Raw genomic sequence first — 144179 nt, 5'->3', positions numbered from 1 at the left:
ATTGAGACCTTGGAACTTATATCTCAAGGTGGGTAGATGTCTATGGGCTCCAGTAAACTTCCCATACCGCTGAGCTGGGTCTTCGGTTCTCTTCTCTCTCTCTCTCTAGTCAAACTTAATAATTTAAAACATTTAAGTTCATTTAGCATAATGATTTAATATGACTATAAAGTATTGTGTAAGACGAGTAGTAATAATGTGAGGCGACGATATACGCAGAACAGCGGGTGGCGAATGGAGATGAGATGAGAAGCCTATGTCCAACCCTGAACTATAATGGGCTGTAAATGATGATGATGATAAAAATACTATATTGAATTTTAAATTACAATTTATTACATTAAACTTATTTAATTTACGACATAAAGGTATCTAGAAAGTGTTCATTCATATTAGTTTTTACCACCGGCAGAATAATTGGATATACAAATATACTGAACAAATTGCTGAAAGAATACAGTAGTTCAAGATATTACTTAATTCTGGTGGTGGATGAAATGATCGTGGATAGAATTTGAGATAAAATGCAGAGAAAAGTGAATTCTCTTTGTGCACGTAAATAATTCAAACACAATAAAGACAATTTTGCGCAGCGAACAAGAAACTGAAAAATATCAGCCTCTAACTTATGCAATCAAATTGAACTTTACGATGAATACTCGTATGCACAGTTTGAACTATATTTTTTTTATTGCCCTTGTAGGCAGACGAGCATATGGCCCACCTGATGGTGAGTGGTTACCGTCGCCCATGGACTTCAGCAATGCCAGGGGCAGAGCCAAGCCGCTGCCTACCGCTTAATACTCTCCACAAGCCTCGTTTGAAGAAGGACATGTCATAGCGCTCGGGAAACACCATGGAGGGGAGCTCATTCCATAAATAACACTATATTTAAGCTTACAGTAGAAAATTTATTTAAAAAAAATCAATAAATAACTGCAATTGCACACTGTAAGGTCATAAAACAAAATCAGCTAAGCGATAAGGGCAGTTTCACACTGCGTCATATTTCACAAAGGGCTCCAAGTTTGGCAGTTAACTCGCACGGTTATGGCCCTGTTAACACGTGTTCGCGCCCTATATTGTTTGTTCTTCCAACTAAATCATCGGGGTAAAGTGGAAAAAATGTTTCATTGGAAAACTGAGACAGTTTTTGTGAACGCACCATTTCTGCGTTCTCTCGAGTTCTATACAAGAATCGATTATCCAATTTCGTCCCCAAAACATACTCCTTGTTCAGTATTCGCATTGTAATACTACGTTTGATGTAATCGTTCATAATTAAATGTAGATATTTGTATCAGTCCAAAAATGCAAGTCCAAAAAACAATCCGAAATGCAAGACTGCGGGCCAGAAATAGATAGGTATTTGTTCCAGATCTTCAATCCTTGGAGTTTGCTCTAGCACCGTTAAAACTAGCTAATTGAATATAATTTCATGTTTTTCGTTATTCAAAATACCTTTTCATGTTCTTTGAATTTTAATTTCAAAATTAAGAGTTTCTACATATCTAATTGCTCATATAAGCAAGCTCATGCGTTATAATTCCGCATTAATAAATTCTAAAACAATATGAAATCAAAATTATGAGTTGTGAATGTTGCTCATACAATGTATACCTACTGTTAGTTAAAATAAGATGTAATTTACTCAAATATAAATAAGATACAATATTACCTAACTCAAAGAGTAAGTAAGACGTTACGAAAATATTTTCACTAAATATTACTGAATATTGAAATTTTTAAATGACATTTAAATTAATGAACGTTAAGTGTGAGCTAAAATTCGCGACATCAAACTAAATTTTATGCCTCGCATGTCTGGTGTAACTTAATAAAGTGACGGCTTAAGGTAAACAAGGGTATGTTATGTTACGGACGTATGGAGTTCGGGTACAAAGTAGTGAAGTTCTCGTAGAAATTTTCATAAGAACGCCGGTAAAGCGTTGCCCGGGGCGACGGCGAGCCTTCACTTGAGATCACTTTGTAGCTTTAAATAGGCCTTTATCGAGACAAACTTTCTATTCGGTTACGGTTTAGGAATAAGAACATAGAAGGCCATTGGTTATTATTATTATTATTTTATTTTTATTATTATTTCATAGAGTGAGGATGATTGTACACAAAAACAGATACAGATTTACACTATCATTATATTTATTAATAATATAAATACGATTTTTTGTATATTTGTTACAATTTTACTGAAATTTCGCAGAAAAATATTTTAGTCACTGGACCTTATAGGATATTTTATAACATGGTAAATTACACGGGAAGCGCCGGTTTAATCTCATCGTCGGTAATTTTACTTACCAACGAATCTAAACATCGACTGATCATCGTTTATGGACTAGAAATTGACATAAGCAATTAGTTACCTACGGGAAAATCTAACTATTATGTACATTTTTTCTCAATTGTAAATTGAAGGTGAATAAAATCGCGAGGAGCATCTTTGTTTTAAATACATATTATGAACATACAATTGAGTATGTAGTAAAATTTGGAAGGTTGTCCCTATCTATGAGACTACCGAAACGAGGTGGAAGTAGTCAAAATCTTCGTCAAAAATTTGGCAATCGTGGTCTGTGTCTATTTGCTCTTATTTTTAACGTATATATTTCCCGCACCCGTGTAACACAGGAGAACATACAGGAGAACATTCTAGCTTGAGTATTGAACGTTATGCTGATTGTTTTGTTATTTCCATTGTTATAAAGTTATGACTTTATTCTTTTTTGTAAACACAACTATTTAAAAGTGACATAAATTATACTTAACAAAATAACACGTACAAAGGAGTGCAAAATATATAAAAATCACAATCATAATGTAATTTTTTTATTTTTTTTATTGCTTAGATGTGTGGACGAGCTCACAGCCCACCTGGTGTTAAGTGGTTACTGGAGCCCATAGACATCTACAACCTAAATGCGCCACACACCTTGAGATATAAGTTCTAAGGTCTCAGTATAGTTACAACGGCTGCCCCACCCTTCAAACCGAAACGCATTACTGCTTCACGGCAGAAATAGGCGGGGTGGTGGTACCTACCCGTGGGGACTCACAAGAGGTCCTACCACCAGTAATTACGCAAATTATAATTTTGCAGGTTTGATTTTTATTGCACGATGCTATTCCTTCACCGTGAAAGTCAATCGTGAACATTTGTTAAGTACGTATTTCATTAGAAAAGTTGGTAACCGCCTGCGGAATTCGAATACCAGTGCATCGCTCGATACGAATGCACCGGACATCTTATCCTTTAGGCCACGACGACATCAAAATTCTTCATTAATATTTATGATGTTTTATTACTACAATGAGCCTGCACATTTTCCTGTTCTTCAGTTTTTCTGAGAAATGCGAGACTTCGAAAATGAATAATAACGCATTCATAAGAATATGTTGTAACATTCATGCTCTCTGCGAACCAATGCTTTTGCTAGGGCCAGTGCTAGCAACACTTCCGGTTTGAGCCCCAAAAAGGCACCTACACGCTAGGGTGAAACTGAAATACCCTCTGAATGCTACCAGCATAGGTAGGGAAAAAAAACATGCTGTGATTTTTGTCCTCCGGAAACTGCTTAATCTTAGATGAGAGCTAATGAGCTTGTCTGTCTGACACATTATTCACTACAAGCAAGCAAAAGTTGTCGATGTATGTTTATATTAATTTTGGATTGCCGGGGATTATATAAACTTTAATTCCTGAAAACAGATTTAATTTAGCAATTCAGTGAGATATAAAAAAAACTAATTTACTTCTTTATACTATAACTATAGAAACAAATTCAAATAAAGAAAGAAAAATTCAACAGATTATTATTTCGAAACGCAGAAAGTTACGTTCTTGTTCTGTCAAGTATCTGTTAAGACGTCGCCATGAATAGATGTAGTGGAGCGTAAACGGGACTTGACAGTATCATATCTGTCCTGCTTCCTACCGAGTGGACGGCAAATGAAACTTTATTGGACACTTTTCATTTATTCCAACAAAAAAAAAACCTTTGTACCTATATACTTCAAAGAGACGTTCTTTGGATTTTTTGCTGTTATTGACTGGAACGTCTTTGTTTTGTAACAATATTCTATTAGCGTTAGTACATGAGCTCAATGCATATTTATATTACGGATTTATCGGATCTTCGTAAGCCTAACACTGTTAATACTATTAAAATTAATGTTATTTAATTTCTTCTACTGTTAATTAATATCTTCTCATTAATTTAAAATAATAGTTTATGTATTGCTGTAGATGAGCGCACGAGCTCAGGGGCCACTTTTAAGTGATCACCGGAGCCATTCGCAATAGTGCCACGATCGGCGACTGACTTATTAATGAGTTAGAATTATTGTAAGAACAGCTATCCCTTCCTTCATACCAGAATTGATGAGTGCTTCATGGCATGGAAATAGGCAGAATGTAAAAGCATACAATTATAGTCGTATATCAAAAGACCGAGCATTTGTACATCATAATACAATTACAAGGCCAGGATTTTGTTCTATTTCATGGGTGCCATTAACTCAGATACTTGACAAGAATAAGTGCATAGACCTGGGATAACTAAAGATACTGACGAGATATCAAACTCCTAGACTAACGAGACAATCAAAAATGTTTTTCTTCATTATAGAACTATATTCACATCACACACACAAATCTACCTAATTATTATTTTCAAATTAAGTTTTAACATTAAAACATAAACCATAATAGTAGATTTAAATAAACAGCACACTTTTATAAAATGAACTAGCTGACCCGGTAGACTTCGTAGTGCCTCAATCGATAAATAAAAGACCTAACTTTTGTCTATACTAATATTATAAAGAGGAAAGATTTGTTTGTTTGTTTGTTTCGAATAGGCTCCGAAACTACTGGACCGATTTGAAAAATTATTTTTCCATTAGAAGCCGACATTGTCCCTGATGAACATAGGCTACTTTTTTTAATACTTTTTTGTTTGTTTGTTTCATGTGTGTTTTAATGTTTCCGAAGCGAAGCGAGGGCGGGTCGCTAGTATAAAATAAACTTAAAACAAACAAAAGGAATCCATCCGACGCCGCGACGGTGGACACGTCAAAGGAAAAACAAAATTGTTATTTTTATTTAATTCCGAGCATTTTCATATTTATCTGCCTTTTAAACCCTTTCTGAGCTTCTACAAATAATTCAAGACCTAAATAAGTCAAATCGGTCCAGCCGTTCTCGAGTTTTAGCGAGACTAACGAACAGCAATTCATTTTTATATATATAGATAAAGCAAGCAAAGGATTGACATGCTAAACAGATCTTGATATTAAAACAAAATCGGCATTGTCTTTCAGTATAAATCTGAGAAAGGATTCACGTGAACGCTAAGCCTGAAGAAAATGTACGATTAAATTAAATAGCATAATAATAACAGTGGAAACGTTTTTCAGAGAGCATACAAACGATTCGCGAAATGTGTTTACAATGAGTCCCGCGCCGGACAAACGCGACATATTTCGTCATTGCACAGAAATTCCTTCGACAGGGGAAAAATGGGATGACGTAAAACGGTACAGGTGTAAACAAAACTGTATCATTAAGTTCGGGTATCGTGTTTTTCACTACATCGAATAAAATTGTAAAGCTATATTTTCAGGACAGTGTTCATCGTTCATTTTAAGGTGTTGTTGTATGAGTTATTGCTAATGTCTTTAAAGCTCTATTTTCAATAAGCTTTTCCTTTTGTATTATGGGTACTGCGAACATTTAAGACTACCACACCGAAACCTCTTTTATACCAAAAATATTTAAAAAAGACACTGAAACCAATAGAGATACAAAGTGAGCTAAGGTGGCTATTGAATGTATTACACAATAAAATACCATGATAGACAAAAAACTGTAAAAAATATAAAAAGTAAAAATTTATTTTTTCAAGCACTTTTGTGGACCATTATTTCTTTGCCGAGACCGAGTCCACCCTAGTTCCGGTCAGTATATAATAAAGTTATTCTCGTTCTTTCGATAAACTTGAGTTTGTCCTGCTATAAATTACCCGGTCACATTCGCGGAAGTTGTCCCGGTCTCGCTAAATATTGGCTTAACTTGAAGAATGGGACGAAATCTTGTTCCGGGATTTTGATACGGATAACAATGTAACTTCTGACAAACAAATAATGGTTGTTTTGATTTATGTATGTTACAAATAAATGTGTTTTTTTTTTCATTGCGTATGACAAACAAACTTAAAACGAAATCAAATTTGTACTAATGTAGCTTTTGTGGAAAGAGCTAAAATATTATTTTGAACAATTTTAGTTTACTTTAATTAATTATTAGGTGTACAAATAAGTTTCCGCCGTTTTGAGAAAATTGGCGTGGCACGAGGTTTACGTTCGAATTCACAGATGATAATCGGCTTGAAAAATTCAAATTACCGTTCTTTTATAATCAATATTATTTTTTCGACAAAAAACGGCGGAAACTTATTTGTACTCCTTTATAATAGTAATGTAATGTACTGTAATATAATTTATAATGTAACCGAGAAATTATTATTGCTAAATCATATTCCGATTAATTTTTGTTTAATAGTATTTGTTTTTGTTTTTCAGCAAAAGTGTTTTCATTATTCAGGCGTTCATTCATATATTCTATAAATAAATTTTGATGATCCCTATATGGCACATTTTTGGGTGTAACGAAAAAAAAACCGTTATATTTCCTCGATTATATGTATAAGTACGACTGTTTGTGTATAAAAAAGAGTTGAATATTTTAATCACCACTAAAAAGCAACAACTTCAAATTTCAGGGAACTTTTTTTCGTGTTTCAAATTGGTCCTAATGGAACTGGTCGCGGTGGGCGCGGATTCGTAGCTCGCTGCCGTAGCCCTACTACGCTCAATGTAGCATTGCGTAGACCTACAAACGCATAGATAATACACATTCCAGCTATGTAAGATGTCATGAAATGTTTTCAGAAGCAAATGTATTTTTGAAGAAAAATAGTGTTTTCATTAAATAATATTACCAATTAAAAAAAAAACCGGTATCAATTTTATAATAGTTATTTGCTGTTTATAATTAGCTTTCAATCGCTTTACAAAGTGCCTTTCAATGAGCAGCAATGATTGCTTACCATCAAGTGGATGGTATACTCATCTGCATACAGAGGATTTTTTTTTACTCAGCCTTTTATTTTATTTTCTTATAATATTACGATTTTTTTCAGTTAAAATTTCGGGTCTTATGTACAAATTTTAAATAAGCAACGGTACATATTTAAACAGCTACATTCTAAAATATCTTTTCATCATGGAATATTCTGGAATACACCGAATACACCGAGTACACTTCACAACAGTCAAAACATTTCAAGACAATGTATTTTCGAAACAATGTATTGACGTCTAAGTCCGTGTCTATGTATTCTATGGCGTATTGTTTGCGAGAGACACCCTGTATCTGATGGCGCGGCACTAATGCCGTATGAATGAAATTTACTGTCAATATCTGGGGCCCGCATGCGGCTTTGTCACGCAAACTGTCCTCTTTTATATCTCCTATTATTTCCTTTTATGTTTTTCCCTTTTACAGTTTTCATTGTTTTGATTTTTGGAATTTAATTCTCTAATTAAATTCAGTCACATTCTTGATGTTTTGAAACCACTGAGCAGGCTTACCACATTTTATGTAATTAAATATATTTTTTTCACTTTGGCCGTTTATTATTTTCACAGAACTTTTATTGATAATAATGGAGTTGCGTACTTACAGGCAGAAGTACTACCATCGTGCATACTTTCACCGTAAAGCAATCATGCATTCCGATTTGGAGGTTGGAGAGAAAATTCGACCTTATTTCTAAAAGTGGAAGGCAGTATTCATCAGCTATATTTATCTAGCTCTAGCTATCAGCTATGGGTTGTGAGCCTATTTGTCTGTGAAATCAAAAATACTTTGAGTTCATTTTTTTTCTTAATTTTTTTTTCGTCTAAATATAAGTAATTAAATCTTAATATTTAATTTCTATAACGAAAACACTCAGTACATTGAATTTACCTCAACTGTCTAATAATGATCCGCAAAACCTGAGCCAGTAATAAGCACCCCTATAATTTGTACGGGATTATCGCGAGACGGCGCGACTTGAATCCCGGCGATTAGTCACAAGGATCCCAGGATTTTGCGAAGGAGGCTTATCGGGACCCCGGGATACGAAGTGCCTCCACGGAATACTGATCGCATGGTGTCGCGATTAAGTATTCAGGTAAAGGTGTGGAGTTATCAAGATTGTATATTAATATCTTTGTTATGACCCAGTAAATTTATTCACAGTGCGCTGTATTGTTAATATTAATTATAGGTTTCTTTGTTTAATATGATTATAAATTTCTTGTAATGTGTTCTGATATTTTAATGTTCGATATGGTGTATTTAAGCAGGGTTTTTTTTATTGTAATGAAATTAAACTTTAGAAGTATTTGTTTAACGATTAGAATTACGCGTTATCGCAAAGTCGAAATAGAAACTAAAAAATAAGAAAGCTGAAAAAAGTTACTGAAATATTTTTGAAAAATTACCATTATGAGAAGATAACAATATTTTAAGAGTGTTATTTTTTTTATTGCTTAGATGGGTGAACAAGCTAACAGCCCACCTGGTGTTAAGTGATTACTGGAGCCCATAGACATATGTGGCGTAAATGCACCTACCTTGAAATATAAGTTCTAAGGTCTCAAGTATAGTTACAACGGCTGCCCACCCTTCAAACCGAAACGCATTACTGCTTCACGGCAAAAATAGGCAGGGTGGTGGTACCTACCCGCGCGGACTCACAAGTGGTCCCACCACCACTATAAAAATAACTGGAAATGCATCTTAAGCAACGACAAGACCACTTAAAGAATCTGAAAATTATACTAAGTTTTGGGTACCAAAAACGCACGCAAATTGGATTCGCTACGGATTGGATTGGAAACGCTAGTCTAACAGGCTACATAATTCCGGTCAATCAATGTTACTAAGATTCCGGGCATCGTGTCCGGGGCAGGTCACCGCAGCTTCGTGCGGCCAACTGCGACCATCTGCGGCTGTCTGCGGGCAACTGCGGACGACGCCGAGCAGGAATTAATTGCGGGCCTCGTCTGAGGTGCACCGTAATCACCTTCCCAGCGATTTAGGTATGTAACTAAAATAAATTCCGAAGGCGGGCAAAATCTCGGGGAACTTTTTTTTTCAGATTTTAGGAAATTGCTCAGTCATAATTAAAACTACTTTTACGGCTTAATCTCATACTTTTTATATTGTCGTTCCATTTCTTCTGACTTTTCGAATATTTTACAGTTTTAGTTGTCATGGACGAATATCTGTAAAATTAGCTTTAATTATGTACGTCTACGATTCTAGAAAAACGAAGAAAATATCCCGCTTTTTATATTGTAATCGCATTATTTCTGTCGTTTCGAATATTTTACAGTTTTCGTGGTCACAGACGAATAATCGTAAAATTACTTTTAATAATCTACGTCTTCGACTCTGGAAAACCCAAGTAATAGTTACTGCTTGATGTAAATTTATGTAAAATTCAGAATATATAACACGCTTTTCATCAAGACTTACAAATTTTACTAAATACCGTACAGCGTCTTCCGATATTAAAAAAACTCAACAAAGGAACTTTCTGACATAATATTTGGGTAGATTAAAAAAAAATTAGTTTTTTATTGCTTAGATAAGTGGGCGAGCTCACAGCCTACCTGGTGTTAAGTGGTTACTGAAGTCCATAGACATCTACAACGTAAATGCGCCACCCACCTTGAGATATAAGTTCTAAGTTCTCAGTATAGTTACAATGGCTGCCTCGCCCTTTAAGCCGAAACACATTACTGCTTCACGGCAGAAATAGCCAGGCTGGTGTTACCTACCCGCACGGACTCGCAAGAGGTCCTACGACCAGTAATTACTAATTACCAGTACTAATTGTTTTCGAAACAAAACTACACATGCGCCCGAAATATTAATTAACATCGTCCCTTGTTTTGGACAAAAGATACACACCGTCCCTAATGAATTCGTAATCTCAGTAATCTGTTCAATGAGATATGGCATTTTCCGGATAGCCGCTCGCGCCGGAAAACAAATTAAACCTTACCCAAAAATGAATTTATCACTTCGAACGGGACGGTCGCGTCGCCGGATTCCAACTAGCCATTCGCTTACACACTTCGGAACCAGGATCCTTTGTTATGGATGTTTAACTTGCAGCTTAGAATTGTTTATGCCTTTGAATTTTATGTAGAGGTTTTTCTAGGCACTTCGAGGAATATCTCTGGAATTCATCGTAAGCTTAAAATTTGGTTCGACCAGATCGTCTTCTCGCATTAAAACTGTACAATTTCAAAACTTACTAATTTTACAAGAGAGCGTTTTAAAGGTTTAACATGTGGTATTTTTAATATTAATCATCTTTGCAACATATTTTTTTTTATTTTTTACCAGTTACATTATCTGTCTTTTAAAGTAATATAAAATTATGTATTAATTTTGTTAATAGTCGTTAAAACATAGGTAAACTAAAAAAAAAAACTAACACTAAACTACGCTCTTTTGACAGTATTTATGAGAAAAATACTGCTGATACCAAATGATTCCGCATATTAATTCAATTGGTAATTGGTTAATACTCAATTCCGAATATTTTTGGAAATTGTGCACTTTTAATGCGAAAAGACGAGATATGGTCTGCCCTCAACATCTCAGTCCACGATGCCATTCACGTAGCCAAGAATAGACTGAGCTGACGCAAGATGGTCCTCGAAAAAGTCATTTATAAAAGCCACTACCTGCAGTATTAAGGATTATCGACTCAAGTAGGAGGTTGAAGGAATGCACGTACATATTATTATATCATTTTTTTAAACAGTAATTAATATCATAAATAAAGTTTATATTGATAAATAGTTTTATATTTGTAGGGATAAGAAAATAAAGTGAATAAATATGTATGTTCATATCAGTAGCTTGGGATGTCTGACTTCACATATCTGTAACGTATTCTGATCAATAGCCGAAAAAACTTATTTCCTTGTTACTTCTAACCTGGCTTTAACTATTTTCAAATCGTTACTTATGTACAATTAAAACAGAAAAGCTTTTTATGTCCTCCTTTTTTTAAATTATTAATCTATTTGCAATTAGCTTCTTTAACCTTGTTATTAGATGTTTTAATACAGTATAATCTTATCAAAATGAATGGAAATTTTAAGCGATAATTAGCACCAAATGTTACATATTTGTCGGTTGGACCCAAATATTTTAATTTAAAACGAAGTCCGGCAAGACCGCTCGTTCCTGGACGACAGATGGTGCCTTACTGTGATTAATATGCGGGCTGGACACTGTCCGAGTACCCACAGCCTCCATTTTCCTTTATTCTCAAATGTTTCGAATTTATCGACTTGAAGGAAAATTACAACCGCTACTATAGTGTTGTAAATATATAGACAATACAAGACAATATATTATTCACTCGGATCCATTACCCACAAACACAGCCCACTGAGTTTCTCGCCGGATCTTCTCAGTGGGTCGCGTTTCCGATCCGGTGGTAGATTCTGCGGAGCACTGCTCTTGCTAGGGCCAGTGCTAACAACACTTCGGTTTGAGCCCCATGAGCTCACCTACACGTTAGGGTGAAGCTGATATAGCCTCTCAAGGCTATCAGCATAGGTAAATAAAGGGATCCATCTAAAGAATATTGGAGCTACAATTATTTTGCTGTTCGAAACCACACTAAATAGTCTTCGACCAAATTTGAAACTCGCCAGCTTTCGTTTATCACAAAAGATCTGTCGAACTGAATATGTCATCCTTTGATTTCCAGTAAGTGGTGAAGAAATTTACGACAAATCCGGTATTAAGTGGTTACAGAAGACATCACGACATAAAGCCCCCTATATACCTTGAAACACAGTCGAAGTAATGTGTAACGGCTATTTTTACCCATCAAACTGGAACTTGATTGATTCGAAGCAGAAATAAGCTGGATGGTATGGGTTAGATTTTTGTTATATAGCCTAAACTAGCTTCATTATGGAAGTCATTTGTGAACACGCGTTAGGTAAATGTGAGCAGATCCTTATAAAAAAAATTACCTGTCTGCCTGCTTGAACACCGTCACGTTCTTCTGGACACCATGCGTTTTAGCTATTACATTATGACGAATTTCTTGACCAAACATTGTTAGCACAATAGTAGCTTAGAAATCTGATTACATCATTACAAATAATACTGTCGAAAACATGACTGAAAGCATTTTTCTTACTACTACGAAAGCGAAAATTAGCCAATTAGAATTAGAAAATTAGAAATTATTATTGGTGTGTCTTTTTTATTGAGTGTTGAACGAGCTCCCGGTCCAGTTCTTGTTAGGTGGAGTTCATAGACATCCACAACGCAAATGCAGCCATGAGATATTAGTTCACAGTCTTTATGGTATGTACAGCGGCTACCCTTCTAATTGAAATGTATTATTGCTCTGAGCTAGAAATAGGCAAGGATGAGGGTACCTACTCCTGGGGACTCACAATACCCCTGCCATTAGTAAAAAAAAAATTTTAAAATTATTATACTATTTGGTCTTTCAGTTTGTATTTGTTTTCAACTACCGTATTGCACAGTTAATTCACAATAAAAATTAGAATTAATTTCCTTCTAAGCAACAATCCCATGAAACTACGACAATCTCCAATTACTTTGGTGAAGTGAAAAGTGTTTTCATAGTATTTTCTTCGGCTTTCGCGAGTCGCAGACATATATAAAACTAGTTTTAAGATTTAGTCTCGTGTTTATTATTCTCATTATACATATAATTTCCGATAACATATCTAATTTCCGAATTTTTGGTGGTCACGGAAGTCAGTCTAATCAAATCTTAAAAGTCGTTTTAGTAATGAGTTTTATGTATTTTTTTCAAATTCTTTACTTCAAACATACATGTCTATATTTCGTTAATACTGTTCACTGCATGTAATAAATTATCATATAGTAGACGACCCGGCGAACTTTGTTTCGCCTTAGAGGCAATAGGTAAATGAGCAGACTTTAGATTTTATCAAGGTCTTTTTTTTCAGTTAACCACAGACTACATTACGTTTAGCTGTCAGTTGCGTTTTGTTATTCCATATCAGTTGCGTTTTGTTATACCACGTTTTATGTTGCGTCCCACGGGAACGTGATAAAAAGTATTCTATGTCCTTCTCCTGGTTCTGAGCTATCTCCTCACCAATTTTCAGCCAAATCAATTCAGCCGTTCTTGAGTTATAAATAGTGTAACTAACACGACTTTTTTTTATATATACAGATTTGTTTTTCATTGAGATATTAGATTCTGATCACTTCTTGCTTTTCCTGTAGTAAATGGCAGTAGCATAATCCAGAGTAATAACAATGAAAAAGCACAGTCTCGTTATCTGTTGACGCATTATAGAATAAAATATGAGTTAGACCTCAAGTTTGCACAATAAATAATTGTTTCCTCGAGACATAATTGCCGTAATTTCATGAATAATTACCGTCATAGAGCAATTAAATAAATTACAGAACGAATAATGGCCTCCTCGGGGCTTAGTTTAAAGTTAGGGCACCGGCTGCAACTCATCATGCCATTGCTCGCAATTTAAACGAGTATAATATAGCAATGTAATCGAAGTCTTAACATTAATAGTAACTCGACATGAGGTTATGTGTGTCTAATTGCAATGACTTAAGGACGAATTTAATATATTAAATTTCAAATAAATTAAGAGGCTTACGAACGACCTCAAAATACTTGAACGATTCAAGCACGTAGCCACAAATTGCAACGGAAAATGCGGTCGAGCTGAAAAAAATTACAAAAAGAGTACAGTCGTTGTCATACGCGCGATATGGCTCGCTTCCAACCGTCGGAGCGGGGAGGCGCGGGAGGCACTCGTCCCCACATGGCCAGTTAGTTACGCTGCGAATTATAGGGGCCATTACGATTCATTAAGGCCAGTTAGGCTTAAACCGGTGTTTACCCACGCACACTGACGGACCACGCACACGAGCTGAAATCTGCAACAGTTGGTATTGTTTCAAACGCGACAGAGAGGGACAGGCGCCCATGTAAGGGTTGCATTCGAAATTTTAAGCTACAGAATTGCGGGTGTAATTAGTGGCGGTCGTAACGAGCTTAGGGTCTTGGGTACTGAAGTGTGAATTTTTGATTTTGGTATGTTCCGGCTACGATGAACTTTCTTAAAAATTGTAAAACATTCAATTGAAGAAACTCTTCGAAGAAGATTGTCACTAACAGTTATTTGTCTGTACTTAATGAACTAAAATGTTGGAGGAGGCCTTTGCCGAGAGGCACACCGAGACGAGAGACATTTTGTAGTATAAGTGTAGATTTTACTTTTATATTTTGTTTTCATATATTATATTGTATTTTTTAAATTTTTAGTCTACTTGAAATTGTTAGCTTCAAATGAAATTTTTTCAGAAAATAAAGACAGTATTGTTTTTATTATTATTATGAACAAATATATGTTTACAAATTTGTAACATTAAAATAGAATAGAACAGACTGCGTTAAATATTTATGTGCAAATATAAATAATAGCTATATCGATGTTAGTTGGATGATCGCCAATATTGACACTATCGACTATCAGTGCTCTCTCGGGCCCATAGGCGCTTCGGTGCTTTAATATTTATGAGTACATAACTTTAAGCATAAGCATTCGTGTACTCTATCAAGTAAATATACGTTTGGACGTTCTGCTTAATATCACATGAACCTTTAACAGTATTAGTAGTCAAATGTAATTAAATTTGCAAAAGCACCTGAAATTGAAAATCTCCTCCACCATTTTATTTAAAATCCCTAAAAATCGGTTTTCTTCGGCGAGAGACCGCCATCTAGCTATGTCACTGGCATAGCATAAGCTCATTAATGACAGTGAAGACTTACCGTCAGACGGCATGTGATCTTTCAGCGTGGTGTATTAGAAAGACGAATGAGGATTATCTGCTCTAAGAAATAACATTAGAAAAACGTACAAAAAACTATAAGCCGAAGTGAAATTAAAATTAACGTTTATCGTAAATTTTCCCAGCCTATCTCAATTCAGGGTAAACTGAACTTTCTGCCACTGAATTTTGAGAACATACTAGTCTTTGTGATGCTTCAATAAAAATAGCATCTGGCAATTTGTAGCTGGCTATACGTCGTAAGTAAATAGCCGATGCAGATCGTTTGCCGATGCTTTTGACAGCCTATAGTTCTATGCAAATATATTCTACACTATTTTCAGAAGGATTTTTTATTCATTAATTTTAATTCATTTTATTATGAACTTCAAAACATTACTAAAGTATTGCGGTTGTTAATAATTTAGGCGGTAATAAGAAAATCATATTCGACGCTAATTGAATTGTCCAGGGTTCAATTAAACAGGTTTTGTGATTTGTGCTTCGAATTGGAAAAAAATATATTAGTATTCTTTTAATCCTAAAATAAGATAGTATTTTCTTCGGTTTGCTCTACTTGTACACATAATTAAAACTACTTTCACAGACGGCCGGGATCACAAAAAATGATAAGTTCGTATTTTCGGAAACCAATATTTTCAACCGCATTGAAAACTCTTTACTTCGACTTTTTCGTTTCGATTTTTTAACAAATTCACCTAACCAAAACAAACACCCTAATTTAAAAAAGACCGCTTGATTAACACAACCAAAAACACGAACTCATTTAAAATCGTCCCGAGCAATTTATTCACAAACCCAGACACATTAACAAAAACCTGGTCCGAAAGAAATCCGAAAAAACGTAATCCCGGTTTCAACTAAGCCCTGGGGCTATCTAATAACATTTATAACTCGCGGTCCCCGGTGTCCACTTCCTGTTCCTGATAAACTGACGCCATTTTTGCCGCCATATTTATTTATAGGTGTTTGGCGGTCGATTACACTGATGCGTATACAGTTCATTATATGAAAAAATGGTGGAACATACAGATTTTTTTATCCTTTTATTCATAAGTAAAAAGAGTCTAAAATTTCACGTTTTTTCTGTTAAATTAACGTAGTTTAGTTTTTGTTTCAACATCAAATTACATGATTAACGGGCTCTCGAAACCAGAACATATAAAAAAACATTTCGATCAATTACTAGAAGTTTTCGACTGACCCAAGCGCAATCTTAATTCACAACGTAAACATATTAATCACATATTAATCCAACATTAATCGGAGGACACTCGATAACTCAACTAAGTAGAAGGAACAATCCCGAGGCAGCTATAAATCATATCGATGTGAACAGCCGAGTGTTCGCGCGATTTCTGAGAGCCGTAGTTTTGTGCTACGCGTGCGGACTGTTGTAGCCTTAATGATTTGGATCACGGATATCTTTAGCCATTACTATATTTTTAGTTCTGTATATATAGTTCGTTACAAGAAAATATACAAATAAGACGCCTAACACTATTTTTATTTGTCAATGAAATCGGTAGCGTTTGCGTATATCTGTTCAAGCGTCTGTCGCCTAGTGAAAATTGAATAGTTAACTTTTTAATAAGTTAGTTAAGTTAACTTTTTAATTTCTTTTATTATAGTAATTTGGTAAATTATGTTTTGTTTCAACCAGGTGGATTGTTGAGAGAGCTATCTTGCATGGAATAACGAAATTATGTAAAACCCCCTCTGGTACTGAGTTACTGTCACCGTACACCGACTGGTACTCCTAACTAGTCTGGCCATAAATACTGTTACATAAAAACTTTTCTTTTTTTCAACTTTTTAATTATTTTCGAATTTGGAACACGTATATTATTTATAAAAAAAATGTTTCGATTTTGCGCTATTTCAACTATTATAAACTACAACATATACAACAACACTTCGTCTGTCCAAGACCAGAAAAGATCGGGGTGGCCGCGTGCTGTTAGACTGTTAATGCCGTTAAAGCCAGAATTCGTCGAAACCCCATTAGGAAACAAAAAATCTTATAGTGAAGATTCCCGCTAGGACTCTGTCGTGTAATATAAAACAAGGCCTGAAGTTCGGTTCTTATCGTCCATATACAGGGCATGCCCTAAATCAATCTTCACAATTAAAGAGAGTGAATCGATCAAAACGCCTTCTGTTGCGATACGCAGGTGAAAGGCATGGAAATATCCTCTTTACCGATGAAAATATTTTAACGATTAAAGAACGCTACAATAAGCAAAATGATAAAGTGTACGCTCACAGTTCTAAAGAAGCTGCTCAAGTGGTCGGAAAGGTACAACGTGGTTGTCATCCTGCGTCAGTGCTGGTTTCATCAAGGAGTCACAAAACTACATTTTTGTGAAAAAAGAGTGAAAACTTCAGCGAAAGTGTATCAAGATAGAGTCTTGGATCATGTTGTGAAACCTCTCAGCAATGCACTTTTTTAAAATATAGCGTGGACTTTCCAGCACAACTCTCTCTGCACCCGGTCACAAGGCACAAACTACCCATTTTTTTTTTACTGACACTTTAATAAAAACATATTATAAAAGAAAAAGTAATCCAATTTGAGACATAATATGTTTTTCAATATGTTACTTGTGAATTTCTCGATTACTCCTTCCATGATAATCTTCGGAGCAACGCTTCCACCAAAAGATCATTTCGCTTTGTTTAACTATGTTTGTTTGTAGTGGACAGCGAAATCCCGGGTATAAATCGCGTTGGGCGAATGGAACAGTAAAGCGCCCCCGGGGACTCGCCGCACACAAATCATGCTCTCCTTGAGACGAGATGTTACCGTAGAGAGGATAATCTGTAGACAGAATTGGAAGAGTACACTAAACGTAGAACTACGATCGTCGTGTCTGTTTACTTAGGATCGAAATAAGCAAAGTGATTATTGTAAACATTGTATTCTGTTATTCTAAATAACGATTACGATTATATTTACAGTGTATCAGCAGCTTTAAAAAAAAAAAAATCTTGATTTTTGATAAAATTTATTACTAATTACTGATTTTTTTGTCAGAATCAATGCAGTTCGCTTTGGCTCTGAACTTTTTATTTTACGTAAATTAAATTTTTAATTTTCACCGTCGTAAACTTTTTGGAAATAACTATAATTTTGAACACGTAATGAAAATCATTTCTGAAAACAAAAACGTGCTGTTAGAGAAACAAAATGAATCTCTAGTGGTGTACCCGGGATCCCTCACCGCGTATTACTGGACCTTTGTCTTCCCACTTTGATTTGTGCCCACCGAAAAAAGATCAATGGTCTGAAGCCAGTTGTAGCCGAACGTATTTTGGGTTTTCGTTTGTAATTTATTTACACAATATTTTTTTCATTGATTTAATCATGTCCAACACTCATGAACAGCTAATAAAATACTAGAATACTATAAACCATCAAATGAACTATGTATGGATTTATTTTTGTTATGAGAAAACGGAACCCCAAAAAAAGAGGTGATTGAAAGAAATCAGATATAGCTTTTCATCATCTATAGAATTATTAAGTCAAATGTAACATTTTAAGCAGCTATCTCACAGTTAAAATGATTATTAAGTGTAACGAGTATATTTTTTATGTCAAAAGAAAAAGGATTTCTATTAAATAATGTCAACATAATTTATTAAATCCTTTTTATTACTCTTCATAGCTTTTAGCGAATTCGGTGTAAGGCGAAGATACGCTCTACACAACTATCCCAATGAAAAAAGTTAGAGAATAAAAAAGGATTCAAAACAATGCTCGGAACTTGTTAACGACGACTAAAAGATTAAAAGGCATTTTATGAAAGCCGTGTCCAATGCCGCGTGACATCGGCTCCCGAGCCAAAACGGAAATACAACCTTTGAAAAAAGGAGTGCTCACAACCGGAAGCGACCGACAGGAAGACGCCGACGACAGCGCCGCGGTGGCGCTCGACCGAATTAAAAATTAAACGAGAATCCGTTTCCGGATATCGTGACGTTCTTTCTGACTTTTTTCAACCACAGGGTGAATTATTAATGTTGTTTTTTTCCTATTTAGTCGAAAAGTAAATTCATAAATTTAAATGAAACAAGCTTCTTTGTCACGCTGACACAAATATGCCGGATATCTATGGCAAACACATAATTGTAAAAAATCAGAAATTGAACTGAACAATAAATGAAAAATAAATAGTAATGTCATTTAATTAAACTACTTTTCCGGTTTTATCTAACGTTTACTATTTTCATAGTTTCATTTCATATTTCATTCCGGCGTTCTGAGTTTTGAATACTCTTCTACAGTTGTCGCGGCCTATAGAATGAGATGCCCGCTGCATTCATATTGAGTGATGCGAATGTATCAGTAGACCAGAATAGCAGGCGGGTACCAAATTTCTAACGAAAAACGTACTCAACATAATATGTTCTTAAATGATTACCGCGATGAAGAAAAATAATTTTGTAAAACCGAATAAAATATAATTTACGTAATTACTGGTGCATTCCGGTTTGAAGGGTAGAACAGCTGTTGTATCATAGAACTGTGCTTTAGAACTCATATATCAAGGTGGGTTGCAACATTTACGCTTTTGATGTCTATATGATCCGATATGTAATATGCTCTGCGTCAAGCCTCTCCCGCCGTCTCAATAGCCCCGACCGGGCTCCGGCCCGGTCCGGGGTAGGTCGCCGACTGTGAGCGGCAGGAGTGCTTAGTGATGTTCAACTCCCACATACCCGACCTGCCACGCGGGTGGGGATCCGGCGATTTTCACATGTGGAAAAAAAATTAACACCAGGTAGACCGTGAGCTCGTTTTCCCATCCAAGCATTGGAAAAATTCTGAAAATATTTTGAATTGTGTCCGCAGTTCGCAAAAGCCGAAAAAAATAAGCTTTTTCTATTTTTTAAACTCGATGACTGACTCCATCGTCGTGGGTCGTGGGTTAGATTCCCACATCGGGTGTAAATATTGTGTGATAAACAGGTATGTTAGCTCTTTCTCTGGGTGTTTGTTACCCATATATTTAAATGCATGTAAGTATGTTTGTCAGTCTCTGGTACCCATAACACAGGGAATCGTAAATTGGGACCGGATGACCATGTGTGAGTTGTTCTGTTCTAAATTATGAAATTATTATTATTATTATCATCATCTGAACCTGTTCGCCGCCCACTGCTGAACATAGACCTATTATTAATTATATTATTAAAACTATTAAACTGAACCGCATGACTGCTTGCACGAAACAGATAGGATACTGGTATTTAAAAGTGGGGACACAATTTTTTTTAATGTTATCTATTTAACTCATTGTGAAATCTGGAACATGTCGTGGTCGTTGGGAACACATGTAGGCTCTGCTTTCGTATCATGGTTCAATATGACCTCTCCAATAGATATAGAATTGGTAAGTAAAATGCGTTCAGACGATTCGGAATTGATTATTCTATTATAAAGTGTGAGGAGAGTCTTCAGTGGTAGCCTACCTAAAGGTGGGTGGCGCATTTACGTTGTAGATGTCTATGGGATCCTGTGACCACTTAACACCAGGTGGGCTGTGAGCTCGTCTAATCATCTAAGCAGTAAAAAAAAACACAACACAAGTACAAAAGTTAGTACAAAAGGGCAGCCCTGTAGTTCTAAGAATTTTTTTCAAAGAGAGTGTGAGAATAAAAATGAGATAATAATTATTTCTTCTTCCTCTTCTCAGTCGTGTCACTCTTGACAGAGTGGTCGTGATCGTCATGTAGTGTTGGAAGGGGCAGACTTGATGCGTCTCACGATGTCGCACCATCTCTCCCTGCTCGAGGCCATTCTACTGCACTCATTTAGGGGACCTCCCACTGCAGTTTTAATTTGGTCGGTCCACCGCATTGGTGGTGGTGGTATTTTATTACTATGAACTCAAAGCTATTTATTACAAACGATGACGGAATTGTTGCTCAGCCATGCTTGGCGCTGTCGTATTAATAAAAGTAGCATTTCTATGTATCTTTATCCTCTGTACGGTTATAAATCTTGGTACAGTTTCCGTTAGTATTTCAGAGAATAGGGACAAAGGGATAGAGGCTGCGCGTGAAGCTTAAAAAATTGGCTGACACATTTAACGATGATTTCAGCAGAGCGTGGCCGGATTTACTAGTCTAAAACAAAATCAAAAGCTTATTCTGGAATAAAATAGAAGTAAAGTAGTTCTCATTCGAACGAAAACTGATTTCGTTTAAAACAGGTTTCATTTAGAAGTAACACTCAACTCACAATACTAAAATTAGGCTTTTATATATACTTATTGAATATTGAATAGAGAATACATACTTATTGGGTAGTTGTGTGAGTTCAGTTTTAGAACCCACACACTTAAACTTTGTTTGTATTTGAGTTGTTATGTATTCTTGTTCACAGCTTCATTTCTATTATACCGTGACTGAAGAAGTATCTCACTCTGGTCCTTTCAGGAGAGGATTTTTGTGGGCGTGTCGAGAGGGGGGGCGGGGCTAAGAACGTACACTCCTAGAGCCGTATTTTTTACCTCACTGCGTATCTAGGTACACATCGTCCAGTTTACAAAGATCTTTCACACTCCGAGGTGACCTGAAGCGATCTTCTTCGGAAGCAGCTCACGTCAAAATGGCGACTTTTATGTAAGCGATGGAACAAAGCTCAGAACAACTTCGGTCGTTATCGCTTTTATAAAGTTCTCGAGACATTTCCATTTTATGGGGTGTTTTGCTTGAGATAAATTTTTATTTCTTTTGTCTTTATGATTTTTGTTTTGTCGTCGAGTTAAAGTCATTTTTACTGAAGAAAATAAGAGAGATCAAAAATTAAGGCAACGGCTGAATTTATTTGAGGTGTATTATTCCTCTAAGTGAATAAGAAATTGGCGTGTAGTATAAAGATAAAGGATCACTACAGAGCGTCTACAAGATTGATCGTGGCCCGTAGTGGTCCGTAACATATCTTAGTGGGATTTACTCAAGCCTTCGCATAGAGAGTCATAATGGTCGATCAATCAAACATTGAATGAGATTAGAAATATACTCATTATTGTAGTTGGCAGAACGTAATGGATTCAGAATTTGACAAGTCTGTACTTGTATGCGTTTGCAATAAATAAGTTCAACTTTTATGTATTATTATATGTATAATTATTATATGTATTAACTATTAGTAATATTTTGAAGCTGTTACAAAATATTTTATATTATTTAAACGTATTTGAATCCAAAGACTATCGATAAAAAAAAGAAAAATAAATAACTAAAAATAGTTTTACCCGAACCTAAATCAGCCTCACACTGAACTAACTATTATGGTATTTTATGATTTTCATTGATCTCTATATTTCTTTTTATTTTATTAAATAACAAATCAAATCAAATCAGAATCTGTTATTCCTTATCCATTATTTATTACTGGCATAAACTGAAAAATGACATTAAAGTAAGGACTTCAATCTCGTATCTTAACATCATGTTTAGTGCAGGCCCTTATTTTAATGGGCTTGGAGACAGACGTGTATACGGAACAACTGATGGTGAGTGATTAGCGTCGCTCATAGGCACCAGTGATGCTAAAGACATCCGTCGCTGCTTACTGCCGAGTACTCTCTATAAGCCTCGTTTGGAGAACGACGTGTCATAGCGCTCAGGAAATACCGTAGAAACATGAAATTTGCTCTAAGGCAAGATTTTTTATTTGTTTTTATTGCATAGATGGTTGGACGAGCTCACAGCCCACCTGGTGTTAAGTGGTTACCGGAGCTCATAGCCATCTACAACGTAAATGCTACCACCCACCTTGAGATATAAGTTCTAAGGTGCTCAGTATAGTTACAACGGCTGGCCACCCTTCAAACCGAAACGCATTACTGCTTCATGGCAGAAATAGTCAGAGTGGTGGTACCTACCCGTGCGGACTCACAAGAGGTCCTACTACCAGTAAATCTGCTTGCTCTGATGGTGATTGGTCTAATTTTAAAAACAAAATCAGGGGATCATCTCAGATTATTTCTCAAAGCACTGTGGAACATAACACACACACAGTATAATAATAAGATAAAGTTATCGAAAATATATTTTTTTGGTAATTTACTTAAGTGACACAGCTGAAATACAAAAGAGAATCAAAAAATTACATTACCTGTAAAAAAATCCTTCGAGCCGGATTTGAACCAGCGACCTATGGATATCCACACGTTTACAACTACAGTCCACCGCTCTACCAACTGAGCTATCGAAGGCGTGTTGTATAGCGTAAAAGATGTGCCTTAGATACGACTATACGACGCGTATTTAAGTGAAAGGCCGTAACAGATGTGTATAACAGCGAAGCAAATACTGTGTCACATTGAGTTGCCTAACAACGACATTCGCAATACACACTGTGCTATGAGAAGTAGCACACTACTCAGATTTTTATACAAAATAACTTTTACTGCGTCCCAGTGGTTAGGCGTTTTTTTTTTCTTTATAAATAAGTGGATGCTATCTGAGAGTTCTGAGACATCTCCTTTTGAGATGCCACTCATGGATTTCGGGCTAGAGTAATTCTCTTTAATTCACATGCCCTTCAAAATTTGATAAAACTGGTCCACTCCTTCTCTGCGTCATAAATGTAACTTCTGCGTCATCGTACCTTCGCCTATTGGATCCAACGACAGTTTAGCTATCTCTTCCGTCTATTTGAACATTAACAATAGTTTTTTTTGACGAAAATTATCTAGACTTACTGGTGGTAGGACCTCTAGTGAGTCCGCGCGAGTAGGTACCACCACCCTGCCTATTTCTGCCATGAATCAGTAATACGTTTCGGTTTGAAGGGTAGGGCAGCCGTTGTAACTATACTGAGATCTTAGAACTTATATCTCAAGGTGGGTGGTGCATTTACGTTGTAGATGTCCATGGACTCCAGGTGGGCTGTGAGCTCGTCCACCCACCTAAGCAATAAAAAAACACTTAATTATCTAGACTTTAACGCTAGATGCCATTTTTTTCTACTTAAAATAGATTCTTCCGATAGAATCTTCGAATATATCTAAAAAAATATTTATTATTATTATATTTATTAAATTTACTAGATCGCCATCGACACTTGATAACATGTCTAAGCTATGGAGTTAGTCGGACATCTTGAAATTCGTAAAAATTACATTTAATGACTCCACGGCATATATATGCCGTAGCTATGTAGATAAACATAACTACATAGTTGGAGCTAATAGAAGCACAAAAAATAAAAAATAGACAATATACATCTAAAAAACAAAATTTGTTAATTTATTATCAACGACGATAAAATTTCCAATCAATAATTCTAAACTAAAGATACCTCTATACGATACGAAGATACCCCTGTAACCCAGTGTATAAACGGGAAATTTTGCTTACAAATTCGAAGCTCGACAAAGTCTTTCTGGGTCACGTCACAAATCTTTAACCTCGTTCGAAACACATTCAATTTGGCACTTACACCCCGTAATAACAAATTATCAACGTCACATACATTATATGGTGTGAACTCAACTTTACACAGCCCAGTGAGAGGCTACACGTGTATGAGTGCATATGTGTGTGGGTGATTACACTAAATGTACGGGGTTGCATGTGTGCGTTATCTGAAAGATTCCGCTTCATTTCCCTCGACCCGCGCATAGCCACATTATGTGCTTCCCTTTATGTAGTCCATTTCACATGTCGTGTATTTGATAAAATGATACTTAAGTGAGATCTTCATATTTAACTAGCTCGTTATATGGAATGATAATATGTATTTTAATGGCGACTGGTGTATTTCTGTGATTTAAGATTAATACATAATTATGAACCAAAGCTAGGATAAGCAGATCGTTCAGCGTTGATCGTGCAGTAAATACAGTGACTGTTATCATATTCTACCTGAAATTACCTTACATTAAGCTGCTTTCAGACTACGCTATACTATAGTGCCGTATAGTATAGCAGCATATGCTAAGCCAATAATATATATTAACGGCCGTCTGGTGTAGTGGTTCGAATCCCGCCAAGGGGAGATATTTGTATGATAAATATAAATGTCTTTTCCAGGGTTATGGATGTATATTAAATATATGTATGTGTATAATAAAAATCTTACATTTATTTCCGTTATCTGGTACCTGTAACACAAGTTCTTTACGAACTTATCACGGGACCAGTTAACGTGGCGTGATTGTTAGTAAAAATTTATTTATTTATTATTTATATAGTGCAGTACAGTGTGAACGTATCCATAACAATGTATGGTGCACGATATTGTTGTGCTGTGAGCTATATACTATATACTATTATATTATTGCGTAGTCTGAAAGCAGCTTGATATCTTATCTTAAATTTGACGCATACCGAAGAATATCTATAGAACAAAACAAAATATTTACTTTATATTTAATAATAAAATAAAGGAATTAAATAATTGTTATTACTTAAAAAGTTTCACTGCTCTCAGATCCCTTTTATTAGATAGCCAAGAAACAAAAACTTAGAACATTATTTTAGCCATAGCTTATCTTATTACACACACAATTTGAACAATTTGAATTAGCTCAGCCATTGAGGGATCAGTGTGCTCCACAAATCAACAAACTCAAAACCTTCTAATACTTTCACAAGATTATTTACTGACTTTGGAATACTTTAAAAATATCACACTATATTTTAAATTCTCTGTGAATGGAGAAAATGATTGAAAATTTAAAATAGGCTGTTGATTTCACAGATCGTTTGGAGCCTCCAAGTAGGTACATACCACCACCCTGTGTATTTCTGCCGCGAAACAGTTATGGATTCCAGTTCGAAGGATGGAGTAGACATCGTTAAACTACAACTGGGAGTTGTTATAGTCGAACTGAGGCCTCAAACTCATGTCACAAGGTGGGTGGCGGCATTTTTATTGTTGATATCTAAGCGCTCCGAGAACCACTTAACCCAAGGTGGGACAAGGCCTCGTTCACCAATCTGAGCAAACAAATAACTATCTCTTCCTTCATAGCATCGCACTAGCTACCACCAATATAAAGGTCCCCCCTAACTGAAATCACCCGGTTCGTTTTCACTGCAACTCCAGATATAACTCTTTTATCAGGTAACTAGCTGACCCGGCAGACTTCGTAGTGCCTCAATCGATAAATAAAAGACCTAACTTTTGTATAAAATAAACTTAAAACAAACAAAAGGAATCCATCCGACGGGGGACACATCAAAGGAATCAAACAAAATTGTTATTGTTTAATTCCGAGCATTTTCACATTTATCTACCTTTTAAACCTTCTCTGAACTTCCACAAATAATTAAAGACCAAAATTAGCCAAATCGCTCCAGCCGTTCTCGAGTTTTAGCGAGACTAACGAACAGCAATTCATTTTTATATATATAGATTTCAACTTTCCTCTACTAGGACATTGCTCATAAAGTCTAAAGTTATTTCTCGAGGCTAGTGGCAACTCGGCTAAGCTCTCTGCCACCATCAGCAACCATCAAGAGCCCCGTGTGCTCGTTTTCTGAGTTCAAGAAAAGCCATGACTTTATGCAAGGAACAACAAGCACGTAATGTAATTTTTTAGTTTTTTTTGTTATTTTCTAAATTCGATTTGATTTATAGTGATTTGTTCCATAGTTAATGTTTCTCCATTACTACATAATGGCAGATTAAAAAAGGCAATAAAATTCACATGTCGTTCAACGAAACTTTAGTAATAAAATTAAGATCAAATATTTTGTTAGAAAGAAAAGGTTTCTCGATAATAAACATTAAATATATTGTTTTTATTCCAGGTTGAAGTGGCAGTTGATAGGATATATATGGGCGCTCGGGCCGAAAAATTCTCGAATAGAGACCGCGTACCGGAAGAAGCATGGTTTGGCCGCTCACGAGGTGTCCACCTACTGAAGGTCACAAGGTCAAGGAAGGGAGTCCGTTGGACTCGCTCGAAGAGCAGGATCGGTCGTTATGGCGAAGCTTGGGGAGGCCTATGTCCAGCTGTGGTCATCTGTGAGCTGAACAAAGAAGAAGATATTTCAGTTGAATATATCAATACCAAACACATGTTTTTAAACGAATTTAGTTATAGCTCATGGACAAAAAACAACAAACATCACTTTTTTTATTAGACATTTATTACAATTTTATGTTTCAATTCTTGAGTTACATTCTCATATTTAACTAGTCGCTAAATACATCACCAATCACAAAAGCATAAAATGGCTAAAACTTGGTTAATGTCACAGGAAATATAATAATTTTTGAATTTTGTTTTGAAAACATTCTTGACATATGCTAGAAATAGCCTGTACTCGTTCATACAATTAAGATACTCGTTTAATGAATATAAAATAATACGTGAAGCAAAAACTTTGTATCCCTTTTTACGAAAATTGCGCGGACGGAGGAGTATGAAATTTTCCACACTTATAGAGAATATAGAGAAGAAGTGCACAACGCTAATTTTTTTTTTTAAATAATGCATAAAAGATACATTATATCAATAAAGAAAACATTACACACACTACATACCATGTATTTGACGCACACCCGCATGCATACTATTTATTATCAAGCTTTTGTTCTTGACGTCTGTTGTCAAATTGAGAATAGATTAAATATTGTTTGTTTTTGTTAATATTTTTTATAGTGTAGTCTTATTGTAGTCGAATTTCGACTACTGCGGGACCTCTAGTGAATATAAAATGCACAGATTTTACTTACACATCAACAGCACAAAACAAACGTGAACAAGGAAAGCCCGTGTCAACAAAAATATAACAAAAGGCGGTCTGTTGAAGGTACTAGGCGGGTGCGTAATGAAGCCATATCTTTAATAGCCACGATAAGGGCGCTAAATGTTTGCGCACACGCCAAATAATAAGCGGCCGATCATTTGCGAGGGGTTCGAAGTTTTGACGAGAAAAAAAAATACATATTCCCGACCCCGCTATGGTTGCTTATCGATAAATGAGACGGCGGAATGTGGTTGTGGGAATTGAATTATGTTGCGTAGTCGTTTCGTGGTAGCATGAATAAGTATCTACATTAATAATTGAGGAAAGATCTCACACGATCATCTGATTAAAACTAGGATTACATATTGCTGTTGAAATCGTCGTGGCCTAAAAGATAAGATGTCCGGTGCATTCCTATGTAGCGATGCAACGGTGTTCGAATCCCGCAAGCGGGTACCAATTTTTCTAATGAAATACGCACTTGACAAATGTTCACGATCGACTTCCACGGTGAAGTAATAACATCGTGTAATAAAAATTAAACCCGCAAAATTTGCGTAATTACTGGTGATAGGTCCTCTTGTGAGTCCGCACGGGTAGGTACCACCACCCCGCCTATTTCTGCCGTGAAGCAGTAATGCGTTTCGGCTTGAAGAGTGGGGCAGCCGCTATAATTATACTGAGACCTTAGATCTTTCATCTCAAGGGGAGTGGCGCATTTTCGTTGTAAATGTCTATGGACTCCAGTAACCACTTAACACCAGGTGGGCTGATCGTCCGCCCATCTAAGCAATAAATAAAAAAACTGATATACATACTTATTTGCGTTTAAATAAATATCTCTTATGCAACAAGGTACAGCATGCAAGTCTGTAAATCACATGAAGTCTGGGAACCCACAAGCCTCGGCCTAGCAGCTAGAGGCGTCAACTACTAGTTCTGTATAATTTGGATCTACAATAATTAGACCCGGTAAGTGACGCCGTGATCAGTTTTTTATAATATTTAGGATGGCATAACATCTTCCGAACCTCCTATTGAAACCAAATTGATTAACTTTCAGCATTGTTTCTATAGTTTATATAAAATCTTAACATAAAATTATAATTTATTTTCAAGTTACATGTTTATTTTCCAGTTAAGTAAATTTAAATGTTTAAACATTTAAATAATAAATGCTTATTTGTCTACATAATACAAAATAAGTATTTATAGTCTATAAATATTTAAATTAGATTGTTCAAATAAAGAATGAATTTTCATTTCATTAGAAGTACAGTCTTGCGTTTACTAAAAACAATAAATATACCACTTTATTAGTCGTGTAGTTGATATTTGACTAATCTTGACAAAATGAAATGACAAATGAATGAAAAAAATCTTTCGCCATAAATTCGATCCGGATTCAGTATAATTCTGGCTGCACACAATCAAAGCTGGTTTTCAGTCGGCTTAGGAAGTGACGACACGAACACACTGCGCGATGTATGTAATCTGAATTCAATCATATTGCTTAGAAATTAAATCAGTTATCTAGTTGTCAAAACTATCATAAAAAAATGTGAGCCGTCACGGGACGCCTGGCAGATGTAAAACATCGACATTATTTTGTAAAAGTAATATGCAGAAAAGAACAGATTGTGATAGGAACTAAATATGTCATAATGTTAAAATAAAATATTACGAAAAAATAATTTGTTTTCAAGTAAAACACAAGTTATGTGTACTGTAGTAAACAACTGTTTACACTACGGAGTATACACTATAGGTATACGAGCTCAGTTTAGCGAGAGAGGTGGCTTAACGCCGGATCGAGTGGGACAGAATCGCACAGTCGATTGCGCATGGCGACGCGTCGCCACGGCATGCGTCGCCACGCCAGAAATCGGTTTTACGTGCGGCTATAGATGTTTCACATCAATAAGATCTTCTTATTTACCTTTATTAATGGAACCCGACGTTATTTAATGTAAAATAAGTTATTTTCGCGTTTTACGGTAGTGACATACGCTCAAAAACGCGTTCCGAGTTATGATTGCTGATAAATTCCCGATAGATAGAGATATCGCCATTCCACGATATCGTTCTGCTTTACGGTTATTCGCTCGTAAAAACAACTTTAAGTAAAAACAAGTTTACAGCCGTCGTTTTACGCCATCTTTTATGTAACGCGGTTATTTTTACTGCCGCTACGGATCATCATAAGCGACGTAATTGTTTTATCGGTCGTTGGGTAATTTATTAATCTTCTATCGTAAATAGGCTTGACGTTATACGGGATGTACTTTAAGAATGTTAATTTCTTTAATGCTTGGGCAGAGCGAACAGTCTCCCGGCAACCGGATTCTTAAGTGATCACTGGAGTCTATAGACTACAAGAAGTTATGCAGTATGCCGATCATAGTGTCTCATTAGTGACTAGTTAGCAATCAGAATTTGAGGGCGTATTATGCATGTACTACCGCTCTGCTTTATTCTCTATTCTACTTCTAGCGTAACATATCCGCTATTTAAAAGGGGTCAAGACCATTAACATTATGCTTTCAAATCATCGAGTTTGAGCAGCCGATTAACATCAATGTCATACTATATGATCGATTTACTCATATGTTATAATAAAATATATATTATACGTCTGTATCTGTCTTTGAGTCCGTGGCCACAAGATGAACACAACATAGTACACAAACAGTGATATATTAATTTTTTATTCTCCTACCTAAGCTGATAGACTTGAGCGACTATGATGTCAGCGTAACCTAACAAGTAGGTGAGCTCATGGGGCTCAAACCTGATGACGTTGCTAACACTATCCCTAGCAAGAGCAGTGCTTCGCAGAAGCTACCGCTGGATCGGAAACTCGACCCACTCAGAAGATCCGGCGAGAAACTTAGTGGGCTGTGTTTGTGGGTTAAAATATATTAGTATTTCGTCTATTGAAAATACTGTACTCTACTATTGTAGAATAAATCAATAGGTAAACTCGGTTATTCTCTAAATATCTGTACATTAATAAATTTCAAAATTAAAATTCCAAATTTCTGCTTCTATAATTATGTAGCCATAAAATTAATATGTAAATTTGTTTGTGAGCTTTGGTTTCTATTTTTGAATAACATGTAACTAGTTCAAAGCAGTATTGTTGAATATTAAAATGTTTTGAATAGAGGATATCCAAACTTATGCAATGTAGATTCGTTTTAATAATAACAAAATTGCAAAAGCCGGCATCCGCCGTGTCGGGCGTCATCAAAACTAAATTTGAGGAGCGAGACGCAATCCCTCTTCAAATAATGGGAGGAATGACGAACAAAATAAACTTCACACATCCCGACCATAATTATAGACACACTGCCCAGAAAAACGTCCAGAACTTTTCACCGTAGCTGTTAATATATGTATTGTTACTTTTGGGTATTGGATTTTGAAAAATGTACATAATCTGATCCAAAATAAACAGGTAACTTTAAAATTTACCTTGCGATCAAAAAAATATGGCATGACTATCTGATGTACTTTTTTAACCGTTGAAGATTTATCGTTAATCTAATGCCAATTAAACGTTAAACAAAAACTGTAAGAACCACAACACCGAATTTAATAACCAAAATCTACAATTGTGAAATGTATACGCTCGGTTAAATGCTTCATTCTATCTGTCGGGAGTACAATAATGAGTTTTCGAATGTATTGTTAAGGTAGCCTAGCCCGGCTTTTCGTTTTTCATAAGCGTGTGTCAGAAACTAAATCGCCAGATGAATATTGTTTCAAACGGAATTAAGCACGCGCCGGAGGGACGGGGATCACTTATAATTGTTATTTTATTCATAGAAACAACAGTCCTACGGGACGTTGGATAGGTGAACAAATATTTTAGCTTGTCGAGCACCTTTTAGCGGGAACGATGTTTTGAATTATGCGTGTATCCCGTTTACATTCGTTGCGAAGGTTTTATTCGGTTTTACTGCGGGTGTCTTAATGTAAATAACGCTCGCTAATAATCACGTACACCAACTAAGCGATGTTTGTTTTAATTTAAAAATATATTCGATTAAACCAAGCGAACAAATCGTCTCTGCAGCTTAGTCTAGAAAATTCGATATATCCAAATCAGAAATCAAGTCCATTTAAATAGTGTAAATTTGTTTGAATTGGAGTTCAAAATATTTTCTTGAAAAGTACGAACTAATGTTATTGTTATTCAGTAAGTCTTCGTGTTGAAACTTGCTTTACTCATTTAGAAAATGTAAACGACCGTCTGAGTGCTCTGTACCTTGCTCTTCGAAGATAACCTTAATCCCGAATGCTTCTCGGACCTAATCCGCAATCATCCCGCAAATCCCGTATCATTAAGTATCGCTAAGAAAGCGATTCGCGGACCATTACCATGTTAATAACTTGGGGGAAATGGCGATTAATCAAGTTGACGTCTAGGTGGAGCTGGGAACGTAACTAACCTCCGTAGTGGCACCAATTTATGCATTGGTTTGCTGAGGTATAACAGCGGTTTGATCCTCACTCTTGTATTAATTTAGATTTTGAGAAGGTTGAATATTATTTATTTCCTTCAAAACGAAAAGGCTCTCAATACAGAATTTCGTGACTGGCACAAAAATTTCGCGTATGGCCACATTTACTTTAATAGAAATCCCTATACTATTTGTCTATTCCCTTTGGATTATTGAAGAGATTTAAGTTTACATCCAAATCTTCCATTTCTGGTTATTATTAAGCATCACTATTATATTTCAGTAATGCATACAATTATATTGTTACCCCGGTAAGAGTAACGCCATCTATCGCCGAATAGTCGAACGAATATCGAAGGATCTAGTAGCACCTAGAACGGTCGAGAAGTACAACGCCATCTATTGTCAGATAGCGAAAACACAATACTCGAAATGTGTGGAATATTCTCAACGATTCTCTATAAAAGCATTGCAGAGATGGCACGCAGTCTGTTAGTAATCTGAACTACTCGAAGCGAAACAGTGAACGGATCACCTGAAGTAAAGCGGAAGAAGCGAATTGAGAATTTTCAAGTGTTTGTTGAGTGTCTTAAGTGTTCTAAGTGTTGAATACAGTTTTTAGTTCTAATTTGGGGGAACAATTATTTATCCCGAACATCATCAATCCAGCACAATATTTTATGAAATTAATATAATTGTACAGAAAACGTAACAAAATGCGACTCGCGGCTGCGGTCAAAAAGCTGATATTTTTCCTTTTAATCCCTGTCAGATTATTTAAATTCCCACCTGCGAGCTCCTGCTCACCCATTTCCCGGGTTTTTATTTAACAAAATAAAACATAAAAATATCTCTCTGTATTTGTTTTGGACGTTGGGAATCCTTTAATTTTCGGCGTCGTTGCGTGACGTTTCGCCAGTGTGTCTGCCTGCAGTTTTAGGTCGCTTTGAGGAAAATATTTATTCACATTTTATGCTCGTAATACCGTGAGGGACTTTAATATTTTATTTTATTCCGGTGGACATCTGAGATTTTTCATGCGTTTAAAATATTCCCCTTTGAACAGATTACATAAAAGGATTTTAATTTTTTATTTTTTATAAATATATATGAACACAAGGATACTTCCTGTGTTTTGTGTTGTTTAATATATCGAGGGATGAAAGGATATTTAGTTTAAGCGACAATTCGCTTAATACGCGACTTTTATCTTTGTAATTAAAGGTACGTTTTATTTGGTATTAGCATCAACAGTTCGATGTTTATAATTGAACTTGAATTTTAAGTTTACTCCATTTAAATAGCTAGAGAAATTTTATGTTATAAGATTTTTTCCAAATTTTAAATGGCTCTCCTGTAAATCTATACTTAATTCTATAAGGAGGAAAAATTTGTTGTTGTTTGTTTGTATTGAATAGGCTCCGAAACTACTGAAACGATTTAAAAAATTCTTTCACACTATTCCCGAGCGACATAGGTTGTAATATTTTTTGAAAAAAAAAAAAAATTGGTGTCCTTACTAAAACTCCAATAATGTAACCCCAGGTTTAAAAACTCGACAAAGAGTTCGACGTGTAACCTAACCCATGCATCAGCTCGCTGAGTTTCTCGCCGGATCTTCTCAGCGGGCCGCGATTCAGATCCGGTAGTAGATTCATTCGCGAAGCAGCTGCTCTTGAGTTGTTAGGTCTGCTTCGGGTAGCTGTTAGCAAATCCCATCCCTCCTGGCTGAGCCTTTCCTCGCCCACCTGTCCGGGTTAAACTGGTAAGGCCTCCGGGCCACAAGCAAACCGTCAATCGTAACAAAATGTTGCATATTCTATTACACTAGAATTTTTATTGTTCCGTATAATGAGAACAGTGTGGATACACCATTGCGAACAGTTCAGCGGCTGGAATGTAGCAATTGTCCCGTTTGCCTTTATCCCGCGAATGTCGTTATACTTTTATTTGGTCGAGTCTACTTTAAATTCCTTCTCTCACTCGCTCGCTTTATGCGAGTTGTTCGCGTACGCTCATGTTCGGAACTCATTGTACCGCGAGAATGATGTAGCCTAGGAGCTAGCGATTCTTTTAATAGTATTTTATTTAACGAATTGCTATGTAAGCGAACGCAGCAGCGGCCTGTATACAAGATTGATATTATAAGATAATTATTTAGGATTATATTAGGGGTTAAAATATGAAATTTCCGATTTGCACTGAAAAATTGGAATTCGTTTTTTTTTTTGTTCAATTAACATATTTATTTAATCAAAATATCTACCATTATTATCTATGCATTGCTGCCATCTAATAGGAATGTAATTTCTGTCTTGCGATAGAACTCTGGTGATCTAGATTCTACAAAGTGCATGAAAGCATTGCCTCCGGGGAATAAAACTTTTTATAACTTAGAAAATTGTCCAAATCACGTCCAAATGTTAATCCGTTGGAGCAAGGTCTGGCAAATACGGAGGGTGACGAATGGTTTCTAATTGCACTAATGGCACAGTCGACATATGCTGTTATAGCTTGACCATATCGGAGAAAGCTATAGTGAATAACACCATGCTGAGACCACCAAACAGCTACCATTACCTTTTTATTGGTAAGCTTTGCTTTAGGACACTGTTGCGGCGTTTGAGCTTGGGTCATCCATTGCATTTTTCGCTTATTGAAATCGTAAAGAATCCACTTTTCATCACATGTCACAATTCGATCTAATATTCCTTCATTTCTGTATCGATTCAACAAGGCAACACAAATTTCAACACGCGTTTCATTCTGCAGATCAGTCAAATCATGAGACACCCATTTTTCAGATTTTTTTTATTTTATCGATTTGCCGCAAATGAGTCAATATTGTTGGTAAGGTAACATTAAACCATGCCGCTAATTCCTGGGTAATTTGGCTTGGATCGGTTTCCATCGTCTCTTTCAATTCATTGTTATTCACATGTGTCTTCCACGTGGTTCATTCTTCAAATCAAAATTTCCATCACGAAAGCGTTTAAACTAAAACCGCACGGTGCGTTCTTTAGCAGTCCCCTCTCCAAATGCAACGTTGATATTGCGAGCTGTTTCTGCAGCGTTAGTTCCGCGCCGGAAGTCGTATACAAAAATCACTCGAATTTTACCCATCTTTCTTGTCTATACTAAATAAAAAAATATTGAATTGATTTAGATACAATGTCGTGTCATCCGGTCAACTTACCCGTGTCATCAACAGAAACATTCACACCTCCTAATGGTCTGTATAATGAAAACAACTTTTTGAATTAACGTCGCAGTAAGTACTCGATTCGGTTTTTTTCCCCGTTCAGTCTTTGTATTGAAAATATAAAACTGTGCATCGCGCTTAAAGTTATGCGAGAAATTGAAAAACTCGTTTCAAAAATGATTTTCTCATTTCAAACAGCATGTTGCGATGTGCGCTCGTATTTTTTTGTCACATACGTAATAGTATGTACGTTTTAATGTTTTACAACTTCTGCGCTTTGAATTATTTATTATTCTTTGAATTTTTTTAATTTATTTTTTTGAAACTTTTGTAATTTTGTTTGTTGTATTAACGTACATACCTACGTGTGTTTCTGTCATTTATGCCTACTATCTACCACATTATGCGTTTATATTCTTTATGATATATTAACTGAGGTGATTTTTTTACTGTTCTAAATTTGAATTAGTGTATGATGATGGCAGCAATGTTTTTTCTGTCCCAGCATAATATTTATAAGTAGCTCGCGATTCCTACAAAATTAGATCAGTAGGTACAAGATTTGTAAAAAACTCGCCTAAATGCAACGATTACAGGCTGTGATCTCAATTGAACTACATAACACATATATACATTTTAATAATAATAACGCGTTTAGGGTGCTGGTGGTGCTGCCCCGCTTTTGTAGCGCATCAGGGATGTTTGCAGACGCGCACATAGATTGTTTTTACGCTACCATGCGTAAGAGGTGTGCATCTCTGGTAAGCAGAGTGAGGGGCAGCTCCAACAGTATCCTGAGCATGATCGCAAGCAGGCTGGACAGTGTATACATGGGTCGCTGTGGTGCCATGTTCCATGGGATGTTACGACAGTAATTCATTGTGATGTAAATATAACTACTAACATAGGTCTAAGTCTTATTAACAATTTATATGAGTCATGGTTACTTGCAATAAAAACATTATTATTGTTATTATTATTATTAATATAGTTTATTATTATATTATTACTATAATGTAACCGATAAATACACTACGTTTCATTTAATTATTGAAGTGATCCTTGGCCATCTGATGGTTGTTTAAGAGAGATTGCTCTTATTGATAAGACCGCCCACTGTACTTTTTGTATTTAATTTTTTAAATTTTTTTATAAATTGGTGTACCATAAAACATATTCTCTCTCTATTTCTCTCCCTTTATCTATCTATCTATCTATCTATCTATCTATCTATCTCTCTCTCGATTTTCAAAGTTAGAATGATCAAGAACATATTGACGATAACCGACAATTGACAATCGATAATTCAATAAACCACGATTGAGTTAACGAACGCACAAAACACAACCCTATCAATCTTTAAATTGAAACAGACAAGCCGATTGCGGGCGACACCTCGCTCACAGCGAGGCGAGTACGGTACAAAAGCGAGACCGCAACAAGGCAACCGATAAATCACCGCCAACTTCAAATAGAAATGTCATATTATTTCCACAAAAGATTTAACTCGAAAATAAATTATATTTTCCCCCGTTTTCCGTGCTATTGTTCAGCGACGTGTGGAAGCCGCACCACTCACTGACGATATTTAAAAAACCATTAAACGCACGCTTATAAATACAAACATGAAACAAGGCTTACTTAATGGCATAGAACATTTCATTTACTTGTACTTTTCTAAAGATATTTTTAAGAACAGATTAACCTATCAAGAAATTTTCAATAATTGAAAATTTTTCTTCTTCTAAAAAAAACTTATTTTAGTGTTAAATGAGTTTCCCGCAACATACTGACTTATTTTCCTTAATATACTGAGACCTTAAAATTTATATCTCAAGGTGGGTGGCACATTTACGTTGTAGATGTCTATGGGCTCCAGTAACCACTTAACACCAAGTGGGCTGTGAGCTTGTCCACCCATCTAAGCAATAAAAATAATAATAATGTTACGTGGCCCTCAAAGGCGCTCGCTATTAGGACTACGGCTGATTTTCATAACCAGCATAATGAGAGCCAATAAAAATACTTTAACTACAATAGATCTTTGTTGCGTTTGTATTCATTTTCGTTATGCTTTTATTAACATGATGTGATGTATTTTTAAAGCAATAAAAGTCATAAATAAAATAATTAACAGCTTCTTCCACTTGACTCCGCACAGAAGAGAACCATTCGGAAGTCTATAATTCTGTTCTTATGGATAGTTTGGAACTCTTGGGTGTGCGGAGGTCCTTCGCTTTCGACGGGGAATATTTTGAAGAATTGATCGAGATGATGATGTGTGGAGTAACGAGAATGGATAGAATACGGAATGAATATGTTAATATGTCTGTATGAACAGTCTGAAAGTGGCACCTGTGAGAGAGAAGCTGAGAAGTGCGCGTTTGGGATGGTACGGACATATGATGAAACGAAATGAAAATGAGGTTGGTAAGAGAGTGTTAACTATGAATGTGGAAGGATATAGAGGAAGGGGTAGACCCAAGAAGAAATGGATGGATTGCGTGAAAGACGATATGGGTAAGAGGGGAGTGAGCGAAGAAATGGTATATGATAGAAGAGTATGGAAGGAGAAAGCATGTTGCGCCGACCCCAGGTGACTGGGAGAAGGGCAGGATAATGATGATGGTCGAGATGATGATTTGGTGGTAGAGCGTGTTATGATACCGCACGGGTAGATACCACCACCGTACCGTATTTTTTCCGTGAAGCACTAGTGCGTTTCGGTTTGAAGGGTGGGGCAGCCGTTGTACTGTAAAGCTGAGACTTTAGAACTCATTTTTCAAGGCGGGTGGTGGCGTTTACGTTGTTGATGTCTATGGGCTCCAGTAACCACTTAACACCGGGTGATGCACTATAAGGGAGCCCGTTCGCTCGTCTGCCTACGACAAACAAAAAAGAACTTTAAAGTGACGTAACAGTAAGTTCTAAATTAGTTTTCCTATTATGTAATGATATTTATGTATATATATATTTTTGTAATAGCATTAACGAATAAAATAAGATCGAATATCCGTGCAGATAATTAGCCTTCTAAAAGTGAACTCGAGCTATCTCTTTTGTTATGATAACACAAAACAATCACTCGTAGTTACCTTTTATTTTTTTTCGGCTTCCCGATCGCATGTGTTTAGTAGCGGATCTCGTACCATAAATTCAGCGCTATTCTGATTTACAGCCTCGGGCTAAATGTTTGATTTGCGCTCGTAAATCGAGATAAACCTATGTCATGGGTACGTGGTAATATTTTTTTTGACACCGCCGCCTATTGATGCTTTTTATGATTATTTTTTTGCTTTTTTTATCGACTGTTGTGAAGTATCAGTTCGTCTCCTTGAAGACGTATCATTTGAAATCAGTTTAGCTTTACCTTCCCGATACTATCTTGATATCTTAATTTCAAGAATAATTTTTTTTCCTGTTAATGCTGAGAGCCTTGAGAGGCTATATCAGCGTAACCTTAACTAGTAGGTGAGCTCACGGGGCTCAAACCTGACGACGTTGCTAACACGAACCCTAGCAAGAGCCGTGCTTCGCAGAATCTACCACTGGATCGGAAACGCGACCCACTGAGAAGATCCGGCGAAAAACTCAGTGGGCTGTGTCTGAGGGTTAATTTACTCATCGAGCCCTTCGTCGCAAGCGACGGGTTTGACGAGAACGATGACCGGTGCTTCAGGTACCTAAAAGCACCGTTAGTGGATCGGGAGGATCCAAAATGACGTGCTTGGGACGACTTCGACTGCTTTCCATTCTGTCCGCACGATCGGGGATGTAGTTAGCGGCGGCCACGATGAGAGGGTTCTCGTGTTGTGCCGCTTTATTGAAGTGGCGCATCGATGCCGACTGAAGATACTTACTGATGGACTCTAAATCTAGGTCGTCATGGAGGTGAGAATCATACATTGTTTTTGGAACATGGAACATGCTGGACATTTGGAATAACAAAGGAGTCTTTCTTTGTAGTGAACGTGCGAACGCGAAGCTCTGTTATGATTTAAATATTTTAATTACTTAGATTTCACGGTTGATCTAGTGTTAAGTCGCCACTGGAGCCCATAAATATCAACGACGTCAATGTCGCCAGCCACCTTCAGAGAGGAGTTCTAAATCTCAGTTTTTACAGTTCAATGGCTGCCTCATTCTCCAAACCGAAACGCTGCCTGCCTGTTTCACGGTAGAAATAGGCTGGTTGTTACTTATCCGTATAGGCTCACAAAACGCCTTATCGGCAGCAATTACGCAAATCTTAGGCCTTAGATCTTTATTACACGATGTTAATCTCTCTTTCTGGTGGTGGACCTCTTGTGAGTCCGCACGGGTAGGTACCACCGCCCTGCCTATTTCTGCCGTGAAGCAGTAATGCGTTTCGGTTTGAAGGGTGGGGCACGCCGTTGTAACTATACTGAAACCTTAGAACTTATATCTCAAGGTGGGTGGCGCATTTACGTTATATATGTCTATGGGCTTCAGTAACCACTTAACACCAGGTGGGCTGTGAGCTCGTACACCCATCTAAGCAATAAAAAAATAAAAACCGTGCATCTGTAATTACTGACAGCAACCAATCAAGATCAGGTAGTCTCAATGCTCGTCTGCCTAAAATTATAATAAAACAAACCACGCGACGTGTAAATTAATAATTTAAAAAATCAAAACCCAAACACTAATCCGCAAATCCTCAACACTGCTCTAACACTGCTCTGAGGAATTATTCGAGATGATATCAACGTCTCGTTTTTACCATCGCACCGCCCGCCACCGGAGTAGAGTTCATCCATACCACCTTGAGCCACTGCGGTCATCCACAGTGCGTTTCCAGAGATCTTTTTTGCCACGTACCATCCGGCTATGAGCTCCCCTCCACGGTGTTTCCCGAGCGCTATGACATGTCCTTCTTCAAACGAGGCTTGTGGAGAGTATTAAGCGGTAGGCAGCGGCTTGGCTCTGCCCTTGGCATTGCTGAAGTCCAGGGGCGACGGTAACCACTCACCATCAGGTGAGCCATATGCTCGTCTGCCTACAAAGGAAATAAAAAAAAAGACACTAAAAACTTGAAACCGGCCCCAAAAAATACACATTTCATAATATCTGTAGTCGGAAGTAAAGTTATTGTTGCTATTAATGGATACGATTGTGTTCGCAATCGGCGTCGGCACCGCATATATAAATTCAGTAAACAGTCGCGCGTGTCGCACAGCAATGTCGTTAATTCGATGGCTTAAATCGGAAACAAACGATGTATTTAGCGATTAACAATTCGGACCGAACGTATGGTTTCGTTGTTATCATTAGAACAGCAGTGTATTTGAGCTGTAAACTTTTTGCTAAATAAAGTAAAAAAAAAAAAAAAAATATATCCTGTCACCACTCAATAAATTCAATATCACAGCTAATGTTGTTTTAATCCAAGATTTTGAGATCTCAAGTTAGAATTACTTATAGCAAAATCAAAGTGTAAGATGGTAATCTGCCAATCTCACTAGCATTTCAACTACTATTGAATTTTCGTAAGCGTAGTTAATGATATCAATTGATAAAATAAATACGAGATAGCATTGTGGTATTCTTAAATAATATCCTAAAGTAAATATTTTAATAAATTTATTATCATGATTATGTCACCTAGATATTTTCAGCTGAAGAAAAAATCTCCTTCAGTAGATTTTAAATATGTTCCATTCAATGTCAATTGGCTGGTCTTTCATTTAAAAAAAAAGCCTTGCTTATCTACCTAATCGCTGGTAGCTTACAGGACTATTCCAACTACGAGCGGACGGCTAGTTGACCTCACGGGCTCACCCTGAAAGGATTTGCTAACACTAGCGCGAGCAGTGCTCCGCGGAATCTATCAGCAGATCGGAATCGCGACCCACTGAGAAGATCCAACGAAAAACTCAGTAGGTTGCACGTCGAACTCTTCCTCATATTCGACGAGTTTGACGAGAACGGTGATCGGGAAAAAGGTGAACGCCACGAACAATTAAATGGTCTATCATTATTGATTAAATTTACTGGAATTCTCATTGAATATTTGAAAGATTGTAAAGGAATAGTCAATCGTGAAATAAGAAACCAAAACTGTGTCTCACTTCTACTCAATGACTAACATTTGGACAACATAGCCCACCACCCATAACAAGCCGCATTTAAAATTTAAAGCCGTCATCGCAATGCCAGCCACGTCGGCGCTCCATAGAACGGAGACAAGAAAACCTAATATCATATTGATGGGTTTGATTTTGTAATCGACGCCCTCTGTCGGTTTTTGTGCGTTATTTATGGCGCGGAAGATACCGATAGAACTGGCGGCGATATCATGAAATATTAAACGCATTACAACTGGCGTATAGGCCGGAAGATGAGGTAACGAAAAAACGACGGCTTTCCATTGCTCTGTATACGTTGGAATGGTATGGATATTAGCTTATTTGATTTAAAAAAGAATATTATTTATGATAAATTTGAAAAATTTTGTGCTAGAGACCAGATTTTAATCAATATTACTTATTGACCACATAGAAGTATTAAATAAAGCACGCATTAAAAGTTTTGCCAAAGATCAAAGTCACCTGTCAGACTTTTACCGTGTTTTGGCGTTCTGACTGCTAGCAACATTTTGGACAACATTGTACTTAAACTAACAAACTCCATGAAGGCCTTAAAATATAATAGAGAATTTTCTTCTTCAGTTGTAAATATAATATATATGTATGCTGAAACCTATCTCATATATACACTTGTAACTAATAAAATCAAAACAAATCGAATAGTTAAACTATCGCACCGTAATTCAAGATGATTCAATAAACAGTACACAATTTTAAATGAAACAAATAAATTATTTTATTACTTGTATTTTTAGTCGTTTGTGTTATACTCTACAGAACCATAAGTTCAATAGCATTAATTTCAGAAACATCCAAAATGCTATCCACAATATCCTAGCATACTGAGAGGGTAACAACAAAGTTCTGAATACCACGGAATATATCTCGTTTACGAATCACACAAGTTTATTCGTTCACTTTTATCGCAAACACTGGAGGCGCGTTAGCAAAAATGATTTATACGATTTATCATAAATAAGTTATTTCGATTCCATTTAGAAAACTATTGTTGAATGTACGCTGTTCTCTTTGTGGCGTTCCGTGATATGGGGAGAGGGAAAGTTGTTCAAATTTTGTTTGATTCCAATTTAATGTCAGCGTCTACTAGTATATTTAATATTTTGATGATCACTTTGTTGGTGCAACATAATAATAAAATAAAAATAAAATAAAATAAAATTTTCATTATCCTTATTTAAACTTTACTTTATTTAACAATTATATGCAACATATTACAGGGCCTTATTCTAATAATCTACTAAATTAGCGTTAAAAACTATATAGGTAGGTAGGCTAGGTAAAAAAAAATTAGGTAGGTAAAATTAGGTACAAAAGCGGCATTCAACATAATAAATGGGCAGTTTTAGTTATTAGCTTATTTTAAAAAAAATCTTTAGTTTTATTCAATTTACCTTTGTTACATACGAGCCGATCTAATGAGCAATGATGACTTTTAAAAATAAACAGATTTCAAAACACATATAACATGCGACGAGAACCATTTAAGTATAAACATCAGTAAGAAGCTCTCAGCAGAAAAACAATTTCGAACACAGGCCCAATATTAAACCGAAAGAGTTATTGAAACGGGTCCGTAATAAAGTATCGACAGGTTCCTCACAATGTTTCTAATATCATTTTAATCTACATATTATTCCAATAAGTGGGTTTTCCTTTGCCAATATTGCGCCCGAGAGTCGAGTGGTCGACCCTCGCGCAAGTTTTTACCTTTTATTGTTTTATTTATAACTTTGTGATTGATGACGGCTGAGAGAGAGCTCGCCTTCATAAATATTGAGGTTAGACTCATGCTGGGATAGTTTTCGTACATTTCGTTTGGGAACGTGTGAAATGATCTACTGAGATATCTTATTGTATTTCGGTTTTCGCGAGTCGTAGATATTGTATAATTAAAATACTTTATACGATATCTATTGCTTTTTTTATTGTCATTGTAAGGTCGATTTTTTGACTATATAACAGTTTTCTTCATGGCTTCGGACTCGATTACAGTCGTGATAATAATCTAATGGTACAATTTATTCGTTAGTTTGGCTTTGCGAGTGATACCTTTATTAGTACTTTTCTGAAAGAGGAATATTCATACGTTTCATTCCACGCCCTGGTCGGTCGATGCGAACCAGATATCGTGTACTCTGGACCACAAACACTGCGTTATGTGATACAATCAACAGAGCAACACGTGACCAACGCAGTGCCATTTCAATTCAATAGCGAATTGTGTTTAAATAATATTTTAGTGATCGTTTATTGGTAATGCTTTTTCGCAAAGAAATATCACGTTTTACAGTTTTCGTTAGCGCATATCGGTTTGTTTATTCATAAATTATTTTTATTATTCAATCGTAATTACATCTTTACAAGCTTTACTCATTTCGCTGTTTTGATTTTGTTACACTCTATATTTTCTTTGTTCAAGAGAACATTCGCCTAATCCGGCTAATCTCTGGAGCGGCTGGGCTGATTTTGACGGGAATTTCACTAATAGATAGCTGATGATATAAGGAGTAACTTATGCTACTTTTTTTAGAATAGCTTCACTCCGCGGTGTCACCCGCGGTACGACAATAATCGCGGGTAACATCGCGGGACTCAGCTACATATAAATAGGCCGGGTGTCTTAGATATTAGACTTCAGACGCTTCGAAAAACGCTTCGCTTAGAATGGAACAGCCGAAGAATTTTAATAAAATCGAAAATTCCATATCAATAGAATCATACAGGGTAAATATATTTAAAATCAAAATTGCGTTTCACTGTACATTCTGTCGTTTCTCGTGGCTTTATAAATCGGATGGCAGACCGTGGCACGCAATGGTTATTCGCGTTTTAAATTCAACCGAGCGCAATAACTGCGGGCGGCTCGTACCGCACGAATTTCGACTCCAAACCTAATATTTCCTGACCTATACAATTTTAAATGGGTATAGGATTTTTTTTAAACGATAGCGATTTAAACTTTAAATATTCCCATTATCGCGACATTCAAAATTTTACTGATAGGTACTGCTGTTACTTTTGCGTCATATTGTTATTAGGGTAATTATCAGCCCGCACAAATCACTACATAGGCGGCACTGAAAATTTCGGGAATTAACGAAGTGACACAACATTACTATTTAAAAATTTATTTATTGCTTTTCGAAGTATTCTCCGCGAATTTTGACACATTTTTCCATACGATGGAACCAATCATTGAAGCAACCATTCCATTCGGAAGTTGGGGTCTCCAAATTGGCCGTTTTGTAGGCGTCCACAGCTTCTTCAGGTGATGAAAATCTCTGTCCACGCAATTTATTCTTTATTTTAGGGAAACTATAGAAATAATTAGGGCTTAGGTCGGGGCTGTACGGCGGATGGTCTAATAATTCTATGTTTTCTTGCTCTAAAAACTCTTTTGTTCTGTGCGCGGTGTGAGAACTCACATTGTCGTGATGGAGGATGATGCGGCGGTTGCAGTTCTCTTTACGGAGTTCAGAAACGACCTGTGGCAAACAAATGCTAGCATACCATTCTGCATTAACCGTTCTTTGTCCCTCAAGAGGAATAGTCGTAACATGGCCGGTTTTGGAAACAAACGTGGCCACCATTTTTTTGGCAACACTCCGTGAACGAACAATTTTTGTTGGCTTTAACTCATTTTCGAACACCCAAACTCGTGACTGGTTTTTTGTTTCGGGTTCGTACGCGTATATCCAGGATTCGTCATCTGATACAATGTTGTATACAGCTATTGAGGATCCTGCGTGCAATCTTGTTTGTTTGTTTGTTTCGAATAGGCTCCGAAACTACTGGACCGATTTGAAAAATTCTTTTTCCATTAGAAGCCGACATTGTCCCTGATGAACATAGGCTACTTTTTTTTTTTTTTTTTTTTTTTTGTTTCATGTGTGTTTTAATGTTTCCGAAGCGAAGCGAGAGCGGGTCGCTAGTATTTTTAATAAAATAAAATATGTATACTATTTATTTGTATATTGAACTATATTGTTTCTTTAAATTTCAAGAAATGTCATTGGAGGATCGTAGTGTTTCGTCAGTAAACAGCAGATCTTGGTTCTAATCAAGTTAGCCACCACTGATCTAGACACTAATTTCATACTCTGATATGATAATATGAATGTCGTCACCCAGTTAGAGACATGAATGTAGACTTACAATATTCTCTACTAACAATAATAAATGATTTAGTATTAATTGCGCCTATGGCACATGCTACAAGGCGTGTATAATTACTGAGTTAAGACGCTGTTGGTTTCGTAGTAATTCGATAAATGAAAAGGGAATGTTACTTTTTCGCAAAACAAGCACTGTCTCTTAATATTTATGACAACTCTAAAATTTTATCTCGTAAAATCACGATGCAAAATACATCTGTATATAACCACACGAATCGGAGGCAAACGAACCTCGCATTTAAACAGGCCATCATCATAAAGGTGGTTTCACAATGCTTCGAATGGGGTTGTCGTATCTCTCGTGCTATAAAGTGGCGTTCACAAAGAGAAGTCCGCGCAGGCCGCCGACCGATATCACAATGCGGCAAACGACGCCGGCGCTTCCGGTTCCGACGCTAGATTTATGCATGTCGCTTCCTTTGCCACATGCGTCGCCCGTCTACCCTCATTTACACAAAACTCGAGTTTTTCAAGCACCTTTACGCGGTAATGTAGGGCTTTTGCTGTTTTCTGATATTTTGATTTGTTTCTGCGTCATATTGTAGAAACAGTTAGATGAGATAATATTTTCGTATTTCATATACTCGAGACTTTCGAGATTTAAGGTACTTATGTAAGTTCCAAATACGCTTAGTTCTAAACGTTCAATTGCATTGTTGGGCTAATTCTTTTGAAATTGCTGGCGGATCCCGGCTTATATCTTCTTTTCCTCCACCTTATCCCACGAGGAGGGGTCGGCACAGCTAATTTTTCTCTTCCATTCTCTTCTATCAGCCGTCATCTCCATACTCACTCCTCTCTCTCTGTCTCATATCATCATTCACACACTCCATCCATGTCTTCTTCGGTCGACCTCTTCCCCTCTACCTTGCACTACCATTTCCATACATCTCCTAGTCACATGCATCTTCTCTCTACGCATCATATGTTCATACCACGGTCTCGGGTTACAACATCAGCAAAATAAAACAGGCGTAGATCTCTTTTAAAGTATAACTAAAATAAGTAGTATAACGATTTAAGCCTTTCTTATCCTTACCTCAGTCCGGGTATCGATTTCAATCTTGTATCCACTGGATAAAATGCATTTTATTGTGCTTGCAGGTATCCTTTCGAGTAGTCTGCTCCATCAGCTATCGGTTCTGGGTTATTAGTCGCAGTATGCTGATCCTTAGTCTATTTACTGTAAAAATTCAATAATATTTAAATCATGACGCTCCGTTATTGTTGGATTTTTAACAAATCATTAAGTGCCACAGAACAAAGTTATTGAAAAAATTTATCAATAGGTAAACATTAAAAACATTGTACTTGCTAATCTATTAACAAGGCACAGATAATTAGCTTGAGAACGCACGTCAAGAGGGTGAAGAGAACAAAAAGGGAACTCGTACATAATAGAGCGTCGGCCGCGGATCTTGCTTCTCAGAATATCTTAGTAGTTGTACTGCTATCACGTCATGTTAGTCAAGTGCGGCTCGTGTACGACGAATTCGATCCTGTATCGAATAAATCAATCATGGCAAATTATTTCTACAATTCATAAGTCATATGTTATGAGAGTTCATTAAGTTATTAAAGACAATATTTTAATAATTATGAGAATGAAAGAAAGGGCAATTTAATATTTTTATAAAAGTAGTATCTGTATTTTAAAGCCCAAGTTTCAAAACTTGTATCTACGATTATCAAATTGCGCTTTGGTAAAGAGTTATTAACCTAATACAAGAGGAGTTTGCCTTAGTTTTCTGTTCGCAGCTTTTATTCTTCATAGTGCTCGAAGTTTTCTTAATCTCTTCTTCCCACGTTTTTTTCTTTTATCTCTTCTGGTTTTTTTTTACTTCGGGATTTTACCACATAGTGATGTAAGTATTTTGACCACTTTTCTTCTCGTGCGGCTGTATATGCAATATATCAAATATGCAAAACTATTATTTACTACCATTTTACAATTTCATTTAAAACAAAATTATCCATAATAAATTCAATAAATACCCATAAATCTGAGCGAATTACCATGTTCTTAAGCGAACCAATAAAAGCCCAATAGTTCTTCTACTATTTTTTTCTAGATTTTCTTGCTAGCTAATTCTAGCTCAATAAGAAAACATTTTTAAATTTGTAAAAGTAAGTATGTGACGGGTAACATAACAATAGCCATCTGAGGCTTTTATTTTATAACAAAAATCGACAAGTACCGCAAGCATGTATTCGTCCCAATAAGCCCGGACACTTTGCAACTCTGAAGCAGTTTCATATAAATTTTGTACAACAAACCTTAGCTGGCGTTAACTTCGTATCTTTGTCTGTTCCTCATGCGGTGGCAGGTGGATCTGGGGGCGGTTGGGGAGGTAGGGAAGTTCCAACTAGCTTTGCGGATCAATCACGCTATAATTGTTTCTCTTAAAATTCTACTAAACTTGAAACTTACTTAACGTTATCTATAATGGGACTAATTTAATTACATTCTAAGTTTTGTTGGTTGAGGTTAAATAGAAATCAGAACGTTTCTGAATAAATCGTAATATATTTATCCAGTTCTTAGTGAAACTATACATGTTCTTATTAAAATGTTTCATCACGAGCTAGTTATGAAAGTCCAGAATACTGACATCATAAATATATACCTTAACGGTAGGCAGCGGCTTGGCTCTGCCCCTGGCATTGCTGACGTCCATGAGCGACGGTAACCACTCACCATCAGGTGGGCCGTATACTCGTCTGCCTATACTGCAAAAAAAACCGTTTTACGTACTGTGCACCTCTTATTGTAAATCAAAGTAGTAAATCAAAATAAATAAAAAATGATTTGAAAGCATTTAGCGATTGATTGCTTCCCGCTTCCGTAGGTTTAACCCACGATTCCCTACAAGTGACCCCTGGGTGGTGCTAAACGGGAGCCGAATACATAATCGGTGGTAGGACCTAGTCCGACTGGCTGGCGACCACCCTCCAACTAGAGTCCGCCGCCAAATAGCCTAGCTGTGTTCCGGCGTGTGGGTTGGAGAGCCAGTTTTATTCCTTCCCTTTCCTCTTCCTTGTTCGGGGTGAATCTTGATGATACTTGGAACATGCGGAGCAGACGTGCGTGCAAGCTCGCGGGACGTGATTGTTTGACGGGGGTATAGGGAGACCCAGTGAAACGGTGTTCGCCGCCGCCCGCCGGTCAGTTGGGGACCTGAACCCGGGTGTCACTACTAAACTCCGCCCCGGGAAGCTGTCCCGCCAACCGGTGTAAAATCCTGTCGTGCGGTCGTCGTGCCGGAGTCGGAGACCGGAGTGGATCCCGGCGACCGCACACAGGGTGGACTGGGGGCCCTTCCATGCCCTGCGTCAGTCTCTCACGCAACCCGTGGTCAAGCACGTACTGTGTTCCGCGCTTTATTCAGGTATTGTCATGATTTTGCCTCGAACTTCCTACCCCACCCAATCCCACTCTCCAAAAATAATAATAAAATGATAGTTAAAAAAAGGAAAAGGGTTTTGTCGGCGATGCCCCATTCCACATTTAATGTGGATTTCAGCAATGTAAGGGGCCTACATAGTAACCTCGACGCCGTACACCACCATCTTGAGACGGCGCAGCCTGCCCTCCTTTTTCTGACGGAGACACAGATATCTGCTCCGGATGACACTTCGTACCTTGAATACCCCGGCTACGTATTGGAGCACAACTTCCTGCGTAAAGCCGGGGTGTGTGTATTCGTCCGGGCTGATGTCTGTTGTCGCCGTCTACGAGGCCTCGAACAACGGGACCTGTCCATCTTGTGGCTGCGCGTAGATCACGGGGGTTGTACCCGAGTCTACGCGTGCCTGTACAGGTCCCACAGCAGTGATGCAGGTTCAGCTCTGATAGAGCATGTGCAAGAGGGGACTAACCGCGTGCTTGAGCAGTACCCATCTGCGGAGGTGGTGGTTCTTGGAGATTTTAACGCTCACCACCAAGAGTGGTTGGGGTCCAGAACCACTGACCTCCCGGGTCGGGCTGCCTACGATTTCGCCCTGGCCTACGGCTTCTCCCAGCTGGTGACACAGCCCACCCGTGTCCCAGATATTGAGGGGCACGAGCCCTCTCTGTTGGACCTTCTGCTGACCACCGATCCGGCCGGATACAGTGTGGTGGTCGACGCTCCACTTGGATCGTCTGATCACTGCCTTATCCGTGCTGCGGTACCGATCTCTCGTCCTGGTCGTCGAATGACGACCGGGTATCGAAGAGTTTGGCGGTATATGTCAGCAGATTGGGATGGGTTGCGTGAATTTTACGCATCCTACCCATGGGGGCGGCTCTGCTTTTCCTCTGGTGATCCTGACGTCTGTGCGGACCGACTTAAAAACGTGGTGCTTCGGGGGATGGAACTGTTCATTCCTTCTTCCGAGGTGCCCGTCGGGGGTCGCAGTGGACCCTGGTATAACAATGCCAGTCGGGACGCTGCACGCCTCAAGCGGTCCGCATACGCGGCATGGAATGATGCCAGGAGACGCCAGGATCCTAATACCTCAGAGGAAAGGCGGAAATTTAACGCCGCTTCTAGGTCCTATAAGAGGGCTATTGCCAGGGCGAAGTCGGAGCACGTTGCCAGAATTGGCGAGCGACTGAAGAGCTATCCCGCCGGGAGCCGTGCTTTCTGGTCGCTCGCTAAGGCTGCAGAAGGTAACTTCTGCAGGTCTAGTCTCCCACCACTACGCAAGTCTGATGACAGTCTGGCCCATAGTGCGAAAGAGAAGGCTGACCTTCTGGTCAAACTCTTCGCCTCGAACTCGACTGTGGACGACGGGGGTGCCACACCACCTGCTTTACACAGTGTGCAGTCAGGCGGGAACTCCAACTCCTGGACGTCCATAAGTCGAGTGGGCCGGACGGCATCCCTGCTGTGGTTCTGAAAAGGTGCGCCCCTGAGCTGACGCCTGCGCTAACGCGTTTGTATCGCCTCTCTTATTGCACTAACAGGGTTCCGTCTTCATGGAAGAACGCCCACGTCCACCCTATCCCCAAGAAGGGTGACCGGTCGGACCCATCGAGCTATAGGCCTATCGCGATAACTTCCTTGCTTTCCAAGGTGATGGAGCGAATTATAAATATACAACTCCTGAAGTATCTTGAAGATCGCCAGCTGATCAGTGACCGACAGTACGGTTTCCGTCACGGTCGCTCAGCTGGCGATCTTCTTGTATACCTTACTCACAGGTGGGCTGAAGCCTTGGAGAGCAAGGGCGAGGCTCTTGCTGTGAGCCTTGATATCGCGAAGGCCTTCGACAGGGTCTGGCATAGGGCACTTCTGTCGAAGCTACCATCTTACGGAATCCCCGAGGGTCTCTGCAAGTGGATCGCTAGCTTTTTGGATGGGCGGAGCATCACGGTCGTTGTAGACGGTGACTGTTCTGATACCATGACCATTAACGCTGGCGTTCCACAAGGTTCGGTGCTCTCCCCCACGCTTTTCATCCTGTATATCAATGACATGCTGTCTATTGATGGCATGCATTGCTATGCGGATGACAGCACGGGGGATGCGCGATATATCGGCCATCAGAGTCTCTCTCGAAGCGTGGTGCAAGAGAGACGATCAAAACTTGTGTCTGAAGTGGAGAGCTCTCTGGGGCGAGTCTCCAAATGGGGTGAATTGAACTTGGTTCAATTCAACCCGTTAAAGACACAAGTTTGCACGTTCACTGCGAAGAAGGACCCCTTTGTCATGGCGCCGCAATTCCAAGGAGTATCCCTGCAACCTTCCGAGAGTATTGGGATACTTGGGGTCGACATTTCGAGCGATGTCCAGTTTCGGAGTCATTTGGAAGGCAAAGCCAAGTTGGCGTCCAAAATGCTGGGAGTCCTCAACAGAGCGAAGCGGTACTTCACGCCTGGACAAAGGCTTCTGCTTTACAAAGCACAAGTCCGGCCTCGCGTGGAGTACTGCTCCCATCTCTGGGCCGGGGCTCCCAAATACCAGCTTCTTCCATTTGACTCCATACAGAGGAGGGCCGTTCGGATTGTCGATAATCCCAGTCTCACGGATCGTTTGGAACCTCTGGGTCTGCGGAGGGACTTCGGTTCTCTCTGTATTTTATACCGTATGTTCCATGGGGAGTGCTCTGAGGAATTGTTCGAGATGATACCGGCATCTCGTTTTTACCATCGCACCGCCCGCCATCGGAGTAGAGTTCATCCGTACTACCTGGAGCCACTGCGGTCATCCACAGTGCGTTTCCAGAGATCTTTTTTGCCACGTACCATCCGGCTATGGAATGAGCTCCCCTCCACGGTGTTTCCCGAGCGCTATGACATGTCCTTCTTCAAACGAGGCTTGTGGAGAGTATTAAGCGGTAGGCAGCGGTTTGGCTCTGCCCCTGGCATTGCTGAAGTCCATGGGCGACGGTAACCACTCACCATCAGGTGGGCCGTATGCTCGTCTGCCTACAAGGGCAATAAAAAAAAAAAAAAAAAAAAAAGAATTCGAGGAACAACTTTCTAAACCAGAATCGAAACTTTAAAACCGAATGATTGTTCTCATCCAGGTTGGAACGATATCAAAGGGAAACTTTCAACGTGCTTACCACCGAAGCTGTTTGTACTGTTGTCTAAGTCACTATAGATACAATTTGAATACTGCTGTATTAACTTAGTTGAATCTGAATCACCTTTTTTCATTTGACATCAAAATGAATACTGAGATAAATCTATCACGTCTAATACCAGAAACTCAACTTAACTTTTAAATCGGTAAAATTATGTTAACTACTAGCTGTCCCGGCAGACTTCGTAGTGCCTCAATCGATAAATAAAAGACACACCAAGGGGACACATCAAAGGAAAAACAAAATTGTTTGTTTTTACATAATTCCGAGCTTGTTTATATTTTCTCATCTTTTAAACCTGGACTTCCACGAATAATTCAAGATCAAAATTAGCCAAATCGGTCCAGCCGTTCTCGTGTTTTAGCGAGACTAACGAACAGCAATTCGTTTTTATTTAAATAGATTATATTCATTCGTATTTGTGGTTCTCTAAATGTTCATATAATTGAAGTATATACATGATAGGAAATCGATAGGTATGAGATACAATAAAGGTATTGTGGATAGACAAATTGAATTAGAGCAGAAAGCTGAGCAATGCCGCATTAACCTGCATGCCTCAGCTCAAGTGGCTCTAGAGTCTAACTGAACTCCTAACTTAACACAAAGGCGTGCCATTCCGTCTGGCTACACGAAACTTACCTTCGTAGCTCTTTAAGAGGGACTCGAACATGTATTCGACTTAATACTAAACTAATTGTGTTTTCTTTTCAATAGCAATGAATTTGTGGACATATCTGCATATTTTGAAAAAATAACAGAAAATTCTTTAAAAAGAAACAATTTGTAATATACATACAATGATGATATGGATACTTCAGAATGAATGAACAATAAAAGAATTAACTGCGTTTTCTGTTATATAATAAAACAACTCCCTTAATCTCTTTTAAAATGAATACCAATTAAAAAGTAAGCAGTATTAATAAACTATACAAAACTGAGCTGTCTTTTTACTGAATTTTACCTTTTACTGACCTCAATCTATGAAACTAAAGAAAATCCTTTCTAAAAATAAAAAGAGTTTTAAATCATAAAGATTTTACTTTACATATATACCCGGAAAGACTAAAGAAGAAATAATGACATAATAATATTATTGATAACTTAGGTCAATGACCGTCATCAAAATTTTACAATAAGCTAGAGTTTATTTCTATACCAAATCGTGCTATAGTCGATATGATTTTGTAACAGATATTTATTTAGAACTAGCTGACCCGGCAGACTTCGTAGTGCCTCAATCGATAAATAAAAGACCTAAATTAAAATTAAAATAAACAAAAGGAATCCATCCGACGGGGGACACATCAAAGGAAAAACAAAATTGATTTTTTATTTAATTCAGAGCATTTTCATATTTTTTCTTTATTTATTTATTTATTTCTTCTGTTTTTTTTTCCTTTTAAACCTTCACGAATAATTCAAGACCAAAATTAGCCAAATTGGTCCAGCCGTTCTCCAGTTTTAGCGAGACTAACGAACAGCAATTCATTTTTATATATATATAGGTAGATTAATCTAAAATTTATTCGACAAGAATATTACGAATAGAAAAAATTAAATGTAATACTAGTAATTGTATTACATCTTAATTAAATTCAAACACCACACGCTGTATTTAGTTAAACATGTGTAGAATAATTGCTTAAGCGGCATCTCACTTAGCTTTAGGCCTTGTTAAGGGTCCGACGGGCCGCTTGTGAACTTCTTACCAGTAAGATAAGAGGTAGTTTGTTGTTCACCGCCTAATCCTATCCTAAGATAACAGTGTGCAATTAGCATTTTCGGATGGATGTGTTTACAGCCCTGGAGGCATATTTGTGAAACATACACTGTATGTCTGGGTTTGATTATCAGCACATTCAGGGATCAGTCAGTGGTTTGTTTTGTTCATTATTACAACATTAAGCAATTACATTATATTCCAATTCTATTTCTAGGAAAAATCTAGTGTTCCTTTTTTCCCAACTAAATAACTTTTTTTATAATCAATATAATTAGTTACTCAAGTGAAATTTTGGTATTTTCGATTTTATAATGTTTCTCTGCATTATTCAATTATTCCTATTTTTAATTTCAAAATGTTGTCAACTATAGCACTATCGTTTATATTACCTATGATTGAGCTGACATTTATCACTTACCTTCATGTAAATTCGTCGATATTCTGAATCGGCGATTACTTTATTGGTACAACTAATTAAAAAAACATTTTAATACTTCACAGCTATTGCTCCGTGATGATCTTTAATCCAAAAACTCCAGAAACATGTTTTAGAATCATTGTCGCTTTTTTTTTATTGCTTAGATGTGTGGACAGCCCACCTGGTGTTAAGTGGTAACTGGAGCCCATAGACATCTACAACCTAAATGCGCCACACACCTTGAGATATAAGTTCTAAGTTCTCAGTATAGTTACAACGGCTGCCCCACCCTTCAAACCGAAACGCATTATTGCTTCACGGCAGAAATAGGCGGGGCGGTGGTACCTACCCGTGCGGCCTCAAAAGAGGTCCTACCACCAGTACTTACGCAAATTATAATTTAGCGGGTTTAATTTTTATTACACGATGTTATTCCTTCACCGTGGAAGTCAATCGTGAACATTTGTGAAGTACGTATTTCATTAGAAAAATTGGTACCCGCCTTCGGGATTCGAACACCGGTGCATCGCTAGATACGAATGCACCGGACGTCTTATCCTTTAGGCCACGACGACTTCAAATTCAGTGATATTTTAAAAATAAACAAACTTTACTTTGCTTCTTTTATACATACTTTTTGTTTATCAAGATCGACGTTGTGCCGAACAAATGCACAACGAAATTCATAGAGTAATTAAAAAATTCACAAACCAACGAACAACAGGAATATTTCAGTGAATTTCATTTAAAGTACTCATTAAATTTTCACTCCTTTGTTTGGATCATAGGAAATTTTCACATCTTCGCTGCGTATTGAATTAGTAATGTGACGTCATTACACACACGTCGAAACCCTCTTTCGAGTTCGTTCTTGTCTGGCTATGACTGGAATAATTAGAGGCTCATAAAGTATTTAAAAAAATCTATCATCGCCTCAATCTCCTTGAAAATTTACTTCATTATTTGTATGAAATTTATCGTATGATTTTTCAGGTAATTTGAGTAGGTACCTACTGAATTTAACTAAACGTCGCTCTAGAACTTAGTGATCTTAAAGCTTTGTAAGTTTTATTGGACCTATAATTCAATTTTTGAATCATGGTGGACTCTTTTATCTGGACTTTAACAAAATGCTTTGACATATATTTTTGTTTGGAACCTTACGTATTAATAACAAGAATAATAAGCATAAGCCCTTCGAATACTGACTTACATAATATTACTTTATTAATACCACAGTGATACGAATAATAATTTATGATGAGGCCGTTACTCCTACGAACCAATCCGCAATAATTCTCACTCAAATCTGACATCAACATGAACGATATTCCAGCTATTTGCATGTCCGTATCCTTTGAATAAATTACACCCACCTGCCCTCTAAGGTACCTCTATGAATATGTAAGACAATGGCTTCCAAATCTTAGGCTCCAATTAGGCAGGGTCATTAAACCCTTAGTTAATTACGTCCGCCACTGGAGACGAATGGGAAATGTATGTATGGGTTCTGTTATAAATTATAGTGTTAGTTACTGGCCTTAATCTGTCACAATGTTGCCCCCTCCTGAGGATCTGGCACATCTAAGGTCGCATCCCCATGAAGCTAAAATCTTATTAATGAATTGAATTTCTAATGGAGATCAGGTTTTATTCATATTTTAGTAAAATTTTGAAGTACACTTCTAGTGCCTAATTTAGTATTTTGCGTTTAAATTCATTTCATGATCTTTCGTGGTGGTGTTTTCGTAACCAATTAGACGACAAACGTAGAATCTCTAATTAGTCTTTCAATGCGATTACGTACATAGGTTCTGATAGGGCGTACCGTGTGTCCATACTAATATGTACCACTATCTTCTATAATAAAATATTCATGGGCTTCGATTTAAAAGGTGGGACAAACATTATATAACAAAACGGACATATCGAACTCAAATCTCGTCTATGAATTTTAGTAATCATTTCACACCAGTGAGCGGTTAGCTCGCGTACCAATAAACTTCAATAAAATAATTAACGAAAACATGAAAATCATTAGTTAAAAGATAAAATAAATGATATTCATCATTCCACTTTTTCGTTAGACAGTATCAAAAGATTATCGATCCTTCGTCTAATGACCAAGTCATTAATTTGCGGCCCGATTAAGTGGCGCAGACCGGCGCGGCGGTCACCATAATCTGGTTACGGTATTACGCTTCATCGTTACGATACCTCGACGAGGTCTATTAGATTACGAGCCTGATGCTCTGTGAGGGTACAAACAGCCTAAGCATATAGCAGACGTGTTGATATTTAATTTCTTCCTTCCTCTCATTTCCAATTTCAATAATTTTACAGCAAAGGCTTTTTTGTTTACGAGCTCAAAAATTCAAAACAAAACAATTTAACGTTTTGCCAGTATACACGTACTGTCGCGTGTAAAATGTCAAATAAATTAAATACCTAACAGATACGCGTTTTATAACGAGCTAATTATTCGGGTGTGTGAGCAAGTCGAGTGGGCGGTCATACAATAAATATCTAAAGCAAACACAGTATTAGCACCGGTCACGCTGCACCTTGTTTATCTACGGCCTAAAACAACACGCGTTTGCGGCTGCCGTCTGAATTTGTTACCGTCGGTCACTCGCTGACTCAGTTGCCGTTCACATTGGACTGTCGTGACGAAAAATCCTGAATATTATTCGGAATTCTGCAAAAATACTCGATACGTTATATTAGCCGTGCGTCCGCATGTATGGTAGATAATAAACAACCAGTTGTGTCGATTGGTTTTCAGCTTAAATAAATACTTTATAACATACGATTGAGACTTCGTTTTTATGTCTCAAATTACTGGTTTAGCCTTTACGTAGTCATTGATGTCTATGGACTCTCGTGAGCTCGACTATTTGTCTACATCAACAACAACAAAAATACATATGTAGTGTTTATTTATTAACGACTCATACGTATATTGTGATTGTTATATTAAAATATAGTGTTGAAATTAAACCATAAATTAGTATGGCAATTACATTTTGTAACTTTAGTTTATTAATAAAACCATAATAAGAAACATGTCTAAAATAATTTTGCTTAAATTTATTTATTTGAATTATCATCGCAGATTTTGCACTCGACTGTCCTTCTACGTGACCAAGCTTAAACAGAATAGAAAGGTGAAATATTTTTTATTTAAAATAATATTTTATATGACAATTAAATCGGACGATACAATTTAATTCGTATAAAGATATTATTTTAGGAGATTTTAATCGTGTAATTTTTTACCTTTTTAATAAAATATTGTATCATTTTGTTTGCGGTATCATCAATATTGCGGTAGGTACCTACTGTTGTTTAATTTTAAGGTGTTTCTAAGATAACAATAAATTTATGGACATAAATAATGTTAAATAAGTTATGAAAATTTGTATCAATACATACGCACACGGTACATTCAGTGTCATTGAAAACAAACTATTTTATTTGACAGCCACACTATATTAATCTAATCTATATACGAGTATTAATACGTGAAGCATAGACTTTGTACCTTTTTTTACGAAAATTGCGCGGAGGGAGGAGTATGAAATTTTCCATGCTTATAGAAAATATAGAGAAAGAGTGCATAAAAAACATACATTAAACCAATAAAGAAAACATTACACACACTGCCATGTATTTGCCACACACACACGCATAAATACTATTTTGTTTATTGTTAAAGTCTGTAGTCGAATTTCGCCTACCCCTGGCCTACTTAAATACGTATAGTTAGTTAACCTGATTGAATAACATATCAACGCAGAACTAAAACTGATGGGACTACAAGCTTGAAATCTCGGATGCTTTTTATGTCTTAAACATCCACTTAGTGGTTACCGGAGTCCATAGAGATCAACAACGTTAATGCCGCCGCCGACTTTGAAGCATGAGGTCTAAGGTTTCAGATTTTACAATACAACGGCTGCACCACACTTCCCCACCTGAGGGTGGGGTAGGCGCCACTACCCCGCCTATTTCTTTTGCGAAGCAATCCTTTATATCGGTTCAAAGTGTGGGTTCAGTTGAAGGATATTTCAACCTCATATCACGGCACTACTACATTAGAACTTTGGTTAATATAATTTAATAATTTTAATAATAAGCACAAAACTCACAACCGATCTCGCTACCTCATCATACGTACTTCATCACTGCACACTAATAAATAAAACAATTTCTATTTGGCAGTAATGATAATCAAATACTAATTAAATACGATCAGTTCGCTTCAAATTCAGCTAATGTCACGTGCGTCAACATATCGTTTGTGAGAATGTATGGACTCAGCCTAAACAAACAGTCATTACATCGAACACGGGACGTGATCGGAACTGGACAGTGAAGTGTTTGTTACAGTTCATTATTCATTAATTTAATAATAGAGCCACGAAATCTGAGATAATACTAATGTACTACACTTCATGAGGCGTGGTCGCAGACCCTTCTTCAGTATAATAATGAAAGATTGTCAATATTGTTTCTCAGAGTTCAAGTTTTTTCAATAATTAAAAATCATATAAACATCTGCATAAGCCTCTTCACTAAACTGCAGTGGTATATCATCATCCTTCTCCTGCCCTTTTCCCAGTCACCTGGGATCAGCGCAACATGTTTTCTCCTTCCATACTCCTCTATCATATACCATTTCTTCGCTCACTCCCCTCTTACAAATATCGTCTTTCACGCACGCAATCCATCCATTTCTTCTTAGGTCTACCTCTTCCTTTATATTGGTAAAAAATAAGGTGCCTAACAAAAGACTAAATGACTTGATCAATAATTTAAAAAATAATCGCACGCACACACAGAAGTTTCGAACAATGAGATTCATAACATCACTCCACAGAGTACATAATAATATAAACATACGCTTTGTTGAAGATCAACCCCGTACGGGCGTTTACGATCTCAACAAAAAGTGATATCAGAAAACCATCACATATCTTAGCTATAGACGAGAGAATAAGAATTATTTTCTCTCAGTCCTAGATCAAAAAGAAAATTGTGAATTCACCACGTAACCCTTGCGAACACAGCGCAGTGGAGAACCTCAGTTGCAACGGGCGACGAAGCGGATGTCGCTTCGATGACGGATTGCCAAAACGTGACCGGCCTCAACTGGTAACTGTGAAACTTTGTGTATGTGACGGCGTTAACGATATTTATGTTATATAGCACGTGCAATAGGAGTGACTCACACAAGCCAGGCGCGCCGGCCGTGTCGTTCCACTCGTAAACAACAGCTGCAACAGAAGTGACTCATAAGCCAGCTGCGCCGGCTAGTATAAAAAGGCGGAACGTGCCTTAGAGTATAGGTAGGGAAATAAAAAAAAAAACAAAAAAATGAAATGAACATTCGTTGGACTGCGCTTGCCTGGTGCACTTACTATATCCTTGTTACGTTGTGTGATTCAGTGACTGTTGTACGTACTGGTTAAAGTTGGACAAGTGTTAAAGTGAATTGTTAAGATAACATATTGTTGATTAAATCAGGAATCAAAAAGTGACATCGTTTTACTTGGTGTTCAACAAGATAATATCTACCCTCAAGCTTACATCAGAAGTGAGATCAGGACTCTACTCTCACTGGCGTGACGTGTTTGAACATGTTCGAAGTACAGCAAAAAAAACATGATGCAGATCAGAATACTAGTAGTGGTACGCCACAAGAGCGTGAATGCAGCATACGTAAGTCGTGTAATAACGTCTCTGTTACCTCGATGGAAGATCTGAGCCACGAAGAAATCGTCACATCTTACGTCCTGGCTCATGTTGCCCAGTTGACTCTCGACTTATCACATAACAAGTACAACACGTAACAAGCTATTGCAAGAAATTAAGGCAAGTGCAAATCTCAAGTGAAACTTCGATCGCAATAATGGATCTGTCATGACGAGTGGGTAGTTCCGACACGAATCGTTTTTAAGCCAATGACTACTGCTAGAGTTACATGGCACTAGTACAGTAAACCAGGACATGAGACTGTGAATTGTCGCTGAAATTTTAGAATCTACTCGATTCAATACCAATAACACTACACGTTCGATGACTTCGGGCTCCAGCAAGCAAGCAAACAAGGAAGCAAGCAAGTTTCCGTGGGGAAGAAAAATTGACACATCTGAAGTCGTCGTGACCTGTAAGATAAGACGTCCGGTGCGTTCGTGTCTGGCGATGCGGCGGTGTTCGGGTTCCGCTGGCGGATGCAGGTTTTTCCGGTGAAGTGCGTGCTTGTGCGTGCTTGACAAGTGTTCGCGGTTGGCTTCCTCAGTGTGGGAGTAACATCGTGTAAGAGAGGTGGAACCCGTAAAATTGTAGTTTGCGTGGTGGCTGGTAAGATTTGTTGCGGTAAGAAGTTTGCATGGTGGTAAAATGTCTTGTGAGTCTGCACAGGTAGCTGGAGGTGAGACTTCCGCGGTCGCGGCCCACCCAGTCCGCGAGAACCGGGCAGATCGCCTCGACGGTACGGAGGCCGGCTGACGGGTCCGCCAAACGACGAGACCACGCCTCCAGCACGGACTGCCGATATTGGAGCCCCCGCGCTCCGGCTGCACTTGCGCTAGGGCGCGCCGCCTCGTAGGAGACTGTGAGGTATCATTGAATAACTGCGATCGCGCGCTGCCGGCGTCGCAGCGCGGCGACGTTCTCGTGGGTAAGGACGTGGCACCAGACGGGTGCTCCGTATAGTGCCATCGACTGCACGGGTACCATCACCCTGCCTATTTCTGCCATGAAGCAGTGGTGTATTTCGGTTTGAAGGGTGGGGCAGCGGTTGTAACTATACTGAGACCTTAGAACTTCTATCTCAAGGTGTGTGGTGCGTTTACGCTGTGGATGTCTATGGGTTCCAGTAACCACTTAACACAAGGTGGGCTGTGAGCTCGTCCACACATTAATACGAAGAGCATAATCAAACGAAATTAGAACGAAGTTTAAAGGGCCGTTTAAAGTAGTTGAAGTATTGGATGGTGTCGATTTAATTTTGACTCTCACACATTCGCTTAAGGCTCGAGCTGCTACTTGCCTCACAAAAATACAGCCTGCAAAACCTGAACAACCTCCTCATCCGTGGGCGCCCGGCTCTCGCCTGCAAATCGGCTGTTACGTGTGCGGTGATGCGAGCCATGTAGCTTCTGGGTGCTCCATGCGCTACAAGAAGAAAAACGACACTGCTCCAGGTGCTGTGGCAGGTCCAACCAGAGACGTCAACGTGTGTTCCAGAGCTTCAGTGTGTTACAGATAAGTGGTTTTGGCTCCCCCTTTATGTTCCATTCAGGGTCAGAATGTAGTCTTATAAAACAAAGCCATAGTAATTTATTCAATGGTAAGCGGTTTCATGAACAAGTCACCGTAGTCACCCTAGACACGTCCTTACGGATCCATCAGATCCAATAACTCTTGCATTAGATACCTTCAGCTCTAACACTAGGAGTAGGCTGAGGAACCCCAGTAATCGTACTCGTCGAACTCGACAAAGAGGTCGACGTGCAACCTAACCCATGCATCAGCCCACTGAGTTTCTCGCCGGATCTTCTCAGTGGGTCGCGATTCCGATCCGGTAGTAGATTCATTCGCGAAGCAATTGCTCTTGAGTTGTTAGGTCTCCTGCGGAGGCGCTCGGGCAGTTGTTAGCAAATCCCACCCCTCTTGGCTGAGCCTTTGCTCGCCCACCCGTCCTGGTGAAGCGGGAAAGGCCTCCGGGCCACCAGTAATCTTTCAATCATCTGCAGTTTTGGAAAACGATAGGTATAAGTTGAGACATGTAAATGGTTCTAGTGTACAAAATTCCCCATGAAAACTTACGCGAAGTGCCTCGAGGCCCGTCAGGCCTACTAGAAATTTCTAAAAAATTATAGAGACGATGACGTGACGGCGTACACAGATGGGTTAATTAATCTTGTTCATGAAACTGATCTTAATGATGACGACTCTATCAGCCTGGCCACGGGACATTCGCCGATGCGAATATTCGCGCGGTGCGAACGGCGAAGCGTCTAGCGACTAAAACAAGCGCATAGAAATGTACCTAACAAGCCACGCGCACCGGCGACCGGCGAAGCGACCGGCGAAATGTACCGAGCGAATCGCGCGATGCGGCGGGCGAGCAAAACAAATGCATGAATACAGACGGCGCGAGCCACGGAGTCGAGCGGTAGTCGCGGCGAATAGTACAGTGATTAAATGAGTTTAGTTGTTTTCGCCGCGAAAAATTAACGCCGAAATTTTTATATTTTTTATTTATTTTTTATTTTATATTTTTAAAGTCGTCGTGGCCTAACGGACGTCCGGTGCAATCGTGTTGAGCGATGCACCGGTGTTCGAATATCAGGCGGGTACCAATTTTTGTAATGAAATACTTACTCAACAACACTCAACGTTCACGATTGATTTCCACGGTGAAGGAATAACATCGTGTGATAAAAATGAAATCTTCAAAATAATAATTTGCGTAATTACTGGTGGTAGGACCTCTTGTGAGTCTACACGGGTGGGTACTACCACCCTGCCTATTTCTGCCGTGAAGTAGTAATGCGTTTCGGTTTGAAGGGTGAGGCAGCCATTATAACTATACTTGAGACCTTAGAACTTATATCTCAAGGTGGGTGGCGCATTTACGTTGTGGATGTCTATGGGCTCCAGTAACCACTTAACACAAGGTGGGCTGTGAGCTCGTCCACCCATCTAAGCAATAAAAAAATAAAATAGCTGAAATACTAGCTAGACCAGCTATTTGGAAGTCTAGCCACCCAAAGTATTTCTCGTACTTCTTGTGGAATTCTCCATCTATAGGTATACTCCGATTCTTATTCAAATCATGTACTTCACAATCTTTTCCAAATAATAGGTCCTGAACCAAAAAACTATTAATTTGTAAGCAATATCGAGATAATTTCGATATAGACATTTCGCTGTCGGACTTCCTTACTAGTCGCGGCGGCGAACGTGAGTACCCGTGGCCTGCAAACGGTGCTGCGCGAATGGTCGCCTCGCCCACCGCTTCGCTGTTCGCACCGCCGATCCCCGTGGCCAGGCCGTAACACTGACAATAGAAGCGACATTTTTGTCCGCAAATAGCGATACAGCAAACATAGTCTGTGGGTAGTGATACAATGTCTGTAAGCTCAGGCACCTCAGGTGCAGGTGTTGGAAATGTAGAAAACGATGGTCGGTCTCGCACTATTTCTGAAGAAATTCCGTATAAATGTTCTGGTTTAAGAAATGTTTTAACAAACGCTACCGTACACGCAGATTAAAAAAAAAAAAAGAAAAAAAAAAGAGAATTGTATGTGGCTAGAGATGTTAATCCGGACTAGCAAAAAAAAAAGAGGAAAAAAAAAAAGAAAGTGTGAAGTCATTGAAGGGTCTGTCCGGTCCAATGGCTTGGCTATAGGGATTTTCATCCAGATTAGCCACAACAATTAGCTACAGGGATTGCGATTCGGTCTAGCATTATCCGGTCCAGTTCGAAAAACTGAAGGGATAACAATTCCGGTCTAAGTTAAAAGGGACATACTTACATACCTGAAGAGTTTTAAATGAACTGGCCCAGGTATGTAAGCAGTCTGAAGGTTATTTATAGCCAGTATAGGATTTTCTGAAGAATTATGCGAACCGAACCGTACTAGATTGTTAATATCATAGACCACGTTTTAAGTTGCATCCAGGATGAACGAACACGTTTGTTGTTCACAGACATACCATAAGAATGCGCGCACGAGGACGAGCGCACGTCAGTATGGCCGTGACGGCGTTAACGATATTTATGTTATATAGCACGTGCAATAGGAGTGACTCACACAAGCCAGGCGCGCCGGCCGTGTCGTTCCACTCGTAAACAACAGCTGCAACAGAAGTGACTCATAAGCCAGCTGCGCCGGCTAGTATAAAAAGGCGGAACGTGCCTTGAAATGAACATTCGTTGGACTGCGCTTGCCTGGTGCACTTACTATATCCTTGTTACGTTGTGTGATTCAGTGACTGTTGTACGTACTGGTTAAAGTTGGACAAGTGTTAAAGTGAATTGTTAAGATAACATATTGTTGATTAAATCAGGAATCAAAAAGTGACATCGTTTTACTTGGTGTTCAACAAGATAATATCTACCCTCAAGCTTACATATGTATAAAATTGGATATTGCACCAAAACGTGCCAGAGCTATGGGATTTGTTAATTGCATTATAATTTCAAAAGTCTTCTTATAATTCAAATTTTATAAGCAAGCATTGTTAAAAACTACATAGTAATGGAAAAAATAGAAGTAATATAAGACAAGGTAATAAAAACTTTGGAAAAAATTATAAAGAATAACAAATGTTTGTGATTCAAATAATATGCAAAAAATTATCTAAAGAAGAATTATATAAAAAATGTTGCGAAGTGGTTATGGAGAACTCTAGACGATCTTTTATAGGCGAAAAAATAATTTGTGCTAAATTAAATTATATTTTATTAGTAAATTGGGTAGAAAGGAAAAATCACCACCCTGTATATTTGAGTCACGCAGTAATTTGTTTCAGTTTTTGTAAAAGGTAACTTAAATAACATCGATGCTATCTCTACGGTGAATATTCATTATTGACCAAACTAAAAGTCTCAAATTTCTGTTCACAATGAACTCCTACTAGACTAGGTTGTCCACGCCACTCTATCCCTTGAGACACCTAACTTCCCGACTGACCCCAAACTTAACCAGTAAATACTGAAGCCGTTCAAACTATCAAAAACTTAAGGCGAGGTCCCACTTGTGGCCGACCCTCGTTTGAAACCTACCAACTGCGCCCCACGTGACTTATGTTTGTGCAAACATCTATTATCCATTAATTATATTTACCACTCTGACGTACATCATATTTATTATTTGAATTGTTAATATCGATTCATTTTATATTTCGAATTTGTAAAACTGTTTTTAATTGACTGATCACACGAAAGATTTTAGATTATTTTCTTTGAATCATATGAATTCACGGTCTACTTGGTTTGGTGTTGTAATTGTCATAGTTATATTTCGTAATAACTGTTCCATCATTCCCACCGGAATATATAATTGCCGCATACCTAGTATAACACACAACTGCTTGGAAGTAGAAATAGACAGGACGATACCTACGGACTGACTTCTCCTATCAACAAAGAAATTTATTAAATATGGTGTTAGGGGTGGTAATTAAGGAGAATATATTCAGGCTAAGTTAATTTGCGATGGATGTGTGGAATAACGAGAATGGATAGAATACGGAATGAATATGTTAGAGGAAGTCTGAAAGTGGCACCTGTGACAGAGAAGCTGAGAAGTGCGCGTTTGGGATGGTGTGGACATGTGATGAGACGAAATGAAAATGAGGTTGGTAAGACAGTGTTAACTATGAATGTGGAAGGATATAGAGAAAGAGGTAGACCTAAGAAGAAATGGATGGATTGCGTGAAAGACGATATGGGTAAGAGGGGAGTGAGCGAAGAAATGGTATATGATAGAAGAGTATGGACGGAGAAAACATGTTGCGCCGACCCCAGGTGACTGGGAGAAGGGCAGGATAATGATGATTAAGGCTAAGTTAAGGAATTTTGGCCATAGTAGTTATAAAAAACTAGGGTCATGTCTATCTCATGATAAATAGTCATACTGATTATTATGAATTGAGGATCATGCTGCTGTTGCTATTAATCAGAAAACATGATTTCTGGCTTAGGTCTCCTCAAGCTACTTCTTCATCATTCATCCATATTTTCATCACCCTGCAATCCTATATAGCTTCTTCTATATCTTTTTAGTTCCTATCATGAGTATCGGTAATAGTCCCTATAGATTCAGTGGTTAATAAATTACTCTAACGGCTTTCTCTACTATACAAATGAAATAAGGAGCATGTCATTGTCGTCTATTCAAGGTAATTGAGATTCCGACGTGCTATCTCTAGAGATTATTGTATTCATCCATTTTAATAATACATGTTTTAGCGCGCCAATATTCAATTTATAATACACATAAAACAACATACAAATATACAAATAAGGAACAACATGATGCATTATCCCGACATAAAGAGTTGCGTGTATCACTTTCTGTCGAAGCAATAGTGGACTCGATAGTATATACCTAATAGTCTATGTATAGTGCTAGCTATAGTAGTCGCTCGGACTATGTAATTTACCATGATCAAAGTATTATATTATTATGTACTAATCTAAGTTTGCTATCTCTGTACGCAATTTCAACCAAATACATTGAGCCATTTTTACGTGATCGAGACAATTCTCTCAAACGTTCACATTAATGAATGTAGAATAGGGATCGCAGCGCATAAAATAAAACTTCCACTGTTGCAAAATCTTCTGTTATAATAATAATTTAAAATTAATTAACACTTTTATTATGTACGCCTTGTCCATTTTTTAACCGTCTTCGCCATCTTCCTTTTCTCTGTCATTCTCTTTTCCCTTTCTTTTCGTTTTCTCTTACTCACATCTTAACGCTCCGTTCCACACTTTTTCCACAATCCTACATTAATATTATTATGGATAGTATAGATTGATATAAATCGAAACAAATACAATAGTAATTCGATAGGTAGATAGATCCATAATTCACAATGCAACTTCTAAATATATCCACGTCAAATCCGTTCCGTTGAGATCTCAAACTTTAGTTCAAAGTTGTAGGATTCCGACGAGCGAACCTGTATCGCAGACGTTTACTTAAGTAACGGATTTGAGCGGTGCCCCACCGGCGATGCACGAGCCACTTTCGAATTCAATTAATCATAGTTCTTGATTAGTTCTGTCTTTGACGACCTGGGCGCGACTGTTTTACGTAATTCCAATATCAATTTTAGAGTTATGCAAATATGAAATTCGAATTTCTTGGATGAGTGTTCGAAAATTGATCAAATGACTCAATTAAATTACAAATATAAACAAAAACAAATTTAATTTATGTTTGTTTAAGTTGTCGTGTTCTAAAGTATAAGACACCCAGCGCACTCGTAATAAGACTACTTCGATGTTCAAATCTCGCAGACAAGTACTAATTTTTCTAATGAATTGCGTAGTGCTTAGATGTTCACGAACAACTTCCACGATTAACGAATAACATCTTGTAATTACATCAACTAGTGGTCCCGTAGTAGTCGAAATTCGACTATAATTATAATTAATTGAAATTGTAAGTTTGTACACTATTATGATTCTATTTTCAAAGACTATTATACTTCTATAATAACAAATTTTGCCAAGACTACACTAAAGAAAAATATTAATAAAGACAAACAATATTTAATCTATTCTCAATTTGACCACAGACGTCAAGAACAAACTTTGACAATAACTATATAGTATGCATGCGTGTGTGCGTCAAATACATGATACTTAGTGTGTGTAATGTTAAGTTAATAGTAAATTTTTTTTATTGCTTTAATTTATTTTTTAGGCATAATTTAAAAAAATATTAACATTCTGCACTCCTTCTCTATATTCTCTATAAGTGTGGGAAATTTCATAATCCTCCGTCCGCGCAGTTTTCGTAAAAAGGGGTACAAAGTTTTTCCTTCACGTATTAATATATAGATTACTGTTAACTCACTATTCTGTCTATTTGAGGCGCGAAATATTCATGTGTTCTGGCTTATGGAGGGTGACAAGCATAATACAATACTATCAATAATTTGATCTTATGTCGCCAGGTAGAAGGTGACGTTAACGCTTCAACGATTATATTACCTAACATCAGAAAGGACATCCATATAGTCAATAAAAATGCTCTTTTTTTGAACTGCAATCGAACAAGAACCAACATTTAAACAAAAAATCAATGATCAATGTGCTTCAAATATTAATTTATTATTATTATTATTTTATTGCCTAGATGCGTGAACGAGCTCACAGCCCACCTGATGTTAAGTGGTTACTGGAGCCCATAAACATCTACAATATAAATGCACCAACCGCCTTGAGATATAAGGTCTAAGGTCTCAGTATAGTTACAACGGCTGCCCCACCCTTCAAACCGAAACGCATTCCTGCTTCACGGCAGATATAGGCGGGGTGGTGGTAAGGTACCCGTGCGGACTCACAAGAGGTTCTATCACCGGTAATAATAATAAAATATTATTTACGATAAAATTAAGGAGCAGAATTGCTTTCACTCATAATTTAAACCGAATTCTCGTTGGTCAGTCAGCTTCGAGTACACAAGTTAATTCGGGATCGACTCCCGGGAATCGAACTCCGGACGTCGGTTAAGTAGCAGATTTATTAAGGGGTTAAACGTAAATGGCGGCGAGAGAGGCTTTAAATTAAATAACGGCTGATTCCGAACTAAGCCTTCAGGATTCAAGCTTAGTCTGTACAAGGTCTGCGTCTGAAATAGCATTGGTTGTGAAATTCGAAGCTTAGAAACAAAACTCAATATATTGTAACTAAATCTATAGCCTCGTTGTTCTTGTGTTGCCAATGATTTTAGACTAAGACTTCTAAGACTAAGACCCGGTCATGACCTATTCAGAGTATCGCTGATCATAGAAACATAAACTTAGTAATTCATTTTTATTTATTTAAATAAGAAAGGGCTTAATAAAAATTAAATTAAAACTTTTTAAAACTGCATTTTCACATCACTCCGTGACATCCTTGCTCAAATCCTGAATATTTTAAAACTTCGTTCTATGTTTAAAAATATGCAGCTGTGTATTAATTGTATATATATTTACGGATATATGTATGCACCTATGTTTAATTGTATGTATGTGTGTTTGTGTATGCATGTGTATATGTATGTGTACATATATATATTTCACTGGATTGGTACACCGCGCGTAATGCGTTTCCAAATGATTCTTGTCCACCTGTGGTTGTCTGGAAGAGATCGCTCTTAGCGATAAGACCGCCAATTGTACTTTTTCGTATTTAATGTATCGCACTGTTTATTTGTTTTTTGGTGTACAATAAAGAATACTCTGTCTCTACTTCTACTGTAAAATAATAACAATTTAAAAGCAGGAAACTAATTTTATTTCCGCAACGAACGGATTACAACAAACGCGAAGGCTAATAAAGAAAGCGGGCAACTCTTTCCGAAGTATTTCTTTCATCGGAGTCGAAGTTACGAGTCGGGAATTTCCTGCGAGCGGGAAACAAGAGGGAACGGAACTGGCAACGACTTCCTTTAGACGTCTCTCTGGCTGCGTTCAAGCAAACCGAACTCGCGATTTCGTATTGCAATAAAATTCTGTTCTCTGTAGCTTCACCGAAAGAAAAATTTAATTGTTGGAACGAATTTCCTTATGGGACGATGCGGAGGGGTACCCCAACCGGGAAAAAACGTCCGTAACGTAAGATTTTTATTAGTAATGCACACAGTGTACGACTTAACTTTGTAATAACGTACCAATTAGTAATGCACACAGTGTACAACTTAACTTTGTAATAACGTACAAAAAATAACATATTTTTTTATCATTCATTGACAACGATCTCAGAGCGTTCGTTTGCGCAATACACTAACTCTTATGCAAACAACCGTGAATGAAGTTTACCACAATAAGTTCGCACGTTACCAAATGACCGTGGGTTGTTGCGAAACCTCCAGTTTTATTTTCTTTATACCTCGAATGGAACTTAAAATTAATATTTTTATAATAAGGAACTTCTTTCCTATCCCGTGTCCCACGACACATACACATCTTTTATCAATTTAAAGAAAAAAGCTTACGTGCAAATCGCGTATTTCGAATGTGAACCTATAAAATTCAAATGCCGTGTCTCTTCTTGGTTTAGTTTCAATAAATTAATTGAGAGTGTGTTTTAATTTTAAATTAGGTATAGATGTTTGTTGTTCGCTTCCATATGAATTTCTATATAATACACCATTACCCTGCTTATTTCTTTCTGCTGCGATGCAGTCATATGCATGGCTTGCAAAATGTCTCAAGGTGGATGGCGACATTTCCATTAGGATGTCTACAGTTTCTGGTAGCAACTTTACACCAAACGAACAGTGAAATCACTTGGGTCAGAAGCGGTAGCAATAAAAATTTAATTAAATCTCCATGAGACGATATTGATTTTTATCTGATACACTAGTATCCATCCAACTAAACAAAATAAACCAAAGTTCTAGTCGATAAACAAGCCGGCCTCGGTATCAGTTCAACTAACAATGTAATCAACCGTAATTTGTCTAAAGTTCGGACAAGCTTAATTTATAGCTGAAACACAAATATTTCGCTACAAGTAAATATAATATCCCTTAACTGACTATAGAAACGTAAGCTGCCTTGTGAATTAAATATTAAAAGCTATCTTTTGTTACTAAAGAAATTTGAAAACAAAAAATTTTTTTTTATTGCTTAGATGTGTGGATGAGCTCACAGCCCACCTGATGTTAAGTGGTTACTGGAGCCCATAGACATCTACAACGTAAGTGCGCCACCCACCTCGAGATATAAGTTCTAAGGTCTCAGTATAGTTACAACGGCTTCCCCACCCTTCGTACCGAAACGCATTACTGCTTCACGGCGGAAATAGACGGGGTGGTGGTACCTACCCGTGCGGTAATGTAACAGGTTAAATCAAAGTTAGTTTCTTACTTGGACAAATTGCTAAAAAAAACGAAGCTTACACCTTTCCCCGTTTACTTAAACAAGCTGCTTAGATTCGTTTAAATCCGGTATTTAGCAATAGGTAAATTTTATAACAATTATAAAAATGTAACTACAATATTTTTTATGAAATCATGCAACAAAATTATGTAGGTTGTATTTGAATACTCAAATACATCATTAATAGCAGACACTAAGTAGTAACTATTAGATTTGGCACGCTAATAAATTTCAAGTAATAAATAAAACTAATAAATCTATCCTATAAAAGGATAGTCGCATGCACTTAAACATTTCCAGGACATACCCAGATCCCAAAAATCATATTGAATTACGAATTCGATTAATTGAAGACACATAAGCCTTTCTGTAAATGTACAATTTTGATTGACAGCCATGTTAACCTAAGAAGACGACACATTAATTTCCTGCAAAGCAAATTCAATAAACGTCTTCAGTAGTTATTAACACGAATATTAACATGTTCAGTTCAGTTCACATTGTTCAGACTGTATAGAAATTGAAATTATGTTTGTATTGACACTGTTGTATATTTGAGGTTGATAACAAGCTAGCTTAATATAATAAAATTTTTGAGTTCACCCTACATATTTGCCATGCGCTCGTCTGTTAATAAATAACAATGAAAAAATTATCATAGCTCTAAATATATAAATAATACTCATAATACATCTTCACTGGTGGTAAGACCTCTTGGGATTCCGCACGGGTAGGTACCACCACCCCGCCTATTTCCGCTATGAAGCAGTAATGCGTTTCGGTTCGAAGGGTGGGGTAGCCGTTGTAACTATACTGAGATCTTAAAACTTATATCTCGAGGTGGGTGGCGCATTTACGTTGTAGATGTCTATGGGCTCCAGTAACCACCTAACACCAGGTGGGCTGTGAGTTCGTCCATCCACGAAAGCAACAAAAAAAAAAAAAAAATTTAATTATTGAAATTTTTAGTATTATGTATTAAGTTATCTTTAATGCGGAAAACGTTTAGATATGAATGTCTAAGACAAAAAACATCCTCCAACATTAATCTAGAATAAATTTCAGTATCGAAAATAAATCGGCGTCGTAAAATTTTTCAATATCGGTCCGCTTTATAACACTGTTGAGCCGTATACACACTCGTACTACAATCAAATATGGCGCACATCAGACACGCGAGTACAAATAGAATTTTTTCGCTCTTAAAAATTGCGATCACGTTTCTAATATAGTGAAAACAATATTCTAGTGACCGGGTGATTTCTGCACAGATGCTTGCCCTTTCAATATTAGGTAGGGCAAAGTTTCGTCGATTTGAAATATGAACATCTCATAAAAATTCTGAATAGAAAACTGTGTGAGGGATTATTTAGAGTGCTCATAAATTATATTAAATAACTAAGTGTAATTTCTAACTAAACCTTCGCAGGAACATTAGGCGGTGAATAATTTATATGGTAAATAAATTTCCGTTGAAATTTAACATTCGATTTTTGGAACCGATAACGTCAGAATATAGATATTTGAAATCGAGTAGATCGGCTCCTCTCGCGGTTTTTAATGCGTCAAGGGGTCGTTTCGTTCCGTATCGATATAAAAACCACATTAATCTGCTCTTATCTCGGCCGTATTATTTAATGATGCGTCATTTCGCGGTTATTTGTAACATTTATGGCGGGAATAGACGCGGCGATACATTTCGAGATAAGTCTTTTGATGCCGGAGTCGAGGTCATTATTGTGCGCGTAAGTGAATTTTTTCTAATGAGATTATTTTATGCTGTCACAGGCGGTTTTTCCCCTTTCTTTTGGAATTTTTTTACGACCAAAAAATAAACATAAGCCTAAAAATATAAAAAAAATATGTTTTGCGAAATGTGCTCCCATATTATACCTTAAAATACGATTATGGTCGAAAACAGTTTACTTACTGTTACCGAGCGATTTGCATGAAATATAAAGGTGACCGCGCATAGTTGTTGTTTATAGCGGTCAGCGGGCTTGGTTTGTCTGTTCCCCTGTTTCGCATTCCTGTCTTCGTTCCTTTATTGTCTTACTTCCCGTTCACGACAACGGAATAATTTATTTATTATACAAAGACTGAAACATTTTAATTTAAATATATTGCTATGTTGTCTGGTGCATAAAATATTATGTTAAACAATATAATACGTATCATAATACTCTATACTTGGGTGTTTGGTTAAACCTTAAGTGTTAACTGTTTATTTAGATGTTGATTTAATAGGTAATTTAAAGAATTTACTATTTCTGTCTATTGATTTAGAGAAACTTTTAGCTTTGACGTTTTGAAACTTATTCAACACTGTAGCCATTAGTAGAAAGCAGGGTGTTCATGAAAACTCGTTGTTAAAACTTAACACGTATTTTTTTATATTAAACTAGGTACTCCTCGTATCTTTCCAACAATTTCATTAAGACAATTTTTAAACCAATTAATACCGACTTGTAGGTTATTTCATTGTATCCTAATTGTTTTTAATATATTTTATATAAATCTAGAAAAAACTCATCGTTTGTTTACATTAAACATATTTTGTCCATGTTTGTCATTATTCTGTACGTAATTTTTGATTTTCAATTCAATCTCCACCTTTATTTTTCAATTATAATGGAAAACTGTCAATTGGCTGTCATTTTCCGTACAATGAAACGTTCCACAGATAACATCGTAGTCAGATTGACTTGAATCAAAAACGTTTATAACATTGTTTTTTTTTTTGGTGTTACAATAAATTCAACCCTCAGACACGGCCTACCGAAATTCTCGCCGGATCGTCTCAGTGGGTCACGTTTCCGATTCGATGGTAGATTCTGCGAAGTACTGCTCTTGCTAGGACTAATTCGGTGGATCTAGTATAACCCTACTACTACTAGAATACTACTACTACTAATAGGCTACTAGAATAAGTAGACAAAAAAACAGATGCGTGAAGAAATCATTACATTCAAAGAATTTGCTCACTTTATATTTGCTCAAAATATTCAATTGTCCCTAGTTTGGATAATTAAAATACATTTTTTTTTATATTTCTAACGTTTCTAACGTCTACAAATGTTTGATATCATCATAAAGTGTCAGTAATTCTTTCAATGCATTCGTTGAAAGTCAATCCGTCTAACAGACCGACCGACCGACTCGTCCGAAGTGGAATTATTAAAAAACCATTAGATGTAGGCCAAACACCGTGATCGATGGCCTCTCGAATCCGATCCATTTCAATTTCAATAGCCCGTTGTCTCCTCACAAAGGGTGAACGTCCCATGTGTATGCTAATATGCCTTATAGGAACATTCGGTCACTGTTGTTTTTGGACGACTAATAAACTTGTAATAGTAGTAATTTTTCCTCCAATAGCTCTTAAATTTTCTTAACCTTTGACTGCCACGCGGGTCACCGGTGCCCTACGCGGCGCAGACAAGTAATCATGTAGATTTTTGTTACTAAGGCGCCTGAATTATCTAACTTTGAATTATCTTGTCTGTTAATGTATGTTTTAGTATTTTAGGTCTCTAAGTAATAGATTCATTCTCAGTATCTTCGGATTCCTCGTTCCCGGAGTCTACTAAATATTCCGGCGCCTTAGTACGAAGATCGAAAAGAATAATTGACATAATTACTTCAGTGCGCCACGTAGGACACCGGTGACCTACATGGCAGTCAAAGGGTGTAAAAATATTTTTCTTAACTTAAAGATGATCTACCTCTTCTTTAAATATTAAGTCTTTTTTCTGTAGTACCTAAGCCTATAGACTAAAGTCTATTTGCCATCAGTGATGGAAATGAAAGCCACTCTTGATGCTGGCTGCACTGTCGCTAAAACTGAAAAGCATAGCTAGCGGACTGTTCTTAAAGTGAGCATAAAGAGTTTGTTCATGAAATTAGGTTTAGATTAGATAAAAAGACAAACAAATTATTCATCAACTCTGTTTTATATAACAAAAGTTTGATGACTACGCACAGTAATTTAAATAATTAACTAAAGAGAGTAGTAAATAAACATTATACAAAAAAGGCATTCCGGCTACGAAAGATGTAAGAATAAAGAAAAAAAACAGCGATAAAACAACAAAAGATAGAAACCAAAAAGCAATTTCTGAATGATGAACGCGGCATTATTACGTGTGTATAGTGACGTTTATAATGTTTGGTATAACGCTGCAACATTACTCACGGCTAACCAGAAATGATGAGCTGATAAATCATTTCTAGTCTCCGATTTATATCGCAATAAACGTGAAGGTATCATAGATCTAAATAAAATGGAAACGAAGTTTTCACCTCGTTTCTGCAACATCGGAAATTTTTCTTTTTTGTTAAGGTAGAATTTAAAAACACTGCTTGTTTTATTGGACACCATTACAATTTGTATTATAATATATTTAGATATAACGGTGTTTAAATTTTTTATTTGCAACTGTGATCAATGAGGAATGTTTAATGTAAATAATTTTATGTGATGGTCATAAGGTCGAAATGAACTTTGATGCTTGCAATAACTTTCGAGTTGAAATTTTAAGTACATAGACTTTAAATAAACAAATATCCAATGAAGCCCTGTCCTACTTTAACTAATTTTTACCTTGCTTTTAATTATGACTATTTCAATGAATTTTAAAACATAATTTTATTAATTACCAGGTGAACCGACAGTTTTTATTTTGTTAATTTTTGAAGTGAAACTTCCTTATCGGCGTTGGAAAAAAATTTACCGTCACATTTTTCGGTTACGCGTCACTTTTTTCCGTTACGCGCCATCTGTTTTGTATTCATGTCTATGATAATAAAATCCTTTTGTTTAAACTTTATCTAATTTAACTTTTTTGTATTCATGTCTATGATAATAAAATCCTTTTGTTTAAACTTTATCTAATTTAACTTTATTTAACCAATTTCTAGAAAGTTGCATGTAGATCATTTTTCGAAAAATAAGGCCATAAACAAGTTTCACTTCTTACGTGTGTACACTAGTACACGCACACATTTTTTTTTTCTATACCTCATTTTAACTACTGCAAACATTGCAAGACCAAAACAAACCGAACAACGCTATTAAAAACAAACAGTACTTAGCTATCTATATTCAAACTGTTTTTTAGTCAAACATTTGAACTATAAAACCAGAGACATTACGTAGAATAAATGCGTAGAGCCCGCTACGAATCCACACGCTCTACGCTAAAAATCCGAACCGTTAACTGTAGACTCAACTGTATAAAATAACCATCTACGTAAACCGCAGTTTATCCCTCAGAAAAAGTTCTCTTTGTGAGGATAACTCGTTCTACATCCCCTCTTATGATATGTTTATGTACTATGAGATTTTATGCGGACGTTCCGACGCGGAGCACGATTTTTATTGGGTTTATAGAATTTTATGACGCCCATATCCTAGGCAGTGGCCGCTGTTTTTCATTGTCTATTGATTTTGATGCGAACGATCCAACCATTCAACTATCGGAAGGGACAGTGTGGGAAGCATTGTAAATTAGATCGATTTTTATTGTCACCTTTCAGATTATCACATCCGTGCAATATGTTTAAGCATCGTGCAGCGGGTTAAATATATTTATTGACATTTTCCTAAGCAAATACTACTTTTATTAACTACTTTTATTTCTAATACTACTTTTATTTCCTAAGCAAATACTACTTTTATAAGCTAACTACTTTTATTATATCTGAGTAGGTACATACGTAACAAAGCAATGGTAAAAATTACGACATCAAAACATATTTTTAAAGGAAGAGATTGCCAGCTTTTAAGGTCCCAGTTAAACATTTTTGTTTTTGATTACCAACATAAATTATGCTTGAAAATATTCCCATCCTTTTATTAAATACAACAGTAATTTCTCTTACATGTGCTTTCATAGGAAACACGAAATATCTTCCACGTTCAAAATTCAAACTGCCGAGTACCGGTATCAACGTCGGTCGGGTAATCTGTTTGAAACTACGCTTCGAAGCGAGGTTTAACAGTTTGACGGTACAGTTAATGTATTTATACCGGGCACCGGGCAGCGGGCAGCGGCATCTGTAGCTAATGATATCGCCGGACCCCCGCTCCACCGCACCCCTGCACCCCCTCGATGGACGTGTCCGTATTACGCAATTCACTGTGCATGATGTATTTTGAAAATATATTTTAATTCGTTTATTTTCAATCAAATTTACTATATCGTTATTGTTCTTTTGGCCCACTGAGTTTCTCGCCGGATCTTCTCACTGGGTCGCGTTTCCGATCCGATGGTAGATTCTACAAAGCGCTGCTCTTGCTAGAGCTAGTGTTAGCATCACTCCGGTTTGAGCCCCGTGAAACCTACTAGTTAAGGTTACGCTGAAATAGCCTCATAAAGCTATCAGCCTAGGTAGGAAAAAAAATCTTTCGTTCGGTGTATTTTTTTATTCCGCGAAACATAACCTTTTGTGCGGTTCCTTATAAATCTTAATTAGTTGGAAAACTAGACTGATGAATTATTAATTTGAGCTATTAGTGTATGTGTTTGTGCATCCCACAGGCCCCTATAGTTGGGTCATTAGATAAATACGCACAGCCGCCCGTATGTCGCAAGTTTATCTTCGAACCGTATGTATGTGGACTCGATTAGCCCTTTGATCAAATAATCCCGCGATAAAATAGGGTTTCCGGAAATTAAATTACATTAAGTGTCATTGTTGGTGTGCTGTCACCGAGAAATTAAGTTTCCCTGCTTACCCGTTAGATTAGATACGTCGTAAGACTTCTCAAAAAGTAGGTATAAGCTATTGGTTCCGAGTTCTTGTTATTAAGCCATAATAATTTACAAACGTTATCTCTAATTTTGATAAAATCTTCCCTTATTTACTATATCAATAGTATTTTTTATTGTATATTTGACAGATTTCTTTTTTGTAATTTTAATAAGAATAAATAAATGTTGTGTTCTTATTTAAATCGATACCGTCTTCCCCAACCTGTAGCTACAACAAAACCTAAGCTTGTGCTGGAATTAAAAACGAATTCATAATTAATTTAAATAAATATGAGTTTTTAATGTCTTATAATTTAATATTTATATTCAAAAACGGAGAATTGGTATTTTTTTTTTTTTTGCTTAGATGGGTGGACGAGCTCACAGCCCACCTGGTGTTAAGTGGTTACTGGAGCCCATAGACATCTACAACGTAAATGCGCCACCCACCTTGAGATATAAGTTCTAAGGTCTCAGTATAGTTACAACGGCTACGCCACCCTTCAAACCGAAACGCATTGCTGCTTCACGGCAGAAATAGGCAGGGCGGTGGTACCTACCCGTGCGGACTCACAATAGGTCCTACCACCAGTGAATTGGTAAATTGAATTTAAAAAAAAAAAAGTATACGGTTTCGCTTTGGATTAAATTTAATACAGATTTTTTTAATAAGAGACAATGGTTTCGGAAGTTATCGAATTTAGTCTGGTTCGGAAGACACAATCGTTACTTACAGAAGCTGTCTGACATAGACCACTAACTAGTTTAATTGGCGGTCACCTATATGCTCACTTCCACTTGTGACTAAGTTTCTCATCATTTTGATATGATTAATTTTCATATGAGTGATTCAACTAATTCAAAAGATTTAAAGTAATCGACAGGCATACGAAAAAAGTTTAAGAATGGTTAATTTACTACGTACCTAATGAGAGAAACAATAAACAGCTTTATGCGCGATAAAGGAATGTTATATATACAAAAAACGATGAATGGGCTCATGTGTGTGAATATTAAATTCCTCATTTTAATATCTTAAAAATACAGTGGCACTGAACATAACATTAAAAATAAAACAAAAAACCGAGGTTTCATTATTACATTAAAAAAAAATACAAACTATAAATGAATATGCAATTTCGAAAAGGGCACATATCGCATATTTTGACAAATACGTTTTTTCATATACATGTAGTTTTGAGGCTTACCTACACCCATTTTATAATAATTCCAGTAATTTTCAATTGCTAATTAACATTAAAATATACCTCAAAAGTTAATATTTTAAATTTTAGACTGCTTTAGAAAATAATCAGTTTTTTTTTTCATTTCATGAACATTTTACATTTTCAGAGATGTGCCCTTTTCGAAATTGCATATTCAAATGTATTTGCAACAAAAACGGTTCAAATAAGTAATACTTCATTGGAACACAACGAATACACTTGATAGCGGTCACTTGTTTAATACTAACATTAATCTCAGGGTGGCCCCGAGCCGAGGGCTGTTAAATTTATGTCGTCGTTCTGACAATTGATGGGAAAGAACCAACTCCAGGTATTTTGTTTAAACAGTTACGAATTATAATGGTCATTATACGTTGGATCGTATTGAAACGTTCTTGTTTTGATCAATCATTTTTTATCGTTTTCTTGTTTTGTCAACCAATCAACGGGTCACTGAACTCTACGCTATTGTCTTGGTATATAGTTTAACATGATATAAATATAATTTCTAGTAATCCTAATTAGCGGAGTGATACATGAAAAACAAGATTTAGTGTTTTCTCCCGTATTCGCAAGTCGTAGACATTAAAACTAATTTTACGGTTTTTCTGATATTTCGAATACTTTACATATATTCCATTCATTTTTCAATTTACATAAAGCATATACATTTATAGTGTCTTCGTAGTATAAAAATATAAAATATTCGAACCTACAGAAAGAATATAACTATAATAAAAAACGCGGGATTAAACTTTAAAAGTAGCTCTAAAAGAAAAATTTGATTCACAACCTCAAAATCTGTTATCACTGGCTATGATGGTACGTATTGTATACCTGAGTTCAATTTAAGCAAAAAAAATTGAGTTAAAAGCACATTTTAACTTATATAGTATTTTTTTTTATTTGTATTCTAAAAAGTATACTCCCGAGTTCGACATACGAAATAAATTAGAGATTAAAAACAAATTCGTATAAGAGCTATGCTTGTAAAGTCTATGCTATGCTAGTCTAAGCTATGCTATCTATGTTATAAAAGTTGATTAAATCTTAAGCTTTTAATATTAAAAACTACAGACTAGAGAATATAGCGTTGGTGTACCTATATCAAACGATATGCATATACCGGTATTTTCGTAATTCCTAAGGCAAAAGGCACTAACGTGTTTACAATAGACGTCCACGACGTAGGAATGTGTAATCAAAGTCAATTCTTCATTAGACATTGTCGTAATTACTGACTGTAAGTGGTATTTATTTTAAGGCTGCATCGGTAAAAAAAAAGTTTGTGATACCTACCTACCCGTGAGAGCTCATGAAACGCTTTACCACCAGTAGTTACACAAAATATAATTTTTACATCTCATATCGATTTCATATCTAAAATCTAGCTACAAACTTCTACGGAAATTTATCTATTGTGCCACTCGCACAAAAGGCTCAGAGCATAGCTTTACTGGTGGCACGATCTCTTGCGCACTGGTGGTAAGACCTCTTGTGAGTCCGCGCGGGTAAGTACCACCACGCTGCCTATTTCTGCCGTGAAGCAGTAATGCGTTTCGGTTTAAAGGGTGGGGCAGCCGTTGTAACTATACTTGAGACCTTAGAACTTATACCTCAAGGTGGGTGGCGCATTTACGTTGTAGATGTCTATGGGCTCCAGTAACCACTTAACACCAGGTGGGCTGTAAGCTCGTCCACCCATCTAAGCAATAAAAAAAAAGCGTAGCCGATACCTACGTAATACAAGGAACTGAAATTAGCAATTAAAATACCGTTTATTCTGGCTGAAGTCAAGGCATGCGTGAACAGCGTCCATCCTGCCCGTGACACTCCTCCCGGAACGCTACGAATATTAATTCGGCGCCACATCCAACGCAAACATCACTTGCACTCCACGAATGCTAATTGCACGGAAAATGGTCGGTATCCCCCGGTTACTTACGAATCAGCTAATGTTTGATTCGGATTTATGTATGTCTAATATTCAGTATACTCATTTACTTCGAGTATACACTGTATTTTCCGTCTTTATTTACACAATTTGACATTCTTCTTCAGTCTGTGTTTTGTCAGTTATTTCATTTTTCTTTTCGAAATCGATATATTGTTTTGATTTGTGTATGTCTAATATTCAGTATACTCATTTATTTCGAGTAGTATATGCTGTATTTTCCATCTTTATTTACACAAATTTGACATTCTTCTATAGTCTGTGTTTTGTCAGCTATTTCAATTTTCTTTTCGAAATAGAGATATTGTTTTCGTCTATTGTCCCACTGTACTCTCCAACAGTGTCCACACAATATCTTAAGAATGTATTTCAAAATGTATTCAGTGACACATCAGAAAAAAATGGTTATCTCAAACTTGTACTTATTCTTACCATATCCGGAGGCGGGATTACTGGCGACATTGATGATGAACCTAACAGGGTAATTAATATAAGGAAAACTCTTCAGCATATTTTACTTCCATGATATACATACGAATCTCATTTTCAAATCTGCGGAATATATACAACGTTCAGATGAAACCGTTAATTCAGAAAAGTTCGTAAAAAAAATATTGCCTAATTTAGATATCACGTGTACTGATACCAACAAAAATCACATTAGATAACAGATCGCTCTCTTTTCCACTTTATGATATACAAACCTGGAAAATATAAATGCATAACAAAACTTTGATTGTTACTGAAGAAATAAAAATACTATTTGAAAATAATGGAACATCGCGAAAAATAAAACATAGCGCTAAATTTCGATGAAAACTAAAGTTTATATGGTTAAAGCATATTAACGAAAATTTGTGGACAAGGTATTTACGCAATTCACAAAAAAATTAGTACCCATAAATATTTGAAATTTTAAGCTAAAGCTTATTACAAAATATGCGAAACCGAATAGTTTACACAAAACATCAAATTTTACTAAATTGATGTACAACATCGACGTGTCGTTATACGAAATACAATTTAAAGCAATTTCATTACTACCACATTAACTGCCTGAAAGTGATCATCTCCTATTAAAACTTTGTCATCAAAAAGTAGTTAGGATCTATCAAAATATTAGTTTTGTCCTCAAATTATTAATTTCTACTTACACAAGAGTCCTCCCGAAATTTCATACAGATATGGAATAAATTTTCAACTTAATTTAACAATACAAACACGGAGGGGCAAACGGTAGGGGCTGATTTAATTTCGGTATTGAAGTGGAAACTAATGATAACGTAGTTTAGACTTTACGTCGGTAGCAGTTTTGTTATATTAAATCTTTTGGCTTGAATAGTATAATGTAATTAAGTGAATCTATACACTAATATATAAATCTACAGTGGTTTTTTACGGATGTTCCGTTATAACTACTGAACCACGCATCAGATTGACTTGAAACTTGGTATCCATGTAGAAAAAATAAATGTACTTAATGGATAGGTTAATATTTATATGAGTGTTGGATTCCCTAAGCTAGTTGCGGGGTCGTTAATGATGAGAATCTTTGTGGAGATGAGAAATAATAATGTTAGTTTTAAATGGCCAGCGAAGCGGATGGATACGGCTAGTATAAGTATAATACTATCATTAAAAATACTAAAATGTATCTATCAATTATAAAAGTTTTGTTGTTATGTCCAAATAGTAATGAAATACAATTATTTTGTTTATTTCGTAATAATAATAAAAAAAACAATGTTTTATTGTAATGAAATATCTCACATAATTACATAAGTAACGTAACATGCCTCAATGTAATTAGGTAAATAATCGAAACAGTAAACTTAAACTATAAAAATACCATATCCAAAATCATACTTTATTTTATGCATTCTAAATGGCTGTTCAGTTGGCGTCACGCAGCGCCGAACGATTTCGCGCTCGACTGTACAACCGCATCTGTCGCTCGCGTCCGTAATCGTTTCAAAATTTTAAATCCTTTTATTTTAGACAAATTTGATTTTACTAGTGGTCCCGTAGTAGTCGAAATTCGACTATAATTGAAATTATAAATTTGAACATTATTATGGTTCTATTGTCAGACTATTTATTATACTTCTATAATCACAGATTTCGCCAAGACTACACTTTAGACAAATAATATTACAGATAAACAATATTAACCTATTCTCAATTTGACCATAGACATAAAGCAAAAGTTTGACAATAAACAAAGATAAATATATAATATATTTTCTATAAGTGTGGGAAACTTCATACTTCTCCGTCCGCGCAATTTTCGTAAAAAGGGGTACAAATAGTACAAATAGTACATGATGGTAGGACTGGTGGTAGGACCTCTTGTGCAAGCAATAAAAAAATGAAAACTAATCGCTAAGTGTTGAGCAAAGTAGTACTGAATTTTCACCATCTAAACGTCACAGTAGAGTACGGTTGGTGGGCCTATAATATGCGTAAAGAATCCAATATAAAAAACAGTCAAATTGTTAATCAAAATTAGCCGGATATCTCTTACGTCCCTAATTTTACAAGCACCATCGATTGAATACCCGGCTAGTCAGAGATCATAATTAAATTACAATTAAACAGTCCGTTTGTGCATTGGATAGTTGAAGTTATTAAACCGCAGACTGTCATGTCCAATTTACATCGGAACCAAACCTCAGCTACGTTTTATAGTTGGCATCGCATTCATGAATGTAATAATTTTGATGCTTTTTTTCGCTGTAAACAGATCCTAGAATATTTTTAGGTATTATATTATTTTACAATAAAGGTCATAAGCATGCTTAACATACGACAAAATCAGACAACCTTTTATTATATCTTACTCGCGTATTTGTTTATTTTAAAGGGATTTTATGACCTGGTAACTAAGACCTTTAGGCCAAGTGTTGTTTTAATTTTAATGAAAACTTTTTTAATATGAAAACTGTTATGAAATGAAGTTGACTTGTCATTTAATATTCATGTTCTTACTTGACAAATATAATTTTTAAATAGGCATGCTTTTCAGATAAATTATTGCAAGTTCTTTTTCTGAATTGAACATCTAATGAGTACAGTCGACGCAACAAGGATTGCGCACTTTGCAACGTAATTTTATTGTACTTGCAGTTTTACTAACTATCAATCCATTATGTCAACTTAGAATGAATTCTTGGATTTTCAAACTAATATACTTGTAGAAGCTGAAGGAGCTGTAAAAAAAAAGGTTTTTAACTTCAAATTTCAATTTTATAAACATTAAAATTCAATTTTGTAATCAAATTCTATTCCAAATCTATTTTTTATTTTATTAATCTTATAAATTTATCAAAAATAAGAACAAAAAAACAGAAAGCGCAACAAATATACATACATACATGGCTTGAAGACATTTAATTGACATGTGTTTTTTGCGTTTTCTTCTTTTGATATTTATAAAATTGAATTTAAAGTTAAATAAATTATATATATTTATAGGCCTGACTACGTTTCGCTAATATTCCTGAGTGATGGTGGCTATTTACAAGCATGTAAGTTATGTGTGTCCATAAGGACCTCTTAAACATCAACATTTCATTTCGCTTAGTACTGCAGAAACCAACTTCATAGACCACGTTCAATAATAAATATTCACAAAACAGAATCCCATTCAGTATTAGTTTCTGTTGAACTTCCTAATTGAAGCTAGTGGAGTTTCTCAATACATTTTCATTCGGCAACAACGCCCCGGGAAATAATTAATATGGCTAATATAATTAGTAGTTGTTCTCTTACAACTTTGCTGTTTATTTAACACGAAAGTGACATGGGTGTAATTCTAGTTAAAGTTAACAGCGAATAAAGATATGGTATCTTTATAGATAAACGACTTAAACTTACATTTCTAACCTAACACCGATTTGTACTAACAGTAAGAATTGTTTAAGCCGCGTCATTGTTCAAAATCATAATTATATATATATATTAATACGTGAAGAAAAAACTTTGTATCCCTTTTTACGAAAATTGCGCGGACTGAGGAGTATGAAATTTTCCACACAAATAGAGAAAGAACATAGAGAAGAAGTGCACAATGCAATTTTTTTTTTAAAATAATGCATAAAAGATACTTTAAATCAATAAAGAAAACATTACACACACTACATACCATGTATTTGACGCACACACGCATGCATACTATTTATTGTCAAACTTTTGTTCTTGACGTCTGTTGTCAAATTGAGAATAGATTAAATATTGTTTGTCTTTATTAATATTTTTTTATAGTGTAGCCTTGGCGAAATTTGTGATTATAGAAATATAAAATACAATCATAATAGTGTACATACTTACAATTCCAATTAATTATAGTCGAATTTCGACTACTGCGGGACCTCTAGTATAAATTAATTTAACTAATATCTTATGTCATCTACCGCAAGACAGTGATTCGTTCGAACACATCTACGCCTAACAAAACAGGTCATAGAACATTTCGTCACTAGTAGGTACATCATTATTAAAAATGTTCTGATGAATTGTGTTGACGTATAGGTAGGTACGTGTAATGTAAGAGACAAAAAAGAGAGAGAGAGAGAGACAGAAAAAATGTACCTCGACAGTTTGTTAAACGCCCCAGGGTGAACGTGATCGGTCAATTTACAAAGTTAATATCGGCTTCAGATCTGCCCACGGCCTTTGCAGTCGGGGAATATTGACAAACATTTCAGAAACATTTTAGCGAACATACAATTGAACGCCGTAACTGAAAGGAAGTCGAGCGTTACTGAAGCAATCGAATTATTGTCTATTAACGTAGTGGATATGTAATTTCATTAAGACATACACAAAGAATTAGATGCACAAATAAATCACAAACAAACAACAATATTTCACGTAAGTTAAGACTAGTTTGTGAATTAAGCTACAATTAAATGGTCGTAAATTTGAAGTTTCGGCTCGCCCGGGTCACTCCGGGGAGCGCAGTGGCAATTTATCAATTATTTACGGCACTTGGGCTCAGCGATGTCTGCCGTCACCTGCCTCGGATGGGTCCCGGATTGCTGATTGATATAGTTTAGATATATTCCAGACTTGGGCTTAGCTCACAAAATTATAATGCTATTATTCAAGTATATCTTTTTACGGGTATTTTAAAACGGTCATGGCTTTATCGCCTTACTCGGATTGCAATTTTACTACTGAAGATAATGACAATGAAACTCAAAGGTTTCCTGTTAATTGAAAAAAATGGAAGTTAAAAGTCAAACAAATACAGACAGCGTGCGTTTTTGATCCTCTCCTGTTGATGTTGTCTCTTGAGATACAGCGGAAAATTGAGAATACGATTGTCTTTATTATCAAGCGCTATCAGTCACTTAGTGCGGCAGTGTCGAGCCCCATCGGTCTCAACACCATGGTGGACGCATCGATCTCAGTCAACCGCACTTTCTGACAACGGTCTTGAGTCAAGAGTCTCCCAGATGTGACTCCCCTTAGAAGTGATATTTTGTAGTTTCTCGTCATGAAACTCGTTATGTAGCGCATCATGATTTATAGCCATGTTACGAAAATTTTATAAACAAACATTTTGCTTTGTCATATTGAAACTGTATATTGAGATCTTAATAATTCTGATATAGTTTTAGTTACAGTAGTGGTTAAGGATATGGCCCTATACTGATCCTACACAAACACAATTGAGATCACGCCGAAAAGTCGAACTCTGTGTAGCATAACTATTCAATATCAGAAAAAACAAATTATGATTAAGAACTCTATTTTAAATATTTCTTGTTTACAAGTTACGATAGCATTACAACATAGAAACTGTAATGTTATTGCACATAGTCTTAGTACATTAATATGATGCAATTTTCATCTATAAAGTAATTTATATTTTTTAATGTTTTCTTTATTTTTTTAAAAAGTTAAAATTTTTTTCAAAGTAATTATTTATTTTGTAAATAACATCAATTAATTCAGCATTCAGCTCGGCGCTACTAATTTCGATTTTCGCTCTTTATTAAGAACGTGCAATGAAAAACAAATTAAATATTTTACTTCTGGCTTTAAACGTAAGTAATCAAATTTGAAGACTGATAGGCCTTGAGCTCATGGATCCAAAGCAAGAAAAATAGTATCTAATCACTTGTAAGAATAAAATTGGCTTTCATCGTTATAAAGCAAACAGCTACTACAAGTACACATGTCTGCTTCGGATAAAACATGTCTTTAACTGTGCCACAAACAAACGAGTGGATTACCCACGATATTTATGACTGCGTAATTAAGATGTAGCCGGAATGGGCCATATCTCCTTAGTTGCAAGTGTTGCTCTGATTTACGTACTCCATTCATTACCGCTTCACTGCACGTTTGTGTTCTTTGTTGTACCATAAACACAATATGGCGCTTTGTTTTAGTGCATTTTAAGTGTCAACGAGATTTTCGACGTAAAGTGCGAATTTTTACTTTTCAAATTACATATAAAATACTAGTCATGTCGTCACAACGTGTACGCCGTTATCCATCCAGAAGTAGGAAGTCAAAGTTTCAAGTGGGTTTTTCAAAGGCCTGACCTGGCCTTAAAACCCGAACGGATAGCTGTAGCTATGAGAGGCAGAAACAGGTTGATGATCGATATACTAAAATTGCGATCTATCCTTAGTCGCCTTTTACAAAACCGGGATAGAGATGGACTGGTGCTAATCTGGGCCAATAACAAATAGCTTGTATAAACTCCTCTTCGTGGTGTTTTCTGAGTAAATATTCTTTAAAATATTTGAAGAGAGTCCTCAGGTACAGACTGCAGCTTGGTTGTGTCCATGGACCATATGATAGACTTGTTTCGCTAAAAATAAACGGTGTAACTATCACTAGGTCACACCATGCTTATTAATAGATCCCCTATATTAACAAACTTCAAACAATTCAAATCCTAACGCATACAGTAAAGAGATTTCTGGAAACGAGAGCGAGTTAAGCCGGTGTATTTTATATAATAATGTTGAATCGTTCGAACGACGAGAAGCGTCGGAACTAAGCCTTTTGTTCGTTAATTCCTAAGATGAACTGTGCTTTGTTAGTGAGCGTACACATAGCTCATATTTAATATATTTTGTGATAAAGACCGAAACTAAATCAATTTTATAATTATATTATTTAATTCAGTTAGATATGTTGTATGACAGGCTATTAGATAGTCAACTCCTATCCCCGGGAACCTAGGTAGATCACAACCAGTTTGAATTGGGGAATGTGGTCACACGCTTTCTCTTTAGGAAGATAAAGCAGCTTACAGGCTATCTTCTTGAGTCTTACTGGGCTTACTGGTGGTAGGACCTCTTGTGAGTCTGCGCGGGTAGGTACCACCACACTTTTTTTTTTTTTTTTGGTCAGGAGGAAATCGCCGGACTTCCGCCCTCCACTGGGGATAGAGGGCGGAGCATGTCAGAGTCTAACTGACTAAAACCTCCTGTCGCTCAACAACCAACGTCCAAACCTCGCATGAGACAGAACTCATGAAGAGGCAAAGGGGGGAAAGTGAAGCGTTTAGTGCGGAGCACATCTCTCCCATCACCCTCCCCCTCGGGACGCCGGACCGGCGGTCGTCGGCGCCACGACCACCAGCCCTCTCGGTCGGCAGGCTATCCGAAGCCCGCCTAGATGGCGCCGGTTAGAGTGAGCTATCCTACGGAATACCCCGCTGGACCAGAACCAGCGTGGGTCGAGGATAGCCGGCCTTCCATCACCCGGATGCTCTTGCGTAAAACGCGTGCAGAGCAGCTTGCACGTCGTCTTCTTAGGCCCCCCTCGCCGGTCCCCAGACCGACATGTGAGGGGGGACCCGAAACACTTAGAGGGCCAGGGCTTGGGCGAGATCCGCCTCCCTGGCCCCCGCTCGACGGCGGCGGGATTGTGCGTCTCTCACGCGCCCCGCCGCCTCCTTCTGCGAGATGGTGCACTCGCAGAAGTCGAGCATCGCCTTCCACGACTCGTCGTCGCCGAGCATCGATGCCACAACACTCGGCAACGACAAGTCGTTTCCTACTTTTGCGACGAGGACACGGCGCCACCCCTCCCATGCGGGGCAGGCGACGAGCGTATGCTCTGCCGTGTCCAAGTCGCAATCACAATGGTGGCACTCTTCCGTCGGCTCGGCTCTGATCCGGTGCAGGAACTCACCGAAGCAACCATGCCCAGTGAGCACCTGCGTGAGCCGGAAAGTGAGGCGTCCTCTGTCACGATTCACCCAATCCACAAGGATCGGGCGAATCGCCTCGACGGTCCTACGACCGGCCGAAGGATCAGCCAGCCGTCTGGACCATGACTCCAGCACGGACCGCCGAGATTGGGCCCTCCGCGCTCTGACCACACTGTGGCTGGGACGCGCCACGCCCCGGGCGCGAAGGTCAGCCCGCCACTGATAGTCAGCGGCGAGCGCCTCCGCTTCCAGAGCCCAAGGCGGCGTCCCAGCCAGTACACACGCCGCCTCAAAGGAGATGGTGCGATAACCACGGATGACCCTGACCGCGATGGTGCGTTGCGGCCGTTGCAGCAGCTTCGCCACCCCCGCGGCCAGGGACTGGCCCCACACAGGCGCCCCGTATAGGGCCATTGATCGCACCACCCCCGTATAGAGACGGCGCGTCACCTGGTCAGGCCCCCCGACGTTGGGCAGAAGCCGGCTTAACGCGCCGGCCACCCCCAACAAACGAGGGACCAGGTGCTGAAAGTGAGCACGGAAGGTCCAACGACTGTCCAGAATGAGGCCGAGGTACTTCAACTGCACCCCGACCCCAATCCGGACGCCTCCAACCACGATATGGGCATCGACAGGTGGCACTCTCCGGGGCCTGTGGAACCACATGGCCTCGGATTTACTGAGTGCCACGTCGAGGCCCAATCTCCTGATTTTGCCGACGACATGCGCCACCCCAGCGGTAGCAAGACGGGCAGACTCAGCAAAACTCCCCCCCCGGGCCACGATCAACGTGTCGTCTGCGTAACAGATTACGCTTAGGCCCGGGAGGAGGGCACCCCTCAGTACCCAGTCATACCCGATATTCCACAAAAGGGGGCCGAGCACCGACCCCTGTGGAACACCGCGCACGACCGGGAACCGGTGCACGATCCCACCGTGTCCGGTACACGTGACCGATCTGTCCTCCAAGTAGGAACCCACCAGCCGGCGAAGGTAGGGGGGCACTCCGTGCCGTTCCAGCGCCCCCCCTATCACGGACCAGGGCAGGGTGTTAAACGCATTGGCGATGTCGAGAGACACCGCCAAAGCCACCCCACCCCTGGAGACGGCCTCCTCCGAGAGGGCCCGCACGCGAAGGATCGCGTCTACCGTTGAGCGGCCCTCTCGGAAGCCATACTGCTCCGCCGACAGATCGGGTCCCACCCTGACCAGATGCTGGATGATGCGGGCCGCCAGAATGCGTTCCAGCAGCTTGCCCACCTCATCCAGCAACACGATGGGACGGTACCCGGCGGCAGTATCCGCCGGGTGCCCCTCCTTTCTCAACAGCACGAGTCTGCCCGTCCTCCACGATGAAGGAAACCGTCCCGACTCGAGGCAGGAGTTGTAAAGCCTCAAGAGTCGGTCCCCTAGGGCACCAAGAGCCAACGCCCAAACCCGGCCATGCACGCCGTCCGGGCCGGGTGCGGTGTCTTTCGCGCACATTTTGCGCACGGCCACACGGAGCTCCGCCCCCGTTATGCGGGGCACCTCAGCAGGGACTTCGCCGTCGTATTCCGGCGGCGCGTCCATAGCGGGAGCGAAAAATCCCTCCCGCTCCTGCGGGAACAGCGCCGAGACGATGTCCCGCAGCTGCTGAGGCTGGAGACGCTCCGTGATCGGGGGGGCCCATGGGCGCATTTTATTGCGCACCATATGATAGGGCCGCCCCCACGGATCCTCATCCAGCGTCTCCAAGAGACCCTCCATGTGTTGGTTCTTGGCTCTTCTGATGGCCAGCTGCAATGCCCTCTGCGCGACGCGAAATGCGCCGTGCAGCCGGGCCTCTGCCGCCGCGAACGCAACCGGATCGTTGCGCCGCGGCAGGCGGCGGCGGCGATGCCTGGCGCACTCGCGCCTCGCCCGAACGCACTCCACGCGGAGTTGCGCAATTTCGGGCGACCACCAGTACGCCTGGCGATTAGGGAGTCTAGGGCCGATCCGGGGCATCGACGCATCACAGATGCGACGCATCGTGTCCCGGAACCACCCCGCCTCTCCCTCGACCTCGACCGGGTGTGGACGCATGGGCGCCCACGCCGCCACCGTAGAGGCTTCCATCAGGAGCGCCTTATTCAGGCGCTTCAGTGCCCACTTGGGGAATGACCGGGATGCACCACGGGGGTGGTCCCCGTGGACGTCCGCGACTGCGGAGCGGGCGGAGAGATCAAACCGAATATATCGGTGATCTGACAGCGTCTCCGCTCCCTCCAAAACTCTCCAGTCGCGGATACGGCGTGCGATGGCCGGGCTTGCGAACGTAACGTCCACAATAGACTCGCCCTGCCACCGCACGCACGTCGCAACCGAACCTCTATTCAACAAACAGAGGCCGGCCGCGTGCGCCCACCTCTCCAGTAGCCTACCACGAGCGTCCGAGCGGGGGGAGCCCCATGCGACAGACTTCGCATTGAGGTCCCCCGCGAGAATCACTGGACGAGGAGCGAGGCGGCGAGCAATCGCCCCGATCCCGCCCAGGAAATGCCCGAACTCGACGGTAGGCCTATTCGGAGAGAAGTACGCCCCGATCACGACGGTCCCTTCCAGCTGCACCGCGACGAACCCTTGACCCCTGGTCACCATCGCCAGGGGGGGGATCGCCGCGTCTCTTCTTATGACTATGGCCGCCAGGCCGCCGTCGTCCCCAAACCAGCAATCATTTGCTGGGGGAACGAAGTACGGCTCGGCGACCACAGCCATATCTATGGACCACTCCGCCATGCTCTGAGACAGCATGTCCTGAGCTCTGGCGGAGTGGTTTAGATTTCCTTGGAGGAAGCGATAGGTGCGGTCCATTACTGTTGGACCACATCCATCGCCCCCTCCCCTTCACCGCTGCCCCCGCCCTCCGGCACCGGCGCCGCATCGGGGATTACAGCGTTGGCCAGTGCTCCTCTGGCCAACCTTCTCTTTTGTCGGCGCTTTGATTTTCGGCGCCGGTTGCGTTCGGTATTATCACCGGACGGGAAGCACGCCTTGCCTCCCGCCCGGTGGTTTGCTCTGCGCCCGGCCGCAGCGCACAGAGCGCAGTGCGGGGCGGCTGTGCAGGACGCCGCTTTATGGCCCGGCTGGCCGCAGCGGAAACACAGACCGCTGCGGTCAACCGAGCTAGTGCACCTAGCGAGGCCGTGCCCGGTGCTAAAACATCGGAGACATCGCCAGGCACGTGGTTCTTGGAGACGCACGTGGGCCGCTATCCAGCCCACGCGCAGTCTCCCCGGATCCCCCGTCGATCTTCCCGGCGGAGGAGTGGCCAAGGAAGTGGCTGCCTCCACAGGGCAGCGCGCCCACACCGACCTGGCTCCAGAGTACCCTGAGCGAAGTTCGCCCACGGTCACGCTCTCCAGGGCACATCCACCTTGGGCGGCTATCGCGGCTGCCACCTCCTCCTTGGTAGCACAGTCGTCCAGGCCGGTGATTCTAATCTCGGCCATCCTCACCGGCCTGTGCACGCGCACCTCATCCTCCGGCAGTGCCACGCGGAGCGTCGCCACTAGTTTGTCCGCGATGCCAGAACTATCGGCACCGGGACACTCCAGCAGCTTCGCTCCATTGGCTGTGTGCCGGAAGCGGAGGCCCTCCTCTGCCCCGATTTCATCCAAACTTACGGCCGCGCGCGCCCGGGCCATCACCTCATTATAGGTGAGGCCCTTTTCGGCGGCGGCCGGCAGCAACGTCACTACGACGGCAGCCGACCGCGCTGCGCGCGGCCTCTTCTTTTTGCCATTCTTCTTCCTGGCTGCCAGTGCTCGATTCTCACGAGGAGCAGCTACGGCCGCCAGCTCTGTGCTTCGTGCTGCAGCGGTCGGCGCTCGACCCCCTCTGGGAGCTGCCAGAGCCGCTGTCTGCTGCCTTGCTTTCTTGCCCCGCTTCACCACTTCCGTCCAGCCCTCGTCCATGCTTGACGGGGGAGCAGGAAGGGGACGGGGTTGGGATTTTGGGGCAGGATTCTGGGCACCCGTACCCTTGTTGTTTTGGTCCCGGCCTCTACGCCGTGCCAACCTCGCGGATGGAGTGGGGATAGAGGTCGGCCGGGCGGCCTGGCTCCGCGGGGTGGCTGCGGCTGTTGGCGCCGGGATGCAGTCTCCGGAACCAATCGAGGAACGGAGCATCTCCTCGAGGCCGGCAAAGTGCTTGCCGACCTCAACCGCCACCGCCCGCGAGATACAGGCCACCATTTCCTCTCTGCTTGGGAGGGAGTCCACCTCTACCATCCCAGCAGCCGTGTTGTGTGGCCCGCGAGCCTGCAACCCCGCAGCACGCGAGGGCGAAAGAGGCGGCGGTAGCGCCGGCCACTCATCCACCATCCTCGCCAGTGGCGAACGGATGTCTTCAGCCCGCGCTGGCGCAGGGCTTAGCCTTCCTCTCCGTGTAGACGCAGGGGCGGCCGATATCCGCGGAGGCGGCGCAGGCCTTAACTCGACCCTACGTGGAGGGCGAGGGAGCGCGGGGCTAGGCGCTAGCGGGACAGGGGCCACAGGATTGGGCTCTGGCATTTGCGCCGTCACACTCACAGCGGACCGCAAGTGCACGTCAATATCCATCGCCCCCGCGGGGAGGCCAGAGCGTGCCAGCGGCGGCCTCGGCAACAGGGGAGTCCCTCCCCGCAAGGCCGGGGTATCTCCCGAGATGCGACTCTCTCTGGAGTCACAATGAGCGACAAGATCTTTGCTCTCCACCTCTCGGCTCTCTACCAAGTCATAAAGCTTGGACATGGTGGGGATCAGCCTTGTTCTCACCATAGCGGCTGCCTCCCGGAGCCGTTTCCGGTAGCTGCTGCCTGGCTCGGCGCCCTTGGCAGCCACAGTCGACAGCAGCTTGCCCAAATTGACCAGTGCAAGGTCGAGGTCCCGGAACGTCTCGTCCCCGCTAGCCAGGGACGCGGCCGACGTCGACATCGACTCCACGGACGTCGCTGGTGACACAGCGCCCCTCCTCCTCACTGGTACCCACTGGGGAGCGGGCATCGCGTCTTCCGACGTAGCAGGCCCCGGAACCACCGGAGTCACCTCCTCGATGGCCATCGTCTTTTCCGGCACCTCAGTGCCAGAGGATGACGCGCAGCTGTCATCGGAAATTGGTAATGCCGTCTTTCTTCTCCCCCTCTTTTTCCCCGCCGATGGTTTGGTGGGACTGATTATACCCGAGTCGCTGGCGAGCGCAGAGCGCATCGAGCCGGCGATCGGGGAACACCTCGGTTCGACGGGAATTCCGCTGCCCGTCGCACAGCCCCCTTCATCCTGACAATTGTTGCCCCCCCCAGAGTACGTGGGGCAGCGTGCTTCCACTGAGGTGGAAGCACGGAGGGATTCTCCGCCCGACTCGCGGGCGGTACCCTCCTGGGGTACAAACTTTTTACAATGTGCCATCATATATTGCCTTTTTATTAACCAGGGGTTTGGTCCCCTGGGATCTATGACACCCTCGGGACTGGAAACCCTCCAGCCATACATCCCATCGCCGGGTGTCGAGCTTGGGATTAGGGCATTTTTGAAGAGGTTTGCATCCTCTCGGCTTCGACCAGTAAAGGCAGAAGCCCCCGTTCCCCATGACTGGGGTTTACGGTTTGGCCGACGGTGGCCGAAGCCTGTCCATCGCCCACAACGCGGTGCGGAGCCACGCCGGCGAACCGGTACCTCCCATATCTGGAAGGCCTTCCCCTGTAGCCGAAGCCGGGGACATGGCAACCCGCAGCCGGAAGACACCAAAGTGCCGCTGGCTCACCAGGCTCCCGAGAACCAACCCCTCATCCCCAGAATGGAACTCTTTGTCAGTGCAAAGGGCGTGGGGAGAAGGTCCCTCGCTCCCTCTCAAGGCATCCCCCGCAGAATGCGAAGGCGGCCGAGGAGAGCTGGGCGCAGTTCTCTTAGTCGCGGCGTCCCACACAGATTCCTCTGCACGCGATTTTAGGGACGCACGCTTAAGCCCCACCGCCACGACAAGGCGGAACTACATTCGGTGGGGAGGTACCACCACCCTGCCCATTTTCTGCCTTGAAGTAGTAATGCGTTTCGGTTTGAAGGGTAGGGCAGCCGTTGTAACTATACTGAGATCTTAGAACTTATATCTCAAGGTGGGTGGCGCATTTACGTTGTAGATGTCTATGGGCTCCAGTAACCACTTAACACCAGGTGGGCTGTGAGCTCGTCCACTCATCTAAGCAATAAAAAATAAATAATAAAAAGTCTTCCTTATCGGTCCTCAAACCGGCATTTAACGGGGACCTAAATAAGTTAGTGGGGGTGGAAATCGTGGAAGATTCCAAAGCAGCCGTATGTGGGTAGCATCTGCATCAATTGCTAAGACGAATTCGGTCAGCAACATTAATCACTTAGCACTGGATGGATCTTAACCTCGTTTACCCATAAAGCAATAAATAAATATGAACCGAAACATTTCCTAAAGTGCCAACAATAACTGCATCAATAATAAACTCAATTTGATCATCCAAAAATGAATGAATTACTGGTATAACCTGACGATTAGAAGTACTACTAATAAATAAGTGTCATCACAATTAGCCGCATGTTGAAGAAGGGTAGAGGACAAACATACATAAAGACATATTTTATTCCTTAATAAGACAATTCTTTTATAAGCCCCGATAGTCCTGTCTTTATTATATAATTTATTATAAAAACAATACGTAAAAGCATATTTAGTTTATATTTATCTAGAAAGTTATACCCGCTAGGATAGAACAAGGCTATTATGACCTCGAACGTCTTACCTAAATTTAGCGCACCGAAACGACAATTAATCATATTTTAAATTTGTTAAAATTAATCGCAAAATTATAATAGCACAAAGTAAGCTGAATCTATAAAGCGTTTCAAAGTTTTTATGTTAAATAAATTTATGATATTGATTTATTGAAACAGCGTGCAGTGTACAAGCATCGTAAGAGCCCGTATTTTCTTGACGTCATCAGTCACGAGAAGCGAAAATTCTAACAATACAGGATTAACAGTTGACGCCGTTATAAATATTCATTTTCTGTATTCAATTCGAGGGCCGTTTTCGAGTTACGTTTTGTTTGTGCGACAGATGTGATGAAACAAAAGGTGGATAAGCCTAATTTTGAAGTCGCCAGTTGAGCTCGTAATTCTCAACTTTAGCCGTGGCTGTTTAATAAACAGAGTAACATATTTTACATTTTGCGTTAATAATATAAATACATGCATGTGAACTTCCACTTATAATCATTAACTTGAGCGTGCTCGACGTGTTAGAATATTAATAGTAAGCCACTTAAAAAATGTATCATCGTGCAGAATTAAATAGTACTCCGGTGTAGATCGTGGGGCGTCCAAAGAGGCATGGCAGGATACCAGCACTGTAGCACGATACGCCAGTTTTGAAGAGCAACCAGTTAGCAGTGTATCTCGTTCTGACCCAGCAGACTGATTCTGGTCCAATTAGAGATTCCGGAGCACTGGTGGCAGCCCCTGGGCGCCTTGATAGGTCAGTCGTCGATTATCGCGTATACCTTCAAACTAAGATAGGCGGCCATTCATTGAATTAGCGGTGACCATGGCAAAGCTCCACCAATATAAATTAAAATAATAATTAATAAATAAACACTAAATCGGCCTAACCACACTGATCTGCCCTACAAGTCTGAGATATACCATTCAATAGAATTCTTATAAAATGTTTGGCCTACGACACTTAGGTTGGAAAAATTATACACCCGTTTTCATATTTTTTTTCGTTCGAGGCATAAAAGTTTTGAAAAGTATGTAAATGACGCGGGGCACGTAAACACATCTGGCTGATGGAGCAGAACGCTTCTGCTCGACTGAGCGCGAAGATACCGCGATAGTGCGGCTCGCTACCTCACTATACTGCGCTGGGATAACGTGCCATCCGATTCTATACGATTAATAGATCTGTGTGATAAGATTCCAAAGCGTATTGCAATAGTAGGTAACAGATAAACTGATGTACTCTAATTTCATAATAAAAATATATATTTGTTATACAATGTAGCAAATGTAAGAAATCAATAAAAATACCAGCTAAAATATGTAGCTGTGATGATTAAATACTAGTAACTATTAAAAGTGATAAAATTATAAAATGCATAAAATGAACCGTCAATATGACTTTTAATTCTAGTTACTAGTTGCGATATCCTACAGTTTATAGATTAATTTACTTTATGAATGAAATCAACATAGCATGCATACCAAAATAAAATCTTTTATAAGTACGTAAAATCTCCAATGCTGTTTGCAAATAATTAATTGTCCAGACCACTGTGCTTGTTGATAGCGGCATAATAGATGCTTTTATGCATTCCATCCACATCAATAAATGCTTACATCATTCGAAAACCATTGAATCAACAACAAAGAAAATACAACTTTATGGGCAATATAACAATGCTTAAATAATTTGAAACTATAGCGGCCAGTTTCGTACGATAGTACGAGAGGATTTTGAAAAACGAATTAATTTTATTCATTGGGAAATAGAGAATATATTGGCTTGGATTAGTTAAACGATTTGGAACGCGTCAATACGATTTAACTACTTTGTTGTGTCATTCAAGAAAGATCTTTATGGTTTTAGAAATACAGGTGCGAATGATGCGCACGTTTTATGCGTGTATGTTAAAGTGCGCGACTGTTGTGTACGGGGTGATACAGGGTGGCGGCTTGGTTGCAACGCGTGCCCGTGAATAATGTGTCGCTAACGGGCGATTAATGTCCAGTGTCGGACGATCGGCAGTTTGGCTCGGCTCACGTGCGATAAACCGAAGCACGATAAAAATGTAAGCAATCGATAAACGATACAAAATGATTCAATTAATAAAAGTAAAATCGAACTCTTCATGAGATGTCTTTTACATCAGATGTTATATCATTATGAATGCTATATAACTATATATTATAACGTTTAATGCTATGTAATTTTGAATATCGAATACGAATCAGCGATAAAATATTTAAAAGTATCTATATTTACTTTTCATTATTGCACTGGGCTCAAGTGTCAAGTCTTTTACAAGTGCAGATGGGAAAAGCATTCCGTATAGCGTTAGGTGATTCCTTAAGTCAATACGCACAATCTGAATACTAAGTCTTCACTTTGGGTCATGACTTTCACAAATCTATTAGAAGTTTTTTTTTTGCTTAAGGTAAAAAACCTTACGTTCTACTTGGAGATGGACAATTATAGGAACCCATACATCACGACATAAATTTGGTCGCCCACATTGAGATGAGGCGCGGCTTAAATTATCGATATGCCACCATATCGAATGTATGAAGGCTATATTATCGAAAACCTTTAAAATATACTAGAATTTTCGAGAGACGCCTGTTGGCGTAAGTAATATCGGATTAGGATTAAAGTAGATGCCAAACTGTAAATCAATGAAGCCTGTCTAGTCGGGTTAATCAAATGTATCCACTGGGGTTTAGGAATATGCAAAACGTACAGTCGAGCACAGAGATGCTATAACAGAATTATTTTATTTATATATACAAAAAACTTATTCGTAATAACAATATAATTAATTTTAAATAACGATTTCGCTACAAAGACAATTTGAAATTGATATTATTTTTAAATTCAAAATGATAATACATAATATAAACTTACTAAGTTTTCAGTCAACAATAGTCCTGAGAAAAAATTTAGGCAATTATAAGAAAAACCTCAAGCTATTATTATTGAATTATGATTATGATTATGAATAAATATAGACACATCAACTTTCGTGCTCGATGATTAAAGGATTATTACCTGCATCGTGTGAGCGCATTCCTCGCATAGCGCGGCCTCAGTACTCAATACTACTCAACGCCACAACCTAACTTCCACCTCCCCTACAATCTCGCCATTTATATCGGAACGTAAACGCTTTTTAAAAATCCACCTTTTGTCATTTAGACACAATTGGCCCATTCCGACGACAGTGAAATATGACAGTCATCATTTCATCGCCGTTTTTATGGACGCAATTTCTTTCTCATAAAAATAAAAATCGAGTCTCTCGTCTTTATGAAAACATCTCTTCAATTGTCATTCATGGCGGCGATACGCGTATTTGTCAGCCGCCATGTCGGTCGCGGATCGCGTTCCAAATATAAAAATGCAATTTTAAACAAAAATCCGACATACGGATGCGACCGAACCCTCACAATAAAAAATACAATAAAAAAGAAAAGGCAAACGGAATAACATTCACCTGACATTCTATTCGGAAAATTTCGATTTTGAAACTATTCGAGTATAAGGTACAAAGTGAAACTGTAATATATTTTACAAAATGAAAATTATGAGATAGTTGGTACATTAATATTTTGATATCTAGATTACGTGATTAGCAAATTTTTTTCCGGAAATTATTATAAAGCCGTTTTTATTATTATCGTGTAGCTAGTCGATCATACGGCCTGTCTGACGTGTACCATCGCTCATGGACATCAGCAATTACACAATGAGGTCGTGTGTGGTTATCGCACGCCTAAATATTTAGATGTGAAATGTATGTTTAATATATTGTGTACTTTACTTAATACCATTTACCTTATTATTAACTACAGACATTTCTATCATATTTTAGATTAATATACGAATGCCGAACGAGAATAATATGTGTTCTTAAGTAATCTTTATTGAGTAATAATAATTAGAATTGACAATTCTATGAAATTATATCTGGCGCACCTAAAGTGAAACTATAGCAATATATTACTTTCAAAGTTGCTTTTCAAATATTTTATACGTTTCACAACCGTATCGCACACCACAAGCAGAACAGATTCAGATCATAAACTAAGTTTTACGAGGAAATTTCAAAATCTGCTGATATCAAATACAAATACAATCGTCAATAAATTCGGTGTACGAAATCAAAAGCTGCCTCTGGGGAGGGACGCACTGAGAATTTCGTATTCACTGCGTCGTCAAGAAGGCATCAGTGCGCTGAGTAACAAAATATTATAATAGCATAATGGTGTCAGGTGCCGTGTCTTTCTTTTATAAAGACTATACATACACGATAACAGTTAGAGCTGGGTGTGATGTCGATGGATTTATAAAAAATAACAATTAAATGTAGTTATAAAGTAATAGTTTTAAAATACATAATAATGTATATTTTACGTTAAACGATATTGATACCTTTGAAACCGGACCGCGTGACTGGTTCGTAATAGAATAAATTTATAGATTTGACAAAATATAAACAAAACGAACCAAGGAAATTAAGCTATTGCTATTCATTCAGTCTATATCTGCTAATAAAAAAAGGGTGCGTGTACTTATGTACGCGCGTAAGAAGTTATACTTTATTTTTATGAAATTTAATTCTTTTTTTTTATTTAAATTTAATTCAATTTGAAAAAAATCAATTAAACAACATCCTCAAACACGCATATTGGACATCCATTTTCTTGACATCGTATAAATTCGGTAATTCTCGGTACGGTTCGGAAAGTTCACCTGCGGCTATATTCAGACTCGCCAAGTTACGTCGGTCGTATTGAAATGAGCGATTTAGTGGGCAACTTCATTCTGTTAATTTTGTGTCACGGTGCGCGCGTATCTTAAAATGTCACTCATCAATTTTTCATAACGCACCTAAAGAAGTATAACTTCAAAAACAAAAAAACAATGTACATTTTCACTAGAGTAAAAAATTAATTAGCGTTAAAAATATAGCAATAAGAAGCAAATTAAAAACTACAACAGCCACATCACTAGTAAAACAAAATTGGCGTCGAGACGCAGCTCGTTCTACTTGTACGACACAACGGCTTTAGGCTCGTGATGTGAAAGTGAAGTGACGTCACAGCACAACTCTTCCACCGACGAAATCCCTCCAACATCGCACGAGACCAACTTTTATGACTCGTTGGATTCTCGTTTGCTTAGTTTTATTGCACTCTCGCTGTTTAGATATCACACACAAGCCGTGAATTCGAAGCACCGGAATATTAATCTGTGGGAAATCAACCTGAAACGACAATTATTTTATTGTTGTTTGTAAACTATCCGCGTTTGCATTAATACAATTGTTTCACGTTAGACCAGACAAATGCTGAATTTAAATTGACTTAGTCCCTTTACTAGCATAAAACAAAAGAGACACCTATATAACGATGATTAGGTGAAATGGATGAAAACGGCAATTAAGAATGAAAAATGATCATTACGTTTCAGTATAATTAAAATGCTCCCGTGCATCTACGTGTGCTGTCTGTTCCGACTTTGATTAATATTTGACTTGACGGCTCAAGAGGTGTGACTGAAAGACAATTTTACATTGTTAGTTTTGAAAAGGGCTCTCGAAAACATGTTTTCATGAACGTGGGGAATTTAAAATTGAAAACAATTCTCATTAATCAAACTATGTATACTGATTTTTTTAAATTACCTATTAAATTACTTTTTCACATTCAAACGTTATCAACTTCAGATTTCATTGTTACCGATTCCGTGCTCATAATTTTACTGTACCTAAAGGTTTTAGTAAATTACGTATACATAAATCAATGTTTTATGATAACCCTTATAATAAAACTCTAATTCCTTGAACAATAAATCCAGCGCAATGGATATGGCTAATCCATATCACTCAAATTTAAATCATGGTGGCAAACGAAAATGTCAACTTGTAATCTATGTAATTAAGTGAATGTCAGGGCGGGCTTACAGAAATGCCGCGCGACCTGCCGCCGCCATACTGAAACGCGATTATGACGTAACTAGGGTTATCCAGGGTTGCATTTTTTAATACCTATATTTATCTATATTACTTACACTCCACATTTATCTAATGAACGTTTTTTTCAACAATTGTTGTTGCTTGAAAACATGTGTTTATCACCAGAAATGATGTTTCTGGTGATAAACACATGGGGATAAACAAATGGCGCACGTTTAATTAAAAAAAAAATGTATTTTAAATGTCTCGCGATATGTTATAGTGAATAACACCCGGATTGCACTAAATAGAATTGAATCAGCTAAACCAAGATAGTAAACTAAAATATAAATAGAACTAATATATTGTTAAATAAAACACTAAAATATTATACTAAAACATTGTAAATCCGGATATTTTGTGTGGTAGCCCGTATCTATTAATACCCAATAATTGTTAACACCCACAAACCCATCCATTTCAAGGTCCGATAAATTCAAATTGGATTCGCAATGTTTTTCAACATGAATTTTTGAACATTTTTTTATATATTGTCTGTTATTCTACGTTTTTTAACACCCCGATTATAAGGGAGCACAATTAGATATTCCTCATTGCGTATTCATCCTATATATTATTAAGATTCTAAATTTCGTATTTTATATCAGTAAATTTAACTAAGCATCACACAGCAACTGAACATCCATAGTGAACTATAGAGTACATCCGACATATGCTGATGACGTATTGGTCACGCGGATTTAGTAATGGGATGCTAATGAATTATTGGGATGGCGCCACCTTTGGAGTTTGTCAGTAACTAATTACCGCGACTATCCAAAGCGTGGTTCTACCCGATCGATCACGCTTTACCGCTAGCTGCCTAGATGGCGGCACTTGTATATTGTGTGGTGCTTGAGCTTACGAAAAGCTACGTGAGCTTCGTCACCCCCTCCCGCCGCCCGCGTGCTTCCATCGCCGACGCCCGCACGACAGTCACTGGCAAGGTCTACAGGTGAGTGCAAGTTCTTTTAATTTATTGCCATTTTATTGCTGCTTCCGTGTAATCATTCGCCCGCCCGCTCGCTTATGTGTATTTAATTTATATCTTTAGTTTGATTACTAGCTTTTGTTTACCGCTATATAGTTTTACCGCTCCGCTAATTATAAGTGACAAACATTTGTCACATACCGCTTAGGACGGCTATTTACACGCCTTTCTACAACCCCGCTTTATATGCTCCCGCCGCAGGAGGGCTATTTACACGCCCCCTTGCTACCCCATAGTTTGGTCCTGCGAGCCTGGATTAGATCCAGCTTAAATTTTAATTAAAATTAGAATTAATTTATGATTACCCCCATTCGCCATTTTGTTACAGTATTGTATTGTATGTAAAAATTAATTACATTCATCGCTATTAGTAATAATAACTCGTAACCGCATATTGAATTATATTTATTAACGTAGTTCATTTAGTGTTATTTTTTAGTCAGTTATTTCATAACTTCATTATGGAAAATAGACAACTAAAGAAACTTATCGCGAAGAATAATTTAGTATTTGCACAAATTAATGATTTATATAATAAATCAAAAAATATTTCGGAGTTTGATTCGGAATTAATTGAAACTTTTCTTGCCGAATCAGAATCGATTGATGACATGCGTGTTAGATTTGAAAGCAATTTGGATGATATCAATGATTTAAATTTAAAGCAAAACCCCGAAGTTGAGCCTGAATACGCAGCTTTATCGTCTTTTGACACGTTATATAATTACGTAAGACGCGCTCGTAACAAAATTACAATTGGTAATTCGTCAAATGTAATGAGAACTACCGCCGCCATAAATGTAACATTGCCAACAATTTCACTTCCTTCCTTTGACGGACGCTCTCTTGAAGGATGGGAAACATTTTACCAGGCTTTTAAAGCTAACATCCACGATAACCCGCAACTGTCTGATGCGCAACGTGTGCAGTAGATATTTAATGGGCAAATTAACACATAGTGCATTAAAGTTAACCGCTGGTATAATACCCACAGGTGAAACTTATAATATTATTTGGTCGAATCTAATTAGTAAATATCAGGATAAACGAGCTTTAGGATGTCATTATCTGAATAATATATTAGATTTAAAAAATGGTTCACCTACCGCAAATAGTTTAAATATGTATATTGAAAAAATTTCATCTTCGATTGCCGCTTTGAAACAATTAAATTTACTTGATTTGACTGATTTTATTTTATTACAATGCTCACTGAGAAGGTTGGATCCTCAAACGTTACATTCGTTTGAAGCATCGGTTCGTGGTATTGAAATACCCACAACTGAAATGTTTATTAAATTCATACAGGATCAGATAAAAATATTAGAACGCTCTGCACCGAAGTGTAACATAGAGAAATCTAAAAATCACAAATCGTTTATTTCCAGTAGTTATAATGACCCAGTCCGCACTGAAAGGGTTAACAAACCGGTTTCGTTATCTACGTGCGATCTTTGCTCGAGCTCGCACCACACGCAGTTATATCGTTGTAATGAATTTAAAAATATTATTTCACCGCAAGAACGTTATGATTTTATTAAATCGCACAAGGGTTGCATCAATTGTTTAAGCTTATCGCATACATTAAAAGCATGTCAATCAAAGTTAACATGCAATAATTGTAAGAAATATCATCATACTTTGTTGTGTTTTGGTAATAAACGGGCGAATCAAAAAAGTAAAAGCGTACCCAGTCCATCGAATGACTACGCTGATATGGACAGGCAGGTCAGTCGGTCGCAGGTACATGGAATTCCGAGTGATGCCGCGCGGCCCGATTACGGTCGGTCCCAGGTTCAATCACAACCTGTTGTTCAGAGTTACGATCATCATGATGCCGCTTCGAATACTTGTTTACACTCTAACAGAACGATACAACAACAAAATAATACGACCGCTACCACGTTGACTCACAGTTCGGAAATAAAATCGAATAGTAATATTTTATTATCAACCGCTCAAATATACGCTCACTCGAATAAAGGGGAACGTAAAATAGTTAGATGTTTAATAGATAATGGTTCCCAAAATAATTTAATAACTGTCAATTGTTGTAAATTACTTAAATTACCGATTATACCTTTAAATAATTCTTATATTAGAGGTATTGGATTAACCGCTCGCCCGATTCACGGATATGTTTATTTAAATATTGAATCTAGATTTTCTCCTAATAAATATTATATTCACGCTTTAGTAGTAGACTGTATTACAGATAAATTACCCGCTTATTTTATAAATTCCTCAAATATGAATCATATACGTAATTTACCGCTTGCCGATTCAAACTGGAACGTTCCAGGTGTGATTGATATGGTGTTAGGTGCTCAGTTATTTCCATATATATACTTAGGTAATCGTATAGATACTGGCTCACTAGCGCCACCTGCCGTAGAAACAACCTTCGGTTATGTTCTTATGGGTGACGTACCTGAAGTGAGTTACACCGGCATTATGAAACCGCAACATGATAATTTTTCTGTTATAAATGATAATAATACCTCTTTGTGACTATCTAGTACAGTTTATATTGATAATCCACCCGCTTTCGAAAATACTAAAATTCATTCTGCATTCACTTTAAATAAAACTTTCTCATCTATAACGCATAAAGACCTTGAGTCATTTTTACATAAATTTTGGGAATTAGAGGAGATTCCTCATGAGCGTCATCTTAGCCCTGAGGAAGCCGAGTGTGAAAACAAATATATTTCTACAATTACCCGCGATAATGATGGCCGATATACGGTTGAGTTACCATTTAGTAGAAATCCCGCTGACCTTGGCAAGTCTTATACTGTTGCTCACCGCCGTTTTCTTTCGCTCGAACGTAAGTTTGTTCAATTACCCTCACTCCGCGATGATTACGATATCGTTATACAGGATTACATTAGTAAAGGTTATTTAACTGAAATTAACGACACCGCTAAGGAAACCGATAACGGTTATTATATACCGCACCATGCAGTTATCCGCCCAAGCAAGACTACCACTAAACTACGTGTAGTTCTTGATGCTAGTGCTAAAACATCTAGTGGACTGTCACTTAATGACGTCTTGCATACTGGTCCAAATTTACAGGCAGACTTATTTTTGCTTTTACTCCGCTTTCGTTTGTTCCCTGTGGCATTGTGCGCTGATGTGGAACAAATGTACTTACGCATTAGGGTGACCACAGACCACCATAAATATTTAAAAATATTGTACCGCTTTAAAAATGATAAACTTCGCATTTTCGCTTTTAACTGTCTGCCCTTTGGTTTAAAGTCATCACCTTATTTAGCAATGCGTACTATACGTCAATTAGCATCAGAAGAATGTTATCGTTATCCAGAAGCCGCTAGTGTAGCTGAGTCTCAATTATATATAGATGATCTCGTCACATCCCTACACGAAGATATTTCAGCTATCAAACTATCGAAACAACTAATTTCACTCTTTAAATCAGGAGGTTTTAATTTAACAAAATGGGCAAGTAACTCCACTGCCTTTCTTAATAGCCTTCCAGAAACGCACCGCTCTTCTGTAAGCTTCTCTGATGATGCTAATAATACCATGAAAGTTTTAGGCCTTGCATGGCTTCCCGCTAATGACTCATTTTTTATGACGAGCTCAAACACTAATGAAAAGTGCACTAAAAGAACAATATTATCTTTAGTCGCACGCTTGTTCGACGTGCTTGGTTTGGTTGCTCCAGTTATACTGTTCGCTAAATTGCTTATTAAGGAACTCTGGAATTCTAAAATAGACTGGGATGATACACCTCCAGATACAATTATTTACCGCTACTCTTCACTTGTGAAAGAGCTTCCATTGCTTTCAACTATCGCAATACCGCGCCATATTGGAGTTTTTAAAGACTGTGAAGTAAATATTGTTGCATTTTGTGATGCAAGCTTGAACGCTTACGGTTGCGTTGTTTATTTACACATTACAGATCCCACAGGAGATATTACTTTAAGATTATTGTGCTCAAAATCAAAGGTTTCTCCGGTTAAGATAACTACATTAGCTCGCCTTGAGCTTTGTGCCGCTCTTCTTTTGTCAAAATTAGTTAAACTTATTTATAACGCTTATAATTCTTTACATCCTATCACCGCTATATACGCTTTCTCAGATTCTACAATTGCTCTTTCTTGGATTAAATCTTCCCCGCATAGATGGTCAATATTTGTAGGAAACCGCATCGCTCAAATTCAGGAGAATTTATCACCTGACCGCTTTTTTCATATTAATGGTAAGGAAAATCCTAGCGATTGTGTGTCACGAGGTCTTTTACCGTCACAAATTATTAATAACTCGCTTTGGTGGCAGGGTCCTTCTTGGGCCTGCTATCCTATTTCACAATGGCCTATTGAACCTTTTGTACCTTGTAAATCTGGAAGTGACATACCTGAAATGAAAAAATCTGTAACACTTACCGCTTTAACTGTTGTCGAAGATTCCCCAATATATCAACTTGGGTTGAGAATTTCGTCATGGTCAAAACTTCTTCGCTGTGTTGTTTATGTACTTCGATTTATAAGAAAATTACCGCGAAACAAGTTTGTAACCGCATTCGATTTAAATACTGCTGAGAAAGCTATTATTCGAGCTCTTCAAGCTAAATATTTTGGTCATGATATTGCCAGCATTAGAAAATTAGATTTACCTTCGAAAAATATTCGTAAACTTAGTCCATTTATTGACGAAGATGGAATTTTACGTATTCAGGGTAGACTTTCGAGCTCTGATTTACCGTTTGAAACGCAACACCCCGCTTTATTGCCAAAACACGATCACATAATAAATATTATTGTTGATTATTTTCATAATACAAACTTGCACACTGGTCCGGACCTTTTGATGTCCATTATTCGTCAACGCTTTTGGATATTGTCCGCTAGAAACGTTATAAGAAAAAGAGTGCATATGTGTAAATCATGTTTTCGAGTATCACCTTCACACCCAACTCCCATGATGGCTGACCTTCCGTCAAGCCGTGTAATGGAGGCCAAAGCTTTCTGTCACACGGGAGTAGATTACGCGGGCCCATTTAAGATAACGCTTGTACGCAAACGTGGTCATCATTCACAAAAGGCTTACATTTGCCTGTTCGTATGCTTAACGACAAAGGCTATACATATTGAGTTAGCCTCGGATTTGTCAACGGACTCATTTCTTGCCGCTTTCAAACGTTTTATATCTCGTCGAGGTCCAGTTTCTTTCATGTATTCAGATAATGGCACTAATTTTGTTGGCGCAAAGGCTCAGTTAGATGAAATGTATAAACTTCTAGTTTCAAATAATTTTATATCCGCATGGAATGATGAATTAACTAAATACCGAATCATTTGGAAGATGATCCCGCCTCGGGCTCCACATTTTGGAGGTTTATGGGAATCAAACATTAAATCCGTTAAAACTCATTTAAATAGAGTAATAGGCGCACAAATTCTCACTTACGAAGAGATGTTAACTGTGTTGAATCAAGTAGAATGTCTTATGAATTCCAGACCTTTATGTCTTTTATCCGCAGATCCCAACCCCGAAATTCTCACACCCGCACATTTTTTGATGTCCACTCCTTTGCAGTATTTACCCGCGTCTGAATTGTCCGCAAATCAGATGAGTCTAACTAATCGCAAAGCGTTGTTAGATGGTTTGGTTAATTCCTATTGGAGGAAATGGAGATTAGAGTACCTGCATACGTTGCAAGTCAGACAGAAGTGGTGTACATCAGATAACCCCGTGAAGGTTGGGACAGTAGTTCTTATTCATCAAGATGACATTCCACCGCTCCGCTGGCCACTTGGAGTTATACAAGAGGTGTATCCAGGTGCCGATAACATTATACGCGTTGCTTTGGTAAAAACGAAATCTGGATTTCTTAAACGTCCAGTTGTAAAATTATATCCGCTACCGCTAGAATAAATTAGAGTACCGCATGTCATCAACCGCTTCAACTCTACTCGTAAACATTCATGATGGCTTATTATTAATTAAAATTTGTTTCTTTTCAAATAACTTCCCGCTATTTAAGCTTTATGCTTCCTATCTTAGTATCTTTATATATTTGTTGAAAGTCCTGCGAACTTTCAAGGCGGGCAGGATGGTCACGCGGATTTAGTAATGGGATGCTAATGAATTATTGGGATGGCGCCACCTTTGGAGTTTGTCAGTAACTAATTACCGCGACTATCCAAAGCGTGGTTCTACCCGATCGATCACGCTTTACCGCTAGCTGCCTAGATGGCGGCACTTGTATATTGTGTGGTGCTTGAGCTTACGAAAAGCTACGTGAGCTTCGTCACCCCCTCCCGCCGCCCGCGTGCTTCCATCGCCGACGCCCGCACGACAGTCACTGGCAAGGTCTACAGGTGAGTGCAAGTTCTTTTAATTTATTGCCATTTTATTGCTGCTTCCGTGTAATCATTCGCCCGCCCGCTCGCTTATGTGTATTTAATTTATATCTTTAGTTTGATTACTAGCTTTTGTTTACCGCTATATAGTTTTACCGCTCCGCTAATTATAAGTGACAAACATTTGTCACATACCGCTTAGGACGGCTATTTACACGCCTTTCTACAACCCCGCTTTATATGCTCCCGCCGCAGGAGGGCTATTTACACGCCCCCTTGCTACCCCACGTATTGTATACTGATCCTTAAGGAAAGCCCTCAAATGGAATGAGGAATTTTCTAAAACATATTTTCATAAACATTTTTAGACGAAGGTGATGCATGGTTCGAGCTATTGACATACAAATGTCGACAAATCTGTAAGCTGTGACACCCCTAACTTAGGTCTAATTATGACATACCTCGAACAAGTGCGTGAGACATAGCTGTCGACATTATTTCGGAAAAACGCATTAAAATTGTTTTTAATCTACGAATCGGTAATTATTACCCTGAAAAGCATAATAATTGCGATGAAGTATTTTAATTAAATTGTTCGACGGTTATTATAGATGTAAGGTCTGCTTTAATTGTTTTCTTTGTGTTTACAGTACATTAAACAACACGAAACACCCGTAAATATCTAACAACACAAATTTCTTTATTATTCGAATTATAATAATGACTGTATTTATAAGGTTAAGATAGGTTCATTAGTAGTCTTTATTTTATCGGTATATATACTATCAGAAAAGTACTAAAGCGATTTTAAAAATTAGACTGATACATATTATAAATACTATTATTTACTATTTATTTGCGTAATTACTGGTGGTAGGACCTCTTGTGAGTCCGCGCGGGTAGGTACCACCACCCTGCCTATTTCTGCCGTGAAGCACTAATGCGTTGCGGTTTAAAGTGTGGGGCATCCGTTGTAATTATACTTGAGGCCTTAGAACTTATATCTCAAGGTGGGTGGAACATTTACGTTGTAGATTTCTATGGGCTCCAGTAACCACTTAATACCAGGTGGGCTGTGAGCTCGTCCACACATCTAAGCAATAAAAAAAAAAAGCTCTGTGGAATCATTGCCCTTGTCGTTACTTGCGCTAGTTAATGTATATCTATTCTCAATTAAAACAGTTAGAAATGTGTAATGTAAATTTGTTTATTACAAAATGTACAACATTATACATTATACAAATGTACATGAATTTAAAATCTGACCATTTTATTTGTTAATTATCATCTGCAACTGAAACAGACATCAAAGACTCAAGATGGCGTAAATTCGGTCTTCTTTTAAAATTTACATGAACAATTCGACATAGCAATCGTCAAAACTCTTGAGAATCGAAAAGCATTCGTGGCTTGGGTTCCCCCTAAATGAATTATTCCGTCGAGTTGGCGCCCTGTGTTGACGATACCAACTTGACTGAATAGTTTCTTCCCGCTTCCATTATTGTTCACAAACTGTCGCATAAGTTGTATGTTCGTCTCTATATTGCTGACACAATAGTTAACTTGGCAGACACTTTCAATCTAATGTTTGATATTGTCTTTAAGTCATTAATGTATTCCTCGTGACGTCTAAATAGATTTTCTTAATATTATTTATATTCTGTTTTAACGTTTTGTTTTTCGGGATCATCAAATATTATGTGAAACTTGTGTACACTTGGGATTCAAATAAACCTGATATTTCCGATTTTTGAGTGGGGGTTATCGACTGTTACCTCATAAGAAAGAATAAGATTTTTATTTATTTTAATATAATTTTGAAATAAAACAACTTTACCTATATATACGCATAATTTATAAATTTGAAAAGCGCTCAGGAAACACCGTGGAAGGGAAATTCATTCCAAATCTTGATCGCGCGTCGAAAAAAGGTCTCTGGACCTGTGTGGACTGAGTGTGGATGAGCGGGGATGAGGATCATCTTAAAAAGATTCACAAAGTATTCCTCATGGAACAGTCAAAAAAAAGACAAGATATTGAAGCCGTAAAACAAAATTACTTCGCGGCAAGACTTATCCAACCGCGACGGGGCAACCCAAAGCCGCCGTTGCCCGAAACATGTCTTGTCCAATCCCCTGGATTCACTCTCGGTGCTTTTAGGCCTTTCAAGCACCGGTCACCGTCCTCTTCGAACTCCTCGATTACGATGAAGAGTTTGACGAACGATGAACGAACTAACCCACAGACACAGCCCACTGAGTTTGTCGCAAGATCTTCTCAGTTGGTCGCGATTCCGATCCGGTTGTAGATTCTGCGAAGCGCTAATCTTGCTAGGACTAGTGTTGGCAAAATCTCTCAGGTTGAGCCCGTGAACTCACCTACCCGTCCGGGCGTAGCTGGAATAGCCTCTTAGGCTACCAGCAAATAGATAGGAAAAAATAAAATTGCGGCAAAAGCATGATAGTGATGAATACGTAGGCGTGCCGGCTCGTTATAAGTTTTAAGAAAAATTGCTAAAGCCAATAACTAACGTTGTTATTTCGGAAAAGAAACAAAATTCTTAAATTCCTGTTATCAAATGTACAAAAACATAGCAATTCGATTGAGTGAAGTCGTCGTGGCCTAAAGGATAAGACGTCCGGTGCATTCGTATGTAGCGATGCACCGGTGTTCGAATCCCGCAGGTGGGTACCAATTTTCAAATACGTACTCAACAAATTTTAATGTTCACGATTGACTTCCACGGTGAAGGAATAACATCGTGTAATAAAAATCAAACCCGCAAAATTATAATTTGTGTAATTACTAGTGGTAGGACCTCTTGGGAGTCCGCACGGGTAGGTACCACCACCCCGCCTATTTCCGCCGTGAAGCAGTAATGCGTTTCGGTTCGAAGGGTGGGACAGCCGTTGTAACTATACTGAGACCTTAGAACTTATATCTCGAGGTGGGTGGCGCATTTACGTTGTAGATGTCTATGGGCTCCAGCAACCACTTAACACCAGGTGGGCTGTGAGCTCGTCCACCCATCTAAGCAATAAAAAAAAAGAGAATTCAATTAATTTTTTTCATTAATCAGACGGTTTAAGGAGCTCGCGACCTGGTATTAAGTGGTTACCGGAGCCAATAAACATCAACAACATCAATTCCGTCACCTAATTTGAGACTTGAGTTCTAAGTCTCAGTTGTATAATACGACAGCTGCCCTACCCTTCAATCCGGAACACAGTTTGGCTTTGCAGCAGAAATAGGCAGAGTGTTGATGCCGCTATGGGCTCACAAGACGCCTTGCCAGCGATCAGCAGTTCCATTATTATCTGTAAATTAAAATACAATAAGTTTTCACTTTTCTTTTTAGTTTTTAGAAGTACTTTCAGTAAACTAGTAGTAAGCGTATTCCAAAATATACCGTGCGGTTTTACTCTTGACAATAGTATTGTAATAGTTACCTATCTAATCTTAGTTTACCTATCTTTAATAAATTATGCAAATGTATTGCACCGTTAATTTCCCAAATAAATAAAATTCTGACACGTTTTTTTATCAGTCTCAGAACATCCAATTAATTTTGGTTCATTATAGTAAATATGTGCAACTTGACTATCGTATTATGCCGAAGGTCAAGATCATTATCAACATTGTTTGTCGTCTTATTTTTAATGAACGTTTGGAGTAATCAGTGTGCTATTGTTCAATTTAAGTACTAAACTAAGGTGATATTTGCTCAGCAGAAGAAAACTGAAATCAATTAATGAATTCATTGTGATGCTATAGTACATTGTGGTTGTTGTAAATATGCGGAAGTAAGGCAAAATTATTATTGTTAGATTGTTTGACCATTCCCAACTGCTGTCATAATATCATTTAACATTTTAATTAGGATAAGCTGAAAGCCTTATACATTTTAATGCTTCAAATGTAGGTCACAGAACCGGTATCTTGATTATATAACCGGTAGCAAATCTTGATTTTACAAATTATCTGGTCTTTTTTTATTAATGATGAACATTTATTTCAAGTTAAACATCTTTAAAACATACGTGTTGAATGTTTTTTTTTTTTTTTCTACCGTCGTCTTTCAAAAAAACGTCACAGACTTAGGTCTGGTCTAAGAATAATATTTAAATTATTATTTTAGATTTTATTTCTCTTATAAGTACATTTACAATTTTATAAATATAAACTGTAAATACATGAGTAAAAATAGGCAATTCTAATGCTGAAGCATTCTATATCGATCAACTATTAAATGTATGAAGGAAAACATGCAATTCTAATTCCAATGCATACTATATCGACCGATTATTAAATAAACACGTAAAAAATTATATGTGATCGCTCATCGTCATCAGGATATAAAGCCTTGTTATTCTGAGTTCGTGTATTCATAAATCGAGTTTCTGGAACATAAATCGGATTTAGCACACCACAGAACCAGCTAGACGTTCCTTATACCGAGAATCTCAATTAATATGTTAACGATATGGAGGATTGGACAATAGTGCAACCGGGTGCAAGAGTCCTGTCTCATTCCGAGCAGTGTTTTACAGAATATTCATTTAAATGATATATCAGCGTTTATTCCATAAATGTGTAATAAGCTACACATGTATGTAAGTGTAAAACGGGTTCTAGTTGAATATGGATTCGACAATGCATATGTTGTAAAAATATTTTTAAAATAATATAATATTAAAATAAGCGTTCCGCTCGTAGTGAAAGAAGTTCTAGAGTCAACAGACATCGCAACGGGGATATAGCCCGATCACTGGATCTGAGTGACAAATACAATTGCAATTACGAGTCTCCTAATATTTATAATATATAACAACATATGCTTGCTTTGCTTGGAAACGGACAGAAAGATGGTAAGTACCAATACGTAAGCGTACGACAAGTTCTACCAGTACTCAATATAAGAATTAGGGAAGCTAGGAAATAAAGCTATCCGAGGACGTAAGGCTGAATTATGCAAGGCTGAAAACAGTAGCAGCTTGAAGAAGCCGAGAAGCAGAAGAGTCGCATACTCGTAAGTTCTGTTTCACACCCGAATCGAATATCTATCTATATATATAAAAATGAATTGCTGTTTGTTAGTCTCGCTAAAACTCGAGATCGGCTGGACCGATTTGGCTAATTTTGATCTTGAATTATTTGTGGAAGTCCAAAGAAGGTTTAAAAGTATAGATAAATATGAAAACTCTCGGAATTAAATAAAAATTACAATTTTGTTTTTCCTTTGATGTCCCCCCCATCGGACGGATTCCTTTTGTTTGTTTTAAATTTATTTTATACAAAAATTTAGGTCTTTTATTTATCGATTGAGGCATTACGAAGTCAGCCGGGTCAGCTAGTCTATTGATAGAATACAACTAAAGCCTTAACAAATTTACGAATATCAACATGAATAAATTTATTTTTGATTAATTTATCCAAACTTGTTTTTTTAAATTTAAATAACATATTACATACATAAGTTTTGAATAAATAATTAATGAGCATGTTTTGGAAAGTAGATCAGAGCACGTTCTTGTGTAACTGCAGTACGGTTACAAATCAGTTTTTAGTCGCTTAGAGTAGAATGTGCGTCGAAGTAATACGCAAGTTTTGCAATCTAGAACATACCTTCGATAGCTCAGTTGGTAGAGCGGTGGACTGTAGTTGTAAATAAATTGATATCCATAGGTCGCTGGTTCAAATCCGGCTCGAAGGAATCTCTTTTTTGATCGACTTCAAAAAGGGAGGAGGTTCTCAATTCGACGGTAATTTTTATGTGTTATATACCTCAGAACGTGTTTCTAGGTGTATCGGTTTTGATGATTCTTTGTTTATTTGAAATCTGGTACTTCTCAAGTGGTTCTATTGAAATTTTATCAAGATTCCAACCAGTAGTTTCTGAGTTATTCTTTATAACGAAAATTCAATTGACCTCAACTACATTGATGAAAATAAACCACCGAGTTTGGCGCCAGATCCTCTGAGTAGGTTGCAATTCCGATCAGGTGATAGATTTTCCGAAGCACTACTCTTGCCAAAGCTATTGTAAGCAAATTCTCTCAGGTTGAGCCCGTGTGCTCATCTACCTGTCCGCGAGAAGCTGGAATAGCCCTTTAGGCTAGATCCGAATAAGTAAAGAAGAAAAAGATGAAATTGTATCTTTTGTTTAACTCTTTTTTCTATTTAATTATAATACTGTATAATTACAATCATGATAACCTGAGACATCGAGTTTTCCTGACAATCGGTAATTAAGTATTAAATAAAAATAAATTTATAATTCAAACTTGTCTTTCCTTTAGAAGTTTACAAAAACAATTTTTTTTAATTCTTTTCATACATGAGACTTGAGAAGAGAGAAAAAAGAATCTTCTATTTTTCACAAGTCATGCCACTAAGTTATTATAACAAACATTAAATATATTTGTATGATCAAAAATAATATAACATAACATAGCACCCTATACCTTCGAACCTCTACAATTTCGTAATTCAGCCAGTTAAATAAATACTGCAATGGAGCATGCAAAGACCAAATAATTTATTTCTTTTAAATTTAATTCTGCTTTTTACCTTTGGAGAGCACAATTTGTTCCCATTCTAACTGTAATTTTTGGTTAATATATTTAGAAAGTTAGAAATGCCCTCAATCGTATTTAGAAGAGCTGTAACAATGAGCTACGTTTTATGTGGCTTATTAATAAAGAATAATTTCAAAAAATAAAACCATTCATAGAGCAGCAAATAAGATACTTATTTTTTTAATTAAATCTGTTTTGAAGTTGAAGTTTTCATTTGTTTTAATCACAAGTTATATTTTAAAACATTCACTACACCTTCGATAGCTCAGTTGGTAGAGCGGTGGACTGTAGATGTAAGATAATTGGTATCCATAGGTCGCTGGTTCAAATCCGGCTCGAAGGAGTATTTTTTAAACTCACATTTTATATAAGGTTGGGGAAAAATTCACAACATTTTTTAATAAAGTTTATTTACATTTAACTAAAGTATGTAGGTACCATTTTGTTCGATAGCTGTATGCCATCTTGTAGGTAGGGACATGATCCCATTGCTATAGAAATTTTGGGGCTTCTGATCAAAATACCGCGACAATCGTTTTTGGCAGTCCTCTCGTGATGTTAACCTAACACTGCCTAAAGAATTCTGAAGAAACCGAAACAGGTGGAAATCTGAAGGTGCAAGGTCAGGACTATACGGCGGATGCATTAACACCTCCCAGCGAAGCTCTCTTAATTTTTGCTAAGTGGCTAAAGATGTGTGAGGTCTAGTGTTATCATGATGAAAAACCACACCCCTTCTGTTGATTAATTCCGGCCGCTTTCTCTCAACTTCTTGCTTTAATCTCATCAGTTGTTAGCAGTGCCCTTCCAATCCCACCACACACACAGCATCACCTTGTTGCGAGTTAACCCGGGTTTCGCCACAGTCTGCGAAGCCAGACCGGCCTTTGACCACGACCTTTTTCACACGGTCTTGTCAGACGTGATCCACTTTTCATCACCTGTTATCAGCTCCTTCAAAAATGGTTCGGTTTCATTACGTTGTAATAAATAATAAAAAACGGTACACGGTTCTTTAGGTTTCTTTCAGTGAGCTCCTGAGGCACCCAAATATCGAGCTTTTTTGTGTGCCCATTTTTTTTCAATGCGTCAAAACTATTTTGTAGTCAATTCCCAGTTCTTCAGCTACGTCATAAATATTAATATGCCGATCTTGCTCCACTTTTTCAAAAATGGCATCCATTTTATCAGTAATAGGGCGGGCGACCAGAGCGACGTGCATCTTTGACATCAAAATTTCCGGATTGAAAACGCTTAAACCAAATTTGTGCTACTCTCACAAACATCGCACTAGGTCCATAAACATCGCAAATTTTTTTCGCGGCTTTGCATTTTTACCTTTTTTGTAGTAAAATTTTAAAATGTATCAAATTTCTTCATTAGATTCACTCATCTTGACAATACGAAAAATAAATAAAAATCACACATTTTCCTAATGTGAATTTGAAATTATCTTCTTTAAAAATTAAGCTTTTAATGTTACCAATACTAGCCATTTAGCTATAATATTTGTATTTACAAATAGTTTTTTTTTTGTCAGGAGGAAATCACCGGACTTCCGCCCTCCACTGGGGATGGAGGGCGGGGCATATCGGAGTTGAACCGACTAAAACCTCCTGTCGCTCAACAACCAGCATCCAAACCTCGCATGAGGCAGAACTCATGAAAAGGCAAAGGGGGAAAGTGAAGCGTTTAGTGCGGAGCACATCTCTCCCATCACCCTCCCCCTCGGGACGCCGGACTGGCGGTCGTCGGCGCCACGACCACCAGCCCTCTCGGTCAGCAGGCTATCCGAAGCCCGCCTAGATGGCGCCGGTTAGAATGGTCTACCCTCGGAATACTCCGCTGGGTCAGAACCAGCGTGGGTTGAGGATAGCCGGCCTTCCATCACCCGGATGCTCTAGCATAAAACGCGTGCAGAGCAGCTTGCACGTCGTCTTCTTAGGTCCCCTTCGCCGGTCCCCAGGCCGACATGTGAGGGAGACCCGAAACACTTAGAGGGCCAGGACTTGGGCGAAATCCGCGTCCCTGGCCCCGTTACAAATAGTATAGCCAAAGAGATTTTGTTACAAGTTCATACATACTATAATGCGAAAAGACTTTTTCCCCAACCTATTAAGTCAATCCTATTTTATTACTGAATTTTTTTAATTTAGAATTCGCTATTATCCTAATATCGTAGATATATCTTGTCGAAAACTATTATTTGAATTGAGGGGAGATTTTACCGTGTCAACGGGATGAACATTATATGTGTAACGAAACCCATGAACATTTTGTATTGGAAAATGTTTATTCTTTTCTTTAATTATTTTCGTAAAATTTTCCAATATTTTTAATAGTTATTCTACTATTCGGGACGGAGACAAATACAACATAGCAAATACCGTGATAATTGGTCTACCTGTTCTCGAGTTATAAGTGTTCGAACAAACCCAATTTTATTTTATATACATATATAATAAGATTGTGTAAAATAGTTGAATGTAAAACATTAAAATCAATTTATTACGTGGTCCTTCGATAGCTCAGTTGGTAGAGCGGTGGACTGTAGTCGTAATATGTGAATTGGTATCCATAGGTCGCTGGTTCAAATCCGGCTCGAAGGAACTTTTTACGTTTTAAAACAACAACTTTTAGGATTTTTCTCTCATAACTCAATCATCGATATTTTATGTAACAAAACTTGAATCAATGAATCAATGAAACTAAGTCAATGAATCAAATAGAAAATCTTAATAAAATCCATGAAAATAAATAATAGTTTAAAAAAACTAACATTTTCTTAGTGCTATTTTATAGTAGGATTTTCTATAAAAGCGTATTTCAATTTTTTTTTAATATTTTATTGTCATCGGTCCATAATAAGTATACCAAATTTCGAGTTAATCCGACGTATTGAAGGGGGACAAAATCATGCTCAAAGATTCCGTTACAAACATACATACATACGTCTGAAGCTAATAAAAACGTATTAATAAGAGTTGCAGCAGGTTTAAAGATATGATGAGATGAAATGCTCATTTTTTTGGAATAAACGGTACATTATTATTATTAATGGCCTAGTATTGAAAGGACACGACAGTTAACGGTACGCAGCAGCTTGGCTGTGCCCCTAGCATTGCTGACGTCCATGGGCGATGGTAACCACTCACCATCAGGTGGGCCGTATGCTCGTCTGCCTACCAAGGCAATAAAAAAGGCATAGACAATCCGAATTGCGACCACACGACGACACACAACAGACGGACCTATGAAGGCTGACGACGTCGTTTGAATCACATACATTTTGACCGATTTCTCTGCATTTATCTAGTAATTCAACCGAAAAATTGCAATCATTACTTTGTACCAGTGCTCACAGGGTGGTCGATATTCGAATGTAAAGCTAGTTTTATGGTTTAATCTCAAGATTTGAATGTTGAACTATAATAATAATAATAAAAGCCTTTATTCAGACGCAAAAGATATTTACAAATAATAAACTTAAATTAACGACTCTGCCGAGTCGATGACATCGACAACTTCGTCTGTTTGCCCGTTGCTGTTTGAATGTTGAACTAACTACAGTCTAAATGTTTATCAAAATTATTATTAACCGTGATTACTATACATATAATCGAAGCATCGGAAACCTTAGAATGAAAATTAAAAAACGCGAAATTAAATTGCAAAAGCAATATTAATTACGTCTTTTGTTTTGTTATTGACATATTTACTTGAAATGTTTGTAAAACAGCTGTTCTCTTTTTTCATTGCAAATCAAGAATTTCCTTTGTTCACTAAAACCGTAATGACTACTAATAATTGAAGAGAAATGAAACAGGTTGAACAGAAAATGGTTTAGCCTTTGACTATTTAAAAATACAGTCAAAATCTGTTATAACGACATCGAAGGGACTGCTCATATTCAGTCGTAAAAACCGATAGTCATAACAACCGGTGATGTTTAATGTGTATCGTGCAAGTACAAACAAATCGATAGGGAATTATTGGAAAAATATATTTACATAATACGCGATTTTTCTTCAATATTAATTTGTTTTCTTTTTCTTTGCGACATTTTGAAAGTTTCACGAATAACTCCACAAAGTTTTGGTGCGTCTTGTGTATAAGTAACAAACTAACTGACGAGATATGAAGAAGTGGGCTTTGACTCTACCGCATGCACGTGTTTTGTTTCTAAGAATTAGAAAAGCCCTACACTAAATTAAATCCTATTGTTTTCTTTCGTGATTTTAATAGCCATTGAAGACAAATGTGGATACCTATTCAAATTGTTTACAATACAGCTTAGCCGGTCGTTCTAACAGATCTAATTCTCCGCAATATTAGTTAAATGTGGTCGTTTTATGAGGTATGTCGTTATTAGCAATGTCGTATAAAGCAATGTTTTTAATAAGGCGGTCATATAGCATTCAGCCGGGACCTTTGTTCTAGGTTATTATAACCGGCATGTTGTTCTAAACGATGTCGCAGTAAACGGTTTTGACTGTAGATGTTTACCATGAATCCCACAAAATGATTGATATATCTTAAATAGATAAATTACGTTGGAAAGTTCAATATTCAAAACTAAGAATAGTAATAGTAATACTGCAGTAGTGGTGAGTAAATATTATAATGATGTTTCGAATTAATTAAAAAGGAATAGGATGGAACAAGGGCATAATTCCATAAACACGACATTTCTGTGCAATTCTACTAAATCTATTCGAGCATACATGAACATAATGTAACTGCCAGAACGAGGTTATTAACATGCTTTTATTCGCTTGAATATCTATAACTAAGGGTAGCTTTAATCTTTTTTCCGTACCTAATTTCTGGCAGGCTAATGGACTGTTCCAGCTTCGCGCGGACGGGCAAATAAGCTCACGGGCACAACCTGCGAAAATTTGCTAACGCCATTCCTAGCGAGAGCAGTGCTTCGAAGAATTTACCACCGGATCCGAATCGCGATCCATTGAGAAGATCTGGCGAAAAACTTAGTGAGCTGTGTCTATGGATAGTTCAACGAGGAGAACGTAATAAGGACCGGCTTCAAACGTAAAATTGGCATACGTATCAAAGTCCGATCACAATACATTAATATCCTAACCTTAATCACGAGGAGTCTAAAATATATTCGTCACTTTTTTAGTTCTGGTTGCAGTTTAATGTTGTTTTCTCAGTTTTTATTTTATTTTACGATAGTTAAAATTGTCAAAATCATGAACAAAAGGAAATCCTTCGAGCCGGATTTGAACCAGCGACCTATGGATACCAATTATCTTACAACTACAGTCCACCGCTCTACCAACTGAGCTATCGAAGGTACACGACATAATGCCAAATTTGCTTATACATTGATAGCCAAAATAAAATAAATTAAAATTCACATCTTAAACATACTATTACGCGAATCAAACAGATGAGTCGTCTATTATCAAAGGTGGCAATCTGTGCATTTGGACAAAAAAATGTTATTGATATGTCAATACAGATTGATCTCCTTCAAAGAATACGGTTCAAAACCTGCATTAAATAAAGGTTAATACTTAACCTGTTATTTATCTAAGATGTCGTTCAGAAGAGTTTTGTGACTGCCAATGGAATACAAAGTCAATAATTCGTTTTTCTGATTTACCAATAATTGTCCAAAAGTCACATTGCCGGCTTTGATAATAGTCGACTCAGATAAAGATTTCACAATTGATAACGAAATTTATCGACTTGAAACTAAAAGAGACTTACTTTGCATTTTAAAACGTTTAAAAAACAAACTGATCGATTGCAATGCGTTGTTAATATTAAGGTAATTAAAATGTAGCCTATTAATACTAATTATGTGTTTTATGTTTAGTATTATCTGTCGCTCACTCTAACTGGCGCCATCTAGGCGGGCTTCGGATAGCCTGCCGACCGAGAGGGCTGGTGGTCGTGGCGCCGACGACCGCCGGTCCGGCGTCCCGAGGGGGAGGGTGATGGGAGAGATGTGCTCCGCACTAAGCGCTTCACTTTCCCCCCTTTGCCTTTTCATGAGTTCTGTCTCATGCGAGGTTTGGACGTTGGTTGTTGAGCGACAGGAGGTTTTAGTCAGTTAGACTCTAACATGCCCCGCCCTCCATCCCCAGTTGAGGGCGGAAGTCCAGCGATTTACTCCTGACCAGAAAAAAAAAAGTATTATCTGTCAACGTCAAACGCTTCGAATTACGGGTACGATTTTTCTACCAATTTTAGTACTAGTTTGCTTAATTAGGCTCAATTTTTTTCACTTTGACGATTGAACAAACTAAGGGTCCACTTGATGTCGAATATTTAACCGGAGTCCATAGAGACCACAACTTAGTCCCCCCCCCCTACCCCCAAGACGTGAAGTCTAAATCTTAATTGTATAGTAGGACGGGTGTCTTGGACCTCAAACGGTAACTTATTAACCACCTCTTGAGAGAAATAGATAGTGGTTGGTGGTAGAATATATTACATAAACATACTGTACTACTGATACTTAAGAAGATTCCTGTGAGAGTTTATCTAAAGACAATTCACTCATTCACTCACACAACGCTCACACAATTCACTCTTTAATTAAACACACATTCTATTTAGCATTTAGTATGTTTTTTTTGGTTATCTTTTGTGTTTATCACTGTCGTTTTACATGCTTCTTTTTCTTTTTTCATTGTCTTTTTCCGTCTTCCTCCAAATAGAAAGGCGTTTTACCTAGGTGTTATACATACCATTACAATAAGTTAAATAGAACTAGGTGAGCAAATCGATTAAAATAAATTAGTGTACCTACATAATTCCTTACAGCGAGTGATAGTCACAACAAAGCTTGGCCGGGATTCGCCAATAATTTAATAACAAGTAGCCTGTATTAGTGCGCAGATGTCGGTGATGCGTTTTTCATGCTGCATAATAATATTTGCTAATGAAGTTAAAATTCATTTATCCAAAAGAATACATTATTTCAACAAAAAACCACCAGTATTCTTTTTGATGTATTTTGCGGTATCTTTCTTGTCTGTTTTATTAAGTTTTATTTTCAAGTGCATAGTAGATATTTATTTACTTAATTAATAACTAACATAAAGTTACTATATTATACTAGCTTTTGCGTGACTTCGTCCGCGTGGAATAGTTACTTTGTGATAACCCTAAATTTTACCCGCGACTTCATTTACGTAGAAGGTGAAAATATTTTGAATAATAGAATGTTAAGGAGCTATTTAAGGTACCAAAATCACGGTTTTAAACTGACTTCAAAGAGGAGGCTATCAATTCGACCACTTTTTTTAATTTAGGTATGTTCACCGATTTCTCGAGAATGCTTGAATCGATTCTGATCATTCTTTTTTTTTATTCGAAAGGGTAGACTTCCCGAATGGTCCTGTGATCATCAGTATCAGGAGCTAATTATGGAATCCTAGAGATATCCAGAAAAATCTACAATTTTCAAAGCCTATCTTGAAGTGATTTGAGTGTGTCTTGTTATTCTTGCTTGTATTGGAGTGATGTAGGCAAAAATAAAAGAGAAACCGTTCAAGTCGACAATTCGTGTAATACTGTCATAATTTAGTGTGTGCAGTTACAAATATAAGGTTAGGCGAGCTGCACACTACACCCCAACCACATTTAAAAAAAAATATATATATTCTTGTCATTATTATGTGCCGCCGCGCACTGGCCAGCCGGCGTCTTATACATCATCATTACGCGCTTGATCATTGTTTTGCTGCGATGTTAATATTGTAATGAATAACGTATTTATTTGGTTAGGGATTAATATCATCTTCATAAAAACACCTTCACAAATAATGCTTTATTTTATTATAGAAACAATTTGGTTAGCATAAAAAAGTTTATGGTGAGCCAACCTTAAAATATCGATATATCGCGGACGTTTAAACTTTTAAAGGGGAGTAATTCTGTCATACATTGTTTTAGCGAAACTCACACTCACGCAGCGCACACAGCGAAAGCTATGAAAAGGGGAAAAAACGATTTTGAAACAATATTTATTAGCTCCGCTCGTATTAGTCTCAGCGTTATGTTATATAGCCTATAGCCTTCCTCAATAAATGGGCTATCTAACAATGAAATAATTTTTCAAACCAGACCAGTAGTTCCTGAGATTAGCGCGTTCAACCAAATAAACACTTTAGCTTTATAATATTAGTATAGTTAGATTATTTCACTTACTATATCACTCATTTGTTTGAAAAAAGAATTGTTGTCTCTTGGTATCTTTAGTTCGCGTGTTTTAATTGGCTTTTGTTTTAAGATTTATTTTTAATTGTAGAAACAACTTTATAAGAGCAATAATTTTATTATAGGCGGAAATTTGCAGATGATTTCACGACTCATCTAGTGTAAAAGAGTTTTAGGAAACAACAGCAGCACAAAATATAAGTTTAATTTTCCTATTCACATCGAAACATTAGAAGTATTCAAGTCTTAGTAACATTCGCATAGCGTCTACAATAATACTTCAAGCACATGATAATTTTGCAGATATATGTAGGAAGGCGATATCAATTCATTCGACTATAATATTATTATGGCGTTACTAAGAGATTCGCTGGAATATGGGCAGTAGCAGCACTAGCCACAGTATTTATTATTATTATATCGGTATACTACCTTCGCCTCGATACTCATATCTCATGGTGAGTGGCGGCACGTGATGTCTATGGACTCCAGTACACCATTTTACATCACGAAGATCATGAGATCGTACTTCGAAATGCGATTTTACGCGGCTTAATTTCCTCATCATGGAAGGCTTTTGTGCATATAATAACACGTTGTTCTTCAATTCGAATAGAATTTATACTATACTTATAATACTTAAAGTATTGAAATTTCACTTAATATTTAAAAGTTTGTAAACTCGTTAAGTTACGAAAGCTGTCCGTTACCGCAACGCGTCGGAAACGCTCCGACTATCGTCCGATCGACGCGACAGTTTCTATTCAAATTACCTACCACAAGACCACGTTAAAATTTAATTACTACTTTGCCCACGCTTTGAAACGTAACCATTGCTAGCTCGCTAGGAGTTTTAATTTTATTCCCGCGATGTAACAAACCAATGGATATTGTTTTTATGTTTTTCTTGGACTGTGAACTCGATTCACAACAAAATTAGCATTTTGTAGTAGAATTAAGCACAAAAAGACACGCCATTGTTTCCGGAAGCAGTGTGCGTGCAGTGAAAAGTTCACTAAAGATATTTTTGTTGTTATAAAACATGTCGGAAATACAGCTACGGTTTTATTATGTTGTTACTTAAAATTTCAAATGTCTTTATAACTGAATTATCCCATTTTAACCGAGTAGCATAACCTATTTGTTCGTAAAAAATGTTTAGTTAAATTTTTCATTATTAATGGCATCACACACACTTGTCTTTCCAAGTTCGACTGCACACGGTAACTATGCTTGTGCGATATGTATCATCTATGAGTGACGATACTCAAGTGGCCAGTATGCTTGTCTTCAAAGGCAATAAGAATCCTTTTGTAATTATTTATTTTTCAGTACAGAAGGTACATAATGTGTGGTATCGTTCATTTTCCGAAGCCTTGGCAATAGTTTGGTGGTAGGACCTCTTGTGAGTCCGCACGGTTATGTACCACCACCCTGTCTATTTCTGCCGTGAAGTAGTAATGAGTTTCGGTTTGAAGGGTGCGGCAGCCGCTGTAACTATATTGAGACCTTAGAACTTATATCTCAAGGTGGCTGGCGCATTTACGTTGTAGATGTCTATGGGCTCCAGAAACCACTTAACAACAAGGTGGGCTGTGAGCTCGTCCACCCATCTAAGCAATAAATAAAAAAAGTTTGATTTATTCTTGTAGAACTCATCTGGTGGGAGTTTATATAGTATAATTACATAATATATATAGTATATATTAGGTATACAAATTACATAAAAAAACAAACATGCAAATTTTTTTTTTAAATACGTACAGTACCAAAATTTAACGGAGGCCAATCATTTTTAATCTATGCTAAAACTTGAAAACTTGTATTGAAGTTCTTTTACTTTTGTAAGTTTTTAAGTGTAATTTAATTAAAAATAGATACTAACCGAAATCGCACCCTTAAACAAACAAGAAGAACAGTAGCACCATCTTTACACCCTAAGCTACTCCCAATAATGGGAGCTCACCTTATGCTGGTTCGGCTGTTAAAGGGTTTTTTTTTATAAAGTATGTAAGGAATGCGCTGATAATAATATAGTCGAAACGGTAAAGATATAGTACTTAAGTAATCGTATTGTCTACATATTGCATGAAAGCGCAACATATACCAAACTTTAACTTCCCTTGAGACCGTTGAAACTAATCGTCAGCTGTTTCTCAACTCTAGAATATGCCGCGCAATGATAAATTATTAAGATTTTTGTAAGTTTTTTATTTTATTTTAATGAAAAACCCTAAAATCCCATATCTCTCTTGAAAGCTCGTCATCCAAAACAATACACCGAAATTTGTACTTCATAGTGGTACGATTTCTGATTTAGTAGGTACATCACCACGACTACTTAGTCTAAGTGATGAAATGTTAAATACGTTAAAACGCAAGCCTTACCTCGTACTAAAATATTAATTCGGTAATTTGACAGCTATCATACTAAAGGGCACCACTCAAAGATCAAACATGAGCTCGTAAAATAATTCAGGGGCGGTCCGACACTTAGCATAAGGTCAAACTGACATTTTGTATAGCATTTACGCCGCCGACAATTCATAAGGTAAGGCAACTGACGTCACGCAATGAAAAATTTAGAGATACGACATTGTTTATCGATAACAATTATTTAAAAAAAATAGAGTGTACTACATGAAAACAAAACAACGTCGCGTTTAACTATTAATAAAGTCGAAATTTTCGGAAAATATATTATAGCAATTACTATCTACCATATTGTAAGCAAAAAACAGATAAAATAAATTAATAAATAAGTTTTTTTAGAAAACGCAAAAATGTGTTTGTTCGTTAGTGATTCTTTTTTCGTTGATAGACCTGCTGAGTGGACCTGATGGATGCCTCATAGATTACTTTTATTCGGAAAACATATCATGGGTTGAACCTTGTGAACTATAAACTACTAACTGCCTCTGTAGTCTTTGGATTCGAAGCCACAGTAATATTCTGGATAAACTTAATTTTTTTTTACTTTTGAAAATTTATTTTTCCTTAGCCATCGTTTGAAATTAATCGTGAAACATTAACAAAAAATCTTTTTTTTCGTTTCACAGTATATCAGTTATATTGAGTAATAAATTTCTATTCGCAAGCTTTTATGAAACGTTTTAGAGAATTTCCGTAATGGAATCTAAAAAAATATTCCTTCGAGCCGGATTTGAACCAGCGACCTATGGATACCAATTATCTTACATCTACAGTCCACCGCTCTACCAACTGAGCTATCGAAGGCATATATTACAATTTAAAATTTGCTTACACGTCCACAACATTTTAATATACAGACATACTGTGTTATGTAATAAATTAAACTAGAGGTCCCGCAGTAGTCGAAATTCGACTATAATTAATTGGAATTGAAGTTTGTACACTATTATGATTGTATTTTATACTTCTATAATCACAAATCTCGCCAAGACTACACTATAAAAAATATTAACAAAGACAAACAATATTTAATCTATTCTCAATTTGACAACAGACGTCACGAACAAAAGTTTGACATAGTATCTTCGATCAATAATAGTACTATTGATCGAAGCATAGTATGCATGCGTGTGTGCGTCAAATACATGGTATGTAGTGTGTGTAATGTTTTCTTTATTGATTTAATGTATCTTTTATGCATTATTTAAAAAATATATTAGCATTGTGCACTTCTTCCCTATATTCTCTCTATGTGTGGAAAATTTCATACTCCTCCGTCCGCGCAATTTTCGTAAAAAGGGATACAAAGTTTTTGCTTCACGTATTAATATATAGATGACTGTGTATCATAGAAATATTCTTCCAACATTTGTCTATAGGTACTAGCATTAAAACGGAATCATCGTGTAACAAACAATGCTTTCGTAACTAAGTTTAAATGAAACAAGAGAAAATTCCCTTGTTTATCTCGTGAAGACTATTATAAATTTATTACTTTAATCGTTCGTGTTCACAAAAATTCTAATGTATTCGAAACGTTTCAAATAATGAAATGAGAGTTGTAAACCTCAGATGTGACTGTAAAGTAAGTAATTGCGCTTTATTCAGCACCAATATTATAATAAAACAAAACAAATTAAGAACATTGAGACTATCATATACATATAATAAAATAACCATAGTTAAATAAATATATATTTGCTTCAGCAGCAGCTGAGGTTTTCTCTCTGTCTCTCTCTCTCTCTCTTCCTCGTAATTCATCCCACAGGGCGGTGGAGTGAGCTTTCCTTATTTTTCTTCTCCATTTCACTCCGTATGTGACATCATCGTCAGTAACATTGCTTTCCCTCTTGCCCTTTAGCACTACATATTTCACCTTGTATGGGGGTTCACTCTAGGTCTCCGACCGGGGAGGTCGAGCTACACTGCCAAATTCCCGACGTAGTCTGGTGTCCTCCTTTTTACGTGACCATACAATCTCAGCCTTACTCTCTTCCAACTTGTCGACGATGTCACCACGTAAGTCGAAGTTGTCAAAAATTTTAATTATTAAAAGAACATTTACCAAATACTTTAAAATCATTTAATAAATTCGATTAATTAGAATGTAATGAAAGTAAATAAAAGCATACATTAGTGTTGTCGTTGCCCTGACCTCAAAAAATTAAATTGTTTAAAGTTAAAGTGTTTCAAATCGCACTGTTCTTTACTCATAACAACGTGGACAGATTCACCGAGTTAATTGTTAACATTAAATAATATCAAAATATTTTCCTCTTATTTTCGTATGGTCTGTGTGTCAAACACCATAATCTTACAACAAATTTCTTAAACGTCGATCAAATCCATTTAAGTCATATCACTCAAAAATACTTGTGCTAATTTTACGACGGGGCCTAATTAAGTCAATCTCCCATTAAATCCCCCTTTCTTAGCGACTCGTCTCGTCTGAAGGCGCATAAAACGCGAGAAAACCTAATGCCATTTCACGCTGGAGTAAACCTTTCTCTCGGAGTTAACGTCTATTTAAACTCAGCTTAACTTAATCGATCGAGAAGGCCTTAATTATGGCTTTATCTTAACAACAATGAGGATCGAACTCGGAGGATTTAAATCTACTTGAGTTAAGAATGATACGAAGCTTGAAGCAGCCGAAGTTTTCGAATGAAAATTTAAAAAAAAAACATTCTTTTTTACAATTTTGAAAATCACAAAACAAATACCTTTTTTTAACATACTGTTTTCTGTTACATAATGAAAGATACAAAGTACTTATTACTAATTATTACTAACTATTAGTAAGTACTTATTATTAAGTACTTCGTTACTTACTTCTGTAGTTGGTTAATGGTTTTTAATGGTAAAAAAATGGTTTTTATTTATTTAAAAACCATTTTTTTAATATGGATTATCTGTTTATAAGTGTAACATTAATTAATTTTTTATGTATTTATTAAAAAATCTTTGATTCCCAAACAAAGATCTGTCAAAATATTTTGTACTCAAGAATTTAATCAAGGCGGTAAGGAATACCAAGCAACACCCAAGAATTTCATATCAGCAATGACACGTCGAGAGTTCGTGAAGTAACAGAATATTCGTTATTATTATACAGCAGGTCGGGGAAGATTTGTCTAAAGGCATTATCGTTAAACCGCTAACCTGCAGCGACGCCATATTAATATTCATAATCGGAGATCCTCACCGCGCTATGCTAACAGCCGACTTGAAACTGGAGATGTTAATATATTATGACACATTCCTTTGGATATAATTATATTTAGAGTTACTTGACGATAATAAATGCGGATGAATACGAAAATGCACTAAGGGGATTACAATCATTTGTAAATAGCCGTGTATAATTGCAACATATTTACTAACAAACACAAAATACAAAAACAAAAACGATTTTAAACCAAACATTAAAACATCCAAAACGTAAGATAAATATATTTTAAAAGAGTAAAGGTGACTTGCGTTTCGCTGCCCACCGGGACCACAAACCCTAATTACATGTGAAACAATACTCAGACTTATTTTTACCCATTTTGTGCTCAATCATAATTACCAGCTCCTTCCTGAGGGAGCATTGTTATGGAAAATCATCGTTTCGTTTTCACCGGCTCGTTGTTACCGAAAAATATTTACCTTTACGGTTTCCGTGGAATTAGGTTTATATTTGAATAGACATTCACTCTTAAAATTCGCTTGTTTGGATTCTTCACACAAAAATACATTTTAAATTTCGTACCTTACTCGTTGTTGCGTATTGGAACTTGCACGGTATAGGAGGTCGAACGTTTTGTGAAACTTAATTATGTATTTGCTAATTCGTGTCTGAGTGTTATTATATTTTTCTTATACCACAGCAGATAGTGTTAGCTTCGAGCTATGGAATGCAAAACATTAATTTATTGATTGAAACAAAAATATATCACATTAAAAGTCCTAAAATATTAATGTAATATCTGCTGATTCTTTTTTAATTTTTTATCAAGGCTCGTCATAAATATCATAAACTTAATATCCAACCCATCTTAAGTCGAAGTGTCGCTCTTTCCTTGTTCAAATCGGAACATATGACCTTTGTGTAAGAAATAGGATAATAATGCAAATTTCCAATACTCCAACCATCAACTATTCCAGACCAAAAAAGAGCATGATGTTATTGCATTATTGTTGAAGTTGGTCGCGAATACATGTTCAATCAGCTTACTTTCCTTAGAAAATTTTGTAGCTGATACAGAGATTTGAGCACCGTCATGATCGCATCGCTTTATATGAGTAGACCGGTCGTTTTGTCCTTTAAGTCATGGCGACTTCTAATTGGTATGAGTTACCCTAAATACAAACAACTCGAGTACGAATACACAAAACAACTAACTCGTAATAAAATACACAATAAAAAGCCTTTGAAATCAAACAACAGCTCAATAAAAGCGAACGCAATTACCTGCGTCTCGTATATTTATCTTTTTCCGCGGTATAAATGCTTTGTGGGGTTGAACAATAGCTGCGGGGGTAGAAGAGGGTGGGGGAAGCTTTATAATTTTTTAATTAATACTCGTCGAAAATATCAAAGTCATTGGGTGTGCTGCCAGCTAGTGGGGAATGCTATTAAATTTTGATAGACTTTTTTCACAAAAAGCGTTCCACTCTTTTAGGGTTACAGTATTAAATGCCTTCTCTGCAATGGAATGTTCAAAATTGAAAGGAACAAAAAATATACAATTGATTTACAATTTAGATATGAGTTTTATATTGGCGTAAATTGGCTGACTAATTCGCAAAGCACGGCTAGTGTTAAGCTCGTATCAGACTCCACCTGCCTCTGGGCATGATTGGTTGTATGGACTCAAAGTAGGAATTATAAATGAATAGATTTAAATATGAAAACAGTCTGAAAGTCTGTGCTCTGCTACAAAGGACATCCCTTGGGGATACAGCTGTCGGTTACAGTTAAAGAACATATTCCAAGTATAACCTGTTAAACAAGTCGGCTGTTAGTAAATATACTTTGGGTAGCTGTGCTAGTTTTTCGCGGTTAGATTTAAGAAAACCCAAATTATCGCTAAAGCGCTGAGTGAATTCTACTCATAAGACGCGAGGCAATTTAAACAAAAAACACACAAAAATCAATTTAAAAATTATATTTGCTTTAAAAACTTGAAAGGATGGAGATTTGAGTCTTCTGACGAATTTTGAAGCGAACTATTACACTATAATTTTATAGCAAAATGACTATACATACCTTTTCACTAATTTCTGCTGAATTTTTTTAAGAATACTCGTACTCATTACCTAAATAAAAAAGTACCGCGAACCAATAGTTAACTACGCAAAGCAACCATGAGAACAAAGTTTACCCATTTTCTTCTTGTAAATCTGCCATTGTTGCCAAACTTCAGGGGTTCACCGGCCAGGCCAAACGGAAGATTTCCTGAAAATTTTATCGAAATCCATCCATTTCCGGAGTTCACAGGGAACATACACAACGACTTAGATACGTATAAAGTATAAACTATTCTATTCTATCAGCCCACATACGTCTACTGCTGGACATAGGCCTCTCCTAACCCTCGCCACAAAGATCGCTCCTGCACTGCTTGCATCCAGCGGATCTCCGCGAGCCTCAATAGGTCGTCGGTCCATCTTGTGAGACACCTACCCAAGCTACGTTTTCTGCTATGCGGTCGCCACTCAAGAAGTTTTCGGACCCAACGGCCATCCGTTCTACAAGAAATGTGACCTGCCCACTGCCATATAGATATAACTAGCTTTTGCCCGCGACTTCGTCCGCGTGAAATAGTTACTTTGGGATAACACTAAATTTTACCCCCACTTCATTTACGTAGAAAGTGAAAATATTTTTGAATTATAGAATGTTATATACCCCTATTTTGAAACATTCTATATAAACCCCTATTTTGAAACATTCTTTATTGGCTCCACTTGTATTAGTCTTACCGTGATGTTGTATAGTATAGGCTATATAGCCTTCCTCAATAAATGGGCTGTCTAACAGCGAAAGAATTTTTCAAATCGGACCAGTAGTTTCTGAGATTAGCGCGTTCGAACAAACAAACTCTTCAGCCTTATAATATTATTAGTATAGATATGCCGTATAAACTATAGCCAATTTAAATTACAAAAATGAAAATATTATTACATTCAAGCATTTGTTATCACAAGTGGAATCAATCTACTGTGAATTCATGTGACCTGAGCGATGCGGTGGTGCACGAGCGGAACACGGCCGAAGGCACTCATTAGGAAAACTCCCAGGAAAGTGCGCCAAAGGATTTACCGCTCGAGGTATCTCGGTAATTGTCACACATTTCTCGATTGAATAAACACCCGCTTCAAAGATAGCCATGTTTAATGCTTTGCTTGTTTCCTACCTGTTAATCTATTAAAGGGTAAACGTGGTGAAGTAATGTGGAACGAGAACTGTAACTATAAGTATACTTATGAAAAATGAACTGTCTCTTCTTCTTCTGAGTCGGTCTCTTCATTGCTTAAAGTCGTGTCTAATTCCAAATGTGGACCACTCGATGCACAATGCTTCCCCACGTTTTCCTGTACTCGGCGGTCTTTATAGCCTCGGTTATTGGCAGGCCAGTGAGCGTCTTTACCAGATCAGACCAGCGGGTAGGTGAGCGTCCGCGTGATCTTCTCCCTGCAACCTGACCAATGTACTATACTTATCGTTATTAAGTTAATAATTTACTAAATACGTAGAAGTAGGTTTTATATCTTCCAGTTAAGTTTTCCTTGAGGCCGCAGTGACAAACTACGATCGAATAAGCCATAATGTTGTCTGCCTGTATTAAAAAGGACCCACGGCATTTTGTGCTATCAGTACCGTTCTATCTTTCTAAATTTATTCCTAATTAATTTTATTATAACAACCATTAGAAATAGTAGGACAAACAAACACGAGATATGAAACATATCCAAGTGAGCTTTTGCATTCACATCCTGGTACTTATGAACCCCGTCAAGCAGCCACATAAAGCCATATGGGCCTAAAAGAAGCCACCTAAAAGAAAACAAGATAGTTTTAAAATGCAATAACGATTTAAAACATCATAAAAAAATCGAATTAAAAAAATATTCAAATAACAACAATGGAAAAGTGGTTAACATCAATTGAAAGTTCAATATTAATATTTCAATACAGTTACCAAAATCAGCACCCTAATTTGCGTTCGAGATCAAAAGGGAAATCTCTGTCCAGGGAATGTTTGATAAAATTTTATTAAATGGACAATGCCGACCGGAATTAGCGTTATTAGTCGACGCTCGTGGAAATTGTCTCTACAATTTATTGGAGGTAATTGATTTGATGGTCTTCTTTGTTACCGGTTTAACTTTGGATATTACGTTTTGAGTGTTGATGAAATATTTTAATTTTTAAAAGCTTTTCGATTTAATATTGATAATGGAGGATTTTAATATAATTTTAACGTGATAAAATATGTCGATTTTAATAAAAAAATCGCGGGCTTGTGCTTGTTAAGTTTGTAGAAGTTATGACGTGCAATTAGGGTAATACGAGGTATTTGGGCCACTTAAATTACAGCAAACTATACTCATTTACTTAAAGATGTGATCGCCATGCTGGTCAAGTATTCGTGGTCTGAATTCGACCAAATTATTTTATTATATTGAAATTCATATGCAAACAAAACTGTTTATTAAAATTAATTTTATATCTATACAGGTATATATAAAAGAAAGTCGTGCTAGTTACACTATTTATAACTCAGGAACGGCTGAACTGATTTGGCTGAAAATTGGTGAGGAGGTAGCTTTAAACCAGGAGAAGGACATAGGATACTTTTTATCACGTTCCCGTGGGACGCGACATAAAACGTGGTATAACAAAACACAACTGATATGGAATAACAAAACGCAACAGCTAAATGTAATATATTTTATTGTTAATTATAGTACAATTTTGAAGTTGACCGGTTGATGTGTTTGAAACAAACCGTGTGGCGGAACAAAGTTCGCCGGGTCCACTAGTTATCTATAAAATAGTCGTTAATTAAAATTAGCTTGGTTTAATTAATTAATTCGCTTATTAAAATAATAAGAAAATAAAAAATCGAAACTAACCTTTCGTTAAAATATTCAAAAGTTCATAGTTATTGGACAAAATTTAAAATCTACATGAGGATATTTAAGTATTATAAATACACATACTATAGAAAGCGTATACAATATGTAGAAACAATGGGAATCGTATTTAAATGAATTAGACATTTATGTTATCGTCCAATAGAAGCATCAACAATGGAAAATGATTATCAAAACCAACGGTATGCGTTTCTGCAAAATGTACGAGAACTGAGCAAGCTTATCTGTTCCCTGTTAATTGCTGGTTGGAGTACGATCTCGAGGTTTACTACTGAAGATTGGACGTTGTAAAATGTTAGGGCCCTTTTGTTCCGCACTGTTCATATCGCAGTATTCCATGGATTTTGGCCTAGGTTTTATAATAATTTCGTTGTATTTCGTTACTCCATTTCGTTTTTGTGTTTTTTTTCTTATTTATTTTCATGTTTCGTATTTAAATGAAATTGTGTCCTTATTCATGAGATTATAATATTTACTTCTTTTTTTATTGCTTAGATGTGTGGACGAGCTCACAGCCCACCTGGTGTTAAGTGGTTACTGGAGCCCATAGACATATACAACGTAAATGCACCACACACCTTGAGATATAAGTTCTAAGATCTCAGTATAGTTACAACGGCTGCCCCACCCTTCAAACCGAAACGCATTACTGCTTCACGGCAGAAATAGACGGGGCGGTGGTACCTACTCGTGCGGACTCAGAAAAGGTCCTACCACCTTGCAGATTTGTACTACATTTTATTGACGTAATCCAATTTTCAGTTTTTTGTCTATGTGTACAAATAAGCTGATAGCGTTTTAAATTGTAAGTAATTTTCGAAATCCATAAAAAATTATTTACGTGAGCATTTTTTCTTCCAAATAAGCTGTCGCACGTTCTAACTAAATCCATGACTGATTCCCGGCAGAAATAGAGCGGTGGTAGGTACCCTTGCGGGCTCACGATTATGCCCTAATACAAGTTAATACATTATTATAAAGGCATTTTTATGGAAACGTAATTAAATTGATTCGTGGAAGTAAGAAATAGAGATCCTCGTAAGTAAGTCAAGATTCGATCACAATAAAACGCAATTCACACATGTGAGGCCCCTACATGATATTTACGAATACTTCGTGCCTGACTGAATTATTCAAAATAGGCCCAAGCTTTTTGTGCGGAAAAAGAAAGCCCATGAAGCTCGCTAAATGTGCTCGAAGGGAAGCTTCTTCGGTTGTGTAAGGCTTCTACTAGTATGTTCCGTGCTTTTGTAACGCAAACATCTCTAATTAATCGCTGTACAAAAAGATAACTATTCATATTTTTTCGTCATTCACAACGATAAACGGGAAATTAAATCGTATAAGTCGCTTTAATTATGAGAAATATTAAATAAATAATTTGAGAACTATTATCTTATACCTTTGAACGAGCAATTCTTGTATATATATCCATACTAATATTATAAATGCGAAAGTAACTCTGTCTGTCTGTCTGTCTGTCTGTTCCTCTTTCACGCCTAAACGGCTGAACGGATTTTGATGAAATTTGGTATGGTGATAGATGATAACCTAGAAATGGTCATAGGCTATAAATAATCACGCCATCGTTCTTAGGGGGTAGGCAGTAGGCAGATAACTAAATTGAGTTAGTGATTTTTAGTCGTTTTTGTTGGGACTTTTGCTCTTTCACGTATAAAAGGCTGAACAGATCTTGATGAAATTTAGTAAGGTAATAGATGGTTACCTAAAAACGGATATAAGATCAAAATGATCACGTCATAGTACTTAGGGGGTAGGAAGTAGGCAGAAAACTGAATTGAGTTAGTGATTTTTTTATGGTTTTTGGTGGGAGATTTTGATGAAATTTAGTTAGGTGATAGATAGTAACCTAGAAAAGGATATGGGCTATTAATATTCATGCTATCGTACTTAAGGCGTAGGCAGTAGGCAGAAAACTAATTAAGTTAGTGATTTTTAATAGTTTGGTTTAAAAGTTTACCTCATTCACGCCTTAACGTCTGAACGGATTTTTATAAGACTTGGTTAATATAAAGATAGGATCCTAGGCACGGACACAGGCTACTTCTTACGGCGGGAAAATACCTCATTCCCGCGGAAATCTAGCGTGATCGTGTCAAGAAGCGAATGACGCCATAGCTACTGAAATGATTTTGATGTTTTCTTTTAGCGGGCGATTTTAGACAGACTTTGCCGGTTATCACTAAAGGCACCCCTGCAGATGAAATAAATGCGTGTTTAAAAGCGTCAACGTTATGGGTGCACGTAAAAACGTTTAGTCTGTCTACAAATATGAGAGTGCAACTACACAATGATGTACAATCTGGACAATATGCTGCTGCTCTTCTTAAAATTGGAGAAGATCGTATGGCAAAGGATGGTAATGGCATGATTACATTGGATCGTGAATTCTGCAATGTTGTGCATAATCCAGATGATCTAAATAACTTCGTCTATAGCGAACTGCTAACTAATATGAGGAATAGAGACTGGTTATGTGAAAGAGCAATTTTAGCGCCGACGAATGAAATGGTGGGACAGATAAACGAGCAAATTATGTCACGCGTGGAAGGTGATATTGTTGAGTTTCTCTCTGTAGACACTGTAATGGATACTGAACAAGTAACATCATACCCTGTAGAATTTCTTAATTCTTTAGAACTGTCGGGAGTACCTTCACACAAACTGAGGCTGAAAGTAGGCGTTCCTGTCCTTTTAATGCGGAATTTAGATGCACCAAGACTGTGTAATGGCACACGGTTGCAAGTGACACACCTCGGTCGCAATATTGTAAAAGCAATCATTATGACTGGAATGGCAAAAGGAGAGAACGTTTTAATCCCCCGTATACCCATAATTCCGACAGATTTGCCATTCCAGTTTAAGAGATTACAGTTTCCGCTGAAAATCGCATTCGCTATGACGATAAATAAAGCTCAGGGGCAAACATTAAAAGTAGCCGGCATTAATTTAGAAAAGAGTGGTTTTTCTCACGGACAATTATACGTGGCTTGCTCACGTGTTTCAAGTCCACAGAATCTCCATGTGTTGGCCAGAGAGGGAAAAACAAAGAACATAGTTTACAAAAATGTACTACAGTAATAAGGCCTCTTATTTTTAGCTTCCTACATTATTATACTACTTACATTAAGTTAGTACTTCCTACGCAGACGATGTTACGGATGTCACACTGTCTAACATCGGGGGTTGGCAGGTAGGTAGTTAGTAGTATTTTAAACCGATTTACATTATTTACTTTTTATATTTACTAAGGAAACATTCGGAGCTATCCATTATGTAGCTTAGGTTGCTTTTGAACAAATTTTGATGTGAAGTTGAGGACTGGAACACGATAGTGGGACATTGTTGCAGGGGGACTTATAGCCGGGAGAAAACAAAAAAACTTATGCGGACGAAGTCGCGGGTAAAAGCTAGTAATAATATATATAATCTGAATCTCGGAAACGGCTCCAACGATTTTCATAAAATTTAGTATACAGGGGATTTCTACCTTTAAACGAGCAATTCTTGTATATATAATAATATATATAATCTGAATCTCGGAAACGGCTCCAACGATTTTCATAAAATTTAGTATACAGGGGATTTCGGGGTCGATAAATCGATCTAGCTACGATTTATTTTCAGAAAATGTTGTTTTATTCGTGTTTTCAATAACCAACTCTTCCCGACATCTATTGGCGAATAATAATACTATTTTTCTTAATTGAGGGCAACCAAGATGGCGTTATCAAAAAAAAACCGAGCTCGGTCATCGTCTAGTTATATCCTTAGCATGAAAAACGATAAAGCGGTAACCAGCACATCCATATTAATATTATAAATGTGAAAGTGTGTTTGTTTATTTGATTGACCTACTTTTTTTTAAATGATAGTTTTAGTTTTGAGAGCGCTACCCTTTACACCGCAAAAACAGCTCATTCCCGTGTAAAATTTCATTGTTCCATTTTTGCCTTGAGCGAAGACGCGGGAAACATCTAGTAGTTTATAATGAAAATAAGTGGTCAGATATAATTAAAACTACTTTTACAATTTAATTTCCCCTCTATTATTGTCATTATATTATTTCCGAGCTTTCGAATACTTTGTTCAGTATACAAGTACACAATACAACAATTTTGGTGGTCGCGGATTATTAATATAAGTCAGATTTCTATAAGTATTCAATGAGAAAACTTTAACAAGATAAAGTTTTCGGAAATCCTTATTTTTATTAGTGTTAAGATGTGTGAACGAGCTCACGGCTCACCTAGTGTTGAGTGGTTATCGGAACTCATAGTCATCAATCATGTCAATGCCTCCAACCATCTTGAGACATGGGTACTAAATCTCAGCATTTACAGTACAACGGTTGCCTCGCTCTTCAAACCGTGCGTTATTGCTTCACGGCAGAAATAGGCAGGGTGGTGGTTCCCAATCGAGCGAGCTCACATGACGGTAGAAGATAACACATATTCTTAACAAAATGGTAGTTCCTTTCTTCATCGATAAAAAAACCAATGACTTTTCGAAACTGATCAATCTCAATGTATTTTTATATTCAATTTTTATTGCTTACGTGGATGTACGAGGTCATGGCCCAACTGGTGTTAAGTGGTTACCGTAGCCCATAGATACCTATGATATAAATGCTGCCACCTACCTCGAGACACCAGTTCTAAGGTCTCAATTTTCACAACGGCTGACCCACCCTTCAAACCGAAATGCATTACTGCTTCACGGCAGAAAAAGGGGTGGCGGTACCTACCCGTGCGGACTCAAAAGACGCCTACCACCTGTAATTACGCGATGTTATTCCATCATCGTGGAAGTCAATCGTGAATAATTATTAGGTACGTATTTAGAAAAATTGGTACCTGCCTGCGGGATTCGAACACCGATGCATCGCTGGATACGGTTGCACCGGGCCTTATCCCTTAGGCCACGATGACTTCAAATAAATGACTTCTTAAAATATGTACATACGGCATGATGGACATAGATACCCTGAAACCTTACCTAACTTTACTGCTTTACCTATGTAAAATGAAATAGATTCCAGAATCGAATATCTTTTTTGAAATAGTTTTAAACGTATCTGTTTGGTATTCATGTTTGTCGGGCGGAAATAGACCGGAGCCGTGAAGCGTAGGTGTCGATTTGATAGGGGCTTTGTGAAAAATTCCCGCTCTATATGCTGTTCGTAACACGTTTCTGATATCACGCGTGCCTTTCGCTCTCTTTGTGACCCGATGGAACGAAATAATCGATAGATATTCAACAACAAAAAAACATAATTCGTTTTATTAAACCACTTGGTTCGTAGTAGCTCCCATTCATAATTATTGGAATATAAGCCAGATATATTTTGAATCGTTACATTTTACGGAAACATTGAGAGTGTTCAAATTACGTTATTAGAAAATGCAGCGTGCGTAGGCGTCCCACGAGCTAGACCGACAACCTGATAAAGTTCGCGGGAAATCGCTGGATGCAGGTTGTGCAGGTGCATTCGTTGTGGCGAACCTTGGATGAGGCTTAAGTCCAGCAGTGGCCGTTTGTGGGCTGATTATGGGGACGATAACACCGGCACCGCTATAACCCGGAAAAATCTCAAAACAATTTATTCTAATCGACTTCTAAGCTATAAAAATGTATTTATTGTTTTCATAATACAACAGTCATTATTTTCTACTGAAGTATTGTGTTTTAGTTGCGTTTTTCCGCTTTTATGTGTGTGTATGTATATGTATGTTGATTATAATGAAAATCGTATATGCACATACCTACTACTAATATATAATATTTTGTAATTTGTCCTTGTTAAACGAGTGAACGTTCACTCTACTATTTAAGCTTTTAAAAATATGTCTTTTTTCAAGGATTTTATTTGAGAGTTTCACATTGTTCGACAAAAGAAACATTAAAAACAAGAACTACTATCGAACGTCAATATTTCTATCCTTTCATGGTTATTATAAAGATATTAGATATAACAAACGTAAACAATACTAAGTATGAAGAAGCTAAACGTAGATAAATACGCATATTATGTTCAATCTCCCACATCTAACCTGCAGGTAATTACATTGCACATTAGTCTCGCACACCGAAAAACACATTTCAACAAAAACAAACGCGAGGATTTCTCCTGAACACCGATAATTTGTCAGGTGGGAAGGATTCATAGAGTATTTATGTGAATAGACGCGACGTAGCAAATTTGTTTTCCAAGTATCGATTTTTACCAAATTAAATATGAATAAAGTATATTCTTCGAAGTTTCGAACAGTTTTTACGGTTTGGTCACGGATTTTTTATTCTCAGTTAATGAATGTTAGAAAAGCTCATTAAAATGGTATTTAAAATTACTTTTATTTTTAAAACATGATGAACGAGCTTACGGCCCAGCTGGTTTTAAGTGGTTATCTTCATAGGTTTGACAATGTAAACGAGGCCACCATCATCTTGAGACACAAGGTCTAAGTTTTTTTTTTTAAATAACTTGGCTCCAACGCCTTTGGCATTTATTTTGCCAAGTCTAAGTTTTAATTTTATTGTATAGTTGTACGCCTGCCCATCCTTCTTCCAAGCCAGAAGGTATGACTGCTTTGGTGTAAAAATTAGCAGACAAGTAGTACTTACTTGTGCCGGCTTACAACACGCCTTACCAATAAAAAAAAACAGTATTTTTATTTCATTGCCCCGGTTTTTTTTTTCTAAATATCGTTACCTGAATTTATATTCTTGTCGTGTGAACTCAAATACTAAAGTTTTACTAAGCGCTGAACTCCAATAATTTTGGTCGGCTTCGAATTATGAACAAAAAAAGGTTGATTTTTTTCTTTGCCAAAACTCGTGGGAACAGCCCACGCGGACCCTACCGTAGCGCCAACGTCTTCTTCAAGGGGAATGAAATATCTTAACGCGACTCTCTTAATGGCTCTCATTTATTCTCTCCAGGATCTCGCACTGAACGTTCGTAATTATTGCGTTTCCAGTAGGGTTATTAAGTTTTGCTTCGGTTAAAATGAGAAATGGCCGCATTTATTCGATGTTCAACTTGATATCTCCGAAGGGCTGGAAATTTAATTTCAGATGTAGGTATTATGATGTAATTATTTTAACTGTGGCGTACCGCGGTATCGTCAAATTTTAATTGAGAATTGTTTCTTACCAGACATTTAAAGGCCATTTATTGTTGCGAAGCCTCTTAGTTTCTCTTTCTTTTGCAATATATAGACAATTTAAATATGGCTTTAAAAATTATATTATTTTATTATTAAAGTTATTTATTTAATTTATATGGCTTTAAAAATTTATAGTAAAATTGTCATGCACAATAAAAACATGGCGTCACCGTGGTCTAAAGGATAAGACGGCTGGTGCATTCGTATCAAGCGATGCAACTGTGCCGGTGTTCAAATCCCGCAGGCAGGCGGCAATTTTCCTAATGAAATACGTATGTACCTAACAAATTTTCACGTATGACTTCCATTGTAAAGATATAGCATCACAACAACAATTAATACAATAATTATAATTAGCGTACTTACTGCGTAGGGCATCATGTTTCGGGTTGAAGGGTGGGGCAGCCGTTGTATTGAAAATTTGAGAATTAAGACTCTCATGTCTCAAGGTGAGTGTCAGTATTGACGTGGTCAATGTCTATTGGCTCCGGTGACCACTTAACAGCAAGTGAGCCGTGAGCTAGTTCACCCATATTAGTATATAGGATCAGACTTTATATACAATATTATAAAACTTTTTTATTTAATAGCTAGCACATCCTGAGACATCTTGTTTGTAGCTTTACATATACCACCTGTCCTTATGAAACTGGAAAGGCCTCCGGACCACTAGTAAACCCTCAATCATAAAAAAAAAGCTTAACATCATAGTTCTATATTTTATCAAAGCAGCTATCAGTGTGTTTCTAAAATTGCGTTTCTCTAATAGTTCTAAAAAAAACAGTTTTCTCAACATTTTGTAGAATATAATTATGAATAATAATGTGTCATCACTGCTCAAATATCTGAAGCAGGCCGCCGATTTGTGTCTTGTTCATAGTTATGCGCCGTGTGCACGACTTACACGGCGCAACCAAATACTTTCATGAAACGACGAATATGTTGCTCTACCAAAAATAATTTGAGAAAACATAATACATACACACAGTTAAAATCAAAATTTGTATAGGAAATCTGATCATGAGTGTTTGGAGGTGGCATATTGAATATTAAGTATGAAAATGTGTGAGCTCTTTTATGTCCTTTATGCCTTTATGTCAACTAATAAGGTTCAGTGTGCTTAGTGCGACTTTTTTAACGTTTTCGGTAGTGTAAAAGTTAACGCAAATTTGTATGCAGTTGGAACAACGCCCCTGGCGGCAAACGTAGGCAAACGTTCCAAATCCATACAAATTTGATTTAACTTTTACGTTATCGAGAACGTTAAAAAACTTGCACTAAGTACACAGTTGTATTCTATAACCGACGCCCTATCGTTCAAAGGCTGGCTGCTTCACGACAGAAAGAGGCGGGATTGGTACCTACCCACACGTACGACTACGTTTAAGACACAATATTACTGATTAATATATAAATAAAATTTTATTAAATTATTAAAGAAAAGAACACAATATTCCTAACCTAAAAGTACATGTTATTATCCGCAACATGCTTCGTCAGATTACAGAAATAAAGTTATCAGCAACATGCTTCGTCAAAAAGTACAATACTTACTTTCAGCTGCAAGCGTCGTCATAAGTAACATAAAGAAAGAACTGATTAATTGATATTAATCTCTCTGATATAAACCGCCTTTGCGGTTGTATTAATTATTTTTTTGTTTATGTACACACAAAAAAGAAGACATAGTACAGAGTAATAGGAAAATTATGATCAAAGGCACTGCTTATTTCTTTAAGAAATCTCTTCCAGCAGACCTGCGAGTGGATTATGAGAATAATAATTAAAAGTAATGAGTAGTTTTGGACGTGGGTGTCGTTGTGTGGGGAATAAATTCCGTTGAAAAAATAGTGATTACGGTATTGGTTCGTGAATGATTCCTTTAGACATTCAAGTTCGTTAGATAAAGCCTAAACTGACACTTGTTTGAATACAGTAAAAGATTCGTATGGTTTCTTGCTGTGGTGGCTGAGAGAATTTTATCCGATCGCGACAGGGTTATGAAAAGCCGCCGTCGCCCAAAAAATGTCTTGTCGGATCGGATCCCCCGGATTCACTCTCGGTGCTTTTAGGCCTCTCAAGCACTGATCACTAGTGTTAGCAAATTCTCTCAGGTTGAACACGTGAGCTCACCTACCATCCAGGCGTAGCTGGAATAGCCTCTTAGGTTACAAGCGAATAGGTAGGGAAATAATTAAAAAAAAAAAGCTGAGAAACATACGACCTGCGGTTGATCTATTAATAAATAATAGTAGTCCCGCAGTAGTCGAAATTCGACTATAATTAATTGGAATTGTAAGTTTGTACAATATTATGTTTCTATTTTCAAAGACTATTATACTTCTATAATCACAAATTTCGCC

General features: G+C 37.8%; 1 protein-coding gene, 4 long non-coding RNA genes and 6 other non-coding genes across 11 annotated transcripts; 6 read left to right on the top strand and 5 right to left on the bottom strand.

Moving 5' to 3' along the window:
- Nucleotides 1–23149: 23149 nt before the first annotated feature.
- On the bottom strand, nt 23150–23238 carry TRNAY-GUA (transfer RNA tyrosine (anticodon GUA)). Its single transcript is given in 2 exon segments — nt 23150–23185; nt 23202–23238. It is a non-coding gene; the product is annotated as a tRNA-Tyr (tRNA).
- A 3559-nt stretch (nt 23239–26797) lies between these two features.
- Nucleotides 26798–47932, bottom strand: LOC119629389 (uncharacterized). Its single transcript, XR_005245398.2, has 4 exons — nt 47427–47932; nt 47102–47206; nt 46747–46890; nt 26798–27007 (listed from the first exon to the last, which is right to left on the bottom strand). It is a non-coding gene; the product is annotated as an uncharacterized LOC119629389 (long non-coding RNA).
- Nucleotides 47933–55039: 7107 nt separating this feature from the next.
- LOC134199999 (uncharacterized) lies at nt 55040–81317 on the bottom strand. The gene is made up of 2 exons (XR_009974728.1): nt 80816–81317; nt 55040–55315 (listed from the first exon to the last, which is right to left on the bottom strand). It is a non-coding gene; the product is annotated as an uncharacterized LOC134199999 (long non-coding RNA).
- Nucleotides 59836–64526, top strand: LOC134199998 (uncharacterized). Its single transcript, XR_009974727.1, has 2 exons — nt 59836–61054; nt 61642–64526. It is a non-coding gene; the product is annotated as an uncharacterized LOC134199998 (long non-coding RNA).
- A 2635-nt stretch (nt 81318–83952) lies between the features above and the next one.
- LOC134200032 (uncharacterized) lies at nt 83953–84856 on the top strand. The gene is made up of 2 exons (XR_009974780.1): nt 83953–84217; nt 84469–84856. It is a non-coding gene; the product is annotated as an uncharacterized LOC134200032 (long non-coding RNA).
- Nucleotides 84857–114895: 30039 nt separating this feature from the next.
- Nucleotides 114896–114984, top strand: TRNAY-GUA (transfer RNA tyrosine (anticodon GUA)). The gene is given in 2 exon segments: nt 114896–114932; nt 114949–114984. It is a non-coding gene; the product is annotated as a tRNA-Tyr (tRNA).
- A 1119-nt stretch (nt 114985–116103) lies between these two features.
- TRNAY-GUA (transfer RNA tyrosine (anticodon GUA)) lies at nt 116104–116192 on the top strand. The gene is given in 2 exon segments: nt 116104–116140; nt 116157–116192. It is a non-coding gene; the product is annotated as a tRNA-Tyr (tRNA).
- Nucleotides 116193–118366: 2174 nt separating this feature from the next.
- TRNAY-GUA (transfer RNA tyrosine (anticodon GUA)) lies at nt 118367–118458 on the top strand. The gene is given in 2 exon segments: nt 118367–118403; nt 118423–118458. It is a non-coding gene; the product is annotated as a tRNA-Tyr (tRNA).
- A 2619-nt stretch (nt 118459–121077) lies between these two features.
- TRNAY-GUA (transfer RNA tyrosine (anticodon GUA)) lies at nt 121078–121166 on the bottom strand. The gene is given in 2 exon segments: nt 121078–121113; nt 121130–121166. It is a non-coding gene; the product is annotated as a tRNA-Tyr (tRNA).
- Nucleotides 121167–127193: 6027 nt separating this feature from the next.
- Nucleotides 127194–127282, bottom strand: TRNAY-GUA (transfer RNA tyrosine (anticodon GUA)). The gene is given in 2 exon segments: nt 127194–127229; nt 127246–127282. It is a non-coding gene; the product is annotated as a tRNA-Tyr (tRNA).
- Nucleotides 127283–136465: 9183 nt separating this feature from the next.
- Nucleotides 136466–138050, top strand: LOC119629403 (ATP-dependent DNA helicase pif1-like). The gene has a single exon (XM_038015119.2). The coding sequence runs from the start codon at nt 136919–136921 to the stop codon at nt 137726–137728; it is 810 nt and encodes a 269-aa protein (XP_037871047.1). The 5' UTR covers nt 136466–136918; the 3' UTR covers nt 137729–138050.
- The last annotated feature ends 6129 nt before the right edge of the window (nt 138051–144179 follow it).

This window comes from Bombyx mori, chromosome 13 (genome assembly GCF_030269925.1).
Source record: "Bombyx mori chromosome 13, ASM3026992v2".
Classification (NCBI taxonomy): domain Eukaryota; kingdom Metazoa; phylum Arthropoda; class Insecta; order Lepidoptera; family Bombycidae; genus Bombyx; species Bombyx mori.
Note: the sequence above shows the minus strand (reverse complement) of the source record. Positions and strands in the feature narration are given on the sequence as shown.

Bases quoted from the DNA above. Each gene is read 5' to 3' on its own strand.
- LOC119629403 (XM_038015119.2), top strand. From the start codon at position 136,919: ATGAGAGTGCAACTACACAATGATGTACAATCTGGACAATATGCTGCT.